Below are 144,179 nucleotides of genomic sequence, written 5' to 3' on the forward strand. Positions count from 1 at the left end.
GAGTGAGACATATGTCCAACATCTATTGCATAGTGTAACAGTCAATGAGCTCTGCCGGTTACAGTGTGTAGACATGATCTGGCCTTGAGCTAAAAAGTAACAGTGTTTGGTCCAGTGTCACTAGGTGTATGACAGTGTTAGTGCTTATATCCATGATAGGAGTTAGCATTTCAGGTGGCATGACTCAGAAATCTGGGGACATTGCTTGGCATTACCGGCTAGTTGTCCTCTGTGAAAGTAAGTGTTGTAGTTCCAAGTATGTTGCAGGAAGAGAGTCATAGAAAGTGTCTGTACAGAGCACAGACAAACGTTAGGGAAGTGTAAAATGTACACACTATGTTGCTTACTCATGCTGCAGTTCACTTGCTCAAAGGATGGTCCAGGTCCTTCACTGCAATGTCCTGCAGCAGTGCCATGACATCCCCACATGGGGAACCAACATAGTGTATCATGTGTTTACCAATATGGGTGACCAGTCCAGGCCCCCAAATGGGAGGTCCTTCCCGGTGGGATCTAGCTACAGATCAGTCTCTTTAGAATGACCAGCATGTACCCACCCTTGCAGACAATACAGACATATATGTGGAGACAGACATTTATTACCTCCTGCAGGATGGTTGACATAGCAAGACTGCATCTCCACCTTCAGATGGGACAGGCAAGTATGCAGAGCTCTACATGCATGCATTATGTCAGCATAACTGCATCAACTCGGCTGTACATGACAGGAGGGACACAGTCTCACCATGGCTCAGCAAATCTGACTGGTGGACAACTGGTATTAGCATGGAGGCACTATCTCCTCAGCTAAACGAAGCACATAGTGTTGCTGTGATGTTGAGATAGACACGGTAAATGACAAAAGTAGCCACCCAGGCAAAGTTGATCCACAACATACAGTAAAGTCACATGTGTGATCTCAGAGGTCAGGCCCGGATTGTTGGTGACCTCATACATCATGATGCCACATTTAATAGGGTCTGGACTCATGCCTAATCTGTACACCCACACTGTCTGCTCAATTGCACTTCTTTTTCTCCACCACATGTGACACATGACATTCCTACAACCTGTCCCATAACTTTCAGATTTGCAGAGCAGCTCATAACTGGTCTCTCATTGGAAGATACACAGCATCTATTGCACATGCTAACATTCCAGGCTGCATCCCACAAGTGATCTGACAAAGATTACTAACACCATTTGGACACCCTTGCAATCATACTGACACTACTGGCTGCACAACAGCTGAGTGGGCAATGGCAACTGTTATAGCCTTACACAGAGGTGGTACATCCACTGTCTGACATAACTATACACCTCTTTGTTTGAGTATCCATATCTGAATGACTGTAGGGATGATCATCTTGGAGCTGATCAGCACACATATGTGTGTTCTACGCACAGTTGACTGTACACAGTTTGGATGTGTGACAAGAGGAGCATGACCTTTACACATGATGGACATTTCTGAGGCAGTCACCATGGACCTGGGTGGGAGTACATCAGGGCATACAACCCCATAGACTCAGCCAAGCCATCTGGTTATATCCCCCATTCAGGCAGCATTTACAAAGCACCCACTTAGACATCCGTGATACTATCATTGTAGGGGTCATTAGGTAGCCCATTGCTGGCACACATACATAACATAGGGACATCTGACCCCAATAGCTGATCTATCAGCAGCAGTGCTAAACAGTGTGCAGTCCTGGATCTGCTACTGCTTGGAATCCATTCAACCACAATACATGGGACTATTGGCTGACTGTGGCTAACAATGTTGGCTGATGCTTGCAAAGTGTGAGCACTCATAGAGTTTCTGTGGTATGTCCCTATCCTGCAAGACAGTATTGTGAACACATCCCTGTTGACATAGTAATGGGCATAAACCCCATGCAAATATATATGTATTATCAGTTCAATTAGTTAGTCCTATGTACCTGGTAAGTACCACATTATTCACAACATGTGATGTACATACTCAGGGGTGAATGAATTGGGCACACAGACCTGCCACACAGGATTACACCTAATATGCCTCAGATCACCCTGTCTCTACAGTGGTATGGGAGGAATAATATGGCATAGGTGTGACATGCTCATAGTTTCCAAGTACTCTTCCCTCAGCATACCAATATCAGAGTACAATGGCCATTTGTTGTTGCAAATTTCCAAGCAGTACTGGCAATTGCACACAACAATATGGTCCCTCACAAGGTCATTTCATGTCTCCAGTATGTGTTCAATGGGGATAGTCTGCAATGAGTGTCATTGTCACCTGTGGCATACAGACTATGCAGAGGTGATATGTGCCTTGCATACTGGGCAATTTGTACCCCTACTTTATTGCATATGCTGCCTATCTGTAGGAAGCAGAGTAGGTGGATAACTCACTGTAAGGACATTAACCTTGTATGTGATGTTGGTACTACATGCTTGTGGAAGAGATTTGTAAAGCAGACTTAAACACACCCTTGAAACAGAACCCTGCTTAATGTCACACAGAGCACCTCGGTGCACCTCACCATATGCCATCTGTAAGACTGGCTGTGAGACCATTATTTTAACACAGTGCATCTGCCTGTGTCCCTTTTGGACTAGGAAAATATATGCTGAGCCTGTAGCTATGGGTATAAAGATGTCTATGATTGTAAGGGCTGTATGGCTAGCCATTATGCCAGTGAAGTTCAAACATCCTATGGTTCCATAACATGATGTAAAATGCCCTAACAGGCACACACACAACCATAGCTACACTGAGGCTAGCACCACTTCCAATCACTGCATACAGGACATGCCAAGGCACACATGTAGTGCAAGCTGGCTCTCTGTAGATGATAACACTTACCAACTATGTAATGGTACACACTACAGACCATAGTACGTGAAGCTAGTACTATTAGTTCAGGACATATTATGCTTGCTTACATCAGCAGGCCTTGTTGCCAGTCCTTTGGGGGAGCCACATCACATGCTACAAATAAAATACTGCAAAATCTTACCTATTCTATGTTAGCAAGATAATCATATTTAAGCTATTGGAACACACACATGTACCAAGTAGCCTGGAGTGAGGTTAGAACCCCTACCTAGCTAGTCTTATATACTAAATATCACAGTATTTATTACATGCACCACAATTTAAATCTTGATGTTGTACTGTCAGCTGGTAATCTTAAGGTGGATTACATCATCAGGCCTTGTAGAAGAGGGTGGTGGGAAAGCCATTAGCAAGTTACAGGGCCAAAATGTGCATAATCATTGCAAGTGGATAGTCCATGAGGGCATGACAGCTGTTTTGCAGGGCTACACACACACACACACACACACACACACACACACACACACACACACACACACACAAACACAACTAGTCTGGAGTGAGATTAGAACTCCTACCTATCTAGTCTTATTCACCATAGGTCACAGTATTTATTGCATGTGCCAAAGGTTGAGTCCATCGTATATGTGATTGCAAGCACAGTACTTGTACATTACACAAACTAGGCTTGTGCTGAACAGCTTCTGTGGTCTGCAGAGTGCTACTGCTTTGTACTGTTATCTGCATTTAATATCCAAGCAGTGGGATAACTGTTATTATCCTAGCTATATGTGTACTTTTACCAGTATCGCCATATGTGGCTGTTTGCTGTTAGATAGGCCAACCTGTAGGCAGGAACAATGTGCCCTGTCCATACGTGTGTTGACATCATTATACCTTACATCACCTGCTCAACTGCATCTCTCTATGTGGTGACATCCACCAGGCACAGATGTCTATAGATAATTGGATTATATACTGTTGCGGCCTTACTTTGGATCCTTTGAGCAACAGTATGGATGTGTGATAGTGCAGATTTACTCACCATTATTAGAGTATGTAGGACAATACAGGCATCCACACACATATTTATGTAATTAACAGGGATATATATTTATATATATATATATATATATATATATATATATATATATATATATATATATATATATATATATATGTATATATATATATATAAATGTAGCTGTGTGTGTATGATATATATATATATATATATATATAGCCATATTTATCGATATATATCTGACACTACATAGCGATAGATATACTATGTATCTGAGAGAAAGATAGCAACAGACGGATATGCATACATATATGTCTGTATGTATAGACATATCTATACATAACAGGTCAGTCTGATGATGGGGCAGCAGAATTGTGCTCATTTTAACTGTTTGCGCATGCCCAGTGGGACTGTCAGTACTTATTAAGTGACTCCAGCCCACACCTACCTGTACTCCAGTCCAGGATTTTGTGTGTTACAGACTACACCTCCCAACTGTCCAGAGTTTCGCAGAATGTCCAGAGTTTTACCTCATAGTTTTGGTCTGTTCTTCATAAAATTTGTGGTTTTCTGACAAATCACATGGATGAACTTAGGACTGAAGTCACTAAATAGTGACATGCATTTGAGTTTCTGACTTCAAATCCTTCAGAAAGATGTCTGTTGAAACAAATCCTGTTATTTTAGCAACTGCTTACATTTATGAGAACAGTATTTAGCATATGTCCCTATTTGTGGGCCTTTGTCCCCCATTTTGTCTGGTTTTGAACAGATTTCTTGCACTAAGAGGTTGAAAAGTATGTTGCAGACATTAACATATGTCCCTGTTGCTGCAGTGCTGCACTTCACTTAAAATGTCCACAACATTCCCCAGCCATCTGCGATACTTAATATGTGACAGAGGTATATAATGTTACACCACACACAGACTGATAGTCTGTGAACACACCAACATAATAATACCTCACATGCAAAAGATGTGCCTACTTCAAGATTAGAAGCAGCAACACCATCACCCATGCTAACTTTCCTATTCTACTGGGACACACAGGCTACCAGACACAGTGGAGTCATTCATCACACAATCAACAGAATAAATATGTATGTTGTTATACCTGTGTTATGTGTGTCATACAACGTATGATCGAGTTCTGTGTTACAGCCCTGAGATTGTCTGGTCTGCTGATATACCATTGCTGACTTACTATTAAAGCAGTTATATGGGAACACTGCTGTGTTGGGGGTGGGAGAACAACAGCACATGATTTGCTGAGATAGGCAGTAGTCCAAATATCATGTGACCCCATCTACATTGACTGATGTAGTGCATATTCCAACCATGAGGCCTAGTGATTATTAGGAAACACAAACTATTGGACTGGGTACCTGTAATCTCATGTGGATATTACTTCTGTCCACATAGCCCACTGTATTTCCTTGCATAAACACAGCAGATTCATACATGCAATACCATATTATAGTAATCCTTACAACTAGTGTGTAGATTAGAGACTTACTTTGCAAATGCAACAGTTCAGAGGACTGTAGTTCAGGGCTGACTCTGTGTGATGCAAGCAGTACACAGCCAATACATGGATAAGTACAGCTTGTGTGGGTTGTCTGTCATCAACAATTTTACTACATGTATGTGAGTAGGAGTATGTTGTCAGTCCCTAGGGACTGTGCTATGCGTTGTCTCTTAGCCAAAGCCAGGGTGTAGTGGGTACACCTGTGTCTGCCTACAGGGGCATCATCAGGGGGTTCCTCCTCTGAGTCCTCCTGTGACTGTGGCTGTGGTGACATAGGTACTGGTGGGAGGGGGCTGTGTATCCCTTCCCTTTGCTTATCCTGCTGCAGCTGTTTCCACAAAAGCATATTGTCTAGCATGGCACATACTGTGAACATATGGGCACATATGGCTGGAGAGTACTGCAGGGCTCCACCAGATATATCGAGCCACCAAAACCTTTATTTCAGAAGCCAAAGGCATGCTCTGTGATGTTCCCAGTTTGTGCATGTGCCTCGTTATGGCGTTCTTCAGTGGGTGTGTGCATTTCTGATTGGTGTCATCAACCACGGTTCCAGTGCATAGCCAGCATCCCCCAGTAAATGGCCGTGTGGGATGTCTCCCCTAGAAAACATCTGGTACAGCTGTGATGTATGCCACATATGGGAGTTATGATAACTACCAGGGCTGCCAGCACACACATTCATGATAATCCCCTGGGCATTGCACATGACCTGGCAGTTGATGGAGTTTTACCCCTTGTGGTTGATGTATATTCTACCTTCCTCACCGGGTGGTGACTTGATGTGTATATGAGTGTAATCTATGGCACCTAATACCTCAGGGTAGTGTGCTACACAGTAGAAGTGTTGCATATTGCTGGCCCTCTCCTCAGAGATGGGGGAAAAATATATATGCTCACTGGCATGTGGTAGCATGGCATCCAGGAACTGGTGGAGTACCCTGGAAGCAGATGCCTGTGAGACCCCCATCATGTCCCCATTTGGCCTTTGGAAAGTACTTTTAGCTAGTATCCTAAGGGCTACACATACCTTTGTTTCCACTGATATGGGTTCCCCTCTGTTGGCTCTGAGTCTGAGTTGAGGACAGCAGAGCTCAGTGAGTTCTTGTAGTATGTTCCTGTCTACCCTGTAGTGCTCAACAATCTCCATCTCTTGTAACTCCTGGAAGGTTACCCTGGGCCTGAACACTCTTGTCCTTCTCTGTCTAGTCCTACTGTCAGCAGCAGCAGCACTGACTTCAGCATCTAACACATACAGATGTAGCAGACTTGCAGCATCCCCTAGCATTCTGTCAGTTAAAACTCCCAAGTCTGTACTCCAGTGGTGCAGAGTATGGTGGAAAATTCTGATTGTAGGGTGTATGCATGCTTTATATTGCTCTGCTGTAGGTGTTGACTGTGTGATTGGCCACCTATGATGCATTCCACCTGCCTAGTATATCATTAACACAATTTAATGGCCCTAGTTTAAGTTAAACTGAGATCAAAACTAATTAATACATCACTGGGTTTTAGATACAATCAGCAGTGCAGTGCATCATGCAAACATGTGCCATGTAGGTAAACAAAGCTTAGCAGTCAGTGTGCACACCCCCACAGACTTCCATGCTCAGCATGGTGGCACTCTATGCAAACACACTGAAACTTGGTCCCCTTAGCTAAACAAAGCTTAGGAGTGAGTGTAACCCCCCCTGCAAGGATACTCTCAGCACTGCAGTGCACCGCACAAACAGGCTGAAATAAGCTTAGAAGTCATTGGACACACCCTTCCCTGATGTCAACTATCTCCTCTGTAAGCAACAACTTGGTTTTCTGCCTACATGAAGGGGATATGCGGACACGATTACCCCTTTGTGTTATTCATTAACTCCACCTTATTTGCATTGGAATCTGTGCTCACACCTTGGAAACTACATGCTTCAAAGCCTTACCACGTTAGCAACGGCACCAATGCAGCATTGCAGATACTCCACGTAGGGTGCTGTAATACATTTCTGTCACATAATATTAATTTTGTTTTTTTCCAATTTTTTAAAATTTTTTTTATAAAGCATGTTTGTACACTGCGGCGTGGCATGCAAACATGCTCAGATTATTAAAAAAAATTTAATTTATTTCCTTTAATTTGTCAGACACAGAGAATAGTTTCACTCATATGTATACATGCTATGCCATTTCTGCCCATGTATCTACATTTTTTACAGCCATACTTCTCAGCTTCTTAATGAAAGAAATCTAGACAAAGCCTGACAAAATGGGGGGACAAAGGCCCAAAAATATGGACATATCTTAAATATTGGTCTTATAAACTTAGAAAGTTGCTAGAGTAACAGGGTTTGTTTTAACACACATTTTCTGAAGAATTTAAAGTCTGAATCTCAAATGTATACAATTATTTAGTGACTTAAATCCTCAGATCATCCCATATTACCAGAAAAGCATGACTTTTATGAGGAACAGACCAAAAATATAAGTAAAAAATCTGGACATTCTGTGAAAATCTAGACAGTTGAGAAGTATGTTTACAGCCCCTTTTTTCTCTGTCAATATTTCTGTACACAGAATTTTTCCATGTACACTACAGACGCTGACACAGGGTCTAGAGAGCTGCCTATTTGCTTGCTGGATCATTCTACCTGCCTTATTTGCAGGAGATTCACCTGCTTATGAGGTGGTTTGCATGCCATGGAAATTTCTGTGTTGGCCCACTAGTGCATGGCGCTCAGCAGCACTTACAGAATCTAAAAATGTTCGCAGCCATTTTAGCAACATGCCATGATGCCTACATGGGAAAAAAATGGGTAGACCTTACTAAATTCCCCCTTTATGGAAATTACAGATGGTGAATGAAATGCAATGCATGGATATATGTAGTAATGAGTGAAACAAGAAGTGCATTCAAGTAAACAATTCTTCCTTCGCACATTTCCTTGCAACATCAGACATACTTTGTGGAACACATTGCCAGGATTGTTTTTAATGACATATTAAAGTTGACAGACTAATGATCACATGTTTAAAGCTAAATGCCAAAAAATGTATAGTCATACCCTTTGGCAAAAACAATGTGCCCACAAATTACCACATAGGCGGAAACCCATTAAGTACAGTTATTAGGGACCTGGGGACCCCAGTTGATAGCAATCTCGCCTTTGAAAACCACATTGCCAATGTGGTTAGAAAGACCTTCTACATAGCCCACCTCATCAGAAAGCGTTTCACATCTAGATCAAGAGAGGTAATCGTGCCCCTTTATTCATCCCTCATCAGGCCCATCATAGAATACAATGCCCCTTTTGGGATGTACCTTACCCGACACCTGCAGCAATTAGAAAGACCCCAAAAGTATCTCACCAAGAGGATTAAGGGTCTCAAACAGATGCCATATGCTGCTCGGTTAAAAAAACTCCAGCTCTACTCAGTTGCATACCGCCTACTTCGAGGCGATCTATGCCTGACATACAAAGCTATGTCAAATTCAGAATTAATGGACATGCTCCACCTCAGTAAATCTAAATCCCTTAGAGCCACACGCTCGAGGGACTTGAACCTCAGCACAGAAATAAATAGAACTTGCTGGAGGGACAGGTTCACAACCCAGAGGCTCCCTTCACTCTGGAATACAATTCCAGTTCATGTGAGGCAGAGCACCTCACTGAATCTCTTCAAGAAGAATCTTGATAAGTGGATGTGGGATCGTAGGTTTGTCCCAGGGATTACTCCCGTGTCACTATTAGACAGAGGCAAAGTAAACTAAACCTTAAAAAGGGCACAGTATACTCAAATCAAGGGGTGGCGTAAGCCATACAGAATCGGGCTAGGCTTATAATTGCCCCAGGGCAGATAGCCTAGTATGAACCTATGAACCTATGAACTTATGTTCTTAGCAATACAGACAGTTGATTTTTAAACAACACAATGGTATCACAAAATATGATGGAATATATATTTAGACAATCCTCTGTAAAAGTATCATGTCAGTGGATTTGAACTTTGCATCACACATACTTCATCTATAAGTCTACCGCACTTACATATTATGCCACAAAAAGTGAACCGTTAGGTATATTTTCTTAACTGAGTACTTACCAGAGTGCTGACTGCCATGAAATGCCAACTGCCTGGTTTGTGCTACTTATGGCAGCCTAAAATAAATGTTTCATCTTTTTTCTTAAGCCTAGAAAGTTATTTTCATGTTGCTAAACAGCACACAAATGATACAAGGAAAAATATATTGTAGATAATATCATTTAAATATACAATATGGACTAAATATGTCATGTTACAACAGGAAGTTCTATGGAGTTGAACCCTCAAACAAGGGTACTGAAAATAATCATTTCATCATACTTGCCAGAATTGCCGCAGACAAAGGCACATATTAGTAAGGTGATAAAGAGTTTATAAGTAATGATAATATAATATCACAACAAGTCATATTGAACAAGCAAGAAGAACAAGTTATGAAAGTTGTCCTTTCTCATTTGACTGTGAATGTCTGGATGATTGGGATATTGCCAACAGTTAGCAGATGCATGTACTCACATGATATTAACTAAAGACTGCAGTCACTGCAGGTGTATCCCTTTCTTTCTATCTGGTGAATCATTGGATTACCTATCCCTTCATAATAACAACTCTAGATCTGTTTTTTTTTTTTGCCATGTTACCTTTAACAATGTTTATAGTTCTCTAAAATGAACAACTTTACCTTCTAAGGAAGAGTGACTGTAGTAATTTAAGTCAACATTTTTGAATGTTAGGACTATCATTCCTTAAAATCAATGTACCTGCAGCCTTTTTTTTTTTTTAAGTCTCTTTTTCCTGACACACCCTTAGTAGGTATAGAGCAAAGAGGGGAGAATGTGAAAGCTGATTGCTCATGCAGTCAGGATAATCAGCTTTCACATTCTATTCATATTAATTTATTCTGTATGTCATGTTTTCACAATTATTATAGCAATAACCCATGCCTGGGTGTGGGTAATGCTAAATTTACCCACGGTTGGCGTGGTTTGGTCCCGAGGGCGAAGCCCGAGGTACCAAACAAAGCCAACCGTGGGTAATTTAGCATTACCCACACCCATGCGTCGTTATTGCTATTATACATGACATTATTTAAGAAAAGAAACTGTTACTTTTCTTAAATAATGGCATAGTATAATGCCTGTTTACTGCCCTTCCGCAGATGTCTGGCATCCGCGGTTTTGATGTACTGCGCCTGCGCAGTACATCAGAGTTGGGCAAAGAACGGAGAAAGCAAGATCTCCGTTGCTTTTTTAGTGTTTCGCTATGTTAAATGAGTATTACATAGCAGGACAGTTTTACAATTAGCAACGGACCTCTCCGTAGCTTATTTTAAAACTGTCTCGCTATGTTAAACTCATTTAACATAGCGAACATAAAAAGCAACGGAGATCTTGATTTCTCAGTTGCTTTTAACACTGTTGCTATGTTAAATGGGTTTAACATATGAGACAGCTTTAAAATAAGCAACGGAGATCTCCGTTGCTTATTTTAAAGCTGTCTCGCTATGTTAAACCCATTTAACATAGCGAGACAGTGTTTTACAAAACCGAGTTATACTAATGGAAAAAAGTCCGGGAGACCGGACCTTTTTCCATTAGTATAACTCGATTTACAATGGGCACGCTGGCCAATCAGCGTGCACGTTTTGGGGGGATCATGGTATAATGCAGATTATTGCACTATAAGTATGTATATAAGGTCTGCCATTTTTATCTGTGTTAGCAGAGAAAGAAAAAAGTGCTATTCTAGTATTTCTACTTTATTGAACTCCACAATGATGGATTTGGTTTTAGTTTTCTAATGCTGCCTTTGTATTGTTACTGCAACAATGTATTACATTACAGGAGCACAGTAAAATAATTTCTTGGGTGGCGAAAGCCAGGGAAGGCTTGCATAGGCCCTAGGGCCGATAGCCTGGTACCTACCTATGAACCTATGAACCTATGGACATACTTTACATCCGTGTTATATTCATTACAATAGTGTTATAAGATCTGTACTGATATTTGATTTTTAAATATATTTCTTTGTTGGGGGTGGGTTTGGTGGGGGGATTAGGGAATGGTGGAGGTGGATTGGGTGCAGTTGTTGGGGGGATTGGGAGAAATGAGGAGGTCTGGGAGTACCTAACTCTTGTGCAGTCATGACTGAGCTGTTAACATGTAGAAATTGTTTATGGGTATGTTGGTTGCATGCAGCCACACAGTGTTGAGCTGACAGCCATCCTGTATGTTCATATATATATATATATATATATATATATATATATATATATATATATATATATATATATATATATATATATATATATATGTAAATGTAATTATGTGTGCCTGTTTTCTGTTCCTATTCAAGAAGGATATGGTTCCCAAGAAGACATCTGTAGCCCGTATGCTACCTTATAGTGATGCAGAAAATGAGCTAATTGTCAAGGCCTTATGTTTCCCTGGAGCTTTTCTGTGAGGGAAAGGTACAGATGACCATTCTGCCAGAGGCAGAATATGGTGGCAGCTGGTTGGTGACCTTAATGCAGCTGGAGGCCATGGGAGAGCCTATAACAGATGAAACATTAGGTGGCTATGGGGGGTGGTCTTGCTACCAAACCACCACTAACTGAACCCAAGGAGTTTCTGACCACCATCAGAGATCAAGATATCTCATCAGATGGTTCCACAAAAATCCTTGACATTGGTGCAAATGCAGTCAATAGACCCGGAGTATCATAACGGGACAGTCCAAAGCAATGCAAGGAGCAAAAACTGCCATTGTCAGATCTTTAGATGTGTGTGTGTGTGTGTGTGTGTGTTTGTGTGTATGTATATATATATATATATATATATATATATATATATATATATATATATATATATATATATACACAACAATTGATAACTGCATGAGTCAGACAGTATAGTCATATAGAAAAAATGGAGTTTGCTTTGGGTTTGGGAAGGCAGCCAAATGTTCACTTTTTATGAAAATCTTTTTGATCTACATTTTTGCAGGGGTCTGTTCTCTTTTTCTTGTTTCATTTGCACTGTGATACTTAGCAGATATTTTTCTTTTCCATTCCTCTCATACAGGCATTCTAGGTTCCCAGTTGCCAGCCCACCTGCACATGCCAGTACACATTTATGTTTATTGTTAATACTATATAGAAGGTAGATTCAGATCTATATGGAGGTTTAGCATCTGTTATGAAGTTTAACATGCCTTTATTATCAGGAAAATATCTGATCAGTTTTATCCTCCCTTTTCCTGTTTGTTGTGCAAATGCCTGTTATAGGTGATCCTGTCAGTGGCACTGTGGAGTTCCTACCACCTGATGTAAGAGTTATGGCAGCCTCTGATGATGATGGTAGTGAATAATTGGTGTGGTCTATGGGTGCAGTCATTTTGACACTGAGGTTGTGACCCCCACATCACCTGCCCATGTTTTGGACACAGCCAGTATACCTACGCATACCCAGGATACAGAAAGCTCTGATAGAAGATAAGTTGAGGTTGACACAGTTGATCAGGCTAGTGTGGTCACTCTAGCTGCAGCGCTCGTTGCCTGTCCTGGTAGCCATTGTGAGGGTGTGGTGCCACACAGGAGGGTTGGTAGGGGTACTTAGAGGAAGCCTGCTGTCTGTTATCTCATTAGGCACTGCCAGACATACATGTGCAGCCATATTGGAGGCATAAGCACATTCCATTAGGGCCTCAGAAGAGATAGTGTAAGTACTAAACATTGTGCATTCTGATGTGAGTGACTCCTTGAATCATGTGGACAACTCTTTAGACAGGTTGGACAACACACTGGATCAGTGATGTTCTATAATGGAATGTCTGTTGGGGGAGGGTGTGCATCCATGTGGCAGGAGAATTGCTCCATCTTTGTGCTGTCAGCAGATGTAGCCATTCAAGATCCCAGTCCCACAGTGACACTATATTAATTGCTCCATCAGTGATTGCATTGTACACATCCAGAGATGGTAGACCATGGGGTCATGGTTCTGGACATAGTCTTGATGAACATAGTCCTGATCAAAGTTCATCCAGCAGACTTCACTCTCATTCAGACAGCACCCCAACTTCTTGCAAGACCATGAAACTACCAGTGCAAATCATGGCAGAGGTGATTCTCATAGTCGGGGCAATGATGCTAAATGGAGTAGTCTGCCATACACAGCTCACTCGGATCCATGATGCTACTACATAGTGCTAGCACAGTGCTTGATTGTGTTCAGGCAGACCCAAACAAACATAAAAAATTCACTTGCCCATACCACTTTATACACATGAAAACTCTCTAAACAGTACTGAAGAGTGCTATATATCTTTTTTCAGTGGACGTGAACACTCTATACTCTGACAGATACTTTCTTGGTCGCATACCCTCACTTCTTCGGTGCCAGCCTTGGTCTCCTACCCCCACCTCACCCAGTGCAAATGATGATACCTGTGCCCTGCCCTTTGCACATGACTTTGTGACTTATGGTTGCATATCAGTCTGATGCACATAGTGGATAGCTGATGCTTGCTTATTCACAAGATTGGATTTATCAGTATGTTTTGCAGAGCTAAAGCTGTTGATTTCTTGTTTCTACTAATTTGTGACTGACTTACTGCTATATTGTTGTACTGCATTGTATTTCATTTAGTATTGTCATTACAGCATTGGAAGCATAAGGTACTTCAGAACAGCTATTGGTTGTGGTGTCTGACAAGCATCAGTTTTCCGATGTATATCTACATGGGATCTTAGGCTTTGAGCTAGGTAGTGATTGTGTGTTCTATCATTTGCATCTTAGATCCAGGGCATACAGTGCATGCCTCCATCTGTCAGCACCATCTGCAGCTGGTGGTTCTCCCCCAGGCACCGCATCTGTACCTGCTGTTGCTGCTAACCATGCCTGTGGTCCTTGAAACTGTGTTTCTACCTCTTCCTGTCCTTGTTGAAGCTGTTTCCAGAGAGTGATATTGCGTACCATGGCACAGACTGCAAGAATTTCAGTACATGTGCCCAGGTAATACTGCAGTGCACTTCCTGTGTCTAGACACCAGAACCTTGATTTATGCAAACCAAGCACACGTTCTATGATATTCTTAGTTTGAGCAGGAGCCTCACTGTATTCTTCCTCAATGGGGTTTCTCATGGGTGTCATGAGCCACGGCTCCAGTGCATAACCTGCATCCCTCCTAGACATCCTTGAGGGATGTCACCCTTAGCAAAATTGGTGTGCAGCTCATAAGTGTGTCGTACGTCTGCCATATGTGTGAGTCATGGAAACTGAACACAAACACTTCCCAAGCAGGACCACAAAAAATGACAATGACTTAAAAAACAGCCAGCTGGACCAAGACAGTCCATAAAAGTGTCCAAAGCACAATAACTATACTAAGTCAAAACTTATAATGTAAAAACACATTTAATTTGCTTTCGTCTGAGACCAGACTGCAGAGATTCTACAAAACTAGATAATTATAGGAATAAACTGGAAAAGAAGGAAACTCTATGTCAGTTAAAATTGGGGGTGGACACTTTTCCCCGATCTGAATGTTACTGTTAATATTAAATGCTTTCTAAGGGACAAAAGGTTGACAATTCGCACTTAGTTTTTAAGGGTAATTTTTTTTGTAGTTATTATAGAATTTATAGTTTACATACTGGTATTATTATTAGTTTTATAGGTGCATTTGTTGTGGAATTATGGTTAGTTGATTAGTACTAATTGCTTAATCATTCAAGGTGTGTCTTTTTAGTATAAATAGAAGTGATATTCTTAGCTTTTTGTATTGTTTCTGAGGATGTCTGGTCTCAGACAAAAGCAAATTAAATGTGTTTTTTGCTAAAAGTTTTGAGCCACTACAGTTATTGTACTTTGGACACTTTTGTGGTCTGTCTTGGTCCAGCTGGCTGTTTTTTAAGTCAGAGTCATGGGAATTGCCTGGGTTACCTGCACAGACATTTTAGATGATCCCTTGGACATTACAGACAACCTAACAGTTTACAGAGTGGAAACCTTTTCTGTTGATGTACCTCCTTCCCTTTTCCCCAGGTGAGTTTATATTTCTATGTGTGTGCAATCTATGGATGCAAAACTCCAGGAAAGTGTGTAGCTGCATAAAATTTCTGCATGGTTCTTGCTCTTTCTCTAATAGTGTTTGTGGAAAACAGATGCAACCCTTTGCATGTAGTAGCATTGCATTTAAAAATGATGTCATATTCTAGATGCTGATGCCTATTACACCCCTAATATATATCCGCACTAGATCTCTGGAAAGTACCAGTAGCTACTATATGTAATGCTAAACATGCCTTTATTTCCACTGGAATTGGTTCTCCATGATTTCTGTATGGACTGAAGAGGGGGCAGCAGAGGTTGCATATTTCCAACAATGTTTCCGTGTTCCTCCCGTATCTTTGAAAAATTTTGCAGTCCATAGTAAGTTAAATGGGGTCTACATGTCCTTCTTCTTCTTGATGAGATCTGCCAGCAGCATCCCGATTTAAAGCATGTTGCACATACATCATAACAATGGCAGTAGCAGCTCCTAACATTTTTTTCTAAGTGTAATTGTGCCTATATTTCAAACGATTTTGATGTACATGGCAAAAACCTACACCAAGTGTACATTATTGTGTTTTTAGCTTCCTGAATAGCTCCACCATATTGGATTGGTTAATTAGCATGTACTTCAGCTCTTTATGCTTTCATTGGCATATTCTGCCATTTCCAGTTGTTTGGCGGCTCTACACAATATGTAGAGGTACTTAATGAAAACCATGTAGTGCGCTAATGGTGTTGGTGGTGCCACGTGACACTAACACAATTGCTACACTTTGTGTAGCTTTTTATGAATACAGCCCATAATCTTGTTGGCCATCTGCCTGGCATGTTTCTTGAAGATATACCATATAAGTAGTCTTTAGTCTTGTTTTTTTCTTAAATAATTCACATTAGAGAAAGCACTTGCATAAATCTAATGGGCATCATTTTTTCTTAAAATTCTCTCAATGTTTAATACTTGGTATTTAATTTTGCCCTTGTTGTCATATTGTATGCTGAGTACTACTTATAGGTTCATAGGTTCATAGATGTTTACTAGGCTAATGGCCCTGCAGCCTTTACAATACTAGCCCATAGAAATGCCCTGGCATCTTGCCACCTGATGTTAGTTCCCAGTGCCTCTATCAAGTAGAGCCACTGGAGTGATCCCTGGGTTGAACTTTCTATTTCCCATCCACTTATCAAGATTTCTCTTAAAGAGAGCCAGTGAGATGCTCTGCTTGACATGTATGAGAAGTCTATTCCATAGCATGGGCAGTCTCTGGGTTATGAACCTGTCCCTCCAGCATGTTCTGTTGATTGTGGTAATGAGGTTGAGGTCTCTGGAGCGTGTGGTGTGGAGAGATTGGGATTTCTTTAGATGTAGCATTTCTAACAGAGCTGGGTCAGACATGGCTTTGTAAGTCAGGCAGAGATTGCCTCTTAGTAGACGATATGAGACAGAGAATAGCTGGAATTTTTTGAGTCTGTCCATGTATGACGTGTTTGAGGTACTTTTGTGGCCTTTCCAGCTGTTGCATGTGTCTAGTGAGGTACATGCCAAATGGGGCATTATACTCAATGATTGGCCTAATGTTGGAAGAGTAGAGAGAGAGAGATGATGACCTCTTTCTTCCTGGATGAAAAACACTTGGTAATGAGATGTGCCACATTGAAGGACTTCCTGACCACAGTAGCAATCTGGTGGTCGAAGGAGAGGTTGCTGTCAACCTTTGTCCCCAGATCTCTTATAATGCCTTCAGTGTTCAGTAGGCTCCCATCAATGTGGTAATTAGTGGGAACTGAGTTTTTCCCAAAGGGGATGATGATGCATTTTTTGGTATTAAGCTTAAGGCCGTGGTTTTTGACACCAGTCATTGGTCTCAGTGTGGCCTTTCTGTAGGATTTCTACATCACATGGTGAGTTAATAATGGCTCTGAGCTTGCAATCATCTGCGAACGTGGTCAGCTAGAGTTCCTCCATGTTTGCCTGGACTTTTGAGAAGTAGATGCCAAACAAGAGAGGACCCAGGACCAATCCCTTTGGGAATATACTCGTGACTGGTCGGCAGTCTGACTTGGAGTCCGCTACTTTCACACTGTGGGTTCTATCTGTGAGCTAGTTTGCAACCCACCTATTGATATAGAGGTTGATGCCTAGTTTGGTAAGTTTATCAATAATTCCTGAGTGGGGAATGGTATCAAAGGCTTTGGCCAGATCAAGGTAGGCTGTATGAACTAAGAAATCCAAACCAGCTAGACAAAACGATCCTTTAATAATATATAAAGAAATCAACATGCACAAAGCACCTCAGACTAAGCACTTTCACCTGCTAACAGTCAGGCATCATCAGAGTCATATTGGTGAAATTCAAAATGCATGTAAATAAGGAATCAAGTACTGACATTATATCCTGCTAGTTTATCATGCAAAAAACGACTTAAGTATTTATATCCTTGACACAGAACGATTTTTTTGTAAAAATGCTAACTGTTAAAATATACATAAAAGTACTTTGAATACACAAACATAATACCGTAAAGCCACAATTCTTACTACTAAGACACTTGTGAATTAAAATGCATTTTTCAGTTGCTGTTGGAAAACATAGCATGTATCATGTACCCATTTCAAGAATGTTTTATGGTGTCTTTCAAATATTTTGCAAACACTTTAAGCATGCTAAAACACACTTATTCTTATGCACACATACACATTGGGCCCTCATTTTTAATATACCAGCCATGGAAATGGACTCATTAATGCCTGGTTTAAGCCTGGCATTCAGCCTTAGTTGCCATTCCATTTCCTTCACCTGCAAACACAAATCCTGGTCACCTCCCCTGACATCAGCATATACTCTGTCTATTACAAAGAAAATAAACTTTTTGAAATTAACACAAACAAGACTATCCCCGGGATTCATGAAGCTTGCGCCAGGCGCAGGCATAGCGTAGGCATTATAACACCAAATATGGCCGTCGAGCGATTCAGGTACGATCCAATTCCACTTGCACTACCGGCGTACGCCAGATCTGCGCAGCCCCCGGCGTAGGTATGCTAATAACCCCATGTGCAGTGTCGCACCATGCAAATGAAGGCATATAGCGATTCATGAAGTGGTGCAGGCATAGCGTAAGCCCACGGAAATGTAAACCAAAAAACACGGTTTACATTTTCCCAAACAGAACATCGGAGCTATGGAAGAGGGCCAGACCCAGGTATCACAACGTTAACATATGCCAATGGTGAAATACACAGCCAATGGCATAAGAAAAGATGCACAACACGTAAATAACATTTAATGTCATGTCCACAGTAACGCACAGCACAACCGCAGGGCATGTGTGCGGAAGCTGTAACATAAAGAAATAATATAAAAATGTCATAAAATCGCAACATAATAGAAATCAGATTTACAGCATAATACACAATGGTAGGCATGGAACACCACAACCAAGGTGCAAGGGTTGCTAAGGGCTTGTGATAGTGTTCGGCGCGGTAACTATGAATTAGTAGTCAATGCCATACAAATGAGGCAGATAATACTGAATCGCAAATGTCCCGCCGGATGAAGGTTGTACCATACAGCGCAGCGGTATAACACCGAGGAGTGGCTCAGAGGAGATACATGACATCAGCAGAGGGGTGTGCCACCGTAGCAGTAAGCACATTGGAGCATTGCAAATCTGGCCTGTCCATTGCTAAGCAAAGCTGCAGGACAGGGGTGGGGAGGAATCGTTTAACTGAGAGCACACATGGTGCCCAAAAGCGCATGTGTACGAGGATGAAAACGTGCCCCAAAACCCAGTAATCGGATGCACGCGCCACAAACAATAGCAGAAACAGGAAGGTCAGGGGAAGAAAAGAAGGAAATGCAGAAGTAGGGTAATTGGAGTACTAATGAGCAATCAACACCAATCAACCCACGAAGGCCAATCGACGGCAGCTGACAAGTCTGCTTGCAGAAACCTGCAAAACAGGATATGGGAGGCATTTGAATGCAAAGAAAGGAGGGGAGGTATTGGATTGCAAAGATAGGAGACTTGACACAGCAGAGCAAAGCAAACTGACAGCAGACCGGCAGTAGCACATATAATGCAAGATACGCCAGGTCCAAGAAAGTACAAATGAAAGTAGGCTGCAGGATGCACGCCAGAAAATGATAGGTGCAACGTGCAGAAAAGTAAAGGGAAGGTCAAGAGGTAATCCACGGCAGGCAAATGTAATTCAACACCAAAGGCACAACAATAGTAGTTCCAGCAGTAAAACACACAAGATAACCTGTAGCTACGATCATACATACACACCCTATGACATCATCGGTGTTCACAGCGCAATAGTATAAAGTGTGAAAGCACCCAACACACACCTGTGTATTCCCAAACACCGCACCATAGGTGTAAACACATGGGGAACTTTTAAAATGTACATGTTGGGAGCTGCCATAGCTGTGATTCATCAGCATGTGTTAGAGACTGACGGTGTTGTGGAGGATGATGCCGACAACCACCGCAGGCCTCGGAGGAGAAGGAGAGTGTTGAGACCAAGGGTAACCTACCAGGGGCTACATGACCTGGAGATAGTAGAGCGTTACAGGGTGGACAGGGACATCTTACAGCAAATAGTGGAGCTGTGCCGGCCATGCCTGAGAACCAGAAACAACAGAGGGGAACCCATCCCAGTGGACACGAAGGTATGTGTAAGCCTGTGAATACTGGCCACAGGTACCTTTCAAAGGCCAACTGGAGATATAATGGGCATCTCACAGGCATCAGCATCCAGGGTACTACACCAGTTCCTGGATGCCATGTTACCACATGCCAATGAGCAGATATACTTCCCCAGAACTCGGGAGGAGTTGGCCAGCAATATGCGCCACTTCCACCATGTGGCACAATACCCGGAGGTACTGGGTGCGATAGACTGCACGCACATACAAATCAAGTCACCACCTGGTGAGCAGGGTAGACGCTACATAAACCGCAAGGGATTCCACTCCATCAACTGCCAGGTCATGTGCAATGCCCAGGGCATTATCATGGATGTGTGTGCTGGCAGCCCTGAAAGCTACCATGACTCCCATATCTGGCATGCCTCACAGCTGTATCAGGTATTTGTCAGGGGGGACATCCCACATGGCCATCTCGTGGGGGATGCTGGCTATGCACTGGAGCCATGGATGATGACTCCCATCAGAAATGCACACACACCCATGCAAGAATGCCATAATGAGGCACACGCACAAACCAGAATCATCATAGAGCATGTGTTCCCGATGCTGAAATCACGGTTCCGGTGCTTGGATACATCTGGTGGAGCCTTGCAGTACTCTCCAGGCACGTGTGCCCACATCATCATAGTATGTGCCATGCTACATAATATGATCCTGCGGAAGCAGCTGCAGCAGGGACAAAATGGTCACGGCCCTCATAGCCCACCACAATTGCCAAGGCCATTACAGGCACAGAGGGATTCACACCATGAACACACTGTGCCAGCCCCAGTAGGCAGACGGAGGCATGCCCAATATGCCTACGCCTTGGCAAAGAGGGAACGTATAGCACATACTCTGACAGTGTAGGCCCCTACGGACTGACACCTCTCCACCTGCACACACAGTAAAATGGATGGCACACAAACATGACCACCTGTAAATTGTAATGTATAGGTGGCCCAATGTGTGACTCCTACATAGGCAGCCCTCAAACATTGTAAACACAACAGCCAGTGGAACACGGAATGCCAACACCTGAACAGTACATGAATCTTCCAGCATATGGTGGTGCTGTCTGCCTGTCACGTTCCCCGCCAGATATATATATATATATATATATATATATATATATATATATATATATACATATATATGTACACATATGCATATATATAATACAGATAGAAAGGGCAATAGAGGGATATATGGTGATATAGATGGATTCAGCGATATCTGCAAATATAATAGATAGTTCAGCGACATTCATAACATCTTGGAGGTACGAATAAATAGGATACCGCCAACCATGGAATGTGTAACATACCGACATGCATAACCACGAGGCTGAAAGACCGATAGAACACAGTACCGGAACAGTACATCCGCGAGTAATAGTATGATGATATGAAGGGACAGTTATACACCGCTGCCGGTGTCGCGGTCCACGTAGGTACTGTGTTCAACTGTGTCTGTTAGTGTTGTAGTCTGTGTAAGTGTGCGTTGAGGGTGCCGTGTGCATCTCTGTGTGACTGTAATGTGTGTGTGTCCACAACATGTGTTTGTTAGTGCCAAGTCAGAGGCAGATCAGTACGGTAGGTGTGGGTATAGCTAGCCATAGGCATACGGTTACTACCTGTCCCACAGTAGGAGGGACAACCCCACCCTGGGCAGGTGTGTCCTGACATAAAACAGTACAAAGGGCAAATGTCAAAGATGGTAGGACATAAATATGTCCCATATATAATGTAACAGTCGTATTTAATAGTTATGCCTGTATGTAAGAAACTTAAATGTTACATGCAATATGATAAGTAGCCAAAGTCACACAACAATAGGTATGTAGTGAGGATAAAAGTATGTGCTAAACTGTGTACTGACCGTGGCTACGTGTTGGCCTGTAAACACCACTTTGTGTCCCGCAAGTGTCCAACAATGACCATATGAAAAGGTGGCGACCCATGGCAAACAGGCTCTTTTAACAACACAACTACAATGAATGCAAATATCTGGGACAGAAATACAAGGGATAGGTGTCACTTACACATATCCCCTGATATATCGCTGCAATTACAGAGGTATACAAGTAGCAAGCTCACCTGCAGACGATATAGAAACCAATTAACAATGGCCCAACGTACAATCCCGTAACATAAGTCTACTAACTGTTAGCTCTCTAATTAGGGACGGAGCCCACACACACATATATACGGATTATGTAGAAATGCAAGGCCCACAAACCTGTATATGTTACGTACAACCACCGACATCCCCCACACTAGAAACTAAAGCAATACAGACTGTAATAGCAGCACAAACATCCAGTCAGTCAATTACATCTGCAGAACCCTCAACATACCGTGTGAGAGACACAATTAAAGGCGTCATGCAAAAATGCAGGCATTGTATAATGGAACAAACAGCCATGTTACAGGTTTTGATTGCAATACTCCGTTATCAGACGTTGGAATGACAGGTACACCCACATGTTGAACCAAATACTCTACCTGTCACACACAATCCACGGGGGACATGAATCCAAACTATACTTGTCTCCATGCATAGCAGTTGCAGTTACACATAACAAAACACAATACAGACCGTCTCCCCGAAGGTAGGGCAAATAGGCAACGCCCAAGTGGAGAATCCAATTATACCCCACTGTTGCCGCGTAATTGGCGAATGGAGTAGCTGCACAGCTGATATGCAAGTAATTAGTCACTCAGGAACACCAATTGGCGGGATGAATCCACATGTTTCAGGTATCGACGTATATAAGGATGACTTGCCAGACATTCAAACCGTATGCTCATACTGAATAACAGTTGAAACGCTGTGAGAGAGATAGAAACGAAACGCCGTAACGACAACAAGGTATGTAGAATGCCCAATATGTAAGGTTATGTATAGCATGATCGGTATTAATTAGTTTTACTGTATGTATAGCCTGGTTTGCATTAATTAAACGTGTCCGCAAAGCATAAAGTGGGGAAAGGTATTTATGTAGTGATGTCTTGCTGAGCATACTAATGCTTGTAGAAACTGTGCATCCAGCAGTGGGACACAAGGTACACAGTACAGACACCACAAGGGATGCTACATGAGGGCGTTAAACAGAACAATGCCTTACAACCTGCCGTCAGTGGTAGGGTATGCCCAACAAAGACGTGCCATAGCAGAGGATAGTATATGTTGATATACTGTCATAGCACGCATGTGTATGGGCATATAATGTTAATGACATATGTAAGGTGGTCCCGCTATGCAAGTATGCTTTGCATGACAGGATATCCTGTGAAATATGTGTAATGTATAGTATTATAGGTAGATATGACAGATATTCTACACAGCATAACAGGCATATCATGCATACCACAGGTATCGTCTATTGGTATGTACAATAACAGGATACATATGGCCTGTAGGTATGGGACATAGTAATAGCATGATAGCTAATCTAAATGGAAGTGCTACCAAGTAACCATGCACAAAGAACATGTAATAGCTTCACAGGTGCATAGTGGGGTACTATACAGTCTGGCAAGTCCATATGTAAGTACAACTACAGTGTTCACACTAGTGGCACCTCTCTAGGGTAGTGTCCTGTGAACAGCAGAGCCAGGTGTCACCTGCACCTCTGCACAGTACAGCCACTGCAGTGATCCCAGGCCTATTGTGTCTCCCAACCACCAAGAGAGGTATCACATGAACAGTGCTACTGAGTGTCCCTGCGTGATGTACATAGGACTTATGTTCCACAGCATGGTGAGTGTCCGGTTTGGAAATGTAACCCAGAAGCACATCCCACTCATTGTGGCGTGTGTGCACATATCCATGAGCATGTTGCTCACAGTGGCCTCTGCTTATGTCGCGTATGAGGAGTATATCCATCAATAATGTTGTGGACATGGGCCCTGTCTGATCAGCAGAGGCCACCCCTGAGTATGTAGTATGCAAATGTGTACAGATGTGGTGTCCGTAGTGCAGCTGCATATTTAAACTGTCGGAGCTCAGTAAACGTCATGGCGTGTTAATGTTGTGGCATGTAAAGCTGTAGCTGTTGTGTAAGGTACACCCTAAATGGGGTGGTGTACCCTTGAATGTGTGTAGATGTCTTGAGTTCAGAGGTACAATGGGTGCCTATGTACCAGCTACACACCCAGTACAGATAGGTGTGGCCACGTAGAAGGATATCCATGCCACAGTGGCAATACGGTAACCACAGGAGTGGGTGCGACATATGTGTGTACTGCAAACATGTACAATGTGATATGTATGTAGGGGACTACCATCCATGTGATAGTCAGTGGGTGAATGGTGTAATGCAAAGGTGATGTGCATGCACCTTGTGTCATGCAGCTTGATGCCATGATAGTCATATTATTTATCTGTCACAGCGACACCCGTATGGTTGGAGTCAGTATCAGCTGGTGGAGCAATCATGGCGCTTGGTATGTAGGGGTTTGAAAGCTAGGCAGGGAAAGTCCCCTGTGCCAGCCTGTTCTGCAGGGAAGCATATACTGAACATGATGGGCCCCATGACTGAGGACCGTGGTATGCCAAATGTACCTGACATGTAGTAGGTACTATGGTATGCTGGCCTCACTGTGTGTCCTGTCCATGAGCCACATAGCATAACATCCTGAGACACAGGGTACAATGTGCAGGTGGATGTGTATATTGTCAATACCAGAATGGGGAATGGTGCTGAAAGGCAATGAGAGGACAATGTGGGATGTGTGGACTCCCGTTCCATCAGCAACTGCCCTGGTAACTGTATGAAAGGAGTCCACCATGTGTAGGGGCCATGCTCTGGCCTTAACAAGCCCATCCCGGGTGGCAGCAAAGGACGGGAGCCCAACAATGTCTCTGTGAATGACGTCCTTGATGATGTGCCCCATAGCCATGCAGAACAGTCCAGTCAGGTGTGTAGGACTATAGTCCCACTCGTGCAATGTGGTGCCACCTGTGTGTAGTGTGATAAATGCTGCTGTGTGCCATCCAGGGGCTACAATGTCTGAAACAAGGCTATTACTGAATATGGTGGCCTAGTGGGGAGACATGTAATTCAGAGGTTGGTGGACATCACAGCCTGGGACGTTGGAAGGTGACATGGGGCCAGTGTCCCAGGACATATAGAGTGTAGGTCAGTATTGTGTAGGTGTGACCACAGGGACACCACAATGTTCATGTATGGATTGCGGCCCTGTAGTGAGTGAGAGGGTGTAATGTCAGCATTGAATCCATCCTCCAGCATGTTGCCAACAACACCTGGGTCTGCAATGTTCCTGAGTGACTGTTGTATGTGACAGCAGATGTGGGTGTTGCCATTGAATACTGACATACCACCATAATGCCTGGTGGTACACCCCGGAATGTGTGGCAGTCATGTTTATGTAGCTAGTCTTGGAGTATGTGATGAGGGACGCTGTGGCCCCACCACGGCTGACCAGTGAGCCACCTCACACATGGGAATGTACACCACCGTGCAACAGCCTACACCTGTTGTTGTACATCATATGTCCATGGAACATAACCACCAGAGTGGCATCTGTTATCTGGTGTGTACCATCATGGCTCTGTGTGGAATAGCATGATCCATGCAGTTGTGTACATGCTAATGAAGTGCACTGGGGTATGTGTCAGCATTTGTATGTGCATTGTCCATCTGCACGGGTGTCATGATGTTAACAACCGCTGTCAGCAGTCGTCTGTAGTAGGTGTTGTAGTACACATGTACTGTGTATGCTGTGATGGGTGTGTTGCCGGGATGTGGCTAACAAGGTCGATTAGCATATGTTTGGAATCCACCAATGAGGGGATAACCCCAGGTGTGTAACACCAGTCACATGGTGATAGTGTTCATGCCAAGGGTAATGTAGGTCTTGGAGGTGGTGTGTATGGGTTGATCCAGCAGAGTGGAGGGTATGACTCATGGATGTGTCGGTACATGAGTGGCTATCCCAGTGAAGTGTGGGGTAGTGTCAGTGACACATCAGTAGTAGCTGTCTGAGGCCCACTGTCCACTATACCAACATAGAAGGTATGTTACCCGTGGGGTATGATGTTGACTCTGTCGCTTGTTACAATGTGTATAGCAGTCCCGGGCACAGTTAGTTGCACGTGGAGCACCTCTGATGCATTGTGCTAAGTAACTTGCCAGGTTGTGTGCAAAACATAGTGGGATATGGGAACCCCTCAGCTGTGGGTGTGCCGGTCCAGGTATGTGCCTGAAAGGTATGGTCTGTCTATAACCTGTCATTACAGGTGTGCTCTGCAGAGCCTAGAGGCAGGTCCCAGTCACTGCAGAGATGTTTGAGTGGTGCATTATAAGGTGTGCCTTGCCTGCGTGTGTCACAGAGGAAGATGCAAGCATTGTGTCACATGACCCCATGTCGTGCCTGCCATTTACTGCCCTGCCGGTGACAGTTATTGGAAACTGTGCAGGACAGGCAGTATAGAAGCAGCAAGAGCCATACATGTGAGCTGTACTCCCAGGGCTGACAGGTGCAAGTCATCTGTGCCACAGCATTGTGTTTGACCAGGACAGTCATAGCGGACAGATACCACATGCCTGTGGAATGACAATAGGAGCATAGGCAACTGTTGAAGTGACACAGTCGGTCATTGTACAGTGGTATTGTGTCCGGACTAATGCAAAATGCTCCCCAGGGCTAGGCCCACACCCTCAGGGCTATAAGACAGGTGACCTATTGCATGTCCCTGCACACGTAGTCTGTGAACTGGCATCACGGGGCAGTCACACTAACATGGAGAATGACAGTCATATCATACCTGGTGAGGTGTGGCATGGGTGCATAGGTTATGTTGCAGAAGCAGTTACCCGACAGCAAGATGTAAGCGACTAACACCTTGTGTAGCCTGCTGTGTGGAACTGCAGTGTGACTCCCTACAGAGTCAGCTATGAATGGTGTGTTGTGAATGTTATAACTCACTATTGGCTGTATGTGATGGGCGCACATGAGTCTGTGGGCTATAAGCTGGTGATGTTGTCTTCCATGATGGGGGCTACCTCTAGTGACTACAGTGAGTATGGAGACGTACTGCACAAGTTGTCCTCGTAGGTGTGGCCAGTGGTGTAGATCATGTGAGACTATGTGATGGGTGGGGTGTGTTGCAAATGTTACACATCCCCAAATGACTGTCAGGTGCAGTCAGGGTTGGTGACAGCATTACCCCCAGCCATAGCTGTCAACCTCCTGTCCCCAAACTGAGGAACATTAGCCCTCATACTGTGTGACAAATGGGCAAAACATGGAACACTTACAACTGGCTTACTAACAGCGTCAACTAGGAAGGGCATATGATGGCTAAAATAGGCTGGTCTTACGTATAAAAAAGATTTTCCAATGAATTAATATGATTCCCATCTATTTAGCCATGGCTAGCAGGTAAACTATTTACAACAATGAATGTGTAACAGACCCTTACAATGTGGAACCTTGAGGAACATGCACCTTTTAGAACCCCAAATGAGGTACGTTCCACGTAATGAGGTACACCTGAGAGTTATGCCCCCAGCACGGCTGCAGAAGTGCATCCCCCACAGGCTGTAGTGCCGTATGTTGGGAGGTGAGCATTGAATGTGTACATGAGACAATTGCTGTATTGCCACATGTACGACATATCCCTCATATAGACAGGCAGTAGCACTGGTACGTGACAGTTGGACATGCCTGCATATACAACCATGTCCCACAGGATATGTGCGTTACGTGTGTACAACAGCTGTCGTACCTTAAGCAAGCTGGGAAGTGTAGGACAGCCAGTGTACCTGTGGGAAATGGTGTGGAATGGGCGCTATAGTCATCAGTAGCTCATGACATGCTCACAAGTTCTGAACAAGTGCCTAGCATGACCATACAATACAGATAGGGTGTTGGATAATATCAACCCACAAGTGGTGATGACAGTCATTTAGGGTGGCACCACACTATAACCCTGCTGAGTATAGTGTGCATGTCCATGAACCATTAGCACTGTAGATGTTAGCAGTACAGATGTACAAGACAGCACGGATATTTGATTACAAATACCTTTGCATGTCACAGGAGTGTTCCACCAGTGGCCTGTTGACAGACTCACAACTACAAAAGGTGCAAGAGTGACGTACACAGCACACCAGTGTCAGCTACAGTACAACAGGGTTAATGTGTTGTACCCCACCCTCATTGTAGCCCATACCACACAGACAAATGTTAGGCATCTGTGTATGTAAGGCTGTGAATGGCCATGACCTGTCAGTATAGCTGTGTCAGTGTTGTGAACAACATACAGAATGGGCTGTGTGGGTGAGGTGTGTGACATATGTGCACGGTCTGATGGATGATACCAGCAGTGTCACCGCTAGGTGAACATCCCTGTACCCATAAACTACTACCTAGGCTGTGGTCAACATTATGGACACTGTGTAAGGGATGGTGCTGTGCAGTGTACCCCCCGACTTGGTGATGTCTCCAGACCCCTTAGGTAGTCATATGAGGTACCCATGTCATGTCAGGGTGCCATCCATGAGCACGGAGATCACTGGACAGGCATATACAGCACTGTGGTGACCAATATTGGATTACATACCACCTGTAAGGGGTAATGGCTATGCATGGATGTGCGATACCAGCCTTCATAATCCACAACTCCACTATGCAGCATGCTGTCTACCTTGCAGAAGGACATTTGTTACACTATGATGCTGGACATGCTACATGTCCATATCCTGATCTATATGACATATGTCATGGACAGCCACCATCCTAATACTAGAATCGCCACAGGCTGGATAGATCCCTGAGCCATATATGTGACATACTCCCACCATACCATGCAACCCTGTCCATCAAAGCTGCACATGTCATCCCAGTCATACTTGGTGTGATGGCCGCATGGTAGATGTACTATCAACTGACTGGATCAGTAATGTGGCACTGATGCACCTTGCGGTGGCACAATGGCTGTCTGTTACAGCTTGGAAACCATGCCCACACATGCTATGGTTGATAACCATCCATGTGAATGTCGTCTGACTAGCCATTGTCCCATGTCTATCACATGTGCAATACAGGCGATCCGTGGCAGGATGTTGAACAGTTGTACAGTGCTGTGTAGCTGTATATGGCAAAACACATGCATGTACAGGTGTCCATACGTATGTGTGCATTGTCACTGCTCAAGTCCATTACGGCTGTGTCTGTGTTGATATGTGACATATACACAGCATCCAGGTCAACAGTAGTACTGTGGACACATCGAGGCATGTGCAGATAGGTAAGAACACAAGTGCAGGCAAATAGACATGCCCACAGCAAGACAGCATTTACATGGAGTATGAACACTGTAATGAGGTGACACACATATATGGTGATGATATCCAATGCATAATGGGTGTGACATGTGTGACACAAACACGTCAGTCGTGTCAGTGTCATGATGCTTTGCAAAGATAACTGTGCAGATGTAGTAGATGTCATAGAAATGTATGTGCAGCAGTATCTCTGTACATCTCTGAAACTGTGACCTGTCACCATCATTATGTCTTACAGATAATGCCCCGTACACGCCTCCCAGCATACACCCGCCAGGAGGATGATGTCCTCATCCCACAGCTCCATGACAACTATGACTTGTTGTTCAGCCATGTGCCACAGCATGCCCAGCAGCGGGATGACCTGTGGCAGGATCTACGCAGGACGATGTGGGTGGCCATAACCGCACCTACCAGCAGGTGCGCAGACACTGCACAGACCTGATATGACATGCAAAACAGCGTGCCACTGCAATTGCCAGGGAACAAGGTGGAACAGGTGGTGGGCCACCAACCCAGCCCCCACTCACACACACCGAGGAGCTACTGGCCAGTCTGGGGACACCCAGGGAACAGCATCCAGAAACACTAGCTGCCATCGTGGAGGTGGGTGTCTCCCAACCAATGAGCCTGGAGTTGCCTGGTAAGTCAGTACTGCACATATGGCTATTATATCCCATGTAGTTGCATGTGTCACTGTACATTATGTAAAGTAACAACATATGCAAGGTATGTGGACACACATGCTGCATACTACAGTATGCTACATTGTGTATGCACACATGTGCATACTATATGCTATTACACAGGTGAATGTGTACACATGCACAGTGCAACCTGTGGCTGTCATACAGTCATGGATAATGTTCATACTGGTGTGTCACCCCTATACAGGTACCTCTGGCGTGCCGCACAGACATGGTTCCGTTGCAGGTGAGACTCTCATCAGTATCAGGCATGTTACAGTGTAGATCTATTTGCCATGTGGCCAGTTAACACTTGCACACCTGATGTTTGTTTCAGTCACGATATGCAGGTCGCACCACCCTTCATTCACACACGCCACCCATATGCAATATATACAAACATAATGATACACCGACTTGAAACCACAGTACTTGTCATTGAGACATGTGTGGTCAGCTGTGCATACAACGGTGGAGGTGTTCTACAATGGAGGCATATGTAGTATGCATTGGAACAACATGTGTGGTACGCACACAGTACCACACAGTGAGCTGTGATATGGGCAGCCCACAGGTGTCACCATTGTGTCATATGCCCCTGCATTGGGTGCACACATTGTGATGTGCCACCTGACATGTCCCAGACATGTAGTGTTCTGTCTGCAATATTGTCACACTATTGCATGACCTATACCCCACATACCAAACATACAACACGTTGTCTGCATAGCCCTGTGGATTGTGACATATCTGACATCTATGGGTGTATGTCATATGGGACAACACAGACATGTGGAAAAGATGCCCATCACACACAATTGGCCAACACATGTGCACACATGGCCATGGGGGATGGCCAGAGACATGTAGCCACACAGTACTTGGGATGTGTATACACCCTGTTGCACATTGTCCACACATGGTCCAATTATAGCCTTAGTTGACTGATTATACAGTTGATATGGTACACTGGACAACCTAAAAGCCTGTGCACAGCTACTGGAGGTGTCACTGAAGTCTACCATATACGATCTGTTGAACATCACGACTGTATTGCAGTTATGGCTATGCAATGTGTACATATTATGCATTCTACAGAAACATAGATGCCTCATGTTGCCATGCAATGGCACAGTGTCTGTACTTTACACTGTATAGCAATGTAGACGGCTCACACTACCCTCCCATGCTCATGCACATTTGCTAAACATGCATTCTATCTGTAGGGCATACACACAACACTGCAATGTGAAGCCCATTATGATGCTGTACATGTGTCAGGACACCATTGTGTCAAACATGTATGCATGTTAATGCACATGTCAGTAGATTACATGTCAAGGTCACGTCAGCCATGTGTACTGTTATTCTGTTCTGGGCCACATGGTGTATCACGGGGATGCATGCATACTACCATGATTGTGTGAACTGCATGGCTATTGATATGACACCTGCTTGCTGTAGTGTGCACCCCAGGGAGGTATGCTTGCTAACACTATTAATGTCTGAGCTGCATGCCCTCTGCTGTATCGCAGGCATGCTGCATGCCATCTGACAAATCACATGCATGGTGTGTATGTGTGTGTCTGTGTTTGTGTGTGTGTGTCTGTGTTTGTGTGTGTGTTTGTGTGTGTGTGTCTGTGTTTGTGTGTGTGTGTCTGTGTTTGTGTGTGTGTGTCTGTGTTTGTGTGTGTGTGTCTGTGTGTGTGTGTCTGTGTGTGTGTGTCTGTGTGTGTGTCTGTGTCTATTGTACTTTACAGTATTTCTTTGCATTCACAGGTGATGTAGGTGCGTTACCCTCATGCTGTCCATCTGATGTTAGTGTCCCCACAGATACTAGCGGTGATGAACATATGCATGAGGTACAGGCAGGGTTGTCAGGGGCTGAATCTACAAAGGTCACTTTAATTTTGAAGTATAATTGAATTAATTTATCAATTAATTAATTAGTTAAACAGTATAAAATGAGTTCATTTTGAAAGTTGAATTGTGATCCTTTGAAGGCGAATGGCCGAGGTACCAGATCGTTGATGGAATAAAGAGCTTTGGTGGAATTTGACTGTTGGTGTGTTTTTGGGCAGAACTGCTGATTTTCGTATGTTTTTGGCTTTTGGAACCTGTTTTTCAGTCTCATTCCTACCTGTTCTACTATTCGGACATTTACTAATCTACAACCATGTCACTTCGTAATACTAGCTCTGAACAGAGCGGTTCAGCTGATTCATTCTTGTTTTCCAATTTCCTTACTGAACATGACAAGAGGTATTCCTATTTGGATCCATGGAACATTGGAGGTAATGATGCTGCTGATGAGCGTTTTCTTGAGCTTACTAAATTAATGTCTAAAGAAATAGCCCTATATTTTGACACTCGCTTGCTTGAGAAATACATTAGTCTTAACATCACTCCACGGGGTTTGCAGATAGAAAAGCTGCCAGCGGCACCATTCACTGAGGAAGAAACAGATTTGTTTAATGAATGGAAACAGGTGTCGCTGTCCTGTGCCATTGGTTGGCTTAATATTTTGGTTAAGCGCAACCAACGAACTCATGAGAAAATCAAGAATGAGATAATGGTTTTACAGGAAAGTTTGGTAGCTGAATTGAATTACGGAACTCAAATGTCAGTTCTAAATGAAAAAATAAACAAACTGGAAACAGACATTGTACAGCGTAAAAGAAATAAATTAGTTCGTGATCTTAAAGATTACGAAACTGGTGTTTTGTTTAACTGGCAACGCGACCCCATACGTAAGACATGTAACAGGTCAAGGGGCAGAACCTGGAGTAGCAGTTTTAAGCGGAGAGGACTGTCAGCATCATCGGCTTCTTCTGTGGAGGGTAATATTGCCAAAAATGTTTCTTTTGCTGAAGCAGCAACGGTTAACAGGACCTCTAATCGGGAGGTTACTATGGGGTCTGGTGGCTGTAACAGTGAAAGTATGAACTTTCAAAATGACGACCCTAACAGGGGAAGAAACGGGAGGAATGGAAGGAAGGGGAGAAATAGACTCAAATGAAGGTTCGTCGATACTGACTTTCAATGAACTTTCTTTGCATTGTGTTAATTTGTCTAATTTAACACTGAATTATGAGATGTTAAATGTTTTATATAAAGGAAGTAAGTTTGTTCCAACATTTTTCCCGTCATTAGCTGACATTTACTTTGAGGTTAAACGCTTTATTAGGAAGCTTTTACTCAGAGTTTATTTTTCAGAAGGAGAAATTAAATACTTCCATTCCAACTGTTAATGAGGAATCTAGTGATTCGGAAATAGATGAAGATTTATGTAACTTGTCCATTTACAATTATGAGCTTGAACCAGATATAATTGATAATAATAGTGATGTACCCACTGTTGAAAATGTTGAAAATGTTAATTTTTTAACTGGTTATGGTAGATTAATGTTACCGAAATTTAAAAAAGTTAACACTTTTATGCCTTATATTTCTGTGCTTGCTGTCTCCACCTTTCAAAAAATTCTTTTGAGAGAAATTGAAACATCGTTTAAAGATTTTTGTAAAAAGAAAAAATGTTTCAATTTGAATAGAAATGAATGGCAAGCTCTAAAAGATTTAAAAAAACTCAAAAATGAGTATATTTTCAAACCTGCCGATAAAGGTGGAAACTGGGTTATAATGGACAGAGTTAAATATTGCAATATGGTGAATAGATTGTTATTGAACTCTGAAGAGTATAAGAAATTGGACAGTGACCCTACTTTGTCATTTAATGATGAGCTGTTATTTTTATTGGAAAAAGGTGAGCGCTTGGGTTTTTTTATGCACACCGATGTTAAAAAGTTATATATTCAAAAACCGGTAACACCCATTCTGTATGCATTACCTAAAATCCATAAGAATTTAGAAGAACCTCCAGGAAGACCTATTATATCTGGAATAGGTTCTTTTTTGGAAAGTGTTAATTTGTTCTTGGATTTTCAATTAAAGATTTATTTATGTAAGGTAACAGCTCACATTAGGAATACACAGGATCTAATTAATAATATTTTGAATTTCAACTGGAGTCATGACTATTATTGGGTCACTGTCGATGTTAAGTCCTTATACACTAACATTAATACCAAATGGGGCTTGGAATCTATACAGAACATGATGGGTGAAGGACCTAGAACGAGTTTTCTTATTAGTTTGTTAGAATTTTGTTTAACTCACAGTTATTTTCTTTTTGGAAATGAATATTATTTGCAAGTTAAGGGCACTGCAATGGGTGCAGCATTTGTACCATCCTATGCTATCATCTATATGGATTATTTTGAGAAAAAATTCATTTATTCGACGGATTTTTTTAAGAACAAAGTAGTTTTGTATAAGCGCTTTATAGATGATCTCATCTTTATTTGTAAGGGGGATATATCTGAGTTTTTAGATTTTTTTGAAGCACTTAACAAAAATGAACATAATTTACAATTTTCGTATGAGATTAACAGAAATGAGATTAATTTTCTAGATTTAACTTTATTTGAGAAGGAGAATAAAATTCAATTTAGACCATTTAGGAAGGAGACTTCGGTAAATATGTTCTTACATGCTACAAGCATGCACCCTCTGCATCTAATAAATGCTCTACCATATGGGGAATTTAAAAGAATACGGGATCATACTAGTGTTAAGGAAGATATAGATGAAGAATTACATACAGTGTTTATGAGACTATTGGAAATAGGATATGAATATAATCAATTATCAAAATGTAGGGATAGTGTGATTAATAATACAAGGTTAGTACATAGTATGGATAATACCATGATATATTCTAATAAAAGAGAAATTAATGTAAAGAACAATGTTGAGAAATTGTTTTTTATAACCAAATTCTCCCCTTTCTCTGATATATTAGTCTCATTAGTTAGAAAATTTTGGTATCTAATTTGTGAAGATGATAACATAGGTGAGTTATTCCCTAATCATGTTAATTTCTCATTTAAAAGGGGAAAAAATCTTAGAGAAATTCTAAATAACAATCTTTTACACCATATGGGATCTACCCCAGTTAGGGTGGGTACTTTTGCATGTGGTTCATGCAGCATATGTAGTAGGGTTATCAATATTGAAGTTATTAATAACATACATCATATTTCTAAACACTTTTTTAATTGCAAGTCTACTAGTGTAGTATATATATTAGGTTGCTCATGCAAGGACATTTGGTATATAAGACAAACAAAAAGAATGATAAAAATTAGAATTTTAGAACACTTAAAGGATATAAGAAATCTAAATTCCTTTAGTCCGGTTGCCAAGCATTTTATGGATGCTCATGATGGTTGTAGTGATAGTTTGAGATTTTGTATATTGGGAAAACCTTTTGTCTGTAAGGGAGATGATGTAGTAGGTAAACTGCTAGAATTGGAAACAAGGATGATACTTAAATTTAATACATTGAAACCATTTGGTCTCAATCAGGAGCTGGGCCTTTAACAATGTATAGGGGCATATTTTTGCACATATATATCAGAAGCATACTTATTTATTAGTGTTTAGGGGATGATATTTAAGTACATCATTTGGGGAGTGATTTAATTTATAATTATTAGTGTGGAATTAACTCTTTTCATATACACTTTAAAAAAATATTTTTTGTTATGTGTATATTTATATTTCAAAATAATTTTTTATATATATATATTAAATAAGTTTATTTCTTTATATATGTCTTATTATTATACATTTAAAACATATTTCTCATATGCATGTGCTGAATAGTTATATTATGAATGTACAACATGGTTTATATAGTTAAACTAGACTAGAACAAGTAAATGTCAAATTTTATACAAAGGTCACTTTAAATTTTGAAGTATAATTGAATTAATTTATCAATTAATTAATTAGTTAAACAGTATAAAATGAGTTCATTTTGAAAGTTGAATTGTGATCCTTTGAAGGCGAATGGCCGAGGTACCAGATCGTTGATGGAATAAAGAGCTTTGGTGGAATTTGACTGTTGGTGTGTTTTTTGTCAGGGGCTGAATCTGTGCCAATGGTTACCATCCCCGCTATGTCCCCCTCTTCCCCGCACACAGTTCAGCTGCCAACACATACCGCATCACCAGTGGCCATAGAGGAAGGACAGTCAGCATTTGTTAGCGTGGAACAGGAACGTGTGGTGGCTACAGAAGGTGTGTCTACACACCATGGTGTCAGTGTAATGACTGCAGATGTGCCACACAGGCATGTGGCCGGTGCTGCTCGTAGGAGGATCTCTGGCAGACATGCACCTGCAGGACAGAGCGCAGCAGCTGGTATCACCAGACGCATGTTCCAGACTGTAATGGCGGCACAGGCATGTGCTGAACGGCAGAACAGAGAAGGGCAGAGGCTGCAGAGGGCTGCTATCCATACCCTAAATGACAACATCCAGGCATTGGCAAATGCTCTACAGCAGATTGCTAATGTTCTTGATAGGCGATTAGGTGAAATGGTCGGAATCCTTGACCGAGGCATGGCAATCCATGGCGGGAGCTGTCTGTGCTGGAACACCTGGTAGGAGTGAGGCGTAGGCCACGTGGACGTAGGCCAGCAACACCACCTAGTGTAGGTCGACGTGAGCGTGCCACCTCACAATGCCCGCTCCCATAGTGCCAGTAGCAGTAGCAGTGCAGCTGGTGCTGTGCTGTCAACACCAGGACACAGCAGGCCACGTGGACGTGGCCCTGGATGGTCTCAGTGGGGACACGGTTCCAGCGGACATGTGTTGTCGGACAGCAGCCACTCTGTACCTCCACCTGGTAGTGTCCGTGCAACCCCAGGCAGGCACAGGTCACGTGGCCGTGGACGGACACAGTGAGCTGTACAACCTGCTCTGTACAATCTGGGGCTGTCAATTATACCCCATGTAGGCCTCACAAATGGCAGAACTGTGTACACACATACACGCACACAGCAAACACAACTGTAGGGCTCCACAACATCCACATGCATTCTGCACAGACATGTCCAGTCAACTCACCGGCCCTTACACACACACATGATGTTATCCACTGGTGCAGCCTATGCCCCTGGCAAACATATCACCCTGTGCATATGATGAAGCCTGTGCTGCATCCCTGTCATCCACACCATTGATGCAGGGTTATGCACAAATATTTTGATGCACAGGTTGAACAGCATACTGAGAGGTGTATGTAATATTACCTGTGTATGCATAGTGAGGGATGTGTATGTTGCAGTGTTTGTGTGTGAATACTGAGAGAAGTGTATGTGACATAGGTTGCAGTGTTTGTGTGTGAATACTGAGAGAAGTGTATGTGACATAGGTTGTGTACTGTCGACATGCACCAGTCATACCATGTAGTGCAGGTGCAGCATGCATTGTGATGTGTTCACGGTATGTGTCTCGGTTACATCTGTAGCACCATGTTGGTTGTGATACCCTGGTTCCCTCTTATGGTGTACTTGCATGTGCCTACAGGTAGCAGTGTTTGCATTCCCCCACGTGTAACTGTGGATTACTCACAGGCACGTCTGGCAATATCAGCATGCTACATGTACCCTCAACCTGACTGTTGGACACACCAACATGACACAGATGTCCGCACATATACTGCACTTGACGCATGTGGTCGGTGCCACAGGCTACACTGGACAGAGACGTGACATACATAGCAGGACACATTACAGGTATGGTGACATGGTGCAGGGGTTGTACACAGCAGCCTGGCCAATGATGATGTGAGGTGTCACTTGGTAGCTGGAGGCCACACTGTGCAGCAGTAGGACCCTGTAACAGTACGGAAACATGGCCGCATTCACGGGGTGTACACCACTATAACACACACCCCATAGTGTGCAGGTGGGGACCCTTGCCTGTGTGGTCATCACCCTCACAGTACTATGCACCCACACGACATGTCACAGAGAAGGGACATGCACAGGTAGCCAGTATGGCTCGGACCAATGGCATCAACAGGGTTGTGCAATGCATCACCATTATGGGTTAGTCACCACGTGGGGTTAGTGATCATTTCCCACCGTATATTAGCATACACCCTCACACCAAGCACCAGACATACATACATACACACACACACACACTGTGGTAACCACACATGTGTATACGGACAGCCGACGTGTGTGATGCAGCTCACCGGCCGACATCATGCTTCCCACAATGACGTATGTACAGATCTCTACAATGGTGTACAGGGATGTGTAGCAACTGGGACATATTCCCCGCGATATGTGGCATCCCTGGTCACACATTCGGACACACATGGCAGTGCTGGGAATGATACACCTGCCATATGATGACACGTTTGATAGACATGCAGCGGTATTGATTGCATTATCTGTACCAACGCTATATCTGGTAAATGTGCTGCTATATGCACACGGGAGGTTGTAGGTGTTACAGGTGCCATGTGACATATAGTTGTTAACACCTGACCGCTGTGTATGCATTATGTCAGCACCGTCACGTAACAGTGACATAGCGTACTGTTTGCACATGGCATGATAGGATGGTGTGTGACACAACTGTGAGCCAACCCCTGCACACATACATCTAGACAGGTGGTTCACCACATTATGTACACACATCCCTCCATACGTGCTGTTTGTATGTCACCGTATACAGGTGTCAATGATGGGTCTGCATTGCATCTGCATGTGGTAGGTAGGTGCAACTATGTTACGGACATCGGCCACTGCACATGCATGGTTGCTGCATGCACAGTACAAATGTCACATGTGTCTCCTGTTGCCATGTTTGTATGCATTGCTATTGTTGGACATGTGTGTTGACATACATAACACATGGACTACGTTATGATATCACGGGTGTCACAGGTGACCAGTACAAAGGTATGTGTCCCGGTCAACACTGCTACCCCCTGTAGTGTGAGCATTCAACAGACATGGGCCCACCTTCCATTCGCGTGTGTAGCATTGAGTAGGCCAGTGTTATGCACGAGGTACATCAAAGGCTATGCATGTATGTGTTGTGTGTGCAGTCCATGCACACATCCACACAATCACATGTATGACATACCCAGACGTGTGTTCATTGGTGTACAGCAACAGTCAGGTGTCACAGCTGTGTAAGGGCCGTGGCATGTCTTGAGCCGACCTGTTCATGTATACTGGTATCATTGCAATGCATAACACCTGTTGGATCCCTGTTGGTACATGTGTACTCTGCACAGCTGGTGTACACCACTGTACAGCCCAGTGGTCATGTGTCACATGGTGTTGTGGGACCGTAAGGCTGTGTAGTGCTGCACCGATGACATGGTGCTGACTTGACAGCTACAGTGTACACTGCAGTGTGTATGTGTGTGACCTGCACCTGTGACAGCTGTGATGGCAGCTGTGTGTGTACAGGTCACTGCATGTGTGACCGCCCTGTGCGTGAGGACAGTTATACCTTACTCTGCCCTTCTGTGTGTACACTCCATCTGCATGCAAGATGGCCCTTTGCAACTGCTAAGTGAGTGAGCATGCCCAGTACGCTGTTGTGTAGATGGACACACAGTACATTCCACACTGCACCCTTCCATGATTAGACTCCGTGTGCATGCAAGTTGGCCCTTTGCAACTTCTAAGTGTGTGATCATGCTCAGTACGCCATTGTGTAGATGGACACACAGTACATTCCACACTGTGCCCTTCCATGATTAGAGTCCGTGTGCATGCAAGGTGGCCCTTTGCAACTGCTAAGTGTGTGAGCATGCCCAGTACGCCGTTGTGTAGATGGACACACAGTACATTCCAAACAGACGTGTGATACTAAGCGTGTGGGCATGGCCACTGACATCCTGTATAGCCATGGTGGTCATCCAGGCAACCGATGTCCAATTTCAGTGTCACGATGGATACCTACATTGAACACACTGGTTGCTCTCTCGAAGGATGTACTGTCTGTGGCGCATCCCGTATCTATTTAGTGTTGTAGTGCTCCGTAGATATTTAGTTGGCCCGATGACAGCACTGCCGTGTTTGTGTACGTCTACCTTGGGACAGTAATATGCTTTCAGACCGCTCACTCTCTAAACATTCCCTATCGGCATCTTTGCCTTTGCGGATGATGTCACCCACCTAGAAGTATGCCTCTGGGAGTGCTGTGTTCAGTAATCTCGGTAGCGCGTTCTGTAAATGCGTAATGCTGTAGTGTGTTAGAGTAGGTAGGTGTATGTTCAACTCCTGGCCCTTCCAAGTGTGTGTGTGTGTGTGTTTCCAGCGGCCTGGGGACACAGTAATGCTTTTAGATGCCTCACAACACATACATTCCCTATCGGCGTCTTTGCCTTTGCGGATGATGTCACCCACCTAGAAGTATGCCTCTGGGAGTGCTGTGTTCAGTAATCTCGGTAGCTCGTTCTGTAAATGCGTAATGCTGTAGTGTGTTAGAGTAGGTAGGTGTATGTTCAACTCCCGGCATTTCCAAGTGTGTGTGTGTGTGTGTGTGTGTGTGTGTGTGTGTGTGTGTGTGTGTGTGTGTGTGTGTGTGTTTCCAGCCACCTGGGGACACAGTAATGCTTTTAGATGCCTCACAACACATACATTCCCTGTCGGCGTCTTTGCCTTTGCGGATGATGTCACCCACCTAGAAGTATGCCTCTGGGAGTGCTGTGTTCAGTAATCTCGGTAGCGCATTCTGTAAATGTGTAATGCTGTAGTGTGTTAGAGTAGGTAGGTGTATGTTCAACTCCTGGCCCTTCCAAGTGTGTGTGTGTGTGTGTGTGTGTGTGTGTGTGTGTGTGTGTGTGTGTGTGTGTGTGTGTTTCTAGCCACCTGAGGACACAGTAATGCTTTTAGATGCCTCACAACACATACATTCCCTATCGGCGTCTTTGCCTTTGCGGATGATGTCACCCACCTAGAAGTATGCCTCTGGGAGTGCTGTGTTCAGTAATCTCGGTAGCGCGTTCTGTAAATGCGTAATGCTGTAGTGTGTTAGAATAGGTAGGTGTATGTTCAACTCCCGGCCCTTCGAAGTGTGTGTGTGTGTGTATGTGTGTGTGTGTGTGTGTGTGTCTGTGTGTGTGTGTGTGTGTGTGTGTGTGTGTGTGTGTGTGTGTGTTTCCAGCTGCCTGGGGACACAGTAATGCTTTTAGTTGCCTCACAACACATATATTCCCTATCGGCGTCTTTGCCTTTGCAGATGATGTCACCCACCTAGAAGTATGCCTCTGGGTGTGCTGTGTTCAGTAATCTTGGTAGCGCGTTCTGTAAATGCGTCATGCTGTAGTGTGATAGGGTAGTTAGGTGTAAGTTCGATTCCCAGGCCTGCCAGATGTGTGTGTGTGTGTGTGTGTGTGTGTGTGTGTGTGTGTGTGTGTGTGTGCATGCTCCCGTCCGCCTGGGGACTCAGTTTATGCTTTTAGACGCTTCGCAACATAGATATATCCTGCTGACGTATTTGTCTTTGCGGATGTTGACACGCACCTAGTAGAATGCCTGTGTGTCTGCTGTGTTTAGTAATCTCGGTAGCGCGTTCTGTAAATGCGTCATGCTGTAGTGTGATAGGGTAGTAATGTGTAGGTTCGATTACCAGCCCTGCCACGTGTGTGTGTGTGTCTGTGTGTGTATGTCTGTATCTCTCTGTCTCTCTCTCTCTGTATATATATATATATATATATATATATATATATATATATATATATATAGATATGTATATATAATCTATTTTCTGCCCATAACTCTGCTCTTGCATGGACAGCTGACTGTTTCATGTATCGCATATTTGCATAGCTTTCACATACCAATGGGGTATGTTGCAAATCCCAACATTGTTCATGTAACATCCGTGTTATGGGCGGTGTTACACACCCTTACAGGCGTTTGCTGTATATCTTGGCAGACATCTATCCTTGCTGTACTCTCACTGTACTCGTACACGCCGGAGGCTTCATGTATCATGGCCTAGTTTTGCTGTGTGTATGTCTATTTGTGCTGTGTGCATGGCTGTGGGTATGTCCCACTATCATCATTTGTAAAGGTGACAGCCCTATAGGTACTTCATGTAGACTGCTGTGTCATTTGACATGTCAGCACATACCTGCGGACAGTACTGAACGTCCTACTGCAGCGCATTTCATACCTTCTGCATTATCTTGCAGTCGATATTGCTGTTTCCTCACACATGTATCTGTTTCTGATCATACCACTCCACCTCCTAGAGCAAATTTCTGGACAAGGCCTTATCTGATAGTGGGACACATAGGGGCAGTATTGACATGTTGCTCTTACAAACGTAGATAGTTGACACAGTAATAGGTTTTGCATTAGTATGGCTTTTCTGTCAGATTTGGTGTCTTAATCACATGTTTGTCATTATTTCATGACTTCAGTTATCAGGAATGTGCCAGAATGCTACTGATGTTACATGGAACACACCAAACATATGAGGCAGAACTCTGCACATTCTGCGTAAATCTGTACAGTTGCGGAGTATGTGTCTGATACAAGATATCAACTTTCTCACACCAATACATACACTGTATGGCGGCATCACAGGCCACATGCCATTACATTTATATTGCAGGACACACCCACCCAGACAGTTGTATTCCTCACACAGGCCAACAGCTGCTTATCCACACTAATTGGTCTATCATGTACCGTATGTGTGCACCGGTATTTGCGCTTTCCGTCAGTGGCAGAGCTCACGTACGAGTATGGGGACTGGACATTGTTACGGTGACACTGCATGACACCCTGAGGGACACATTACTTTTGTGTCTATTAATCTTCCACATTGACATTCACAGGGCATACGTTGTCATTCACATTTGTCGGAGTACATGCGTATGACTTGTTCATGTTTTCTCATTTGTCCTGATGTCTTTCTTCTCACCTGTCTACCTAGTATCACTAGTTCTGTACATGTATTTTGGACAGGTTACCTTCATACCCCTAACCTGTACACATTATGGGTAAATGCCCTAACGTTTGACCTTTGCTCTTGTTACATTTGTCATAGTAATGTGCCTTTCTGGTAAATTGCTGGCGAGGCATTACGAACTGTGCGGTTAGATAATAGTGACTGACATTTCCATTACATGATTAGTAACACCCATAACATACGTATTCCTGGCTACGCCAGTATTCTCACAACGTTCTGACTTTGTCTGGGGTATATCTAATATAGTCCCTATTTGTATTTCATGTACTATGCCTTAGTGCAGCTGTGTTATTCTGACAGTTTGCCAGTTATGGGTACCATCTTGGTCGTACGCATGTCCATCCATGATAATCGCCAGCATGACACTGATATAGGGCCCTACATATTGCCAAAATGGTTTACGCAATATCCAGTGGATGGTTTGCCCCATTATTGAGAATATAGGCGTGTGCTATACCCACATCACTCCCACGGGCGGGCCTCTGAAATCTCTGCCAAACAACACCTAGGCCCATTTCTGCATACCCATGATTCCCATACCTGACAACCCTCTACAGTACCCATTACACATGTTTAATGTGTGCGGTACTGAAGTGTGGAGACACTTATATGCACTCCCCACTCTCCGGATATCAGTTCGTACGTCATACATTCTATCGACACATGTGTCATCACCCTTGCACCTGCTACTGTTGCATGTACAGCTATATCGTATTTGCTGAGGTCACTTATTTTGCGTCAATGTCGGTTGACACTACGTATGTATCAATTTTTGGGGTCCTGCAATGGACACCTATCTGCATGTTTAAAGTGTAGAACTTGCTGGACTGTCACTTTCGGGCCAATGGTTTGGAATGCGGCGGTTTATTCACCTTTCATGCATGTCTGTTTGTCTACCCATATTAGCTATAACGTGGCCTATTTATGTACATATGTCATATCTACAGGACATATGTCTGTTGTGTATACATATATACATGTACAATCCTCATTTCATAATTTGCTTTGGTTTACGTCTGTGGATTATGTGTATACACATATATCTATATCCATACCATACCTTTCCACTGTACAGATTGTCGCAGAGTGTACAGCTGGTTGCCTCTTTATCTTCGGTGTGTTTTACATAAACCTGTGTCTCTCTGGAAATGTAGTGGCATTTCATTTGAGACTTACGGTGGGGAATACTGGCAAGCAGTTCAGGTTATGACTGCATACCCTTCAGAGAATCCATGCTACTGACACACCCGTTATTCTATCCACTTTCTATGTTTGTTCTGGCACATATCTGGGGTTTGTCCCTATTTGTACCGGTAGTTTGCATGCCTTTGTCCGGTTTCATACTTTACGGGGTTAACAGGTTTGAGCCATGTATATCTAATGTGGGGGAAATAGCATTCATTTACTATGTTGTGATTGGATCACACACGCACAGGCGCACTTGCATTCCCTTATTGTGGGTTACGCGCAGGCGCACATGCATATCCTTATTGTGGGTTACATATGTTTACTAAGTCTTTGTGCTTACGTGGGCTTTATTACTTGTGACAGTACCAGTATATTATCTATAATCCAGTTAACGGACGTATGCGAAACACACGTTCACCTTTACATATTTAACTGTCTGTACAGCACAGACGTATTCATTACACTTTCACATTATATGTGCTGTAGTCGTAGTTGAACCGGGACTGCATTCACGTTGGCCGGATGCTGTAACCACTATACGTTTGGTGTTCCGACTCATTTATGTGCATACCCATAGTACATAGCTACATTAACATATGCCTCACCGCTTCACTTACGACACAGGCATCCATTCTCCTGCTGGGAAAAATGCGGTACTGCATGTTATACATTCCCCATTCCCTACTGCTCTGGACCCAAGCTGCATATTTAATCACTGCAGGGATATTCAGAACCCCAAGGCTTATAGTCCTGACACATACAGGTCTTTAATTGTCAGGATGTACATGTGGTGATCTGGGATTAGGCTTGTCCGCCTGGTGAACGGAACTGCCCTGACCATGTTCAAATGTCAGACAAAGCACATGGACAGGGTTTGTCCATTTTAAACATTTTATCTGTGTTTACAGACACAGGTGTTTGGGCACCTGTCAGCAGCTTATAATGTTGGCAATACATAATGTGGGTGGGGGTGGTTACAATACATAATCCACGGTGAGTGGTGTTGCCATTCACATTTGACTATTTCCTGTATTCATTCTTACGAGGATTATTATTTTGCACATGACTTAACTATGAATTAACTACAGGTATGCAGTAGTACAGTCAACATATGTGATGGTTTGTTGCAGTATAAATGTACGGACCTCTGTAATACTGGGGACTACCCCACATCCTTCACAACATTTCATGCTTATGTACATACTATTATTCTGTGAACTTTCGAAGTTTGTGAGAGCAGTAATTACATCTGTCCCTATTTGTCCACCCATCCTTTTAGGCTTTGTCCAGATTTTGTTGCTGTAATAGGTTGAGAGGTGGTGTTGGTATGTGATTGAGTTGAATATATACTTTCGTAATTCAGTGGGGAGTAGGGTTGCCACCTGTTCCTCTTTGCGAGGGGAGGTCCCACTTTGGACAGTTGTGTCCTGCGATGAAACCTAAGACATGGCAAATGTCCTGTGCTTTTAAGACAAAAATATATTTCTTATTTTCTTTACTAGTTGCATGATACAGGTATTTTGTATCTGGTACACATAACTATTATTTGGGATAGCATAAGCTATTCAAATGCTATGGAATAAGCTTTGATCTTGGCATACAAGTGTAATTCTGTCCTTTGCACTGGCCGGGGGTATGTTTTATCCTGCAAATTCTCACATTTCTACAAGGGATGTCCCACCTTGGCCATCTGAACAGGTGGCAACCCTAGTGGGGTGACCTGCATGGTGGACAGCTGTTCCATCCTGCGTAGTATGTCTTGCATGTCTGTGTAGAAACTGAAGAGTTCCGTGACTACACATACATGTTTTGTCCAGATGTGTACAGTACTGGACACCGTGGCGTGTAAACAACTCTGAGGTTTCAACAGGTTACTTATCCCACGCGGGATGCACACACATTTTGCCGAAACATGAACGCGCGGGCATTTGGATTTACGTAACTGTGAAGGGATGTTTACAAACATGGGATACATATTTGCAATCCTGACACTGCCTAGGACGATACTTCCTACTACATATGGGGAATACTCGCTATGTGTAGGTGTACGGCTGCGCAAGTCTGGTAGCTGGATTTGGTGGACATTCGGACATGGGTGCGGGTTATGTGCTATACAGGGGTTGTTGCGTATTGCATTTGCATGCATGGGTTCTGCTTTTGGATATCCCGGTTCCGCATATAGCATCCTATGTGTATGTGACGGTTACGTTCCTGTTCATGTGTATAGCACATTTTAATATACATATGTTTGTGTGTGTTTGGTATACAATTTGGACTGCCAGGTTTCTTTACGGTTGTTATATAGCCACAACTGCCCAGCTGTGTACTATCACTACCACTGTGGGACTGCTGGTGACCATGCCCATGGGGCTAGACGTGTGTATTGGCGGTGCACTGACATGATGCGCTTCACTTCCACTGGGTATAACTACTGACAGTGCAGTACATTACGGACACAAAATTTTAAATATCATTTGTTCCATGGACGGAAACTCATATTGTGTTGCGTGCATTTCTGTTTGGTTCTCCATTTTGTGGGGCTGGGAACTGTCTTGCATGCTTTGCATATGTTTCATTATCCGCGGACACTGATAGGTGTGATTACTATTGCAGGCAGCCTATAATATTCAGCAGTTTAGGTTGCTCATCGCCAGCTAACATTGACACGCCTCCGGGCGCAGCTTAGTAACACCCCATGCACTCGCGCACGTGTCCTATGCACTTGGATGTGGTGGCAGCGCACCTTCATTAATATGCATCTGGCGCTACTACACCATTTATACGCCGCACGGCCGGTGCAGGCCTTACACCGGCCTTGTGCCGAGCTTCATGAATCCGGGGGTATGTATAAATAAAGCAGTAGTTGTTTTTGAATTTCTAATGTCTCTATTGTGCTCCGTATTTCTCACATGCAACCTAACCTCCTAACCGTCTTCCCCACCTAAAATGTGGGGCACGAGGTGCATGTAACCAGGTATACCTCCCTGGACACCTCAAAGTCTTATCATAAGAATCGACCTGAACATTTTGTATTTTGAATTGTACCAATATGACTCTGATGATGCCTGACTGTTAGCAGATGAAGGCGCTCACTCTGAGGTGCTTTGTGCATGATGATTTTTGTATGTATTATTAAAGCATCATTTTGTCTAGCTATGTATTGGTTTGGATTTCTTATTTCATCTTTGGGATTTACCTCTGTTTCCACTGAGGGACATTTTCTTTTCCTTTTTCTAGGCTGTATGAGCTGCCTTGCCCTCATCCACAACTCTGGTGACTGACTCAAAGAAGTCATGAGCAGGCATGATTTACCTTTCACAAAACCAAATTGCATGGGATCTAGAATTTGGAGTTCCTTATATCCTTGTTACTTAGGTCCATGATGATGCGCTCCATAGCCTTACATATCAGACTTGTCAGGCTAATGGGGCAATAATTCCCAGGGTCTGTAGTTGCTTCCCCTTTATGGAGAGTGATGACTGTAGCAGTGCACCATTCAGTAGGGACAAAGCCTGAGGTGAGGCTGTGATTGAACAGGGCACACAGATGTGGTGCCAGTTCACTTTGTAGTTCATGTAGAACACATCCAGGGATATTGTCAGGTCCCATGGAAGCTGTATTCTTGGCCTTGGACAATGTAGCTTTAACCTGCGCTGCAGTAATGCTGGGTGCCTGGCATTCCTCCGGTATTGTGATTGGTCCTTTGGGGGGAGAGAGGGGTAAAGTTGGCACTGAACCTGTCGGCCAGTATGTTGGCAATATCTATTGGCTCAGTATAGGAGGTACCATTGTGCAGTAACTCAGAGCAAACCTGGGTATTGCCGTGGAGATTTTGATATAACTATAGACAGCTTTGTGGTTGTTTTTAGTGTCTGCAGCAATTCTGCCCTCATAGCTGGCTTTAGAAGTTTTGATGAAGGATCCCAACTTTTTGTTGGGCTAATAAGGGAGTTTTTCCAGCCTTGGGACTTCACCTTTTTCTGCAACCATTTCTTCTTTTTGTTGTAGAGTTTATTAATGGTAGGGGACCACCAGATCAGCTTCCTTTTTTTGGAGGAGATTGTTTTGGTTCTGTTCGGTATGGCTAGTTCCAAGCATTTATGTCTGTGTTCATACAGTGCATTGATGTATGATTCAGCAGTCATACATCTATTTCCCATTGACATGGGTGCCATGAAGTTAGCAACCTCTGTTTTTAGGAGCCCAAAGTCAGCTTTGGAGAAGTTTTTCATGGTGGTTACCTTTGCAGTGAGATGTATTTCCAAAGTGATTAGTTTGTGGTTGGATCTAACCAGGGAGGAATTGACTATTGGTGTAGAGCAGTGGTTGCCCATGTTAGTAATAACCAGGTCAAGGATGTTGCTTCCTCTAGTGGGAGTAAGAATGAGCTGGCCCAGGGCATTGGAACTGATGAATTCCAGGAAGTGTTGGGCCATTGTATTGGTGCATGAGTAGTTTTCTCAGTTGATGGAAAGGTAGCTGAAGTCACCTAGTATGAGAGTGTTGAGTTGGACCCTAATAGTTTCCAGGGTGCTAAGGAATGTGGAGTGAGAGTCTTGGGACATGGTTGGGGACCTAGAGCAGGCTACGACCTGAATCGCCATCTTACCCATTGTTAGTTGTACTTGAAGTATATCAGATGTGTTATGCCAGGCTACGACTCTGGAGGTGTGCACATCCTTTATGAATATGGAGACACCACTGCCTTTGGAGCTTCGGTCCATGTTTTGGGGCTGAAAGGTGTGGAATGAGTTATAGCCTGGTAGTGCAGGGGTGCTTTCTGCAACTTTAAACCAGGTCTCTGTTACAGCACAAATGTCTATTTTCTCCATTCTGAGGAGTGCTTCGAGCAAGTGCATCTTGAGATTTAGACTTCTAGTACTGAGCAGCATGACTCTCCGATTTAATTTATTTATAGCTGTTATGGTGGTAATTTGATCTTTGTAACATTTCCTAAAAAAGGCACTATAAGGGTGGCAAGAGCCTTAGCCAGTATCCGGAAACCCAGAGGTGACAGATGCAGACCACGTTTGGCAAAACATCGAGGTCCGTCAATCATGTCATCGAAAGCAGACAGATACTGGATCCCCTTAGAATGACACCAGAAACTTAGCCAATTGTTGAAGTCAGTCATTTTCTGCTTGTACTGCAGTATCATTCTGGGTGATGGTAGGATGCTGCTTAGGGCTAGGGTCATACCTGCCTGGGTCACATAATCCGAGAGTTCCTTCATGTCTCTTTTCATGTAGTCCAGAGAAGTGCATCTCAGGTCATTCACACCCACATGGACAGTGACAGAGTTATACTTGTACTTGTGGAGTGACCTGAGTGCTTGTGTTATGTGACAGATTCTGGCACCTGATAGATAGCTGACTGTTACCTTCTCCTTAGTCATCCTAGTGAGTGGGACATCAGTGTGTCTCACTATTGAATCATCTAAGATTAATGTATTGGGCAAGCTGTTTTGCCTTAGGAGCTTAGGTTGAGGGGCACACTGTGTAGGTAAGCTATGCGTCTTGTGGTTTGTGCTGTGTTGTGGTGTTCAAGTGCATTTCTGCTTTGCAGGTCTCTGCTATTTGGGTATATTTCTATTGAGAACCTCCATGAAGGTGGTTGTGTCATTTGTGTTTTTATGAGAGAGCTTTGATGGTGAGTGTTCTGGAGGGCTATGAGTTGCATGTGGTGTGGTGCAAGTGTTGACCTCCTCTTGACCAGCTATTCCAGTCTTGGGTTGAGAGTGCATGGCTTCCAATTTGGATATATAAGTGCATCTCTCACAAGTCTGAATGCTGGGAGGTAAGAGGAGAGGGTTGTCTGTGTACATGAGGCAGTTGCTACACTGCCTCGGAATGCCCAAGTTCACCAGGTTAATATGAGAAAGCACAGTGAACTGACCTTTAGACATGCCAGGAGGGATGGTCATTATTACTAAGTACTGGGGCTGTTTCCTTATATATTCCTTTTACAGGAAAACGTCACTTAAGGTGTCTGAGTTTGTACAGATCACTGCCAAACACTTGAGGGGAAACTAATATGCAGACCCTGAAAATTTAAGGATGAAGTATTTAGGCAGATATTTTGAAGTTAGAAAGAAATAAACCAGTCCTTACTGAAAAATAAAGAATTAGCTTGTCAAGAATGATGAAAAGAGGGGAGTGGGAGTCGCATAAATGGCTACCACCTGACCTTTACTAATGCTGGTCTCAGCACATCTTCACTCGTTTGGGGTACAATACTCCTTTGCTTCTTCTCTTACAAGAAGCAAAATGTTAGCACCAATCCCAAGAAGAGAAGCAGGCCACGGCCTGTTTGGTGATCCACAGTCTTGTCCTAGATGATGCAATGGTGTGCAGGCTTGTAGCCTTTTTCTGGTAGATGCCTCGAAATGCAACCAGACCAATCAGATATGTTAAGCAAAGACACTCACTCTCCAACCAGAAAGAATCAGGAATCAATGCACTCTGCTCCTACTCTCACCAGGATCCGAATATAAGCACAGTTTCCAAGCTGTCACCTATAAAGCAGTTATTAAGCTTTCTGGTGATCAGCAGTCTCCAGGAAATAATGTAACTGCACTCCTTCTCTCACCAGGAGAAAACAGAAGCACTAATCCCAAGATGACTACTGAGAGGCAGAATGTGGGCTTTCCAATAACTGGTGGTCATGCAATAGATGCTTAAAGCTAAGATAAAAAAAAAAAATGTTTTATCCTAAACACTGAAGTGTGCACTAGAGGAGTTAGATGTGAAAGTAGGTAACTTAAGTTATACCTGTCTAAAAAGTTACATTTTAGTGGAGAGTCACTATTTTTAAAACAGCAAGATAGATTGAAAGGGGGCGGTCACTTTTGTATTCAGGTACTATGGAATACAGTAGGATGGCCAATAAATTTAAATAGTTGAAGGGGAGTGATTTCACAAAATGATAATTTTGTGCTTACTCACACTAGCCAGTGACATTTGGCTTTGTTGGCCTAAATCTGTCCATAAAGACTTAAAAAGGAAAAAGGAAAAAATGATGGATATTCTGAAACTGTATAGCTGAAGCACTTCATGTCTACATGTCCTTAAAGGGTCATTTGCATATATCCCATGGGCCTCTGTTGCAGGAGGTTTATGGTATTACACAGTGAAAACTCTAGCTTCACTAGGTTTTTCTTGTAGTTTTTATTAATTGGTTTGTCTGTGTGACCTCATTACTATTAGCTTTAGTTGTAAATTGAGATATTTTACAGACACATTAATGGTTATGGAAATCAGCTGGATTTAAAGACCCTGTGTTTCTAAACTATAGCCAAACAGTCCACTTATGCTGTACTGATGAGGTCATAAAAAGGTTGAAATGTTCATGTTCACAGCAAGTGGCATTTGACTTTTGTGGGCCTGAATCTGTCCATAAAGTCTTAAAAAGGAAAAGGTAATGGATATTCAGAAGCTGTATAGCTAAAACAATTCATGTATTTAAAGGGTAATTTGCATATATCCCATGGGCCTCTATTACAGGAGGTTTAAGGTATCACATAATGAAAACTCTGGATTGGCTAGGTCTTCTTGTAGTTTTTACTAAATGGTTTTCCTGTGTTACTTTTTTACTTTCTGGTAACATTTAATATATCTCTCTGGCATGGGTGGATGGATACTCAGGGATGTTTTGCAACATTTTTTTCTTACATTCAGCATATACCATTATGTCATTTGCATAGTCATAATATTATGGTAAGAACCAAACACCTTTGTCATAATTAACCACTCATTTTTTTTCCTTTAGCCCTATTCATTTATTCTGTGAATGAGCAATTATAATTTTAGTTGCTTTAAATAATACAGACATCATCATCAGAACGAGTGAGCCAGCCCATTCACTGCGTACAGAGCTCCATACTGTGGTACAAACACAAATTCAGGTAGGCACCATTATTCTGGAAGTAGCTTTAAACCATGCTGACAAATATATAAAATATACTTAGAAATCACTAAATATTACAAATAAATAGTACAGTTGTGTAAAATCTTACCATAACGGTAGATGTCCTTGCCTTCACTGCTGCAGTATTTTAAACTATATGAGATTCCCTGCCACAGAAGCCCAACATCCAGCCAGTCTTCCAAAGATTCTGAATTTAAAAGGTATGCCGAAAATCACTACATGCTCCCTGTGTAACATAGGGCATGAAGGTGACGTTCAGCCTTACCAAAAACATAACTGAGTGCCCCAGGAGGAACACCAGTCCAAGGAACCCAAGAGGTAATGTGTATGTCCATGAAGGTAAAGAACTAGGGGGACAGAGGGAAGGAGTGAATACCTCAGCAGTGAAGGCAAAGACATCTACTGTTATGTTAAGATTTTACACAACTGAACTATGTCCTTACATTCACTGCTGCAGTATTCTTAAGTATATAGAAGAGTGCCAAGGCTCAAGAGGAAACTAGGGAGGAGGAAGGGGCAGAAGAATCCTCTAAAAAAACATGAAGAACTGAACTAGCAAAACCAGCCCTATTTGTAGAGATACCATCCAACTTGTAGTGCTTGGTAAACGTATGCACAGAAGTCCAGGTAGCTGCTTCAAGAATAGAATTAGTATCTAAGCCTTTGAGAAAAGCACCAGAAAAAAAAACACAGCTCTAGTAGAATGAGCCTTAACTGAAAAAGGAAGGCTCTTGCCATGAAAAGTGTAACTAAAGGAAATAGCCTTAGAAATCCAAGAATAAATAGTTTGCTTGGATACAACAAGCCTCAAAGATCTAGGATGAAAAGAAACAAATAACTGATCAGATTTACTGATAGCCTTGGTCAAATCTGAATAAACTCTAAGTTGCCTATGCATTTCCAAAGTATGCAGCACCCTCTCACTGTCAGTTTGTGGAGAGGGGGAAAAAGTAGGCAGAGTAATAGATTGATTAAGAGATAACTCATTAACTGCCTTTGGTATAAAAGAATGGTTAGTGTGCTAGGACATTCTCTCCTCATGAAAAATCAAAAAACGAGGAGAAGCCATAAGGGCCTGCAACTCAGACACCCATCTGGCAGAAGTAAATGCCAACAAAAGAATAGTCTTCCAGGAACAATGTTGCAAGTAAGCTGAAGCAGCAGGCTCAAAGGGAGCCTGAGTCAACTTCTCTAAAACAAAATTAAGATCCCGGGAAGGAGGAACAGGCTTTCTCAGAGGTCTAATATTAAGGATGCCTTTAAGGAATTGTTTCACTTCAGATCTAGCAGTTAAAGGAGGAGGAAAAAGGCAGGCAAGCAGAGATAGCTGATAGGTGAGCCTTAATAGAAGAGTAGGCCAAACCAGCATTGAGCAACTCACACAAATAAGAGAGAACCAAAGGAACATCCACAGTAAGTGAGTCCAGACTACGAGAGAGACACCAAAAGGAAAATATCTTCCATTTGGATAAGTAGGATTTCCTAGTTGCAGGTTTCCTGGCCTCTTGCATGACTTGCAGCATGTCCTCAGAAAAAAGGTGCCTAGGAGAAATCAAAATCTATCATCCATAGTGTCAGCTGAAGTGTGGACAGGTGGGGATGGATAACAGATTCTGTGTCTTGTGTGATTAGATCCACCCTGTGAGGTAACTTGTGATGACTGCCCCTGGCTAGATGCAGAAGAAAAGGGAACCAGTACTGTCATGGCCAAAAGGGAGTCACCAACAAGATTTTGGGAGCATCCTGTTGAATTTTTAACAGGAATTTTGGAATGAGAGGAAGGGGAGGGAATGCATAAAGAAACATCCCCTTCCAAGAGAATAAGAAGGCGTCCAACTTCCATACCAGAGGACCTAGGACTCTGGCACAAAACAGAGAAAGTTGTCTGTTCAGAGGGGAGGCAAAAAGATCCACTTGAGGAGTACCCCACTGGTGGATAATGTCCAGAAATACATCCCTGTAAAGCATCCATTCTTGCGACTGAGTTAAGGACCTGCTCAGAGTGTCTCTCACAATGTTCTCACTGGAAGGGATATAAACTGCCTGAAGACTCACTTGACTCTTGACAGCAAGATCCCATGCCAGAAGTGCCAACCAGCAAAGAAATAAGATTTCATTCATCCCTGCTTGTTGATATACCATATCACCATGGTATTGTCTGTGAATACCTGAAGAGGCCCTAGAGAAAAGACAGACTGAAAGGCTTCATCTCTTTGACACTGATGTTCTCCTTCTGCTGACAAGGCAATCACACCCTTTGTACCTTTAGGGAACCAAAAGTTGTCCCCCATCGCATGTCTGAGGTGTCTGTGAGCAATTCCTGAAAGGGAAGAGGGGGACAAAAAGGGATCCCTGGATTTAGATACATCTGCTGAATCCACCAGAGAAATTCCTGTCTGAGGCAAGGAAGAAGAGGAACTAAAAATTCTAGGGTCTATATTATCTAGTTGAACAACCAAAATGTCGACTAACCTTTCATCAACACATATGTGTCGAACCTGCACTTCAACGAATGGCCAAATCATCTATTTCTTTTCAAGGGAAAGAAATTGGTTGGCTGTTCTTTTAAATCTGCCATTGTCCTGACTGTAGTGCGATCTCAGAGTTAGTTTATTTAGTTGGGGGGGGTGGGGGCACAGCCCCCACGTTGGGGGGTAGCCCCCCCGTTCATAGTGTTTGCTATAATATGTCATGCATAGCTGGCCTACCAATTTCTTTCCCTTGGAAAGAAATCTATGATTTGGCCATTCGCTGAAGTGCAGGTTCAACACATATATGTCGATGAAAGGTTAGTCGAAATTTTGGTTGTTCAACTAGATAATACAGGCCCAAATTGTAAAGGATGAGCATGTTGAAGCCACACTGACTTCAGAAACCACTGAAACTTTCTCATATGAAATTTGGCCAGAGGGAGCATTGGAATGGTGGCTGCCATGAAACCTAGCACTCTCAGAAACTCCCTGGTGGTAATGGAAGCAAGATGAAGAAGAGTGTAAAAGAAAGAAATGAGAGTTAAGGCCTTTGGAATGGGGAGTGATGCAAGCATTGGCACCATCTGAATCCTGCAACCCAGATAAACATGATTCTGAGAAGGAGTCAGCGAAGACTTTTTGAAATTTATAGTGAACCCCAGGCTCTGAAGAAGAGATACGGCAAAATGAAGATTTTGCAAAAGGGTGTCTGTAGAGTGAATCAACAGGTCATCCAAGTAAGGAAATATATGGATTCCTTGAAGTCTGAAAAAAGCAATCACAGGAGCAAGGCATTTGGTGAACACCTTTAGGGCAGTAGAAAGGTCAAAAGGCAAAGCAGGGAACTGAAAATGCCAGGAAGCAACAGAGAAATGCAAAAACTTCCTGAAAAGAGGACAGATCGCAATATGCAGATAAGCATCCTTGAGATCCAGCGACACCATATAGGCCTGAGGGAACAAGAGAGGAAACAAAATCTGAAGGAACAACATTTGAAAGGAAGGTATCTTTAGAAAAGTGTTCAGATGAGAGAGGTCTAGAATAGGTCTCCAAGTGCCCTCTTTTCTGGGCACTAGAAAGAGTCAGGAGTAGAACCCTTTCCCCTTTGGGGCACAGGCACCTCTTGAATAGTAACCAGAGACCAGAGATCTTGAAGAACCTCTGGTAAAAAAGGAAGATGTTCCTGAGGAGGCTGATGAGTGCCCATAAACAGAGAACAGGATGTCCACACCATGAAGTACCCTTGATGAATGATCGGCAGAACCCAGGAATCTTGAATAATCTGAAGCTAAATGAGAACAGAAAGAGGAATGTGTCTGGGAAGAGACAGACAGTCACACAGCACCTGGTTTATCCAGAAAGGAAGGTTTCGGAGTCACTGAAAACTGAGTAGCCTTAGCAAGAGGAGTCTGTTTGCCACTCTTCTTATCTTTAATAGAAGGACAGGATTGCCTATAAAGAAAGGCAGGCTCAGCAGAGTAGTTTAAGAAAAGCAAAAAGACACATTGGTCATGCACAGCAGGCAACTTTAATCCAAAAATAGTAAGCACTTTCACGGAATCCTTCCGCTTCATCAGACAAGTTTAGACTAGAAGCTTTACCCTCAGAGTCTGGAAAATCAGAAATAGGTTGACAGGCCTAAGAAAGAAGAGCCAACACATACCTAGACATATGGGTCTGATAATGAATAACCCTAAAAACTAGGGTGGCAGTAGTGTAAACCTTTTTGCCCAGCCTGTCCATAGTTCTGCTGTCCTTGTCAGAAGTCAATAACTTTGGTGAAGGAAGCAATTGAGACGGCTTATCAGAGATTACTGACATTACCGAGGTGTCAGCAGCAGGACATTTATATAAAAAATAACAATCCTCAGGAACTCTATAAAACATATCAGGATTCTTGGGAGTGGGAGGAGATCAGGCACTGGAGAGGCATTGGAGAAAACATCCAGTAGAGCAGCCAAAGCAGGAGGAATAGCCAAAGATTTAGGACAGTCCATCTGCAACAGCTCATAGTACCTCTTATGGATATCAGAGACCTGAGTACAATCTCATTTAAAAAAATCCATCATCCTAGAGAGTGTCCCCCCCCAAAGGAACATCAGGACTAATAGATTGCTCCTCCACTGACCTGTAGTCCAAAGGAGAAGGAATTTGAGAAGAATAAGTTAGTGATTCATCATCAGAATCTAACTCATCCTCAGAAGAATTCTGGTCTCTAGACCTTTTAAGAGGAGTAGAGGACCAAGGAGGAGCAGGAACTGAAACGCATTGAGGAGGCTTTACGGACATTAAGGCAGAAAATAACTCCTGGGTAAAATCCTGCCACTCACTTTGTGGATCCCTAGAAGCAGAAGAAAGATGTTTAATTTTTCATTTCTTTTTTAAGGGAATGTCCTGAAAAGGCTCAGATCCAGGATGACAGTCGAGAACCATAGCAGGAACTTCTTACCCAACTAAAAACTGAGGAACTCCCCTATGCTCTTCAAAAAAAAAAATCAACCGTGGTTCCCTCTGAAAATCCGATATGGACACCTGCAAAGCATCTTTGAATGTGCTACCAGCCAGAACCTCACTGACCTCTAACATGGTCACGGAAGAGAAATGCAAAAACATAGCCTGGCAAGCCTCCGGGTTCATAACAATATCAGGAGAAACACCTGGCAGAGGCTGAACAGTGGAAGACTCTGGTTGTATGTTTTTCACCTTCGTCTTCCCTAATGGCTGACCTTTATGGCAAGAGATTCCTTCCATAGTATATCTAGCGAATAGCTTAAGACGCTGCTTCTCAAGATATAAGGAAAGGGAAGAAAGTCTACTGCAAAATGTTTTTGGAAAAAACCCTTGACAAATAGAACAAGATGTACAGTCAAGAGAAGCACCTAAGCAAAAAAAACACTTTTTGTGGCAGTCTCTGTGGGGAATCTTTCTCCCACACTGGCATTTACCCTTCCTGGATGACGTTAACCTCAAGAAATACAAAAAAAAGAAAAAACAAAATCCCCAATGGACCACTTATCTTGTAAAAGCATCAAACAGGCATAGGAAGTCCCTGGAGAATGAAAATGCATTTCACTGGCAGAAAACAGATGCAGGTAAACAGACTGATGATGTAAAAGTTTTGTTCAGACTGCCGGCAAAGAAGTTTTGTTTTTGGTAAGCCTGAATGTCACCTTTATGCCCTATGTTATGCAGGGAGCATATGGTGACATTCGGCATACCTTTTAAATTCAGAAGTCTTTGGAAGACTGGCCAGACATCAGGCTTCTGTGGCAGGGAATCTCATATAGTTAAGAATACTGCAGCAGTGAATGTAAGGACATCAATAAATACTATCACTGGATTAATACTCGTTCCCCAACTGAAATTCTAAAATAAATATTCAGCTATATTATACAAGCTATTCGCAACCTACATGAAAACCCTCTTCTAATAATGTACTATTAACTGAAATCAATATAAAGCTAGATGCTTGGAAATAATGACAGTTATTATCACATTTAATTTAAGCCTAGTGCTATTTAAACATAAATGAACTGAAAAAAAATAATCATAGGTATTTCTATGTATTTGTGAGTGGGCCTAATATCATCTTCTGCAGATTATTTTTTTTTTGTTTTGTTTTATTAACCCTTAGTCTCTGATCCTGCTTTAAGTGATATTCAGTACAAGAGTGGAGTATCAGATTTCAAGTAAGTGAAGGCAAAACTGTATGAATGGATTTACCAACACAGTTAACTGTACAAGCTCACAGAAAATTATGTATAACGTGTAATAACATGACTTTTAAGGATAACTAGATGACCATTAATACATAACCCATAATCTTTCTGTAAGTGATCTTTGCTTGATATGCTCAGAAGTCAAAATGACCTTGTAAAATGAGAAAACAGAATCAACAGTATAATGATAAATAAAAAAATCAAGTTTTTTTTCTGGAATATTTTGAATATCAGTAACATCCTTGATGCAGACTATCATGAATCAAGAAAAAGACTAATAGGTTTGTTTGGAGGAAGAAAAGATAAATTATGCCTTCATTAAGATCAGATAAATTAAATCACAGAAGTGGAAGGGACCTAAGTGCTTTCAGCTTTACAAGCTCATTAAATGAGTGAAAGCATCGCATTTGTTTCACGCAAGCTGGTATTTCAGCCCAAATTTGCATTTATGCTCATTTTTCTTACTTGACTAAAATAAGAACTTAATCCTCACATTTGTTTTATATTAGCAGATATAAACAAAATTTAGCCCACCCACCAACTCTTTTAAAGAACAATTACATTTATGTGATTTAAAAATTTTGTGTAAGTAAAAATACGTAATATAAAGTTAGGAAAATGTATCCTGTTTCATTCAAATTAGTTGACAATTTGGCTTTAGGGAATTTATATGAAATTATTACTATTTTAGTTACCATAACAAGATTATTTTTCTAAGGGGGTTCAAGCCTGGTTTTTTCAAGGTGTTATAATTTAAGAATTGGAAAATATGTAAAAAGGAAAAAATAATGCAATAAGCATTCAAACATTAACCATATAAATAAATAAAATTCAGTTATGGCATTACCTCAGTAAATCACATAAAAGGCTAGTCCATGGGAAAGATGTATGAGTTAGGGTCTATATCACATAGTCGAAGTTACGTAACTTCGAACACCTAATGGTCGAACCATTATGTTCGAAGTTACATAACTTTGACTACCTAAAAAAAAAAAGCACAATGGACAACAAAATTAACTGCTGTAAGCAAGGGGGGAAGACACCCCGCACCCCCCACAATACCACTAGTTAAATATACCAACTCCGAGATCCCACCACATTGAAGTGAATGGAAACCTCCGCCTATGGAGATTTCCATTCACACACTCAAACTTTTACAAATTTGAACATATGGTCTCGGCCATATGTGGTTTGAACTTGTAAAAGTTTGATGATGCGATAGAAACCCATGAGTTAAGAGACCTTTTAATGCATGTTAGCCACAAAAAGCATGTTCAACAGGTTTAGACCTTGACATGCAAAGAAAAAAGTAGCAGAGGATTTTAACTATACTTTTGCAACTACTAAGGTCCCAGAGTGGCAAAGAAGAGGACGTGGATTAAATAATACAAAATAAACTGTTCATAAAGATAGGTAAGCCACAGCAGAGAACCAAGTCATGTAGAGCAGGATAAAGCAAGATCAGAACTCTGGAGATGAGATGAGAATAAACTTGTGCTAGTGAAAACAGCCAAGATCCAGCATGACATGGCATTAGTAGTTGGGCTTTGGGAGTTCTGTACTAGGTGCAGTTAATCAAATTCTGATTCTGGGAGCCTCGAGTATGAGGATTTACATTAATCGAGATGGAAAAAAACAGGGTACATGTGTTATCACATGCGAAGCTCATTAGATGTAGTAAGCTGCTTTATAAGGCTAATGCTTCTTAGAGACAAATATGGCAACTTGAAGCAGGCAATATACCTTCCTTTAGCGTCAGTCCACCATTGAGATTATACCAAGATCATGCTCCTCTGACATAAATTGTAGCCTGTTAGTATAATAGTTGATTTTGGAGCACATGATTGCAGTATTGCAATTGTAAAGAACTGTTTAAGCATAGATACAGTACAGTTCATTAACAAGTCAATTTATAACGGATGCAGTTTTGTTGATGGAAAGAGAGATAAAGCTGTCTGTCATCAACATTCACTACAACAGACCTTTCTCCCAAATAAGAGATCCCAAAGGTGCCAGGCACATACAGAATAACAAGAGCCTGAAACTAAACCTTGTGATAAACTACAGGTGAGGGAGAATGACAAAAAATAATTAATGGTAGAAACTGCACTTCAATATTGGCTAGAAAGACAAGAGACAAATCATATGAGAATCTCATCTGAATGACCACAGCACTATTATAATTTGTTCCAGAAGGATCCAGTAATCTACTATGTTAAATGCAGATGAAAGCTGAAGGATAACCAGACCAAGTAAATATACTGATTATGCTACATTGTAAGATAAAGACACTAGGCAGTCTTGTCTCATTTTACAATCACGTTTAAGTGCCTGAACCCAAGCACTGTGCAAATTAATACAGAAAAACATTAAAACAAGTAAATCAACAAGAAAGTATTAACAATAAAAACTTAAACTAAATGCATGCAAAACATTAAGTAAGCAAGACTTGCTCGTTTTATGCCATTTCCTAGAGGAATGTTTTAAATTTTTTGCTTAAACCCAGCTACAGGGAGAATTACAAAGCCAGGCAAAATGGAAGTTCAACAAAGAGGGACCATGAAAGCTCAATACTCTAAAGTCAGAAGATTCCAAGTTATATGATGTGGTATGAAGGAAACCTTGTGTGCTCAAATGAAGTGTATGACAAGGACTGTACCTAGACAGAAAGTTGTGTAGGTAAACTGGACCCATGAGATTCAGTGCTAGGAAAACCAAAATGAGGCTCTTGTAAATAATCTCCTGCTTAAATGGGAGCCAATGCACACTCTGCAAGCCTGGAGTAATAACTGCGCTGCAGAGTTTTGCACTAGTTGCAAGCAGGCAAGATCTAAATCAGGAAAAAACATATACAATTCACTACAGTAATTAAGAAGAGAGTAGACCAAAACATTCACCCCCATTGGGTGGTTACTAGTTGAAATCATATGATGGTTAAAGGTGATGCTCCACGTACAGAAACATGAATATTTGACTACATCAGAAATCTGTTCCTTCAAAGTTAGTCTGTCATCAAAAACACACCAAGATCACAAATCTTTGATACAAATGAAAGTTTGTCTCCTTGATAAAAAATATCTGAAGACAAAACTGGAAAGGTAGAATATGTCAGTGCTACATGGACTATCAAAACGTCAGTCTTGGAGGCATTAAGCTTAAGCATTTTGCTGATCATCCATAAATGGATGAATTCCAGATCATATGAATGGTTGTTAAGAGTAGCGACTGTGTCCAAGAGACATAAAACTATGTGTTATCAGCACAGCAATGGCATTGCAAACCTCCTGAATGTATAATGTCACCTAATGACAGTAAGTAAATGGTGAACAGCATGGGGCAAATAATGGAGTTGTGAGGCACTCCACAAACAAGGTGGTGGGAGAAAGAGGAATTAATGCTTGTGTGATGCCTGTGGACTGGCCCAGTAATCAAGGAACCTCAATCCTCACCACTAACACCAGTGAGGGGCATCCACATTGGGAAGGATAACAATTACACGCCCAGTAAAGTACAATTTCCCTTAAGAGCACACAGAGATCACAGTCAGTCTGAGGTTGGTTTCTGTCTTTCTCTCCAGATCCCCAATAAGACTCCCCACTGGCACAGCTATAGAGTGGAGTCCTTAGCCAGGGTTCCAAGCCAAGTCTTCCCAGCACTCCCTCTGTCCAACCAGTGCTTCGTGTCCCTACCCAAGTAGCTGACACACACACCATATGATTTACATGCAAACACACAGACACTCCTGGGGAAGACTGGCACAGGTTCACTAGGTATGCCCCTTCTGCCCAGGCTATAACGTAGTAATCCACTGCCACCAAAATCCCTAATATCAGCTACTAAAAAGGCCCTTACCAAAGGGTGTCCACTTATTACTGTGCAATATTATTATCCAGTTAGTAAGTGTGACCAGAACTTTTAAGGCTTATTGGAGTGGCTTTGTATAGTATTACTATATACATGCAATGTATTCTAGAACTTAAATTATCTCTACACAATACAGCCGCAGTTGAAAGGTTTAAAAATCATTAATAATAAATAATAAAAATACAAGGCAATACTTCCTACTACACAGTGCTAGTCAAGATTTCAGACATCATAGGAAAATGCTTAAAATGATACTTTAGAATAGGTCTGACATAAATATAGAAAACAGCTAGAATAAACTTACTATTTTTTTATCTTTTCCTAACAGCAATCACAGTTCTAAATGAACTTACATATAGAGCAAAAGCAGAGTACTGGTGAGTTGTTGTCAGCTTTAGAGGAAAATTTAAAATCATCTTTCTCTTTCTCTCTCTGAGACAGTATGTTAAATTGATAATACAGCACTGCTGACTCATTTTAGATTACATCATTCTTCTCTGGTTCCCAGGCTAACAGAAACTCAGAGTTTGCTGCTATTAGGAGGGTTAAACTTTATTATTGAATTACATTAAGAAATGCAGAGTGCAAATAGCAATGCCACAGGAGACACATTTGGAAAAACCTGAGCATGTAAATTTGATAAAGAAAGGATTTTAGGATGGATTTTCTGAACGGTATTAGGGACAAAGGAAAAGAGGAGTACTTACACAGATTGCTGGAGAAGCTCCAATAGTAACAGAAGAGGGGTAAAAAGATAATAAAGGTAGCTTTGTGGTAGTAAGGAGCTACTTCCTAGAGAGGGGTTTACACTGGCATGCAGGTATATTCCACATAAAACTGCTAATCTGGAGCTTAAAAACACTTTGGGAGAAATAATCAGCTTTCAGCAGGGAATATTACTTATTCTGGGGCTGTAATTTGGTTTGTAACAATCAGGGTGTATGTGGAGGGCCTAGAAGGGGAAATATAACAAAGGAGGGTAGGCTTATGTTAACATTTATGAAAATATTTGATATGGAAGACATATTTGAAAGTAGATACTTTTGCATTAAAGTAGTATTTACAAATAAAGAGATGTCTTTAGACAAGAAGTAGCTTTGAGACTCCTATTTCATTTTAACCACCTTTTGTTTGTATGATACTGCAAAGGATCTTTCACCACTGTATTCTTTTTGGAGAACATGGTACTTCAACAGGGACGCTGCTCTTTGTTTTTCTCCTGTAAGCCATGATTTTTTTTACCCTGGCGACGTTTCTTTACAGTTTTTTTTTTTAGTTGGTTTCTTAACCATGGGAAGGGGACTTACCTCCAGGACTTGGTTTGGATGGCACTATTTGTTTGGCATAATATTGCAGGTATGACAAAGTGCTTCCTGCCTAAGTACTGTGGGGAAGTCCTACTTTGGGTGATCTTGGCAGTTATATGGCAGTCTTGCCAATGTCCATGCTATGCCAGTAATAGGTTATGAGATTCAGTTGAAGGTCATTATTTGTACTTGACATAGACTTCGCTCTATTCAGACATGGCATTAGCATAGTGTCATGTAATCTGCAGTAACCTCTGACCCAGAAAGATGTCATATTAGGAAGTGGAGTAGAGATTTAGGTTAGAGCTAGATCTGTAGTATGGTCAAGGTGATTGACTGTGCCTACCTGCTTCTTTTGTAATATGGCCCCATGTATAACACTCCTCTTTCTGATCTCTGTTGTTACTTAAAATGGCTAGTACTTTGATTTTAGTGTACAGAAACTGACAGTTATAAAGCATACTACTCATTGCTTCCTTGTAAATGCTTTAAAAAAAGTTGCTCTTGCCCTCAGTGAGGAAATTACTCACTACATAAATTTCTACCAGTTTAATAAAAGTTTTCAGTGGGAAAAATAATGTAGTCACTGCCCCCATAATCTTTTTTTCAAGAGTTTGCATTTTTAATAGATAAAATAAATTTTATCTTTTTTTAACTATAATAAAATAGTATAATAGACAAATTGCAGGAACAGAATTAAAATGTCACACTAGAATAAAATAAGTAGTAAAACATTATTTAATTGAAAAGTTAGATTAGATATAGGGCTGTACCTTATTTTATAAGTGTTACATTTGGCCTAATTGTTTTTCTCTTTTTAACCTGTTTTGTGAATAGATTCTTTATTAGCAAATTAACAACATGATTAATATATTTTACTTTCTACTTATATCCCTAAATTAAAAAAGAATTATTTTCTTTGTACTCATATAGTTGTGTGTTAAATGTCGGAGAGAGGGCGCTCAACTTCTTTTGTTATATTAGCAAACAGTAGGGAAACATTCCATGTATTTCCTTTTTTTATTAAATTTATAAGGAATTTGCAGAAACTAGTAGTCTGTAGATTTATATCTGATATCAAGTGTACATTTCTAGTATGTCTGATTCATCAGGAATTTGACATTTCATTAGATATCACATAAAAGTATCATTTAATAAAGTATAAATGAACATGGAGACAATGTTTCACAGTCCTGTCATTCTATCTTAATGGCATGAGAAAACAGCACCACTTCCTTATGTCTAGCATGACTCATATAAAGAGGACTTGAAATGTATTCTGGGATGAAGGAAGGAAAGCAAGAAAACAGGATCACATTACCAAGGAAGGCCCCATCATCCACCATTTTGCGAGAAACACATTAAAATTGTAAAATAAGCACTTGGTGTGATTTAGAGGCATTAAAATAGCTCAAAAACAAAGATACAATGAAAAAATATGTTTTTTTGAGTTCTAAGGTAGAGTTTTCCTTTAATAAAGTATAAATGAACATTAAGTGAAACATACCGAAATATGATAGAAAACTATATTTAGATGCACGTATTACACTTAAAATACCCCTAGATGAAGGTTTTTTTTATTCATTATAGTAATGGTGCAAAGAATTAACCTACTTGCTAACTTTTATAAGCAGATGTCATTTCAAATTTAAATGGTAGCAATATGTTATTTAAGAATGTCATAGGTAGGGTTTTTAATTGCTTGTTTTATCATATTATATCCTCTCTAAAGCAATGTTGCTGTTCAAGTTAGTTTGTCTTGCTACCTACACAGACATACACACACACACACAAACACACACACACACACACACACACACACACACACACACACACACACACACACACACACACACACACACACACATACATACTTCTCTGAAGTACAGGTCAACACTAAGGGACTCTGGCTAACAAAGTTTGCAGATGACTGCAAACTGGGAGCCATTACTGAATCCTCAAATGATGTGGATACTCTACAAAAGGGCCTTACAGAAACAGATGCTTGGTGCCAGAGCCATGGGCTCAAGCTCAATGCCAAGAAATGTATTGTTATCCCCTTTGGGAAAAAACATGTATCTATGAATTGCCATATAGGTGGCAGTACACTAAACACAGAAAGTGTGATAAGAGACTTAGGGACACAGGTGGACAGTGGTCTCACCTTCGATAACCACATCGCCACAACAGTCAGGAAATCCTTCTATGTGGCACACATCATCACGAAGGGCTTTTCATCCAGAAAGAAGGAGGTCATTGTCCCACTGTACTCATCCCTCATTAGACCCATTATAGAATACAATGCCCCATTTGGTATGTACCTCTCAAGACATCTGCAACAACTGGAAAGGCCTCAGAAATACCTCACTAAAAGAATCACAGGCCTAAAGCAGATGCCCTACGCTGATCGCCTTAAAAAACTCCAGTTATACTCTGTCGCATATCGTCTACTCAGAGGCGATCTCTGCTTAACATACAAGGCCATGTCAAACCCATAGCTGTTGAACATGCTACACTTAAATAAATCCCAATCCCTCAGAGCTACACGCTCCAGGGATCTAAACCTTGTCATCACAATAAACAGAACATGCTGGAGGGATAGGTTCTTGACCCAGAGACTCCCCAGACTCTGGAATAGATTGCCCATACATGTCAAGCAGAGTGCCTCTTTGGACCTCTTCAAGAGGAACCTTGACAATTGTATGGGAGAAAGGAAATTCACCCCAGGGATCACGTCAGTCACCCTGCTAGACAGGGGTCCAGGAAAGTAAATAATGTGGGAAGAAATAGCCAGGGAATTGTTATGGCTAGGCTTGTATAGGCCCTAGGGCTGATAGCCTAGTACCAACCTATGAACCTATGAACCTATATATATATATATATATATATATATATATATATATATATATATATATATATTAATTATATATTGTAATTGTGATTGTGATATAATGAAATGCATATATATGGTACAACTACATGGAATAACATTTTATTAGTGGCTCATCATTGTTCTGTCTTGCAAGATTGATAGACCAAAACCTCAAATGTTGGAAGATTGAAACATGAAACATTGAACCAGCTTTTCCCCTAAACATCAGTAAAGCAAAATAAATTGATTGTTTGCATGGGGCAAGCCCACAGTGCACACCCCACTCCCCCTGCATTTTAAATTTAACAACTTTGAGATTTCACATTTTTATCTTCTGAAATTCGAGGTTTTGAGCTATCAGTCTTGCAACCTAGACTCCTTATCATCATGTCTCTGAATTAAACACTGTGCAATTATGGGTAATCACATTAGTGTTCTTCCTACCAGTCCCTGCAATGCGAATGCACAGGCGCCTAAAAACATGCATCCAGAAACATTCACACACATACATGCACACACACCCAGGCAGTTGCAATCATGCCCTTACACACACACACACACACACACACACACACACACACACACACACACACACACACACACACACACACACACACACACACACACACACATATGGCTTCACAATAATTACCTCCTGTGGGGTAATAGCCTTAGTCCTGCCATATAACTGAATTCATGTACATGGTCAAAAGACAGCCCACACTTTTCTTGCTTTGAGCAACAAATAGTGTCTCAGAGCTATTATTTGAATGATTCTGCTATGCTCTTCTGATTTCAGTAAAAAGTTCTGGGGAAACCCACATGATAATTATCATTAGCCGTGCCCCTAGACTACTGCATTTGCATGTTGCCAGTGAGACTGGTGTAGTGCTACAGACCAGGCACTTATTACCTCTGTAGTACTACAGTGGTCTATGAACCACTATGGCACAGCAATTTATTATTTATTTTATTTATTTATTTATTAGCAGTTGTTTAACCAGGATAGTCCATTGGGCCAAAATAACCCGTTTTCAATGGAGTCCTGGGGAGAAAAGCTCCACATAACGATTATACAGAGATTAAGTTCTACATACAGATTATACAAAGATAATGTTCCACACATAGTTTCCATGTGGATTATAAAGAAAAACATTCTATAATTTCTGGTTAAACGTTAGAAGTAGTATATATGTGTTTTTTTTTTAGTAAAAATTACTAGGTACAAATAAGGAGTTGTATGCTAGAAGCAAGCAGGAATTTGCTGGCTGGGAATTGAGAAAAAGGAAGGAGGAAAAGAGTTGGGAGTAGAGAGTAGGTTATGAGGGGTGTGAACAGGAGCATTCCCATGAGGATGTTAGATGGGAGTGTAGTGATTTTTTAAAGTATGAGAGGCTAGCAATTGTACAAATTGAGATGGGGAAGGAGTTCCATAAGCGTGCTAGTGAGAAGGACAGGAGGTTGTGTCCTGGAGGGTGTAGGGGTCTATAAACTTCTATGAGGTTTTGATTGTTAGATCTTAGAAGTCTTTGAGTTTGATGCATTTTAAAGGTAGTAGAGAGAGAGGGACAGAGGGATGGCTGGAATATGAGTTTATGTGCATAGGTGAGCTGAGTGTAGGAGAGGTAGTTGGGAAGCTCTAGCCAGTTGAGTTTGTGGAGAGGTACACAGTGATGGGTAGATGATTTGTTACTGGTGGCGAATCTAGCTATTTTGTTTTAACAAGAGGACAGTTTGGTTTTCAGAGAAGATTGTAGGTTAGTTAGAAGAGGGGCACCATAGAGAAGGGAGGGAAGGAGAAATGTGGTAGTGAGAGTAATTTTGGTAGTTGAATTTGAGCTTGTCATCGATTTGGACCCCTAACAGTTTGGCTTCAGATACCAGCTCAAGAGATGTGTTATTTTGGCTGGTGATGGATGGAGAATAAATTTCTATCAAGGTTATTAGTTTTGGAGGGGGTAAATATCATAAGTTTAGTTTTAGCAGCATTGAGAGCAAGATGGTTATCTTTCATCCATTGTTCTGTGGTGGAGAAGGCATCTTGAGTGAGTTTTAAAAGAGTTGGGATGGATGAGGCAGCACAGATGATTGTGGAGTCATCTGCGTATTGAATAATGTTTGCAAGGGGGATAGAGCAGAAAAAGTCATTAATGAAAATGTTGAAGAGGAGGGGGCCCAAAATAGAACCTTGTGGGACACCTGTGGGGGTGTTGAGGAAGGATGAGGTGGCTTTTTTCCATTTGACGGCTTGTTGCCTATTGGAGAGATAGCTAGAAAACCAACAGAGGGAAGAGGTAGAAAGGTTTAGGTTAGATAGTTTAGTAAGAAGTAGGTTATGAGAGATAGTGTCGAAGGCTTTAGAGAGATCGAGGAGGATGGTAGATACAGTGAGGCCGGAATCTCTAGCTTTATTCACAGTTTCAAGGAAGGATAGGAGGGCAGTCATAGTACTATGATGGGGTCTGAATCCATGCTGTGTAGGAGTTAGTAGATTGTTGTCTAGGAGATGGGGAAGAAGTTGAAGATGGATACATTTCTCTAGGACTTTTGAAATGGGTGAAAGGATGGCGATGGGACGGAAGTTGGTAATATTAGTATTGGTTCCACCTTTATGCAGTGGAATGATGTAGGCTTTTTTCCATATTTGAGGAACAATACTTTCTTGGATTGAGCGGTTAATTAGGATACTGATAGGGAGGGCAATGGCTTCAGCAGCTATGCTGAGGAAGTATGAGGGAATGTTATCAGGGGCATTGGTGCATGGTTTTAGTTTCTGCAGGAGTCTTTTTATGGTGGATGTAGGAATAGGTTTGATGAAGAATGGTGGGGGTGGGGAATGAGTGGGAGAAGTTGGGGGAGGAGAAGCATGAGGAGAAGTGGGAGCAAGTGGAGATGGAGAAGCCTGAGGAGAAGTGGGTGAAATTGAAGGGGGAGAAGCAAGAGGAGAAGTGGGAGATGTTTGAGGGGGAGAAGTCTGAGGGGAAGTGGAGGTAGGAGAATGACTGTTATTTAAAAAAAGAGGAGGTAAGTTTAGAAATAGAGTCTATGAAGAAAGAATTGAATTGGGTAGCAAGATCAGTGTCATCTATATTTGGGCAGGGGATTGGGTTTTCTGTGTTCCCGGGTTTTAAGAGGGTAGTTATACCTCTCCAGAACTTTTGAGGGTTGGTTTTGAGGTTGCTTTGAAGTCGGGTGAAGTTGTTATGACGGGCAATGGGAGCAGTCTTGCTAAACACAGAATTGACCACTTTGTTATGCATTTCTGACTCCCAGCCATACAATGCACTTTCAAGGAGGAGCTATGTGCGAATCATTTTATTGTATATATTGAACTGGGTCATACACACTAATTTCCATACAAGAATTGTAAGCATATGGCATTGGTTACATCATGCTCATGTCAATATTATGGAATACATAGGTTCACAGGTGTGAACTAGGCTAATGACAGCTAAGGCCTTCTTAACCCTAGCCAAATGTCCTGAATCTGTGACAAGTTCTGGTACCTTGGAAAGTGTAAGCAGTGTTTTAGGAGATGAAGCATTTAAAATCAGGGGCATGGGAGATAAAGCATGTACAGGCTGCCTGTGTCTGTTAGAGACATAGGTACCAACAAGGGATGAATTTCCTGTGTACCATTCAGCTGTCCAAGCTACATTTGAATTGGATAGACAAGGGGAAGTCTCTAGAATACATACCTGTATCATGCAGTCGTTATTTATATCATAGGCAAGGTTTAAGTCTTTACAATGGGTAGTTCTGATGCTGTTCATTTTGCAGATATGCAGGTGTTCCATCAGAGTATGATCCACTGATGCCTTGTATGTCAGGCATAGATGTCTTGTCAACAGCCTGTAGGAGACAGAATATAGAAATAGGGCTTTGAGGCAGTCGACATATGGCATATTATTTATGTACTGTGTTCTTTTAGTGAGGAACCTGGTTAGATAAATCCCAGAAGTGGCATTGTACTTAATGATAGGTCTGATGAATGCCAAATGCAGTGGAATAATGATGGTCTTTGACCTAGATGCTAAACCTTTATTTATGAGTTGCAAGCGTAGAATAATTTCCTCACTACCACAGATATCTGATAGTCAAAGATTAGGTGACTGTCTCCTTGACTACTGGGTCAACCCTTAGAAGTGTGCTGTCAATATGACAGTGGCTGGCTTCCAGAAGGATACAATTATGCATTTTTTGCCTTTTTTTTTTTTTACTCCATAGCTCTGACAACAGTTATTTTTCAGTGTCGGCCCATCTTTCATGAACATCAGTGTCAGTGGGAGATTCTATAATTGCTCCTAATTTGCAATAATTTGCAAATTTGGTCAGCCAGAGGTCCTTGACATTGACCTAGATTTCACAGATGTAGATGGCAAAAAGGTGCAGTCCATTGAGCGATCCATGAGGGACTCCACTGGTGGCTGACCTATCCTAACATCCTGGGTCCTGTCTGTTAGCCAGCTGACTATCCACTGGGTGACATAAGGATTTATATCTAACCACCTGAGTTTATCAACAATACTCGACTGGAGTATTGTGTCAAATTCCTTATACAGGTCAATGTAGGCAGTGTGAACCATTTTATCCTTATACATTGTTTTAGGGACCTTTTCAAAGAAGTCCAGCAGGCTGAAGAGGCATGCCCTGCCCATGATGTAACTAAACTGGGTAAGGAACAGAGTGTGGAGGTTTCCTATGCCATTATTGATGGTTTCCATGATTCTTTCCATGGTTTTGCATATGAGACTAGTGAGTCTTATGGGTCTGTAGTTTCCAGGTTCTGTAGATGGCCCACCTTTGTGCAGAGGGATGATGGATGCTGCTGTCCATTTATGAGGCACAAAACCTGTTTGGAGGATAAAGTTAAACAGTAATTCCAGAAGGTCTGATAGTTTTTCTTCATGCTATTTAGAAGACAGTTTTGGATACTGTTGGAGCCCATTGATGCAGTGTTCTTGGTCTTAGAGAGAGCATTGAGGACTTGCTCCATAGTGATAGTAATGTTTGATACTATGTCCTGAGGAAAGGCTGTGGGGGGGGGGGGGGGTAAAGTTAGAGCTGAATTTGTCTGCCAATAGGTTTGCTGTGTTTTCTGACTCAGTATAAGTGGCTCCATTAACAGTGAGCTCTGCACACAATTGTGTTATGGTTTTTGAGGTTGTGGACATAGCTAAATGCCTTATGGTTATCCTTGTTCTGGGAGGCCAAATTTACCTCAGATTTAGCTTCGGTAAACTTTCCGTGTCTTCTGAGTTGTTTTTAAGTTTGATGAGAGTGCTTTTATCCTGCTTGGTGCTGAACCTCCTAATTTTTGCCAGGATTTTCGTCCTTCTGTTATACTTTGTATTGGTGTTATGATCCCACCAAAGTGATGTTTTTTGAGATAGCTCTGCTCTTATTCATGTTCAGATTCATGCCCCTATGCAGCTATTAATGTTCCTGTATAGGTTTTCTGTGAATCATTCTGCATAGGCAGCAGTGTTCTCAGAGTTCAGGGAAGGTTTGAAATTTTGCCTGGTTATCATTTAATAGTAGGAAGTTAGCCTTGGAATAGATCCTGAACATTCCAAGGTTAGCTGGGGTTCTGGGTTTTATTTTTACTTCAAAGGAGATGGTTTTGTTGTCTGACCTTCTCAGAGAGGACATTACAGTAAGGGGTGTGCAGCATTTGTGAGGACCAGATCCAGTATGTTTAGCCCCTGGTTGGTATATTAAGAATTTGCTTTAGGAAATTTTTATTTACAAAATCCAGGAATCTGTGTGCATGCACGTTTGGTGTTGTATATGATTTCTAGTTCATAGTGGGATAATTAAAGTTGCCCCTGAATATGGTTTTGGGTTGGATGGTGAGTGCTTCCAGAATGTATGTTGTGGGTTTCCTGGGGCATAGAGTGGGACCTATAGCTTGCACAAAAGTGGTATGGGATTTTGCCTCTCATGATTTGTTCTTCATGTACTCTGCTGCTTATTTATTGATCTGTGGAGCTTTTCTTCCCGGGCCTCCACTGAAAAAGGACCCGTGTTCAGTTGAAATTTTGCGGTAAACAAATAAATAAATAATTTTAACATGGAGAAGCTGAAGTACATCATGCTGATTGACCACCCTTGAGGAATATTTATTTTTATTTACATTTAGTCACCTTCACCTTTAATCCCTAATTGAGCAGTAGTTGGTCTAAATGTATGCAAGACATTATAGTCATGCACTGCCAAAGTGCTCTCCTTGGCTTTAAACCATGTCTTAGTTACGTCAAAAGTGTAAAGTGTAATCGTCATATTGGCCAGAGGGCTCAATCATTTTTCTACATTTCCAGTGCTGGTATAAATTCGGGTCTCTATTAGATAACTGAAATGACAAAAGAGCAAATGCTTTTTTACCAACACATAAAACATGAACTCACTAAATACCGAAGTTATGGAACAGCGATTTTTTTCCCAGGGAAAAAAAATCACTGGGCCATTCTCGGGACTTTGCCATTTCCTCCACTGTGGTGCAATCTTGGAGTTGGTATATTTAAGTAGGGGGGTAGGGAGGGTAAAGTCCCCACTTTATTTTGTGTCTCAAGTTTTTTTTTTTTTTTTTTTTGTGGAACAGCGATTTTTTTCCCTGGGAAAAAAATCACTTTTCTGTAACTTTGGGGTTTAGTGAATTTGTGTTTTATGTGTTGGTAAAAGAGTGTTCACTCTTTTATCTTTTCTGTTATCTAATATAGACCCATAAATTTGGCATATTTGCATGTAGCTGTTCTCTGTGCCATTGCCTTCTACAGATGGAAACATCTGGAAACATTGCTTATTATCATTATACAGTGAAGGTTTACTGTGCTAGTTACCCTGTTATAGCACCTAGGACTATTGCTGCTCAGAGAGCATCTGATTTGGTGCTGGGCAGCATTGCAGGTTAGGTTAGCTGCAAATTACACCATGTAAGTGCACTTCTCTTATCCACTTAGAAACACCCTCCACTCCTATCCTTTCAAGTACACATTAGGACTTGAGACCATGGATGGGCACTTTCCTACTATCTCTGCATCCAGCTTGGTGGACATGGGTATCCTGATGCAATGTAACAACAGCCTTATGTACACTGACAACCACTTAATTCTTGAACAGACAAATATAGTACATGAGAGAGGTAGTTACACATTGATGTTGGAGGCTAGACTCTCACATACAGACACAAAAAGCAAGAAAAAGGTTGTCAAAGACTCACTCACATCACTCACCACACCCACGATAGACCACACACATAGACCCACACATGTGGAGGTCCTCATATGTAACTTGCCCAAATCTCAAAGGCCTCTCAGGTGTAGTCCTCAGAAACTGTGCACATTCACAAACAAGACAATTCCCATCACAACACATAAAGCCACATTTCATTGTGCCTTAACTACTAAGCCCATAAGGTGAAACACTCCATGACCCAGTATTCCTGTCACAGAAGATTCTATTGTGAGACACAGTGATTTCCCTCTTACCAAGCTGGGTAAGGGGAAGGTTGCAGTTCATTGCCAGTCAGGGGCTAGGATTTGCCAGATCACACAAGCACTCAGTTCACTGACCCCTAAATAGCAGTATGACTCAGTCATAGTCCATGTGGGTGTGAATGACCCAAGATGTACCTCATTGGACTATATGAAGACAGACATGATTGAGCTCTCAGAATATGTGTCACAAACAGGTATAAGCCTAGCACTGAGCAGCATTCTACCATTCTGCAAGCATGATGCTACAATACCAGCAGAAAATGACTGACCTTAACAATTGGCTTAGCTACTGCTGTCAATCCAAACGGGTCCAATACCTGTCAGCCTGGGAGGACATGGTTGATAGGCCCCACTGCTTTGCCTGGGATGGTCTTTACCTGTCAAGTCTAATCTTTCAGATATTAAACAAAACGTTATCCACCCCATAGTGCCTTTTATAGGCATTGCCAAACATATAAACCTTCCAATGTAACAAAAGGTACTCAGGACAAGCTAAAGGTGTTACTGCTCAGAGCTTTGAGCCTCAGCAAGAAACTGCACTCCTGGAAGCTCTCCTTAGCCTGGAGAATGTTGGCATCTGTGTAGTTAAAGAAACATGGTTCAAAACAATGGAAAGCACTCCAGCAGAACATGGCTATAATGCCTTTCATACATTCTGACCACTCACTGAACATGAAAGAGCTAAATGTGGAGGTGTATCTATCGGCATAAAGGATAAGCACACCTCAAGGCTGGTCAAACAATGTGACATGCATGAGCTACTCCTTGTCCAACTAACCATGGGAAAAATCCAATACTATATTCTTGCTAGCTACAGGTCCCCCACTATGAACCAGGAAACCCATGCATCATACCTGAAGTTATGAGAATCACTCACCATCCAGTCCAATACCATATTCATGGGTGATTTTAACCCCTCCATTAATCTGGAGGTATACACAACCACTAACATGCAGGCTCAAAGATTTCTTGACTTTGCAAATTCAAATCCCCTGGGACAGCTGGTCTGCACTTCCATTAGCAGAACAAATATACTAGGTGTGGTACTCACAAATAATGGAGAGTGCTGACACCCCCCCACCCCCATGTTATGCCTTCACTAGTAAGATCAGATCACAAAGTATTTTCCCTTGAAATAAAGGTAAAACTTGTCCCTCCACCTTACTCCAAAAACATTAAGAACTTCTCAAAGGTAGACTGTCCCCTATTAAGAGATGGCATAGCTAGTTTTCCAGCTCCCCCAAATCCAAAAAACACAGAAACTTATGCAGAGGTATATACAAAAGCCCTGTATGGCGCTATAAACAACTGCATAAAAACAGCAGTACCAGACTGGAATAAACCCAGGTCAAACCGCAAAAACAATCCACCCTGGTGGACCCCTAGTTTTCATAGGTTGTATAACAAAGGAAAGAAAATCCTGCTGAGAAGTAAGAGGGAATGTGCACAACAGCCAATACGTCCCTCATTAGTCTAAATAAGTGAATCAGGGTACTAGTCAAGTCTCTGAAAGCAGACGTTGAGGTGAAAATAGTCTCCTAAGAAAAGGATAGCCATAAGGCATTTTTCAATTATGAACCCAGTCTTAAGAGCAACACCCAACAATGTGCAGAATTAGTTGTAGATGGCAACACTTATACTCAGCCAGAAGATATATCAAATCTGCTGGCCAACAAATTCAGCTCAAATTTCACCTCCCCATCACCCCTAGTTCTCCACCACAAAATACCTCCAGCACTCCACCGCCAATCATCACCAAAGAACAAGTTACTACTGCGCTCTGTAAAACTAAAAACACTGCTTCAGTGGGGCCTGACAATATACCAGGTTGCTTCTTAAACAGTTTCAATCAGGATTTATCAAGCCCATTAGAATCTCTATTTAACTACAGTCTCTGGACTGGCTTTTTCCTGAGTGGAGGGTAGCAACAGTCATCCCTCTATATAAAAGGGGACCATCTACTGACCCAGGAAATTACAGACCCATAAGTTTGACTAGTCTTAGGAAAGAGTGATCATGGACCAGATAAATAATGACATAGGAGACCTCCGAACACTGGACTCAGCCCATTTCAGCTTTGTCATGAGCAGGTCATGCCTAATGGATCTGGTGGCCTTCTCTGATGAAGCCACTAAGGCTATGGATAAGAGTAAAACAGTACATACCACCTACCTCAACCTGGTCAAGGCATTTGACACAATCCCCCACTCAGGTCAGAGCTACAGATATGTGTCTCATAGATTACCCCTTCTTTGAGACAGGCTTCCTGTTCACATTAAGCAGAGCATTTCCCTGGCCCTCTTCAAATGCAATTTAGATCAATGGATGGGGAATCAGAAATTTACACCTTGAGTAGTGCCTGTGTCCCTTATAGACAGGGTTAATATGTTAGATACTCATTGCATAAGCACAGTTCCATGCCATCGTCTTGCCCCTAGCGGCCATATATTGCGTAAAATGGTGTTATATTGGCTAGGCTTGTAAGGGGCCTTAAACTGTTAGCTAGTAATTTCCTATGAACCTACGCACAGATATCAGCATTTTCTAGCTTGAGGAGAGCTTATATGGAGTGGAGTTTCTTGCTTAAACTCAATAGCATTGAGCAGTAGCACCTTTTGATCCAGGGTACTGTTTGGCTATGCTTATATAGGCCTTAGGGCCAATAGCCTAGTACCTACCTATGAACCTATGAACCTAAGTATATGTGAAAAATTAATATTTTTAATGATACCTAGAGTTATTTATGACTATGTGCTAGCATCCATTAAAGCTTATTGCAATAAACAGCTCTACATGCAAGTCACAATCACCTTGAGAATGCAAATTCTTAAACAAAAAATAATTAACTTATATGATGTTGTGACAGACTGTGTGAAGCTTACAATTGTATTTGATTAAAACATTAAGGAAATGTATTAAGGTGAGATAAATGTAATTATTCTTAATAAAATCTGAGGCTGTTGCTTGGAGCTAAATGTTTAAAGTTAAAAATGATGATCTCTATGGAATATGTAAATGCTTTCAGTGGAAATGCAGCACAGTTGTTAAAATGTCAAACTGGCTTTTTAAATTTATACATACCTGCAGTCCCTAAGATTCAATACTATTGAAATGTTACTTGAGGCCAATGGCAGCATTACCTTTGTTGGACTCTAGTCCTTGCCCCAGACCTCACTGGCTGTAGAAATGAGAAACATATATTTAAAATTAATGTCAACCAAGAAATATCAACTATGAAATTCTATTAAGCATGCAAAGCAAATAAGTGCCTTTTTTGACAGTTTTGAAGTGTATGCAGTGGACCTCAGCTCTTGGACAGAAGCTCAATCCAGGAATTACTTGGATGTGAGATTGTTAAACTATTGTTTGAGCTTACAAGTCAAAAGTAGATAATCTGTGGTAGTTCAATAGCTGCAAGTAGTGACAGGATCAGATAAGCTGACAGAGAGATTTCTATATGCTATCTGTGTGTTAAAATTAATTTATGTTGCATTGCTTTGTGCAGGTATACAGTTACTTATATGCTTAGCTTTACAAAGTACACTACTTGATTTATCCGTACAAAGAGTTTTATTAAGTTAATTTCTTACATTTGAGGATGGGGTGTTTTTATTTTTATAAGGGTTATTTTTGTAGATTGGTGACATCTCAGCTGCTGACAGTCAAATTTTGAAGAATATTGATATAACAGAAATATTTAACAGCTGTCTTATTTTAAGGATGGACAGAAATTGTGTTCTTGGTGTATCTGACAATGTCTGGCCATTGTCATTGTCTTGTCATTAAGTCAGGGAAGGGGGTGTTAACACTGGAGATATTCCATTAACCCCTCTTTGAAAATATTGTGTGTGTGTGAGTGTGTGTGTGTGTGTGTGTGTGTGTGTGTGTGTGTGTGTGTGTGTTGTGTGTGTGTGTTCATAATGCATACAGATAATCTCAGACATGTTTTAGATACAATTGGTAAGAGAGGGCAAGAATGTTTTGGGATCTGGGGAACTTAAGCAAATTACAAGGGAACAAGTGATTGCAACTATGCTCTGCAGCTGGTCAGTGTAAAGCCTACATGGGTGTGGCAGATGATAGATATTGCCCATGACAGCAGCATGCATTAAAAAACACTCTTTTGACAAGCATCCCTTGTATATTGTTTGGCAGAAGAAGTGTAGATCATGGGCATAGTCCTATTCACATTGCATTGCTTTACATAGCCATTCATCACATAAATTTTGTGCCAGCATTGAAGAAAATTGTTAAATTAACTTTTGCAGTCTGTGCAGCAGTTTGGTCACTAAGAAGTGTATGTATCTCTGTAGTCACATTGTAAATGTACAGCATCATCCCTTGCAAAACAGTTATTTTATTTCTTTAGGCAAGAGTATGTATGAAGCATGCAAAAGAGAGCTCCACAAAGCATGAAAAAATGTCAGTACTATAGCCAACTAAAGAGCAGTAGTCAAAAGGAATTCAGCCTATCAGCATAACAAAGAGTGATCCCAAGATAGTCTTCATCAGTGCAGGTAATATTTAATCCATTTATAATGTAGAAATACTGGTACTTTCTGTGAGTACAGAGCCTGCAGCAAAACACCTCAGTCCATCCCCAGGCAACCTCAGAATGCAGCTAGAACTGATTAAACCAGAGGTAGGGATGAAAGAATTAGATGCTAAATCAGCTGAGAGAACTAAGCAGTTCAAGTTGCAAAAAGAGAGAGCATATTCAAAGGACATGAAAGTAGAGAGAAAGAGAGAATGATGTATAAAGAGGAGCAGCAATTTCATTATGAGCTCCAAATGCATGTGAGCAAAAGTGAAATCTCACCACAGAAGTTACAGTAAGTTCAATGCTAAAGTGTTTTGTTGGTATGAGAAAGGGGATTATTTGATAGTTATATTCAGACATCTGAACATTTGTACAATCAGCATCAAATGGACTAGGGGCACTGATTGAGTTTCTTAACCTCTCTGTTTGTGGGCAATGGACGTGTGATCAAAAATACCTGACTTTGCCTGTCTGAACTATTTGAAAGTTGAAAATATTGTTTTTGGATATTTTAAACATATTTATTTATTTTTAAATATGTATGTACTTATTCACTTAATAGCTTGCTTAATTATCTATTTACTTTGCTAACTTGGAAAGTGGACTGTTTTTAAAATCTTTTTATAGCAATAACCAGGCCAGATTGATATTACTTAACAATGACAAATGCAAGGACATGATTCAAAGAACATCTACACAGAAGAGCAAAATATCCATATTTAACACTGAAAGATACATGGGCAATTGGATGTGCTGTACCAAGCAGCATGAAAAGAAAAGTTTCTGAATTTGGGTAGGCATATTATCTTATTTATGCATCAATTAATTAATTAATTAATTTATTTATTTATTTATTTATGTATTTATTGATATTTAACTGGGGTAGTGCACTGATCAATATTGACCAATTTCAGTCTCAGACCAGGTGAAATTCAAAACATTTCACAAACAAAAAAATCCATAAATGTAAGCAATAACAGAATAGTTCAGACTAATTACATAGAAAAAACATGTATATGTACATTCCTGTGAACAAGCACCGTATAATATACAATCAAAAAGAGAGTAATATACAATCAATACATTAGTTTCTAATGTCTGTCAATCTTCAGTGAATCTTGAGAGAGGCAAAGAGACTTGGAAAGGAGATTGTATTGAAGCAGGAGCATTTGACTTGTACACCTACCTCTTAACAGCTGCTGACACTGGTCGATCGCTGTTGCTCACTCTCTCTCTCTCTCTCTCTCACACACATACAAGACACACACAATTCCACTGTCAAGTACACAAGCATGCATACATTCACACATGCAGAAAGAAACAAACACACACACTCACACACACAGATGCACACACACTCACAAGCACACTCTTTTCTTTCCCTTTTTTTAAATGTTTCTTTTATTTTTACATTTGTTAAACAGCAAAAGTGCTGCTTAACAAGTATAAAATAATGGCGACCATTAGCTTACTTACTGTCCAAATTTCACAGCCTCTTAATATGCTGTGGTAAAGGGGTGGATTCATTTTTCATCAGGCATTACCTGTACATTAACACATCGATAGAGAATGTTCATTCTCTAATCAGGATGCTGATGTATGGGTCAAAGCAGATGAGTTTTTAAAGGAATTACAATTTTGTCAAATAATCTGAACAGCTGACATTGTAGTTTCCAAGTATATGATTATAATGTTTGCCTCAGTGGAACTTATGAAAGTGTTATGAACTAAAACAAATAACACATTTTACTGCCTCAGTGGAAAACAGGTGGTCTTGACACCAGTTGTAGAGAATTATTTGTTAGAAATTAATGCAGGCATTAATGCTAGCTCACATAGGAGTTTTCTTACTGCTGGGACCAAAAGGAATCAGGGCAGATAAATGCTTCCATCTGTCATCTACTTCAGTAACAAATGCTTTCACTCAAAGTTTTTTGATGATTGACATGTTTATGTGTGTTATTCCTCTCTGTTGTCAACTGTTTCCAGGTTCTGTTTTCATGGTGAGCTAGCAATGTTTCTTTGTATGCAAAGGTCAGATGCATAAATACAGTATTTGAATTTTGTGAAATTGTGTACTATATTAGCTATATTGGGCTGCAAACAGGCATTTTTAGTGAATCTGGTTTAGTTATCTCTGCTGAGGGTTTATTGTATGACATTTATTAGCAATTTCAAGGCATGGATTGCAACAAAGCAGAGAACTGTTTCTTCAATATTCCCCATGGAGGCAGTTTTTTTTTTTTTTTTTTTTTTGCTTTTGTCTATACACAATTTCATGAAGTTTTATCATTATTCATTATTTACTACATAAAACTATTCAGTACACCATTACCATTTTTCTAAATAGGATGTAACATTGAAAATATGAAGCCCTTGCCAAATCCACCTAATCGCTGTATATATTAATTGAATTGCCCCTGAAATCCTAATGTAGTCCAATCCTGTCAATAAAAGTAAATTGTCAGTAACAAATATGATTTTCAAACTATATACAGAAATCAAAGTAAAATATTTCTACAGTTACATTTTCCAGAAATTTATTCACTCCTTGAAAATTGGTATGACATCCAGTAAACCCAAACACAGGCACACACAGTTACACATATGTACACACAGGCACACAGACAGTGACATACATATGCACACAGTCACATATAGTCACACACACATACACACAGGTGCACACAGTCTCACACACACACACACACACACACACACACACACACACACACATGCATATGCACTCACAGTCGCACACACTTACACAAAGGCACACATAGTAACACACGTTCACACATAATCACACAGGCACACACAGTGACACACACTTGCACACAGTCACACACAGTCACATGCACATGTACACACAGGCGCACACAGTCACACACAGTCACACACATTCACATAATCACACAAAGTACACACAAACACACAGTCACACACAGTGACACACAAACACACACACGCACACACAGACACACACACACACACACACACACACACACACACACACACACACACACACACACACACACACACACACATGCACACAATCACACACATGTAGACACAGGCACACACAGTGACACGTACATACAGGTACACAAGGTCACATAAAGTCACACACAGGCAAACACATTCACACACATGTACATACAGGCACATATACATACAAATACACACAGGTACACACAACCACAAATACATTATGTGCTTCTTATTCAACAGTATCTCAAAACTGGTACTTGTGAGTGTCTGGAGCTTGTGAGTGTCTGTAAATATATCTATATCTGTAAATATATCTGTAGGGGTCTACTTTAGTTAACTGAAAGTACACTTACCTGGATTTAAAAAACATGAGATGACTTCACCGTACTATTGCAAATCCATGGATTTCTGGTATTTTTTCAAAAGGAAATGAACCACTTGACCACCAGGGTGAACATTGTCCTTTTCCCCACTGTAGTGCAATCTCGGAGTTGGTATATTTAGTTAGGGTGGGTGTGGGGGCAAAGCTCCCACTTTAATTTGTGTCCACTTATTTTGTTTTTCCCTGGTGGCCAAGTGGTTTGTTTCCCTTAGAAAAAATACCAATGAACCGTGTATTCACAATAATAAGGTTTTGCTGAAATTAGTTCGCACTCGCATTTGTAGATTCAATAGGAGATTACTAGGCTAATGACTTAACAGCTTGCAAAGCCTAGCCATTATGACCTGATTTTACTCAATATAAGGAGCAAGAGGATGGCATGGTTTTATGCTAGTGCAGTCAGTATCTTACAGATTGTCCCTGCCATAAGGGACACAGGAAAACCCCCCAGGTGTGCATTTGTGATTCCCCATCCATTGATCTAAATTGCATTTGAAGACAGTCAGGGAAGAGCTCTCCTTAATATGAATAGGAAGCCTGTTCCAAACAAGGGTCAATCTCTGAGACACATATCTCTCTCTCCAGCATGTTTTCTTTGAGTTGCTGACTAAGTTTAGATCCCTGTATCAGATGACCTTCATACTGGTTGACTAATGAATGTATAGCAACTCCATCAGTACTGGATTTGTGAGTGCCTTGTAGGTCAGGCATAGGTCACCCCTTAAAAGTCAGTACAAGACAGAGTAAAGGGATAGGGCTTTTAGACTATCCACATAAGACATGTTGTTTTCACCCTATATTTTCTTTGTGAAGAACCTCTGAGGTCACTCCAGCTGCTGTAAGTGCCTCCTAAAGTACATGCCAAATGGTGCATTGTACTTGATTATTGGTCTGATGAGGGGTGAGTACAGTGGGACTATAATTTCCTTGGATCTGGATGCCATACATTTACTTATAAGTTGTGCCACATAGAAAGACTTCCTCACCACTGTGGACACATGGCAGTCAAAGTTCAGACTACTATCTATCTGTGCAGCTACATCTCTCACCTCTGACTCTACTCTTATAGGTGTGGTATTGATGCTGTAATTTACAGGGGTATTTGACTTTCCAAAGGGTATTATAATGCATTTGTTCACATTTAATTTTAGGCCATGGTTCTGGGCACCAATCACTGGGCTGATCTAGACTCTCCTGTAGGATATCTTCATCAATGAGGGATTCAATGATTGCCCCTAGCTTGCAGTTGCCAGAAGACTTTGTCACACAGAGGCCTTCCACATTAGCCATGACTTCAGAGAAGTATATTCTAAACAGGAGTGGTCCCTGGACTGAGCTCTGTGGAATAGCACTAGTAACTGGCCTTTTGTTGGATCTGGCTTCATCCACTTTAACCATGTGCCCTGTCTATGAGTCAACTGGCTATCCATCTGGTGATATAGGGATTTATGTACAGCTTTGCGAGTTTATTTATAATATCTGAGTGGGTATTTTTGTCAAATGCACTGGCAAGGTCGAGGTAGGTGGTGTGTATTGTTTTACCCTCATCCATGGCCTTAGTGACTTTCTTACGTAAAGAAATCCACCAGCTTCAGCAGGCATGAACTAACCTTGACAAAGCTGAATTGGGTCTGGTCCTGCATTTGGAGGTTTCCTATGTCATTATTTATCAGGTCCACGATTATTCTTTCCATGGCCTTACATATAAGATTAGTCAAACTTATGGGTCTGTAATTTCCAGGGTTAGTAGAGCGTTCCCCCTTTATGCAGAAGTATGACTGTTGCTGTCCTCCACTATATCAGCACAAAGGCAGTTCAGAAGCTGTGGTTGTATAGAGATCCTAATGGGCCTGATAAGTAGTGATTTAAGCTGTTTAAAAGGCAACCTGGTATATTGTCAGGCCTCACTGAAGCTGTGTTTTTAGCTTTTGAGAGATCAGTGGTAAATTGTTCTTTGGTGCAAATTCGTAGAGCAGTGGTGGAGGGTATTTCTTGGAGGATAACTGGAGGTGATGGGGAGGTGAATTTTGAGCTGAATATATCAGTCAGCAGATTTGCTATATCTTACAGATGAGTATAGGTGATGCTGCCTACAACTAATTCTGCACATTGTTGGGTGTTATCCTTAATATTCTGATTATAACCGAAAAATGTCTTATGGTTTTCCTTAGCTTTGGAGGCTATTTTTACTCAAAGTCAGCTTTCAGAGACTTGGTGTGTTCCCTGATTCATTTGTTTACACTAATGAGGGACTTTTTGGTCTGTTGAGCACATTCCTCTCACTTCTTGACAGGATTTTCTTTCTTTTGTTGCATGACCTATTAATAACAGTGGTCCACCAGGGTGGCTTGTTTTTGTGGTTTGACCCGGGTTTATTTTGGTCTTGTACTGACTTTTCTATGCAGTTGTTTATATGGTCATACCGGGCTTTTGTGTATGCCTCTACATATATTTCTGTGTTTTCTGGATTTGGGAAAGCTTAGAAACTAGCTATGCCATCCCTTAATAGGGGGAAGTTCTTAAAGTTTTAGGGGTTAGGGGGAGGGACTAGTTTTACCTTTATTTCAAGAGACACTGATTTATGATCTGATCTTACCACTGAGGACAGCACACAGGGAGGGGGGGGGTAGCACTCTCCAATATTTGTGGTTACCATATCTGTTTGTTCCCCTAGTGGGACAGGAGACTAACTGCACCAGGGCATTTAAATTTACAAAATCAAGAAATCTTTGGGCCTGCATGTTAGTGGTTGTGTATGCCTCCCAATTAATGCAGTGGTAGTTAAAATCACCCATGTGTATGATATTGGGCTGGATGGTGAGTGATTCTAGTAACTTCAGGTATGATGCATAGGTTTCATGGTTCATGGTGGGGAACATGTAGCTAGGAAGCCTATGGTAATGGATTTTCCCATGGTTAGTTGGGCATGAAGTAGCTCAAGCATGCCATATTGTTTGACCAGCCTTGAGGTGTGCTTATACTTTATGTAAAACAACAAAAAAAATAGCAATGTATATTTATGTATTCTTTGTATATGTACATATGAATTTGAGTATTAAATCAATTGGAAAGTGTATATACATTTTTTACACAACTGTTTATACAATTTTTAGGTACATGTGTTATAGAAATGAGAATTGTATCAGGTAACATGGTGTGATTTGAGGTGACTGAACATGTGACTATGAATCTGGTTTCAAATATGGCTACCATTCTTTTAACTAATGTCTGATGAAGTTGAGTGTAAGAATACTTGACGAAAGCGCTAACCATAAAAGTTTAAGAATTACTGTTGCCTGCCTATTTTTTTGATGTTTTTCAGTAGTTTGCAGTTTGACTCTACGCTTATACTTTATGTAGATAGATACACCTCCATCTTTTGCTCTTTCATATTCAGTGGATGGTCAGGCATTATGGTCCTGCACTGCCGGAGTGCTTTCTGTGGCTTTGAACCATGATTCTGTAACTGCACAGATGTCAGCATTCTGCATGGTGAGGAGAGCATCCAGGCAGTACAGTTTTTGTTAAGACTCCTACTGAGCAGTAATACCTTTAGCCTGTCCCAAGTAGCTTTTATAGGTTCAAAGGTTGGTACTAGGCTATGAGCCCTAGGGCCTATACAAGCCTAGCCATAACAATTCCCTGGCTATTTCTTCCCACACTATTTACTTCCCTGGAACCCTGTCTAGCAGGGCAACTGATGTGATCCCCAGGGTGAATTTCCTTTCTCCCATCCAATCGTCAAGGTTCCTTTTGAAGAGGACCAAAGAGGCACTCTGCTTGACATGTATGGGCAGTCTATTCCAGAGTCTGGGGAGTCTCTGGGTCAGGAACCTATCCCTCCAGCATGTTTTGTTTATTGTGATGACAAGGTTTAGATCCCTGGAGCGTGTGGCTCTGAGGGATTGGGATTTCGATTTTGATATGTTGGAAGGTTTTTCTGTTTGGCTATGCCTAAAAAAAGGCACTATAGAGGTGGATAATGCTTTGGCCAATATTGAAAAACCTAAAGGTGACAGGTGAAGCCCATCCCTGGCAAAGCAGTGTGGCCTGTCAGCCATGTCCTCCCAGGCTGACAAGTGTTGGTCCCCTTTGGAAAGACACCAGGAAGTAAACCAATTGTTAAAGCCGATCATTTTCTGCTAGTATTATGGCACCATCCTTGAAGATGGTAGAATGCTGTTCAATGCTAGGCTCATACTTGCTCAGTTATGTCTCTGTTCATACAGTCCAAGGAGGTATGTCTCAGGTTATTCACACTCTCATGGACTCTGACTGAGTCATACTGGTACTTAGGGGTATGCGACCTGAGTACTCATGTGGTCTGGCAAATTCCAGGCCCTTACAGGTAACTAACTGTAACCTTCCCCTTATCCAGCTTGGTAAGAGGGCATCAGTGTGGCTCACAATGGAGTGTTTTATGACTAGAATATTAGGTTGTAGAGTGCTTCACCTTATGGGTTTGGTGTTGAGATACAATAAGATGTGGCTCTATGTGTTGTGGTGGAATTGTCTTGTCTGTGTGCAAACACACACACACACACACACACACACACACACACACACACACACACACACACACACACACACACAAATGCCCCCTGGGGCAGTGCTAGAGGTGTGAACACAGAAAAGTGCCACTTCTAAGAACCCGGGTCCCCGAAAAGCTAAAATAAATTCTTACCCAGCTGAACACATTTAATGCAAGCACAGTTAACTCTTTCTATAAGCCTATTGGCTATGTCATCTCAGGTGTTTTCAAAGCTCCCAGGTCTCTTTTTAAGCAGTCAGGATTCCTCTGTTCAGAAGGATATTTTTGTATTCTGTGTGAATGATCCAATAAACAACAGTTGAAAGCTTTTTCATCTTTTCTTGCACTGTTAAGAAATCCATTGAGCAGCATTTGGGAGGTAACGCATGTCTGTTTTTCATTTCCTACTTTTTATGCAGCCTGCATGAGATAAGAAGCTTTTGGTAGCTCTTCTGTGTGATCTGTTAAGCAGCAGCTCGAAGGTATGTATGTGTAAACTGCTTCATTAGAAGTTCCTGGTTAAGTGATTTGCTTGGAGTCACACAGCTGGAGATGAAAAGAACTGACCTCTGTACCCTTGAGGCACCTTGTCAAGAGCTGTAATTCTTCACACCAACTTTTAGAACACATTTAGTTTTTTTTTCTGGTAAATCAGTCAACAGAGCTCTCAATGTTCAGAAAAAGCAATGTCCATGCAACAGCTGTTTTAGTTCTGCTACGCTTTTAAATAAATTGGAGTTGTCTCTCACTTTAGGCTCCAAGCTGATAGCAAATTGCTTCCTGTAGTCAAAAGTACCAGGTTTTAATCCTCCTCCTTCCATAAGTACTTGCTATGTTATAGATTGTAGAAACTTCGCCACAGGAGACATAAATTGAAAGGTAAATATTTAATACAGCACACAGTGAGTGAAACTCTAGATTCATGTAAGGATGTGGGTACATGGGAAATTGAGCTTTGAGTTTTTCTAATCATTTCATCCAATTGGTTGATGATAGTTATAGACTGGTAGGTTATATAAAAAGATTTATAAAATCTAGGAAATCAGAAATGGTGAAGAAATTGTTTGCTAATTACATTAGACCCAAACTTGAGTATGGAATAACAAAATGGAAACCTTATAAGAAAACAAATATGAATAAACTGGAAAGAATACCACATAAATATACCAGGGGCATCCATGAGTGTGAAAATTTAAGTTATTATGAAAGACTAATCTCATATAGATATATAACAAGTGATATTATTCAGGTATATACAGCATTTAGAGACAACTACCTCTGGGAATGTTTGAAGTTATCAAAAATAGTAGAGAATCATCAGACAATCTATGCAGGAAGTTTTATAAGAATAAGAGGTGTACTATTTGGTTCTGTGAGAGGCCAGCGGAAGCATCGAACAGACTACCAAATTACATTAAAGCAAGCAGTAGTTTAGATATTTTTTTAAGAATGGCCTAGACACTTATTATGGGAACAACTGTTTTGGTATATAGGCAGGTTAGAAGGGGATTAATGCCCATGCTTGAAATATCTGCATGTATGTATGTATGTATGTATATATTCTCACTAATTTTTTAGTCCTTGTATTTGAATACAAATACCCCAGACAGGAGCATTTACATGTTGCCTCTATACATGGGGCACAAGAGTGCCAAATCAGGGGTAAATTTACAGCTACCCATCCATTTAACCGGATCATGTTTAAATAGTGTAAGAGAAGTACTTTGATTGATGAGGAGGTGAAGACATCTCCAAACAAGTTGTATTCTCTGGGATACATAACTGTCCCTTCAACGTGTTCTGTTTATGGTGCAAAAGGTTTGCCTACACTGTGATAGTGAGAATACTCCTGGGTTACGCCTGAAAAAGAACACTTTCTCCAGTAGGTCTAACTGGTTAATCAATAGATAAAAAAACTGTATTTAAAATATGCCCCCCCCACCCCCAGTAATTATTTGTGGGTGTGTCCAGAATTCTTGAGGAAAGAAATTGAAAATTGTTTTGGTCTGTTCATTTTAAAATTTGCAACTTTTTGGCAAATTGCTGTGGATTAAAGTCATTAAGTAATGTCAATCATGTGGGATTCAGAAAATGCTTGTTAATGTAATTTTCTAAGTATATAAGAGAAAGACTTAAAATATGTTCCTGATTGTTGGGTCTTAGTCTGTTATTCTTGAGCTGTGAGGTTTGGAGGGCATGGGGTTGTGCAGTGTGATGTACTGTACGTTTCTCACAGTAGTAAGCTGAAATATACTTCTTGGCCATTATTTGTGTATTTATTATTTGCTGCTATTTTATTTTAAACGAACATCAGAATATATGCAATCACAGAAAAGGCCGTAATTGATGGTCACATATGTGTGTGTGTGTGTGTGTGTGTGTTTGTGTGTGCATGCGCACTCTGCATCCAAGAGTAGTTATAGCATAAACAAAGGAATCAATTGTAGTAAAAAGGTACTTCATCATATGAACCATTTTCTTTGGGTACAATACTTGATTTCCTTTTTTTTTTTATTTATTAATGTTGACTGTGTCCTTCTTTGTCTCTGAATAAACTGCACAGCATGAAAGTCTATGAGTTTAATGTCACAACATCAACTATTAATACATTTTAGTTTTACTTGCTTTTTGGAGGCAGAAGTTTGTGAAATGTCCTGTGTTGGGCTACAACAGTTTAGTAGTTATTACTGATGAGTTAAGGCTATGAGCTCTTAATGAGTGACTTCCTGTACTGCAGATCTTGATTGCCTCAGCCTTTTGTCTAGTATGTGAGTCTGACCATGTCATTTTACCAGACAGTACTCCTGGGCTGCCCCTGGAAAGAGGCACTTGTGTCCAGTAGGCTGTCCTAAGCTGTTAGCAAATCCATTATATATTTGTCTTTTGAATTATTTATACTCTCATCTTTTTACATTCATACTTAAAATTATGTACAAGTTATCAACACAAAATGACTGAAATAAGCAATTTTATTTATTTCATTCTTTTTGCATTTACCCTTCATCCCCCACCATTCCCTCCACAACCATCTTCTTACTTCAGCTAATACATCATCTACCTTCATTTTTCTTGTTATATAAAAAATTCTCACATCTTTTCCCCAACACCTATTTTGTCACAAGCAGTACTTTATTCCATTTATCAATATGACATTGTTTTACTTTATCACACAATCCATACAATATTATATTTATATTTATATGTTTTAAACCTTTCTGTCTATATTCACATTTAAAACTTTCCCAAAATTCTTTATTCATTTTGCAATCCAAAAATGTTTTGCCATTTATTCTTCAGTACAGTCAACACATTTTCTTTCATCCATCACCTTATATCTCATACTCCCATTCACTGGTAGCATGTCTAATAAAGTTCTGAAAAAATTCCCTACTTCATAAAAATTTTCAAAGCTTTTTGTTTTTTATTGCCCGTTTTTTTTTCATTGTCTTTTAATTCCTTCCCTGGGCACACCATACTTTCTGAACCCCTATTATGCCATTCTTTTCTCATCAACCACACTTAGTTTTAACTTTATAATTTTATTTTATTCTCACTTTTTCTTCCTTCCCATCTTTTTTTTTCTTTTCCTGCTTTTTTTTTCTTCACATGCCTTTTTATATTTTTCACATAACATCTTAGTGATTATTTCTCTTTTGTCTTTTTTTCCTTTCTAATTACCCAAAATCCAAGCATATATGCTAATCACCACTGGATTTTTTTAAATTCAAACCTTCTTCTTTTTATTATAACGTATCCCTCTTCACATCTAGTTCAGCCTTGTGCCTGAAACAAAGCTAAAAAAACTCTAATAACTCTTTATTCTGTTTGAGTGGGAAACAAATATGTTATTTTACTAATGTATAAGTATTCAACCTGTCTTTTTATAAAACACAAATAAAAACTTTTCTACCAAGCTAATATTTTTCATTTGTTTAAGTATCTCTCTCCATTGACTTGTTACACTATCTTGTCACTTCCAAAGTCTTTGTTTCCTTTCTTCTGAAATATATGTTCCAATATCTCTCTCTCCATTGACTTATAACACATTCATGCTCACCAACTGTCATTCCCAAAATCTTTATTTCTTTTCTTGTGGAATATATTCCATTTATTTTTTCATCTCACTTAATCCGTTTTACTTCATTTTGTTCAACTGCAGACTGACTTTTTAACAACTTTTCAATCCTTATTACAACCTAATTTATTCATCCCTTATTTTTGTTATTAGAGCTAAATTATCTGTACTATCTATCTATCTATCTATCTATCTATCTATCTATCTATCTATCTATCTATCTATCTATCTAGTAGGGAAGACTCTCCATCCACATAAAACAAAGTTCACCCCTGTCCATATTTAATTTTAACTCAAATCTATAGATAGGAAAAAGAACATTTATCCAAGAACTACCCACTGTACTACTAAAGGACAGTAGCAATTCCTAAATACTTTATCCCGTATGTGGGTCCCCTCAAATTATCTATGGTATGATCCAGGTTATTCCCATTAAGGGTAATTTGTAATTACTGACCATGGGATGGGTAAGGCCAGTCTATAACTAAATGGAATAGAATATTTCAACCACAAAAAGGGAGACTGAATAGTCTTCAAAGGCCCAAAAGGGCAGCTAGCCTAGTACTTACCTATGAAACTATGCCCTTATTTCATACATACATACATACATGCCTATATTACTGCATTCATTACTAATACAAATAAACACATACACATTGGGCATCCCTCTTTTACTCTTCTCTTTATACTTATTTTTGAATGTTCATAACATTTCTTTATTACATTAATAGTTTTGTCCTATGCCATATGCCTCTAAAATCTGTCAAAGTGCTTCACATCTCACTTTATCAAAGGTTTTAGCTATATCACATAGTATCAGTCTTACCTTATGTTTTCCTTCAGTAGCATTTCTATTTCTTCTTTCACTATAATTAACATTTATTTCACGTCTTCCTTTTATACAGTAGATTTTGTTTCCTATTACCTCATCTAATGCTTTCTCCACCTTTTTTGTACTATTTTTAAAAATATTTTAGTCAGTACAGGCCTCGCTTTTATAGCTTTTCTTTCATCCTTCTTCTATATAAATTTTATTACTCAGCCACAAATGTCTTCTTCCATTATGCACTCTTTCATCCATACATGTTATAATCCTTAAAGCTTATACGATCAATTCCTGGAGCTGAATCGTTCTTACCTTCTTTATTTCTTCTTTTGTTGTACTATTTTCTAAAAAAAGCTTAACATTTTCAGATTTTTTTCACTTTCTGTACTTCTTGTCCATATATTTCTTCTTTTTCATACATTTTTATCTGCAAAATTCTCTACCACATCCATAATATTTTTGTCTGTATTTTATGTCTCCTTCATCATCTAAAATAACATCTATCCTTCCTTCTCTCATTTTACTTGTTTTCCTCAATAAGGGGAACTGCTTCTTTCTTTCCCTTCAGGAAGAAAAAAAAGCTTTGGCTATGTAACATCTTTTATTACTTTTCTTCTTTTCATACATCTGTTTTTCTATTTCTCTTATTTTGTCATTTCCTTATTCTATCTCTTTTTTTAAAAGTCTATAAAATTTCTTTATATTTCATATTATTGAATTTTTCTTTTTCTTTTCACTTCTAAATATATTTTTCATACCTCTGCTTACACATTGCCCTCCACTGAGTCTAATTTTTATAAAATAGGCTGATTGTCATATAATCTTTCCATCATGTTTCTTTCTGTCTTATAATTTTTCCTCCTTTTTAAAATCTACAATTAGTCTCTTTATCCCTTCTGCCTCTCATATTTAGCCCATACTTTTATTAGATCTGAAAAATCTGCCAACTGCATGCCCCTGTTTGTTTTTCATGTCTTTAAACTATATAATGAATTTCAAGTCTTAAAAATTCACCATTTATATGTCCAGTCTCTGTTTTTCCTACCTTTAAATATCCACATTTTAATAACATCTTATTATTAATAATAATGTTAATTACAGCATCTGTGTTATTTTCCCTCATCTTTTTCTTTCCTCAGGTCACTGTTAAAATTTCCTACCATCACTATTGACATATTTATTAACAGAATGTTTTAATTTCTTCAGATAACTGTTTTTCCCATCATTATATCTAAATATATAAATCACTATTAATCTTACACATTTTTGTCTCGCTCTCATTTCGCATATCCTAACCATTATCTGTACTATATTGTTACATCTAAAATTCTTATTTCTTCATTTTTTTATAAGAATTCATATTCCAGATTATGTCTCATTTCCTACTGACCAACAATTTGCCCCCAGCCCATCCATACTAGCTGCATTATTTCTTTATATCTTCTTTTTTACATGAGGTATCTAACAAACAAAACACATCTCATTTTTAAAGCATTCCACCACCACTTAAGTTTTTATATCATTTTTGATGCTATTCAAATTTAAAGCTAACATTTATATATCATATTTTCCTTTTTTTGTAACTGCATTACTTACACATCTTATTTTTATTCCACCAACTGATTTTTTACTTTCTTGTTCTTGTTCTTCCCCATCTCCATTTCTCCCTCTTCACTTTCTAAAATTGTATATCTGTTCTTTTCCTGATGACCTGTTATTTATTCTCTAACTATATTTTATTGTTCAACCCTTTTTCATTTTCCCCTTCCCCATATCACATTTTCTTTCATAGCTTCGTAGGTACATAGGATGATACTAGGCTATTGCCCCAGAGGCCTTTATAAGCCTAGCCAAGAATTTTGCCTGTGTTCCCTCAAAGTCATCAAGTGTTTCCCCTGTACAGCAGGTACACAGGTGGGATCCCAGGGGTGCATTTTCTGTTTCCTATCCAGTCATCCAGGTTCCTCTTAAAGAGGGCTAGAGAGGTACTCTGCCTGACATGGATGCCAGATGCAGGTCTCCTCTGAGCAGTCTCTTTGAGACTGAGTAGAAGGACAGGGCTTTTAACCTGTCTGTATAGGATAGATGCTTGCGACCCTGGATTTTCCTGGTCAGGAACCTCTGTGGTCTCTCCAACTGCTGCATCTCCTTTGCAAGGTACATGCCACAGGGGGCATTGTACTTGATAATGGATCTGATAAGGGAGGAGTACAGGGATGTTATTACCTCCTTGTTTCTGGATGAAATACCCTTATTTATAAGGTGGACCATGTAGAAAGCCTTCCTTACAATGGAGGCAATGTGGTAGATAAAAGTCAGGTTGCTATCATCCTGGGTGCCCAAGTCCCTCACAACTGATTGTATGCTTAGTACATTGTTATTAAAGTGATAATTAGTGGGGATTCCATTTTCCCCAAAGGGGATAATGATGCATTTCTTGGCATTCAATTTGAGGCTATGCTTCTGGCACCAGTCATTAGTTTGGGTAAGGCCATCTTGGATGATGTTCACATTATTAGGGGAATTTAAGACTGGTCTATGTCAATTATTCGAATGCTTAAAATGTTGAATGTTATATGATCGAAACCATATGTTCGACATTTCAAGTGTTTGAAGGTTGACTTTTAACAGTGCCGTATGGTGGAGAATGGGAGAATTTCCCTTTTCTGCACTGAAGTGTGGTCTCGGAGTTGGTATCTTTAAGTAGGGGGGTGTGGGGGGCACTGCCCCCATGTGAGGAGTGCAAGGGGGCTTGCTGCCCTGCTCGCACTGTTAGTGGATGTTTTTCTTTTTTTTCTTTTTTTTTATTAGATATTCAAACTTCCAAATATGGTATTCAAAATTTTGGAAGTTCGAATATTTGACATAGACCCTTTAAGACAGCACCCGGCTTGCAGCCATCTGCAAACTTGGTCAGCCACAGACCACTGGTTTTGGCTTACACCTCAAAAAAAAATATCCTAAACAGTAGAGACCCCCAAGACCGATCCTTGAGCTACAGCACTCATTATGGGTCTACTACTAGAGGTGGTTTCCCCTATTTTGAATGAGTGGGTTCTATCAGTGAGCCAGTTAGCTACCCATCTGGTAACATATGGGTTGATGCCTAGCTGGGAGAGTGTATGTATTATGCCTGAGTGGGGAATAGTGTTGAAGGCTTTGGCTAGGTCAAAGTAGGTGGTGTGCACCATCTTCCCCTCATCCACGGCTTTGGTGACTGTTTCAAAGAAATCAACCAAGTTTAATGGGCATGATCTCCCTTTGACAAAACCAGACTGTGTGGGGTCAAGTGTTTGGAGGTTGCCAATGTCCTTGTTTATAAGGTCCATGATAATGCATTCCATTGCCTTGGAGATCAGGCTAATTAGGCTGATGGGCCTATAACTGCCTAGTTCAGTAGACGCTCCATCTCTGTGTACAGGGATGACAGTGGCTGTCCTCCATTCAGCTGTGACAAAGCCAGTGCTCAAGCTTTGGTTAAATAGGGTGCCTAATGGAGCTGAGATCTCATGCTTGAGTTCATGTAGGATAGAGCCAGGGATGTTATTGGCTCCCATGGAGACTGTATATTTTGCCTTTATTGAGGGCATTAAAGACCTGCTCCCTGGTGATGAGGGGAGGGGGAACAGATGCTGGGGATGTCCTAGTTTACTAATGGGTGGACGGGGGGGGGGGGTGAAGTTTCACTGAGCCTGTCTTCCAGCAGGTCAGCTATATCTATGGCATGGTACTTTTCTTTTAAAGGGGCAACACTTTTTTTGGCCTTGTTAATGTAAAACTACTTGTTTTGGCCTCATTAACGGAAAAGTACTTGTTTTTATCATAAGAAAACATGTTGCTCATTGTAAATATTTCCATAAATAACCGAGGGTCAGAGGTGATATTAAGCAGCAATTGCTAATACTGCAGTTTCTAACAGTAAGCTAAGTTCTAATAAATAAAACCTGCAATGTTCCTATGTCTTTTTCAGAAGTATTTTCATAATGTTGACTGTTACAGCACTGTACGTGCAGGAACAGGTGGCAAAATTGGTAGTGAATGGTTGTATTTTAAGAAGATTGCGCTTTTGCTATGCAATTTTTGCTCACACAATAATGAAAGGGTGTTACTTATATACTATTGATGTGATGTGTTAAAACTGTCTGTCGCGTTTGTCTGAAGGATATTCGTAGGCCATTCATATATCTGTCAGTTTGCTGGTACCATAGAGAATACATAAAAAACTGCTTATAATTCTACATGACATTTGGTCAGTTTTTAAAAAAGACATTATTGATGCTTGGACTTCAGAATGGGTTATCCCGTGCATATTGGTACAAGTGAATATAACACAATCAGGCTGATTGACTGCATAGAACGAACTGTGTTAGTTTTATCATTAGCAGAGCAAGGCTTGAGACTTGCAACATTTTGGCTATATACTGGGGAAAACATTTCCAGTTATTTTTGTCTGGGACTCCTGCAAAACTTTTTACCATGGTAATTCACAACAGAGTTGGCAGCATGCATCTCATGAATAATAAACATACTTTAAGGACATTACATTGCTGAAATAAAACTTGATTGTACGTACTTTATGTCATAGAACATGAAGCAGCACATACATGTCTTGTTTAAAAATCCAAAGTACCAAATCAAACCAGTCTTGTTTTAGATTAATTCACACAAAGCAAGCTCACAGTTGTACTGTCCTTCTGTGTGAAAGACAAACGGGTACTAATATTAATCAAAACAAAGTAGTAAGAAACTTGCAAATTCAACTACTTTGATTACTTGCAGGATGAAGACAACATTAAAATGAGGCCAAAAAAGCTGTTGCCCCGTTAACGGAAAAGTACCTATGGGGTTTGTGTATGTGGTGTTACTGACCACCATTGGTGTTCAGAGCAGATTTGGGTGTTACCTCTGAGATGCAATCATATGTAAAGAAGGCCTTGTAATTGTCCTTAGTGGATGTGGCCAGTTTGGACTCAATGTTAGCCTTAGAGGATTTCACCAGTGACCTTATTTGCTTGTTCAGACAAAAGAGACATTGCTTCCAACTTGACACCTGCTCTTTCTTGTTCCTGGACAGCAATTTTTTCCTTCTATTATAGAGTTTGTTTATTGCTGCTGTCCACCAGACAGGTTTACTCTTCCTTGAGGAAGATGATTTGGTCCAGTCAGGTATTGCCAAGTCCATACAGCTATGTAGGTGCTCATGTAGTTTTTTGGTGTAGGCTTGGACATTAGTGCTAATTCCAACTGAAAGGATGATGGCTGTGATTGCAGTAAGCTTTGGAAACATTTTTTTGCTTGACACTGACAAAGGTTGTAGGGTCAAGGGGGAGATGGTGATGTCAAAAGGGATTACTTTATGGTCAGATCTTACCAAAGAGGATGACACTGTAGGGGTGCTACATTGGCTACTCATGTTGGTTAGCACCAGGCCCAGGGTATTTTCACCTCTCATAGGGGTATCTACCAGCTGATCCAGTGCATTGTCATTGACAAAGTAAAGGAATCTATGGGAATTTACGTTTGGGCTAGAATAGGTCTTCCACTCTATGGTTGCATAGTTAAAGCCACCCAGGATCAGAGTAGAGGGTTGAATCTTTATGGAGTCAAGTAAGTCCAGATAGGTTGAGTGGGCATCCTGAGTCATGGTTAGGAGTCTGTAGCTAGCTATGATTTGCATAGGTGTTTTGTCAACAGTTAACTGAACTTGGGGGGTCTTCTGTGTGTCATACCCTTTGACCAGCCTGGAGGTGTGTATGTCTTTGATAAATATTGAAACTCCACCTCTTTTGGCTTTGTAGCCCTCCATTTGGGGTCTGAAAGTATCGTAGGATGAGTAATCTGATAAGGCTAGGGTGTTCTTCACAGCTTTAAACCAAGTTTCAGTGACTGCACAAATGTCAGCATCCTCCAGGGCAAGGAATGCTTGCAATGAGTTCAGTTTCATGCTAAGACTCCTAGCATTTAGAAGCATAACCTTTAAATTTCATATAAAAGAATTTTTCATGTTGATAATTTTGTGCTCATGATTTTGACTAAAAAAGGCACTATGGGGGAGGCAAGAGCCTTTGCCAGAAGCCTGAATCCCAAAGTACAATGATGAAGGCCATCTCTGGCAAGGCATCATGGTCTGCAATCATGTCCTCCCAGGCTGCCAGGTACTGGATCTCCTTGGAATGACACCAGAAACTAAGCCAATTGTTAAAGTCAATCATTTTCTGTTTGTATTGAGACATCATTCTGGGTGATGATAGGCTGCTGCTTATGGCTAGGGACATATCTGCCTGGGACACATATTCAGGAGCTCAATCATGTCTCTCTTCATATTGTCCAGAGAAGTACATCTCAAGTGATTCACACCAACATGGACTATGACAGAGTCCCTGTTGTTAAGAGACTTGAGTGCATGCATGATATGGCAGATTCTAGCACCTGCCAAGTAACTTACAGTGACTTTCCCCTTGTCTCGCCTGGTGAGTGGCACATCTGTGTGTCTCACGATAGAGTTTCCTATGACTAGTTTGTTGGGTTTGTGGCTGGGCCTTAGAGGCTGTGAGACACAAACATGTTTACTATGTGTGACGCTTGGTGCTGTGGGTTGTGATATGTGTGTGTGTGTTTGCTTCAGAGGTCTCTTGTTTAGGTGTGTTTTTATTGAGAACTCCCACATATGTAGGAGTGTGTTGTACAGATGTTGATGGTGTTAAGTGGTGTGGTGTTCGCAGTGTTTGTGCAGACAGCCTTCTCAGTGCCAGATCCACTTGCTTGTGACTGAGTTAGCAAGGATTCTAGGTTCTTAATGTAATTGCATCTCTCACATATTGTGTTCCTAGGTGGGGTTATCTGTGTACATAAGGCAGTTGCTACATTGTCTCAGATGCTCATATCAACCAGACTAGTAGGAGAAACCATAGGAAATTGTCCTTCCATGGTTATCAGAATCTGGAAGAGAGGTCAGGGATGGCAGAGTGGATACTATCTGAGTAGAGTACCTATAGGTGTGACTAAGGCTGGATAAAATCAATACAGTAGCTGCAAGCAAGGGCCTCACTTACACAGGAGTGCTGGTAAGGGGACAAAATGCAACTGAGATACCTCACAAATGGTTAAAACAGTTCAGCAGTGGTATGCGTTGGGCAAACAAGCACAAACTCATGCAAATGCTGGGTATAAATAGCACACATATGAAAATAAAATAGAAACACTGGAATTGACCAATCAACCCTTGTCCCTGAGCTCTTAGCTCAACACCCTATGTTAGACCAGTTACAATCAGTTCACTTACTCCCACTAAGTGCAAGCAGGCCTTAGCCAACACAAGATGGCATAGCAGGAAACACAGGAATCACACAAACAGATCTGGATACAGCAAAACCTGTAGCCAGACTGTGCTAAAGATATTTAAACTCTGTTTAGGTCGACTTAACACAGGAGAACCGATACACACTGAAATATAACAGTAGCAAGCAAGAGCAAACTGATTTAAACAAATTAACCAATTAACCAGTAAAAAACCTCAAAACTGAACCCTGTTCCAGCAGTATGCAGTTAGAACTTTTTTGGGAATTCTCTCCAAAAAAAGATGGCCTGGATTAGTGCTCAAGTTATACAAACAGAGCTAGATTCAGAATCTAGTCTATGCTACAGCAAACAAGGTGGACCAATTTCAGAAAGAAACAGTTCAAATAAGCAGGTGCAATAAGCCTTCACCAGTAATTCCCAGCTCAGAAGGGCATAATCTACCCTTTCCTCCCACAATAGTATAGACAATAAACCTTCTTAATGTAAAACAACTATCCTGAAGCCCTAGTGCTTAAACCAAAAGGCTTAGAATAACAACTACAATTTAATCAGGCTATTAACAAGCAATAATAAATGCAGCAGAATAAATGCAGCTGAGTACTTTTAAGAACAAGCAACATAAGCAAAATAAAGTAATAAAGTAGGAAGAAACACAAATACAGTAAAAGCAGATGAATAAAATGCAATTTTTTAGGTTACGTGGTAAGGCATGAAACAAGGTAATTCAAGGTTGAGAAACTAAGGGGGTGGGCCTTCCCAAATGATCTCTCTCTACTCAGTAGAATGAACTGATGAGATGGGACTGAGGGGGCTGTCCAAAATTAGATTTATAGTAGGGGCGGACAACTCAAAAAAACATCAAATTTAAGAACACAACAAGGTCTGGGTGGATGGGAAGGGTAAGAATGCAGTCAGAGATGAATGATATTCAGAGCAATGCAGACCACACAAACACTTCAGCTTAATACAGATAATTCTAAAAAAAAGAGCAATGTTGTTTCTCAGCTCCCCCCACTAATTAACTGATGCTATTCACAGTTTGCAAAGGAATTCTTTGGTAATTTTTTTAACTGACCCCAGCCAAGACCTCTTAAATCTTCTGTTGAGATATTTTCTACTATTTGACTTTTTTCTGAGTTTTCCTTTTCATCCATTATTTCCTTGTCTAATACAGGAGAATCAGACCATAAGTGTCCAGATTCTTTACATTTTTTCTACAAACAGGCTTACATTTTTGTTTGCTATATGTCCCACATCTGCCATTGGTTATTGTAGTCTTGTACGAAATCATTTGCATTCCAGTAGAAATAGCATGCTTTGGGTTTGCTGTGGTTCCTAATAAATCTTCTCTTACTATTCAGAATTATTGCATTTGAAATCTGTTGAATTTTCCCATCCTTTACCCACATTTCCCAGTCTATACATTTCTTTCATCATATATTTTTTAACTTCATGTAATTTACTGCAAAGGGAAAGAAAAACAGTTTTATGTTATGCTCACTCATACCTCCAGTCCTACATGTCACATTTATTTTGTTTTTTAGTTGTAGTCCTAAGTGTAAAGAAATTAGACACTGCTATTTGTGCTAGCATGTCTGGCTGAAGTTTTTGTATATAATTTCAGACTGACCTGCGTATTGTATGCCAGCATGAAATAGCTATGATATTGTAAATACATTCTTACATGTTGACATATACTCTGTTTGTACTGACTGTTTTAAAGACTTGAACAGTGTCATTTTACATTTCTACCTGTGCATGTTTGTGAAGAAGGATTCTAAATGCAGATTGTCTCAGATTCCATATCTGCAGATGATGTCATTGGAATAATGACAGCTGCTATGTGTTACTGTCAGAAGCTGAAGGACAGGAAGGAACTTTAGTAAATACAGTAGCTGTTGGTTGATTTTCAAAATATGAAATAAAAATTAAAACTGAAACAGTTATGACAGTTAGGTTAGTCTATAAAAGAGCCTGCTGAAGACAGTTGAAGTCAGTTGTCAGTCACAGTTGGTTGTCAGTTTACAGTAAGTTGTGAGTTGTTCACAGATGTACTGTGCAGTGGATACCCAAAAGGACTCACCAAGAACTGTAAGCCTGCCTTTGCTCTGTTTTAGTAATTTAGTTTAGATCAGGGATAGTGTTCCTTAGTCAGATAAGAAATTTATAACTAATCAGTTAGATCAGATTTTTTTTCTGAATGCTTAATTTCTGTCCTATAGTATTGATTTCATTTTCCGGGTGATTGAGTTCTGTTTGTTTATTGGAAATTACTGTTTTATATTTTTAATCATTTTGCTCATTATTAAATATTTTTATTAACTTACATTGTGGCTGGTTAGTCAGTGTTTTCTTTAGTGATTTGAGAGTGCTTATACCTGCTTTGATAAGTTCCCAGACTACTCGAAAGCCTGGCTGCTTTAGGTAATTTGCTATCATTTGTTTTAATATTTAATTTTCGTAATTGGGCACACCTTTAAAAGGGCATGTGGGCTGTCTGACTTGTGGCAGTGTGTTACCATATTATTCTGGGAAAGGGGCACAGGTGGAAATTATTGTCAGGCTTTCCCAGAAGTGTTTGGATGTGTGAGATTTAATTTAAGTGTGAGTGTATCAGAGGTCTTAAACTGGGACACATTGCTCTGGAGTGTGTAATAAGGAGTTATATTTGGGGTGGACAAATGTATACAGTCTCAGAATTATAGAGCATGTTCCTGCTGTGCTCTTAGGGGAAATTGTGAAATTTTACTCATGTTTAAGTGACAGTTTCACATTGGAGTCAGTAGTGAGGATTGAAGCTCATTAGTTGCTGACTCAGGATAGTGGGGGAACATCACATTATTTGGTGGCAGTTCAGTGGGATCTTATCTGGATGTCACACTAAAGTCTAAAATAAATAGTCTTTCCATGATGCTAATGTATTTCTTTTTTCAGTCTTAGTCATAAATTCTTCCAGCAAGTTAAAATTTTCAAATGTCACTTCAGAAAAATCTTCAGCACCCAGATGAATTAATGATTTCATGTCTTTAATATCAAAACCTAGAGGCAAAATATTACTATCCATAATTTCATACCTGTTCACACTGCCATAAACTTTACTTTTTATAATTGCCACTGGTTGTTTTCTCCATGTCTGTTAAGAAATTGCAAATCTTTGCCCCTCTCAGATTTTTCTTCCATTCTTCCTTGCCTTGCTTCAACTACTTGACTTTTTTATAACAAAAATCCCTGTAGCAAAGATAAATCCCTAAAATTGGTTTTCCTTCACCAGTTATTACTTATGTTTGCAACCTCACAATTTATTCGTCTAGCAATGCTCTCTCCACCATGTCAATCCATCTTGATTCTTCTCCTTCCTTTGCCTCTGCCTAGTTCATCAAATCTATGAGCAGTTGTGCCTACAGACCTCCAACTGTGAACTGTATAACAGTTAATTAATCTCCTTGTCCTTCCTTCCATAAGTATTCTTCTGCTGTTTTCTCCACCTCTACTGCACTATTCTACATCCTGAACTTCCTGGAACTGCAGCATCAGCCTATCTGTCACAGAGGGGTCTATATTAAAAGACTGAATGCTTAGGTGATCGAACACCTAAACATCGATATTCTAATATCGAACCGCACAATGTCGAACGTTCCAGGCAAACACTTCCCTCGGCCACAACACAAAAAACATTACTTTACATCTAAATTAAGTGGGGGGCTTTGCCCCCACACCCCCAAACTAAATATACCAACTCTGAGATTGCTCAACAGTAGGGAAAAAGCAAACTCTGGCTAACGGCCAAGGGACATCTTTCCCTGAGTTAAATCGGCCGTTCTCCATGTTTTGCTTTCGATATTAGAAGATCAATGTTTAGGTGTTTGATCACCTAAACATTTAGTCTTTTAATATAGAACCATTGCAGAGTGCTTCACTTCCTCCTGTCAAAAGAGTTAGAGGATGTTCCTTGGTGTCCAAGGCAAATTTCCCATAGTCAGTATGATTATAACCTTGGGTCTCCCCTGAAAATGCCATTGGCCTAGTGGGACAAACCCAATCAGCAAAAAGTATAAATAAATAAATAAATTATGGGTGCCACCATATCTCAGTTATTAATTATATATTTGTACTCTAACTATTTTAAAGCATCAGAATCATTGAGTGATTAAGGTTATTATATCTCAATTAACCTACCTCTGTAAAGTGATCTTGAAGCTTTTTATCCCAGAATACACTTCTAGACCCCTTTATAAGAGTTGTGCTAGACATGAGAAGATCCTGTAACTAGAATGGCAGTGGTGTGAGTCATAGGCATTGTGCACAGCTTATAGAATACATTTTTCATTTTCACTTTTTTGCTTGAATTACTGATGTTACAGGTTGCTACTGTTCTCCTTTCTCATCCCTTACTGATGCTTTTGAATGTCTGCCCTCTCCCAGGTTTTCCTTCTTAGCTGAACCTTCTGGCTTTTGGCCTTTGCCTACACTCAGCCCCCTATCCTCCCCTGTAGGGGTGGATTTGGCAACCCCCAGACACTGATTTGAACACCTCTGAACTTTGATCATTCACCATGTCCATTGCTCCACAGTTCTGTTTTGGCCTCATCCTTCTTGCTTTCAGTTCTCCTTGACTACCTCCCATCTTTGGTTTGTTCCTATTCAACTGTCCACGTTCCCATAACTGTTGCTATTTCCCATTGCATTTGATCTTACTTTGTGACAGTTTCATGAGTTCCATTTCACTGTTCTCTAATACATTGCAGTTGATCCTGATGTTTTCATAATTATTTCTTTCTTCATTTACTCTATTTTTTATACATGTTTGTTCAGAGATTGAAAGAGAAAACTTGACTGTATGTTAAAATGCAAACATTATAAATATGGTGTATCCTATGTAATAGCAATCTGCCTATTTGTGCCCACCCTCCCTTTATCCAGTACCTTTTTGTTACTATAGGAGCACAGTATATTAAGAATATATATTTCTTACCTTTGAATTTTGCCCCATGTTCACACATTCCATTAGTCCTTTTGGGTCTCATTTACCCCCCCCCCCTTGCCCTAGCACTTCCATGACTTTATTCTCTCAGTCCTTTTGACATTATCATGACCCAATGCCTGCATACAATGGAATTTGCTGACTAGATCAACTCATTTTTTTCTCTTGCACTTCTCTTATCTCTCTCTGTATGGCCAGGCTATCCAGTTCATGTTGGCTTCCTACCTCCGGGCCTCCTCCTCTGGTCTGATTTTCCTACCACTGTTCCATTTTGCTTTCTGCTCTTCTCCTTTGACCAGTCATCCTGCTAAAGCTCTTTGGTGTTCAACATCGGGAGTCATAATCCCCTGAGGTTTCAACTGCACTGTTTCCTCTTTAATAGTATGTTTTTCATTTTTTTGCTTATTTATATCTATATCCCAGCTTCTGCCACAATTGCTATTGCACTCTCCTATGCCAGAGTTGTGCATATTCTTTTTACTGTATCGTTTTTGTGCATTCCCCTTTTATTTCTGCTGTTTCCTATATTCTTTCCTCCATTAGTGTCATCTTGTCTGCCCCACTTGTCTTGTCAACATCACTCCATGCATTATGGTTTACTTCCTGTTTTGTTCTTTTTCCCACAGGTATATTTATGGAAAATGTTCTCCATGTCCTTTGTAATTTGTTGTCCATGATCCTTGAACTTCTATCTCTTCTCTGTATCCCTATGCAAGTTTGTCTGTCAATCCATTTCTGGTGGGATACTTGAATCGTTTCTTTTTCCAATATGAACAATGTTCATAACAAATACATGTGCTTCTTTCTCTCTTTGAAATGTGTCTTGTTTCCTTTCCATACTAAAGTTAAGATAGCAAGGTAGTTAATCCATGCAAGAATTCACCAGACTTTCATTGGCCCGAACAAGTCAGCCATCATCTTTTTAATTTATGCAGGAAATCAGAATAATCATCTATCAGTTTCACAAATGTAGCATTAAAGTGTTATCAGTTTTAGTGTTCTGGCTTGTCTCATAATTGATTCTTTAGTTTTACAGCTATGCAGGCATGCCAGTCATACCTCTCAACTGTACAGATTTTCACAGAATGTCCAGATTTTTGGCTCATATTTTTTGGCCTGTTCCTCTTTTTTTCCTGGCAAATCACTGGAATGATATCAGGATTGAAGTCACTAAATAATGGCATACATTTGATTTTCAGACTTCAAATCCTTCAGAAAATGTTTATTTAAACAAATCCGGTTACTCCAGCAACTTTCTACTTTTATAAGAGCAATATTTAAAATACATCCCTATTTTTACCCCCATTTTGTCAAGCTTTGTCAAGATTTTTTTGCATTAACAGGTTGAGAGGTACGAGTGTGGGTGTCTCAGTTGTCCTCTTCTTATACCTCCCATAGTACCAGTTCTGTGGAGTCTTTCTGTTATTGTTTCTTGTATTCTGAGCACATAAAATCTTGTTTCCAGCAATTCCAGCAACATTATTTCCAGCAGAGCATCCAGCACTGCAACCAGGACTTGTTCTGATACTCCTATTGTCCTTATGTTCTTTGTCTAGATTTGTTTTGTGGGTTACCAATTTTCTTGTTTGTCATTGTAGCTTTTTTTCAAATTCTGTCAGCCTTCTACTGTGTCCCTGTGCCTCTGAGCTCAGTGCCGCTCTTTCCCCTTCCAAGTTCTGGATTATATTTGTCATCTTATTCATTTCTATTTGTGGATTGCTTATTGTTTCCTTCATTAAGCCTACATCATCAGAGACTGACACTGACTTTTGAAACAGTTTGCAGATCTGTTCTTCCCATGGAGGTGCTTTAAACGCTGCAAGATTTTGTTCCCATTTTTCCTTGTTTTCCATCCCATGATTTTTTTTCTTACATGGAAATAATTTATTATTTTTACTTTAATCTATGTATAGAGTTCTAAGCCTAACAGCAAATTTGTGTGGGCTGTTTGGCACTATGTCCACACATGAAGACTTGTCAGGTACAGGAAATGCCAGGTGGTATTGGCAAAGTTGTGTTTTCATGGTCATTGGTTCAGTGATGGCAAACTCTGGCCAGAACACCTCAATCTGGATCCTATGCAGACAAGACCTATACTTATTAGCAGGAAGATGATGAGAGCCATCCTTGGGACAGTAGCATAATACAGGAAGTGTGAATCTCACTATAGGACAACAGCCATTCCTCTTGAAGACATTATTCAAAAGGACAGATCAGACAAGGCTTTCGGACGTTGCCTTCTGGTCAGATATTCCAGAACCTAAGGAAGGTCAGAGTGGAGTCCCAGTACTTAACAACAGTCAACAGTGTATTGCACAGGTAGATGCTTTTAAACTATGGCTTGGGAACCTATACTTAGTCAGGTCTGTTGGAAAGCACAAAAGCATCCAGTAGTGTGCCACAGCCATAGACTTCAGTAGGAATCATGTGCAGCAGTGCAGCCATGAAAGAAAATTGATTGATATTTGTTGTGCTCTGCAAAGGATTCATTCTCACCTATGAACCTTTGAAACCAACTGGAACAAATTATTTAATGTTGTAAAGGAGATAAAAGAGATGGAGGCAGGATCGTTAGAAAAGGGAAGGAGAGAATGACTTAGAAATAAATGGGAGCTTTAGGAACAATACAGGTAGAATAATGTTCAGGACGAATGATATTTCAAGGAATGCAGAACGTGAGCAATTTCTGTAATGTTAAAGTTAATAATTGTTAAGACTGAAATCATATTTTATAATATATGAAAAGGAAAACAAAATACTTGTAATTGTTTATATTCTGTTATAATTGAAGATGTACTCATATCATTATGTAATATGTGATGTTAATAAAGCTGTGAAAGAAAGGATTTAACTAATAAATGCAAGTTACTTTTAATTGAGCCAATGCATGCAAGTTGGTTTTAACTCTGTTTAGAATATCACACAATCTGACAGGTATGGGGAATGAAAATCCTTTTTCTCAAAAACCTGTCTATGTGTATTCAGTCTTTATAAACTTATGATGCTCGCCACATTGATCACTGCTGCAGTAGCCTTTGCTATATAGGTTACATCTTGCCATAGATATGACACCTATAAAAGCTGACCAATTTCTAAAGCTTCAGGGCACATTCCACATACCCTAACCATCAAGCAGATTGAGCTTAGATGTCTAAAAGACAAGTTTGCGTGTGAATCCCTTTAGAGATTTACTGCCACCAAAGACTACCCTCTTCTGAGGCTTTTGAAGATCGATGGTCGGCTTGTGCTTTCCTTGGCTGTGCAGACAAGTTCCCTTTGGGCAAAAACTTCCATTTTCTAAAATGTATTTATGTTGTATTACTTTTCTCTTCAGGTAGGTTATTTTAGAGCTTTGAGTGTTGTGTTTTAATGGACTGCCTCTATAGTGTACCATAATTTTAAATGGAATAAATTTTTTTGCAAGTTTAAAAGTAGTGTTAACCAACTGAAAACATAATTTCTGTGGAGAAATGTTGTTTATTTTTCCTTAGTTGGGCAGGCATAGCACTTGAAAGTGTTTTTATTTTGTTTTTTCCTCAAAAAAGGTATCTTTTGGGGGCGTGGCCAAGGATGAACACAGGATAGTAGCAGATTTCTTCAGCTCCACCAATTTCATTACACTGATAGGAATTAATTACTTAAAAATTAATTTTTGAAGTAATTTTCTTTCTAAATATGTTTGTTTTATATAGTTCTTGAACTATATCTAAAAAAGAAAGGAAATTTTAACAATATTCCTGTCAGAAATCACTTTGTAAATTTTCCTGTCAGTTTATCAGTCTGAAATGAGTTCCAGTAAGACAAATTCTCAAGACTCCAGCATCAAGAAAGAACTTCAGTCTCTGATAACTATAATCCAGCAACTTGCTGCTAAGATGGATAAAATGGATACTAAAATTGATACCTTCATAGAAAAAACTACAAAACAAATAGACTTGTTACATATAGACCTGCAACAACAGAAGATCCAGATGACAGGCATAGAAGAAGCTGTGAATGACATGGAAAATAGAATCCAAGAAGAGGAAATCAACACTGAGTTTCTGCTGAAACAAAATACACATTTACAAACAAAGCTGGATGACCTGGAAAATAGATCTAGGCGCAATAACATTAGGATTTTTGGACTGCCAGAAAATATTGAAGGTAACAATATTACTTCTTTTTAACAACATGGCTCCCTAAAACTTTAGACTTACCAGAAGCATTCTCTTTTGGTATCGAAAGAGCACATAGATCTATAGCTAATACTAACTCTAACAAAAACTATCCTAGATCAGTTATAGTTAGATTTCTATCATCTTTTGATAAAGAGATGGTTCTTAAATCTGCTTAGGCTAAAGCTCCTGTTAAGATTAATGAGACAACTGTGCATTTTGACAATGACTATTCTTCCTTGGTAATAGCTAAAAGAAAAGTGTTTCTGCCACTAATAAGGGAGCTTAGAAAAAGCACAGTTTAAAACATACCTTCTGTTTCCTGCCAAGCTAAAAATCTTCCTTCCTGATGGTCCTAAAATTTTTGATGACTTAGACTCTGCTTTACTGTTTATCAAAAAAAATAATATTTTGGATAAAATAGAGGAAATGGAATGGGCTAGTCCTTCATTAAAGAGACTGGCAACTGAAACTTCGTGGAAGACTTCAGAGAAGAAGAAGAGACTAAAAAACAAATGATTTGTTCTATGTTTTTTTTTTCTTTTATTTCTCTCATCATTTTACTTCATTATTAATCTTTTTAAATATAGTTCCTGCATTTCCAGAAAGCCACAAATATTCTGAAAAAAGATTTAATCAAAGCTATTCTCTGTGTGCAAAGAAATGTTTTGTTTCATAACCAGTCAAAATATCTGAGGAACTAATAACAAGCTATTATTCAATTTGTTTCTCTTCCTGAAAAAGAGAAGTAAGGTCAGTAATTTGATACATTTTTTTTCTTTTTTTTTTCTCCTTTTCTTGTTTTCTTTGTTTAAACAATGACATTCTATTTAGATTATGTAGTGGGTAAAGGGTGGGGGAGGGCAGGGAGAGAAGAGTAATGAAAATATGATAAATGGAATAATAACATATTTATTCCTTGTAAAAAGTTTATATGTTCTTCAAATGCTATTCCTAATTATACTTTCCTGATTATACTGCTTATGCTTGTTTGTAAATAATCTGTCATGCTTTAACTAATAATAATTAGAACTAAATAATAGTAAATAATATGTTTTATTTTTAACTCTATTAATATAAACAGTAAGTAATATTCCATTGTATATACTTCTTATAGCTTTCTCTTACATTTTTTTTATTTCTGCTTTACACTCTTTTATTTTCTACTCTCTTTTTCTTTTCTTTATTCTTTCTCTTCATTTTTTTATATTAATATATAGAAATGCTTTTGATCATATAGACACAGTAAATAATAAGATTTGCATAAAAATTGAGTTGGGACAAAAATATTTAGTTTTATTACTTATTAATAACTTTGGGCTTAATTTCACTTACATAGAGGCTGTAATAACCTGTAAAATACATTGCGAAGGTTTTGTCATGTTTAGATGCATTTACACTGCTAAATGAATGTTTGTCACTAGTTTTTAACAAGTTTCCCGCCAAAATGTTAAGGGAGACAATCTGGGATGTGGGCTACCTCATGAACAGTGTCCTCGAGTTGTTTTAAAAGCTTCAACTCTCAGAATTCTCACAGACAAGCTGAAAGCAGTCAATTTGACCTTTGACCCAGATATCACACTGACACATCACAGATTCAGGAAGAACACTCTACCAGGAAGTAGAACTGATGCAAATGCGACTATGTGAAGGAAAATGAACTCTTTAACATTTAAATGTGAGTTATTTTATATAATTACTTAAATATCTATGTTATAATTCATAAAATACGTCAGTTATAATGATTTTAAATGATGCAGTTTCTTGTAGTAAGTAAATGTCTTATTTTAGAAGGCATAGAAAATGAAACATTTATTCAAGTGTTTTTGAAAATCTACTTGACTGCAGCATACTAATCTGTGTTAAAAACTTATGTTCCAAACATATACATTACTATAACTCATTTAATTCATCTGATTGACAAGCATAAATAACTTTATAACTCTATTCTGGAAGAAATTGTCATGTGATATATTTTAAAGCAGTAGTATAGACATACAACATATAGATGGCTTTTTTTTACAATAATGCAAATGTTTCTGAGAATTTGCATAACTATGCAGTATGATTTATAACAATTTCTATAAATATAATATTTTATTCTATTGACAATAATGAGTATGAGTAAAATGCTCATATACAAGCAATTCAAGGTTTTTTTTTGGAAGCTGTTGACTGCATTTACATGACAGAAAATAGATGCATCTTAATATATGTAATGTCTGAACCATATTAGCCAAAGTTTTTGATTTAAATGAATGTTAGAACTTATTTTTACATACTTTGAATAAATTAATATGTAAATATGCCTTCCTTTTTTTTTTTTTCTCTGTCTCTTTTTTTCACTCTCTCTCCCTCTTTCACGTCTTTTATTTCTCTCTCTCCTCTTGGTTCCTAATATCAAGATTATTTGAATGCTATTTGAATACAAGTGTATTATATTACATAGATGTATATAGTAGTATGAATAGTTTTAAAAAAAAAAAAAAAAAAGTTTATTTTAGTTTATATGATGCTGTTTTATCGAATGTGTAGTCTTGTCTTGCTAGATAATTGAATTGAAAGCTGTTAATTTAAGTTAAATATAACGAGTATTAAATTGATAAGGTGGTAGCTGAGGTACTGCTGCTTAGGGTAGGGGGTTAACTTGAGTGGTAAATACTACTCTAAGTTGGAGTTTTTAACTCCAGGCTGGATGCAAGGTTTAATCCTTACATTATTTTCACTTGTTCATTGTTATATGTATATAGTTTTGACATCCACAATATATTTTGTACACTCATTGTCACTACAAACAAAATTGAATCCTATACAAAATCCCATAAGAGATTCAATAAATACACCTATATTTAAAGGTACACCTAAAGGAGGAGATGTAACATTACTTATGTTGTTATTTGTTATTTTGATCATAAAATTCTTAAGTTTTAAAAATGCCAAATGGCATCTTTAAAAGGAATTTCTTTAAACATTAATGGATTGAATAATCCATGTAAAAGGGCACGCCTAATAAGATACATTAATTTACATAAGGCCAACTTAGTCTTCCTGCAAGAAACCCATCTCTTGAAAAAAGATATTGATAAACTAGCCACAAACAAATATACAGTATTGGTTAGTTCAGAGCACACTCAGAAAAAAAGAGGAGTGGCTATTTTATGGAATAAAAGTATGCCCATTCCTAAAACCATTAAGTCTTATCAGGATAACAAAGGAATGTTTTGTATGGTTACAATACAAATTAATGGGAAGACTTACACTTTAATTAATGTATATTGGATACCTGGAATTGGTATTAATACAGTGAAACATCATCTTGATAAGATCATATCATTCTCTATAGGAGATATTATTTTAGCTGGTGACTTTAATTGTATACTACATGAAAGTGATACTACCACTATAGGAAAAATAAGAATTACATCTAATGCAAAACATTTAAATGATTTTGCTAATTCTTATCATTTGAATGATATTAATAATCAGATAGATTCAAAATCATTACCATACACCTTTTTTCTAACAGATACAAAACTTATTCAAAAATAGATAGGGTCTTTATTTCTAACCAGATGGTAACAGATTTAATTAATTCCAAAATCATTTCATGTCCTATATCTGATCATAATTCAATTGTTTTTGAATTCATGATAAAAAACACTCATAATGTTCAGATCAAAAGGATACCAGCATACTTAACTCAACTAAAAGACTATAAAGAATATATACTTTCAGAAGTAAAACATTTTTTAGACATAAATAATACTCCTGAAGTCTCCATTGTCTATGTTTAGGATGCCTTAAAATCATATCTATATGGACAAAGTATCAGATGGTATAATATTCTTCTTCTTTCGGCTTTTTCCCGGTTAGGGGTCGCCACAGCGGATCACCTTGTCCGCACATTGAATGGCAGTGGAGTTTTACGGTGTCGAGTTGCTAGCCCGGCGCCCAACCTTCCACAGAAGGCACACTCACACACACACCTAGGGCCAATTTAGAGTGTCCAATCCACCTGCAGCATGTCTTTGGGATGTGGGAGGAAACCGGAGCACCCGGATGAAACCCACGCGACCACAGGGAGGACATGCAGACTCCGCACAGAAGGCACCCCAGCCGAGGATCGAACCGGAGAACCTCTTGCTGTGAGGAGGCAATGTTAACCACTGCACCACCGTGGCCGCCCATCAGATGGTATAATAATAAAAGGAAATCTTGGGATAAGGAATTGTTAGATATTCAAAGTAAATTAGACTCTTATAAACATAATAATAAAGAAAATATTATGGACAAGAAAGTTATTGAAGAAATAAACAAACTAAATGAGAAATACAAAGAAATTTTAACTCATAAAGTTAAAATACCTTTAGAGAAATACAAGTTTTTGTCTTATTCAATAAGCCCCAAATACTTACATAGACTTAAAAATAAAACAAAAAGGTTGAATAAACAAAACAATATCAAAGAAATCTTTTCTCTAAGGAAAAAGAAGAATGTTTCTAGTATACCAGAAATACTAGTTGAATTTAGAAATCACTTTCACAAAATTAACCATAATAACATTAACATGGAACCTAAAGATAAAATAAAGGAGTTTATAACCACAAACATGAATAAAAGCTTAATAAACAACAGATTAAACTATTGGACAAAAGTATTTCATATACAGAGGTTATTACACAAATAAATAAGCTTAAATCAAACAAAGCACCGGGTAATGATGGTATTATACCAGAGATATATAAAATCCTTTCTAAAAGTACATATTCATTAATACATAAGGTTTTTATTTTGGCCCAAACTGAGTTAATAACCCCCCCCATCTTGGCAATATACATTTATTTCGCCAATTTTAAAACCTAATAAAGATCCAACTAGATGTACTTCATATCGGCCCATCTCATTACTTAATGTTGATTATAAAATGTTTATGAGTATTTTTGCTGATAGATTGAAGACAATCATCCCCGGCATTATAGATATAGATCAGACAGGCTTCATTGTAAATAGAAATACTTTTGATAATATAAGAAGAACTTTAACATTAATTGATTTTGCAAATAGGAAAAAGAAAGATTTAACACTTATTAGTCTTGATATAAGTTCAGCATTTGATTCAGTAAGTTGGGACTATCTGTTTACCTTACTGAAGTGCACATACTTCTCAGATGCATTTGTAAATCTAATTGAGCACTTATACAAAAGAACATTGGCTTATATTAAGGTAGGAACATATGTTTCACAAAAAATACCCATTTTTAAAGGTACAAAACAAGGATATCCACTTTCTCCACTATTATTCACTTTAGTAATGGAGCCTTGGGCTAATTTGATCAGAAACAGTACTGACATAGAGAGTTTTGAAATAGATGAAAATACAACATCCAAAATTCAACTTTTTGCAGATGATGTTCTAATTACATCAGCAGGATCTAATTCTTCTATGCAGTCTCTATTTGATAAAATGATGAATTTTAAAAGTATTTCTGGTTTAATATTCAATGAAGAAAAAACTAAAATACTACCTATATATACACAAAAAAATATTCTCATTAGTGATTTTACTAAATATGTACCCAATTCAGGTCAGATAACTTATTTAGGTATAATACTATCTAAAGATATTAAATCTATTATATATAATAATTATAATACCTGTTTTCTTAATATACAAAATCTTTTCAATACCTGGAATAATATGTTTTTTACTATGGAGGAGAGACTTACAATTATTAAAATGATAATATTACCCAAGATTTTATACTTAATACAATCAATAATACTTCCACCTACAAAAATAATTATCAAGAAACTGAATACACTAATTTTAAATTTCCTATGGGCACCTAATAGACCTAGGATTGCATTAAAGAAACATACTAATAGCTGGTCTCAAGGGGGTATTTCTTTTCCAGACTTTAATTTATATACTATCTCTTCTATTGTAAAAGTTATTACTTTATTAATAGATCAGTCATATGTCGCAAAATGGAAAGATTGTTGGGAGCTAATTAGTATGCACTTCATGAAAATCTCCTTAACACATAAAAATATGATTGTAAATAACTCCATGTTATGGTTACTAAAGGAATTTTGTACTTCACCTATTACACCTAAACATATGGTTTGTTACCCATTAAATATTATTATTAGCTATCGTAATTTTATATTCATGCACCCTAAGTATAGGGAATGGAATTTTATTATATTCCCTATAATGTATACTCAGGGTATGCTTTTGTCATCTACTTCTGAAGGAACTCATTTAGCTATAGATAATGATCTAAAGTACTGGTATCAGTTGATATCTGATAATAAAGTTAAAAATCTAGATTTCTTAAAACAAGAATTTGATCTAAGAGAAACTTGCTGGTTAGAGGTTCAGACCTTTAGACAACATCTCATTAATAAAATAGATCTAATGTCTATAACAGTTAAAGAATCTATTCCAACACTGATTGATTACTTGATATTAAATTTACAACATAAAGTTTCTGATAAAGGTAAACTTTCATACATACATAAAATTATCAGACAAGAAACTTTTACAGTGTAGATACATACTGGAATTATTTCACTTCTATTAATGGGGACCCACCAAATCAACAAGATAAACAATATATATTGGAATCTGCCTATAGAACTACATCTTCCATTGTCTGGAGACTTTATACATGGAAATTTTTACATAAATCTTTTTATACACCTTTGATGATGAATAAAATAAATAATAAAGATAATCTATGCAAGAGATGTAATGTAGAAATTAATGCTGACTGGGCTCATATGTTTTATGACTGTATAAAATTGAAAGAATACTAGAAGTCAATTAATGAATTTTTGCAGGCTCTTTTTACAGATAATTTCATTATTTCGAAATCTCTTATATTATTTAACACACCTGCACCTCAAAGTGTTAAAAAGGTCAAGCTTCCCTTATTATGGTCTATTCTAGCAGTGGCTAGGAAAATAATAACCAGAAATTGGATTTCAGATACACCTCCTTCGTTCAATGAATTTAAAAATTTTATGAATATAGTGTGCCATATGGAAATAAACACAATTAGGTCAAGAACAACTAGAAAAACATATTATTATATTGTATGGGATAATTTACAAAATTTGTTAAAAAAATCCTTATTTCAATAGCATGGTATTTTAGTTTAATTAATTGATCTGATTGTAGTGGATGTCTTTGTAAATACTTTAGTTGTTTTGTTGAATGTTATAATCATATCTATTTTTAATTACTTGTATAAAATTGTTATGATATTTCTCTTGTATGTTAAAACAATAAACCTGTTTTGAAAAAAAAGGTATCTTTTGTGTATTGGTACTTTCATTGGCATTTGCTGGTTATTTTTGCCTGGAAATTGGCACCATTTGTGGATTGGATTTTGGATCCAACATAAACAATTGCTTTTTAGCAATTAAGATACAAAATTCTCTTATGTAAATACATGACTGCTTTGTATTAAATATTGTTTTTTATCATATGATGCAAGGTCTCTATTTTGTTTTTACTCATGTTCTGTTAACGCATTTGTTATTTTGATCCTTGTACTAGCTCTCATAGATGTATGTACTTAAAACTTTTTAACTGCAATATTGATTTTCATGTAACTGTTTTTTGGAGCTTTTCTCCTCAGGTCTTTACTGAAAATGGGCCTCAAGCCCAGTTCATAGCTTCATAGATTAGTGCTAGGCTAACTGCCCTTGTGAGCCATTTTAAGCCTAGCCAATTATCCCTTGTGAGAGTCAAACCCTGTACCTTGTGTTTGTAAGGCAAACACCTTAAACATTAGGCCACCCTCCCAACCCAGTTGGACTAACCCAGTTAACAAATGTCAATAAATAAATAAGAAATAAATAAATAAATTGACCATGGGACATATTACTGGTCCCATGGCTGGCCAAACTTCCGGCCACAAAAAGAAAAAGTTAAGCAAACAACTTCTGACACCACAGTAGGTTACTGATTTGCCTCAGCTGCAGGTGGGTGACTGCTGTGACTATTTCTTGCACCTCAGACCACTCATCTTTTTCTCCAGATCCCGCTGATGTAGTGCCTAAAGCCACAGTAGACCAGGAGTTAGCCACATCCTCTGTCTCTGTTGGAGTCACCTTAGTGGACAAGGGAGAGACACTCTTGTTGGTCTCAGGAGAGGGAACAGGGATGGTTTCCCTGTTGTGTCAGAATGCTGTGTCCATTAGTCATACAGTTCACCCCATTTTTCCTGTCAAAAAGAAACAGAAAATCAAGCATGTATCTACTCCTCCTTAAATTTCTTTAGAGAGGGGTAGTTTACTGATCCTGACTCAGGGTTTAATTCAGGCTGTTGATCCTTCTTGTAAAGTAGTTTCTGGCTAAAATGCGGGATTCCTTTTTTCCTGAAGAGATTCAGAATTCTGAATATGAAATGTAAGATACAGGGACAGATTCATTTTTTTTTCATCAGATTTCTGATTCAGCCTCAGAGGAGTCTTTGATTCTCCCTGTGGGGTTTATTTTTCTCTGAGACTATTGCTAGAATGTCCCAATGTTTGAATGTTTTTGGTGGGAGAACACTGAGGTTTTTCTATCCTTCAAAAATACTATGTTTTCTTACTGAATGATTTTCCAGAACCTACACCTATTCCTCCTGTTCTGTCAGCTTTAGAGGATGGATATGTGTGTGTGTGAGATAGACTGTCTGCAATTTTCCTGTTAGTCAACTCACCTGCTCCTAAAAAGGCAGCTATGATGTATACAATTCCTCAGTCTTTTAAATCTTTATACACTAGCAGCTATAGCCTTGGTAGATCACACTTCTGTTAAGCACTTGGGTAATTCCAATCCTACTCTTTCTGATACAGATGTGAAAATTATTGATAGGTATGGGAAAAAAAAGTGTATACTTCTGCAGCTCTGGTTTTCAGAATTTGGAATTTTCAGGTTCATATGTTAAAGTTTGTTCTGACAAATTGTGAAAGTATGAGAAATGCTTTATCTGCAGTTTCTTCTTCTTGTAAGAAGAAAAATAACTTAGTTTAATCTATTACACAATTCACTACTCAATGTTTTAAGGAGGTTTGCATGTCAGCATTCTCAGAACCTTCCGGATTATGTTAAAAATTAGATTATAGTTTCTCCCTTGGATAGAGAGTTAGTGTTTGGCCCTTCTGCTGCAGAGTTGTTCAAAAAGAAGGATAAAAGGAGCAAACTGATTCAGGAATCTCTGAGATTTTTCAGCTCTCATTTTCCAAATTGTCCAAGGGATTTTTTTTCTCCTGTTCCATTTTTGGCAGAAAACAGAATAAACATTCTCAACAGAATTCATTTAAACAGTTGTTTAAGAAGGAATGGCAAGGGAGTTCCAAAAATAAGTATCTTACCTCCTAAAGCTGATGATAGTCCAATATGTCTTGATTTTAGACAGTAAGTCTTAATCTTCATTTTTCTCTTGGGGCTTTTGTGTAAGCATGAAGGATGCCATGCAGACGCACCTGGAAAGAACCAAGCATGTTCCAGACCCATAGTCATACATGCCATAGATCTCTCTGTCTCCAGCTGGCATTGGCACTATAGTAGATTGGACTGCCTTCCTCCTCCAAGGATTGGCTAGCTGATGCCATCAGGGCACACCCATCCTCCCTCTCCAAACTTGTCCAAGGCTTAAAACACTGGTAGAGCTTGGGTTGCCTGGATTATAGCCATGACACCAGCTTCTGTTGAAAAGGATCTGAATTAAAATATTTTTGATTGAACTCATGAGTTGCTTGCTGCTGAACTATGCTCCATTAACACAGATTTGTCAAAGATGATACCCCATCAAACCCTGTTATTACCTTCTCATGAACATCTTCAGTGCTGTAGATAAAGCAGTGCTAGGTTACTGTATTTTGGGTATATCAGCTTTTGCACAATTTATTACTGTTTCTACTCCCCATAGCAAATAGCAGTCTGCCATGCATGGCTCTGATGCTGTACTAATAATTTAGGAGAACATCTAAACAACTCAGTATTGGTGAAAAAGTCTGGACAGTACACTATAAAGATTAAGAAATAACTGGGACAAGACCATGTCTTGCATCTAATTCAAAAGTATCAGTACTATACCCATTGACTGCATGCTCCCAATACTGACCTGCTGAGACATAGTAACAGATTAAGAGCATGGGCTTTATTCAAACTGTAGCACCATTAATGCTACTTAAACTCTTACCAATCAAATTTATACAATCATTTATAATGGATTGCTAACATCTGCTGTTCCTTGACAAAGTGGGCCTTTAATATTATTGTTCATGATTTACCATCACATCTCTCTCAGTTTAACTGTTGTCTTTATGCAGATGGCAGTGATCTGGTAATAGATTGTATTGCATTCCGAAGGCTCTACAGGAAAACTTTAGGTTATTGTGCAATTGGGAAACCAATAACAAACTTCTAATATATAATGTTGAGTGTAACATTATGCTTTTAGATACAGTAAAATTCCTGAAATATTCTATAAATATTACAATAACTGACGCTAATTGTTCATCCTTACCTGCTGCTACTTTTGAGAAATATTTAACACCAACACTTGATCCACAGCTATCCTTAAATCCCACACAGAATTAATTTCAACAATGTGGCATCACAACTCAAGGTCTTATATAAAATACCTAATTTGTTTACTTTTGAAGCCTGGCAAGCTATAGTGATCAATTAACCAATTCTAAGAATAAAGAACACTCATTCAATCATTTCTTTCCATTCAACACAGAAATATTCACTTTTTCAAACCAACAAAACAAAAATCCTTCAGTTTATTCATCTCTTCAGTATTACAAAACAGGGGCAGCCATAGTGGTGCAGCGGTTAGCGTTGCCACCTCACAGCAAGAGGTTCTCTGGTTTGATCCTCGGCTAGGGTGCCTTCTGTGCGGAGTCTGCATGTCCTCCCTGTGGTCACGTGGGTTTCCTCCGGATGCTCTGGTTTCCTCCCAAAGACATGCTGTAGGTAGATTGGACACTCTAAATTGGCCCTAGGTGTGAGTGTGTGCATGTGTGTGTGCCTTCTGTGGAAGGTTGGGTGCCAGGCTGGCAACTCAACACTGTAAAACTCCACTGCCAACCATGAGCAGACAGGTGATCTGCTGTGGTGACCCCTAATCTGGAAAACACCGAAAGAAGAAGTATTACAAAACAACATGGCATTACATTAGCTAAGTGCAAGCGCTTCACTAATTCTAAATACTCTCATCTTCAAATTACTACAAAATGGCAGTTGTCCTCCTCTTAAAAACGAAGTAATTGAAAGGTAAGTACATTACTCTCAATGAGGTACTACATTAATAACATTATCCAGCATATTTTTTATGCCACTCACTATGGAAGAAGCCATTACAAAGCCAGACCCAGCTTAATGGAATTCCATCTCCAAAGAAATGAGCAAGAGGAGGAATGATTTGGTCAAATTTAAGCAAAAAAGATCCATTGTTAAAATAAAAATAAACAGAGACACAGAGACTAATCACACACTTACAATATATACTATTGACATATTCTACACTTACAACATATACTACCAACATATTCTAAACTTACAGCACATTCTACTGACATATTCTACACTTGCAACATATACTACTGACATATTCTACACTTACAAGATGTACTAACAAACTTATTCTAAACTTACAGCACATTCTACAGACATATTATACACTTACAACATATACTACCAGCATATTCTACACTTACAGCATATACTACCGACATATTCTAAACTTACAGCACATTCTACTGACATATTCTACACTTAATACACTACTGACATATTCTACATTTACAAGATATACTACCAACATATTCTAAACGTACAGCACATTCTACTGACATATTCTACACTTACAACATATACTACCAGCAAATTCTGCACTTACAGCATATACTACCAACATATTCTAAACTTACAGCACATTCTACTGACATATTCTACACTTACAACAAATACTAGTGACATATTCTACACTTACAGGATATACTACAGACATATTCTAAACTTACAGCACATTCTACAGACATATTATACATTTACAACATATACTACCAACATATTCTACACTTACAACATATACTACCAGCATATTCTACACGTACAACATATACTACTGACATATTCAAAACTTACAGCACATTCTACTGACATATTCTACACTTACAACATATACTACCAACATATTCTACACTTACAACATATACTACCGACATATTCTAAACTTACAGCACATTCTACTGACATATTCTACACTTGCAACATATACTACCAACATATTCTACACTTACAACATATACTACCAAACTTATTCTAAACTTACAGCACATTCTACAGACATATTATACACTTACAACATATACTACCAGCATATTCTACACTTACAGCATATACTACCGGCATATTCTAAACTTACAGCACATTCTACTGACATATCCTACACTTACAACATATACTACTGACATATTCTACACTTACAAGATATACTACCGACATATTCTAAACTTACAGCACATTCTACAGACATATTATACACTTACAACATATACTATCAACATATTCTACACTTACAACATATACTACCGACATATTCTAAGCTTACAGCACATTCTACTGACATATTCGACACTTGCAACATATACTACCAACATATTCTACACTTACAACATATACTACCAACATATTCTAAACTTATAGCACATTCTACTGACATATTCTACACTTACAACAAATACTACTGACATATTCTACACTTACAACATATACTACTGACATATTCTACACTTACAAGATATACTACCGTCATATTCTAAACTTACAGCACATTCTACTGACATATTCTACACTTACAACATATACTACTGACATATTCTACACTTACAAGATATACTACCGACATATTCTAAACTTACAGCACATTCTACTGACATATTCTACACTTACAACATATACTACCAACATAATCTACACTTACAACATATACTACGGACATATTCTAAACTTACAGCACATTCTACTGACATATTCTACACTTACAACATATACTACTGACATATTCTACACTTACAAGATATACTACTGACATATTCTAAACTTACAGCACATTCTACAGACATATTATCCACTTACAACATATACTACCAACATATTCTACACTTACAACATATTCTACCAGCATATTTTACACTTACAACATATACTACTGACATATTCTACACTTACAAGATATACTACCAACATATTCTAAACTTACAGAACATTCTACTGACATATTCTACACTTACAACATAGCACTATGCTGAGCCTTGATTTTGTAACTGCCTGCTTTGAAAACTGAGAATATATTAGTTACTGAGCCACTCCTGAATGAGCATTTTTTGTTCCCCATTTGTTTTGAACTGTAGATAAGGTAAACGAGTTTGAACATAAGAGCTAGGTATTCTGATTTTATATTTAGGTACAATTATAGTAACTAGTTATATTAAAAAGTAACCACTGGGTCTGTGCCTACAGACCCTGCAGTTAGATGTAACAGCACTTGAAACATGGTTTACTTTTTCTTGAAGCACTCATGTGTGAAGTGGTGTGTTTTAGAAATGTGATTTAAACTTTAAAGTACATCTGGATAAGCTGTAAAAAGAAAAATGTAATAGCTGCAGCATATTTTTTGTACTTGTAGCAGATTTGCTGGTGGAGCTGCATATTTTATTACTAATTACTGTTTTTCTCTCTTCAGTATCACATTGCAAGTACTTTAAAGTGAAACTGTGTTTTTTAACTTTCACGGTACACTTTAAAACTATAGCTGCACATTTTAAAACATTAATCAGTATTCTCCTATCGTGTGATGTACAGCGCTACTGGGAGTTTTAAATAGTCAGCTAAGAGGTCATTATATTCAGATGTGAACATTTTTTAAAGTATAGTTTAATCTTCTATCCCTTGCAGGTTATCATTGAATTAACTGAGACTAAACAGTTTCATTCAAGGGATTATAGGTTCATAGGTTCATAGGTTCATACTAGGCTATCTGCCCGAGGGCATTTACAAGCCTAGCCCATAGTTTTGTGGCTTACGCCACCCCTTTAGTATGGGGAACTATACCCATTATTTTGCTGTGCCTCTGTTGAGCAATGACACTGAGGTAATCCCTGGGGTATATCTGCAATCTCCCATCCATTGGTCAAGATTTCTCTTGAACAAGGCCAGCGAGGTGCTCTGCCTCACATATACCGGGATTTTATTCCACAGCATAGGGAGTCTTTGGGTGATGAATCTATCCCTCCAGCACGTCCTATTAATAGCCGTGTCGAGGTTTAAGTCTCCCGCCCTTGTGGCTCTGACGGATCTAGATTTTTTGAGGTGAAGCATATTCATCAATTCTGGGTTTGACATGGCCTTGTATGTTAGGCAAAGGTCACCTCTGAGCAAGCGGTGGCGACTGAATAGAGCTGGAGTTCTTTCAGTCGGGCAACATAGGACAGATGTTTGAGACCCTTTATCCTTTTGGTGAGGAACATTTGTGGCCTCTCCAGCTGCTGCAAGTGTCGGGTCAGATACATTCCGAATGGGGCATTGTACTCAATCATTGGTCTGATGAGTGATGAGTATAGGGAGACTATGACCTCCCTTGATCTAGATGAGAATCCCTTCATGATAAGGTGGGCAATGTAGAAGGTCTTCCTAACTACTTTAGCTACATGGGTGTCGAATGACAGACTACTATCAACCTGGGTCCCCAGGTCCCTGATAACTTCTTCTGTGCTCAGTGGATTGCCACCTATTTGGTAGCTAGGGGTAACCTTGTTTTTCCCGAAGGGTATGACTATGCATTTTTGGCATTTAACTTTAGGCCATGGCTCTGGCACCAGTTATCCGTTTCTGTGAGACCCTTCTGAAGGATATCTGTGTCAGATGTGTTTTCTACTATGGCGCCCAGTTTGCAGTCATCTGCAAACTTTGTCAGCCATAACCCTCCTGTGTTTGCTTGTACTTCGGAAAAGTAGATGCCAAACAAGAGTGGGCCCAGGACTGAGCCCTGTGGTACACCACTTGTGACAGGCTTTGAGTCTGACATGGCGCCAGCAACTCTGACCCTGTGGGTTCTGTCACTCAGCCAGTTTGCAACCCATCTTGTGATGTATGGGTTAACATTTAAGCTGATGAGTTTTTCAATGATACCCGAGTGGGGTATTGTATCGAAGGCCTTTGCCAGATCGAGGTAGGCTGTATGGACTGCCTTTCCCTCATCAATGGCTTTGGTGACTGTTTCAAAAAGTCAACCAAGTTTAGAAGGCATGATCTGCCTTTTACAAAGCCCAACTGAGATGGGACCAAAGACTGCCAAATTCCCATGTCTTTTTTTATGAGGTCCATTATGATCCTCTCCATGGCTTTGCAGATAAGGCTTGTCAAGCTAATGGGCCGGTAATTTCCAGGGTCGGTGGAGGCACCGCCTTTGTGAAGTGGGACCACAGTTGCAGTGCGCCACTCCTGGGTGCGTATCCAGAGGTAAGACTATGATTAAACAGCTGTCCTAGCTGTGGGTTTAATTCCTCATTGAGTTCGTGGAGCACACAGCCGGGGACACCATCAGGTCCCATGGATGCTGTGTTTTTGCTTTGGAGAGAGCAGTTCTCACTTGGGTGTTGGAGATGTTTGGGGGCTGCAATCGCTTGGTATAAATATCTCTCCTTTTGGGGGAGGGGTAGAGAAGTTTGCACTGAACCTGTCAGCCAGTATGCTGGCAATGTCTGTAGGATCAGTAATCTTCACATCATTTTGAACTAGTTCTGAGCATATCTGGGAGTTTCCTCCCAGGTTTCTAACATAGCTAAAGAAGGCCTTATGATTGTCTTTTGAGTCTTTAGCTATTTTTCTCTCAAAATTTGCTTTGGATGATTTTATGAGAGCTCTTAGTTTTTTACTTATAGTGATCAAGGGTGTCTTACCTTTTAAGGATTTTGCTCTATCTTGTAGTAGCTTCCTCCTTTTATTGTAGAGTTTGTTTATGGTTGGGGTCCACCAGACTGGACGCTTGCCTTTGGTACAAAGAGTCTTTGTTTTGCTTGGGATTGCCTTATCCATTCAGTCCTGCAGGTGCTGGTAGAAGGCATTTGTAAGTGATTCAGCGGCTTGAGTACTGTTTTCCGCCGGCTCGGGGGCCTTAAAGGAGACCACACTAGTCTTTAGAAGTGTGAAGTCGGCTTTCGAGAAGTTCTTTACTGTGGTCTTTTTTATTTCAGGTGGGGGTGGGATGAGGACCTCCAGCGAGATTAGTTTGTGATCTGATCTCACCAGTGAGGGGTATACTTCCGGTGTTGAACATTGTGCTCCCATGTTCGTGATGATGAGATCAAGTATGTTTTCTCCTCTTGTGGGGATGGTGACTAGTTTAATTAACTAGTTAGATAAATTCACTGTACATCATTTATTGGAATCGTAGCTGTTTTCACATCTGCTTGTAGGACAGTACACAATAATATCATCAAGATTTTGTTGGAAAATGGATAAAATTAATTAATTCTATTTTCAAGATGTGTTAGGCATTTTTTTCCTTAAAAATGCATTCTTTAAAAATGCCTACTGAAATGAAAGATATGGTTATAGCATGAACTTCTACATGTTGTAAATGCCACTCTCAGATTAAATGGTCTGAGGTATTAAAGGATGAAAATGACTCAATACTCTTGACGTTCACACAAAGGAGGGAGGGCAAGGCACAGTTGGTTTGCTTGTAGAATTTAGCAGTAATCCAGACACTCAGACATCAGCTAACAATGTTAATGCTGTTACAGGCTGATCCATGGTCCTGGATTTAATGTTAGGGAAGGCAGATAATGAGCCTGGTAGCACTGCTGTAACTGGTAAACAGTCAGATTTAATTGGCTGTTAATGTTTAAATCAATAGAGATCAATCAAGCCTGGCTAACTCTCTAGAATGTGTAAAAATCTGTTAACCAGTTTACTGTGTAATTTAATTTAATCCTGACTTGCGCTCAGGATTAACTCTAACCTGTGGAACTTGTTTAACTCGCTTACTTATGTAATCTCTGTAAATAGTCTGTTTGTAATATGTAATGCTGGTATTATGTAATGCTGTATCTGCTTATCCGTGGAGCTTTTCTCCCCGGGCCTCCGCTGAAAATGGACATGCTTCCAGTCGGACTATCCCGGTCAACAAATGTAAAATAAAATAAATAAATAAACAATAGACCTTAACTCTATGATCTATAGAGTTTTACTAACAGGACCATGTAATCCATTAAGAGAAAGAAAAGGGCATTAGCAAGAGATGGTGTAAATGGGCAGCTAGACTCTTATCAATCAGAAGACAGGCGATGGTTACGTTTAAGATAAAACAAATGCGAGAATTGGTTCCAGCAATGAAGCTGTCGTACTTAGCAATTATAATGCAGAAATTACATTAAATGGTATAGGAAAATCTAAACATATATTTTGCCTGATTAGAACACATTTTAATAATAGGTGACTCGATGCTCAGAAGTCTATGAAACTTGATTCTGAGAATTAATAGAAATAAAGTCACCCTGACTTGTTTGCAGCTCTGATATTAAGAAGGCAATTGTAAAAGGAAATTCTCCATCTAGCGGATATGACCATATAATTTATCATGACAGTGTTTAATGATGTGGGAAAAGCTGAAAATGCTATGCCTGATATTAAAGCATTAATGTAGTAGTACTCAAAAAGGGATCGTAACATTTTCTTTTTCCTATATTATGCATTTCCTGCTATGACAAAGTATGTGTGGTGGTAGGTTAGCATATTCAACAGTGAATAATGAAAAATAAGTTGGATAAGTTAATTAAAATATATTTTTCAAACAGAAGATATGATAGCAAACCAAATTATTTGAGGTGGTAACATTCATTTGGACTATGCAGTGAACAAATTCATGGCACAGTGCATCATGTAAGTGATGAAACGTTTTATAGATTGTCTCTTGTCAGATTTTATAGAACACAAAACCAACTATTAAGTTGAATTTTTTTATTATATAAAAGGAGTCTTAATTATGAATTTTTAGATTTCCACAACACAGTCTTTGAATAGAAAATGTAAAGTTATAAATCATCCATTAAGGCAAAGGGAATATTCTTGATATCATAAAAAGAGGAAAAATCATAGTGGTGATGGCATGTCGATCTGCTTTCAAATAAATTCAATATGAGATAAGTAACTATTAGATATATACCAGAAATTCTAGGTGTGAGGACCAAAATGTTTCATCTTATTTATGATGTCATTATGTTCTGTAGGCATCTTAAGTTAGTTGGCAATGACCATAATATACTTTGAGGAATTCACAGTTCACTTTGATAGGATGGCAGCACTTAACAATCAATGACATGAACTGTCCTGTGATACGTTGAATATAACTTAGTTCACTGCATCTCTGAAAAATACAGTTCTTACTTTTTAGGAATCGCTGCTGCTTGTCCCTACTTGTCCTGATGTTCACTTAAGTTACACACTGGTGACTCCTTGGAGCTTGCTTCTGGTTGTTCACTTTATGGTTAATGGTCAAACAGTTTGGCAAGGATTCTTGAATTAGCCACCAGATTGCTGTGGAGAATTTTGATTAACATTCTTCTTATTAACAAAGACTTCTTAGATACTCTCAGCAGAAATCAGATATACAAATTGTAAAGAGATCTCCCAAGTATAACTGGAATACGCCTTCACTAATAATGCCATAATATCAAACACAAGCCTTTCATATGAGATACAATTAGCAAATATATTTGAAAGTTTATTGCCATGTTGCCCAAAAGAAAATGCCATTTCTTTTTTTTTTCCATCAAAAGCAAAATGGCCACCTGCAAAATAAATCTCAGATCTACTGCTGTGCTCCCTTACTTTCAAACTATCAAATTTAGTGTCTTTACCTTATAGAGATGGGCACCTAACACTCAGATCTTCTAGCTCCTCTCAGACTACCACTTCAAACCTCGTAGATAAAACTACTTATTATAGACCATAGCATCCCTGACATCCCCCCAAAAGATTGGAAATCTCTTCCCCCGTCCTTAAAAGAATTGAGCCATACACATAATTCAGGTCAGAGTTATCTAACGACTGCTTTTCCAAACCCCACCCACATTTTATTATTTCCTAAATTTGCATTAACTTAACGTTCCAAATATCTGATTCATAATGTCACTTCCTTCAATTTGAAACTGTCCCTTCTTCCTTTTTCTCACACCACATTTACTGTATATACTGTAAATAGTCTCTCCAAATTAGTGTTTTAACCACTTCATTCAGCTACATTGCTTCATTTTGTTCATCTGCTTACTACCAAGTGGATTCTTCAAGTCTACCATAAGTGAGTTTATTCTTTGTTTTTAATTAATACTCTCCTGAAATTTCTCAAACTGTTTCTTTAGCTGTATAATTATGCTAAGTGATGATTACATTTTTCTCTGAAACTTCTTATACATTTTTCCCCTCTCTCCCTCCCTTTCTCTCTGTGACTATATACCCTCTCTTGCCCAAGGAGCAAATTATAAATATTTTTGTCTTCATTCGCTGGATTTTATTACTTCTATTTTTGTCAAATGTTGACACATTTTGTACTCATCAGGCTGACCTGAAAATGGTCCAGCTGGAACAGTGCTTTGTCCCAGAATGCACATTTAGACAAATAATACATAAATAAAACAAATAAAGGATTTGAAAATGAGTGAGAACATTTGTTGATTACCTTGGATATAATGTATTTTTTACAAAGGGGCTTGAAATGTGCAGATAATATATATCTGGAAATGAAGAAAGAGATTCAAAAAATATAATGCTGCTTTACACCTGTGATAACTGGTGCTTGAAAATAATATTATTTTAATTCTATTGGATCTGTCTCCTGAGGATATATATTTTTCAGTTTCTGTGATGAAATAAATGGGCTGATCATGGGGCCTTTTGTGGCTGCCATTTTTGCTAATATTGTAATGACATAGTAAGGGACCATGTTTGGTTCAAGCCTGTCTTTAAAGGTAATTTACAATGGCCATTTTATATATATTTTTTATCTTCTACAATGGCAATGTTGAACAACGGAATGCATTTGATGAGTACCTTCCTTGGGTGTGAGGTACATTATGGCACATGGTTAACTCCTTGGATGTTGCAGTTTATAAGACCAAAGATGTTATTTTTTATTTACTTAGTTTGTTTATTGGGGTGGTACACTGATCATGGCAGACCATTTACAGGCACAATACAGGTGAAGAAATTCACAAATAAATAAAAAAACTCAAAGAGAACAACTTTACAGAGTAATTACAGATGGTTGATAATCCCATGGACAATTTATACAATATATAAATATTATTAACAATGTAGAAAAACAAATGTGAATTCATTTCAGTAGTAAATATGAGAGGAAAACAAGAGGCTGGAACAGAGGGTCAAAGTAGGAGTGAAACAGCTGAGGAGGGAATTAGGTTTTTGTCCAATAGCAAAACACTTCCAATCAGATTTTTGATGGAGTTGTCTTTGGAGCTGAGCTCTGAACATGGGGAAAGAGAAGACTTCTTTTCTTTTAGGTGGGGGATAACAGAGTTTGGATACAAGAATATAGAATAAATGTTCAGTATGGTGCAGCTTGGTTTGGGGTGTCTGGAGTGAGTGAGTTATTTAGGAGAGGTTGTAGAGATTGTAGGGAGTGTTTTTATTATGGGGTTTGGTTGCAAGAGATGGGAAAGCCCTAGTTGAAGTAGTTTGAAAAGACGCAATGCCAGGAGTAGTTCAACTCTGTAATAGATGGCTAACCATTTGGTTTTAGAGAGAGTGATGCAGTGGTGTTGTTCTGGGGGACTGGCTTGTAAATTAATTTGCATATTTTATTTTCAATGGACTGTAGAGTGCAGGAGGTTTTTTAGAGGCTGGGTTTATGATGTGGAGTCCATATTCAAGATAAACCAGGAGGACTGCTTTGCCTACTGCTGTCTCTGGTCTGAAGATAAAGGGAACTATTTTCCAGGACCAGAACAAAAGAGAATTGATATTTTTCCTGCTGTTTACAGAATAGTAAAAGGCTGCCTATAAAGGTAAACAAGAAAAAACAGAAGAGCGATGATTATTTTAGGTTGAATGTATACATTCAAGGTATATTAAATAGGATCTACTTCACATTGCTGAAATTTCATAATGCCGACTACCATATGGCCGACACTATATGATCGACATTTGAAATATTGACAATGGAAGTAGACCATAAAAAAGAAAGAAAAAACACTCTTTACAATGCTAGCAGGAGGGGGGCATGCCCTCCTGCACCCCTCATGGGGGGCTCCACCCCACACCCCCCGTAACTTTAATATACCAACTTCAAGATCGCACTACATTGCAGGAATGGAAATCTTTCCATTCCACACTGTAATGAAATGCCGGTTCAGCATTGTCAGTATTTCAAATGTCGATCATATGGTGTCGGCCATATGATTGTCAGCATTTTGAAATGTCGGCAGTATCAGGTAGACCCATTAAATATAATATTGTCAATGGTCAGTGTGCCTGCGTTACCCAGAAGACTCATAAAAAAGCATCTTGTTGAATTGTAATCATGCAGGCTATGTGACTTGTTTTATTTGCTGATAGCACAAGTTATCCTTGGAATCAGTTAAAGCAGAGAGAAAAATAAGGCTTAAACTACTTGTTGAATGTTCTAAGGAAGATGATAAAAACTAGAGGAATGCTTGATGCTTGATCAAGATAGCTTTTAGCACAGTGATGTAGCAATGGGTATCTCATATGCAGTGGATGTCCTGGTCATCAAAGATATTTTTAGAAAGTTCTAGAAGAAAATGTTTTTGGGCAATAAACAGATCGATAAGGTGGCAGGTGGTAAATCTAGTTTTATTAATAGATGAGCATGAAATCTAAAAGAGATATAAAGACAAAAAGTAACAAATTGTGCAGTGATAAGACTGGGTGGTCATATAGGTGTGATGGCTGCTGTAATTCTAGATGTACGACTAACAACCACTAAACTGTTAACCTATCATTGTTTTTGTTATGGGGCTAGAGGAGAGGTTTACCCATGGTTCCACTAAGGCTATCTAACATGGATGATCCAATGAATGTGATGCACTCTAAACAGGGAAATCCTCCAGAGGACTTCCAATAAGAATAGCTGAACAAGTATGGTCTATAAATAAAAAGGACAGTAAGCATGTTGTAGTAAAAGGTAGTTAATATTGTACTCATTTCAGTAAGTCTGAGCTTTACATTTTATAGAAAGTAATATTGGAGAGGTTAAGATTTAGGGCTGATGATAGGAAAGATTAGGACTAGTTGGCAAGTATGATTTGATGCAGTGACAACTCTTGATGTATATGACAATGTGAAATTTAAATTATTCTCAGTTTTACAGCATTGCAGTAATAGAAAGGCTTGATATTTTAGTAATTAGATATGTTATTTTAATGTATTTATTATATGATCCACATTTTGTACTCAATGTAATATATTTTGTTATATAATGTGATCCCCCACCAATTGTCTTTGCCTGATTAAGTTACCTTCACAATTTGAACAAAACATCATTCCTTTTATTAAAGTTAAAGTCTGTATTTTGGTCAATTCCTGTGCATTTTAGAATGTTTTTCATTTTTTTATCAACAATTAGTAGTTAATTTTAATTTGCTGCACATAATGGAATGCGGACTCAGCAGGCTTTAATCATATTCTAAATCTCTGACATTATTTATCACCAACATCATCAACTCCCTTTTTACACATTTTACTTGAGTAATCATGTCCACTGTCACCAGTTCTGAGTATTCAAAGTCGCTTGCCTACCTTCTGTATTAGCTATGGCTGCCTGTCTCAGATCTTCTCTCATTTAATCCATCTGTATCTTAGCTGGGCATCCTTATCTCTTTTTGTCTTCTTCCCATCTCTCCCAAATATGCTTTTCCAAATTGTCTACTGCTTTGTTGTGCATGTGAATAAACCACTGTAATTTGTTACCCCTGACCTTCTTTGTCATTGGGGCTACTCTAGCCTCTGGTCTGATGTTCTCATGTCTCCATCTGTACCACAGTGCACATCCTACAGTTTTGGGCATTTCATCTTCATCATTCCAAGCTTTCACAGCTGCGCTACCTTCACTGCCCAGGTTTCTGTGCCATTCAGAAGCACTGGCTACACCACTGTTTTTCACTGCTTATGTTTCAATTTCTTTGTAATTCTTCTTTCATACACTACCTCTGACACTCTGTGTCCTCTGCTTCAAACCCTGACCTCTTCATTCAGACTTCTCTTCTCCTCAAACGCATATCTCAAGTCTAATCTAAAATGTTCTACTCTTTCTCCTTTTACCTTAGTTTTAAGATTTGTCTGCTTTCTCCATGTTCTGCCATCCTTGCCACATCATCTGTATCTGGTTTTGTGCCTTCAGTTTTTTGTCCCACCCCTATTATTTACTAAAGTCTTTGTTCAAAGCCTACTTGTAGCACCACATCATCTGCATGCAGTGATTTGGCTCTTCCTTCCCTTTTCTTACCATAAATGGTATCAGAACTCCTTATTCCTGATAAACCCTATAACATGCATTGTTTATCTATGCCTGCTATCCTTCACTTACTTAATTACTCCTGACCATACTGAAAATACCACTGTAGTAACTGAACAATACCTATGTATTGCTTGACTTTCCTGGCTGTCTTTATGCCTTGTGAAGAATATTAGGAATTAGCAATGTACTTGAATTATAATCGGCACATACCCAATATATTACTTGGGTCTATGTCAAATAAACGAATGCTTGAAATGTCAAACGTCATATGGTCGAGACCATATGATCGACATTTCAAGTGTTCGAAGGTTGACTTTAATGGTGCAGTACAGTGAAGAATGGGAGAATTTCCCTTTTCTGCACTGAAATGCGGTCTTGGAGTTGTTGTATTTAAGTTGAGGGTGTGCAGGGGGGCTTGCCCCCCTGCTCGCACCGTTAAGGTATGGTTTTCATTTTTTAGTATATATTCGAACATTCAATTATCGACCATATATTCTCGAACATATGGTATTCGACATTTTGAATGTTCGAATATATAACATAGACCCTATTACTTATAATGCATTGTGTTTTTGTATTTAAAGTATGGTTTGATTATCAATATTTTTGTTCATCTTGTTACATTTTGGTATTTTTGTAACACTTGTGCCATGTATCTATTTTGTCCCTAGACCTCCACGATAAATCTGTAGATGTCAAGGTGAACATTACTGAAACATGTTGTTTATTTTAAGTGATGGAAATACTAAGTGATATGTATTAGTAACATAATTATATATATATATATATATATATATATATATATATATATATATAGATAGATATGGTTTCCCTTCAGAATCTTGAAATACTGAAATCCTGAATTTCAGTAGCCTGAAAGCAGAAAGGCAAAAGTGCAGAATACCGAAAAACCAGAAGCATGAAATTCAAAATCACGAAGTTTGGAGATTTTGAATTAGCGGTTCTGGTGTTGCGGTGTGTGGGCAGGTGGTTGGAGATGTAGGTAAGTGTTGGTGTTTTACGGGTTTTGGGTAGGGGCTTTAGTGTGTGCCTGTGTGTTTTGTTAGTGTGATTTGTGTGTGCGAACAGAATGCAGCTTGTGTCATGGTGTTTTTGTGTCTTTGTCTGTGTAGTGTGACCTTGGAGTTAGTATATTTAAGTAGGGGAGTTTGGGAGGGGGGGGTGCAGGGTAGGTATTCGTGTATGTGTAAGGACATGTATGTATGTGTTTGTGCCTGCGTTATGTTTGGTGTAGAAGTCGCGATTTTAAATTTCGAGCTTCTGGGTTTCAAATTTATGGATTTTCAGCTTCATGGTCACGAGATACTGAAATTTGGGATTTCAGTATTTCGAGATTATGAAGTGAATCCATATATATATATATATATATATATATATATATATATATATATATATATGTGTGTGTGTGTGTGTGTGTGTAGGCTCTAGGCTCATATCAATAAAATCAGTAAAACCAAATAGATGTGATCAGTAATTATAGTACAATGAATTCTATAACATTAAACTGTAGCTTTTAAGTATATACAACAAATGATTATAGCTTACACACTGTAGAGTCCTGTTCCAGCTGTTGTTTTCTAAATAAATTAATAATCATTTGAAGTGTTAAAAGAGGGAAGTAAACCTTTCTCCATGAATTTAACCCACTTGTATAGCCTAAAAGCACAAGTAAGCATGCAGAAATATGCAGCATCCTTAAATTCAAAACATATAATTTTACTTAGAATGCTTGTTAAAAACTTTCTCAAAACTTAGGAAAATGTTCCAAGAGAAATTATTTAACTATGTATCTCCATTTAGATATCACAAATACAATGAGGTCTGACTAAATGTGAGAAAGCAGCTGTCTGCAAAAGAGTAAATTATGTAAATGAAGTAAATTCTTTTGGGGCTGGTAATGTACGCCATTTGTTTTATGCAGATGACTTCTATAGGTCAGAAAGGGCAGACACCTGGAGAGTACTTCTCACTGTTTGTGTCTCCTTTTTTCACTAAATTTGAATTGAATATGGCATCGGATAAAACCAAAACATGTTAGGAATCTAACACAGTTCAAATTGTTGTGGAAGAGTCCAAAGAAGTACAGACTTATGCAGAATGAAAAATGACTGCCGTGATCTCCATAGCCGCATACGTGTTCCTCAGTGGGATCATTTGTTATGAGCAAACACAGGTGGGAAAAATGATAATCAAAACAGAGCACCATTTGTCCATCAAATAAACTTTCATCATAGAACAGCTATTATGAAAAGTTAATGATAAAACTACAAAAGTTAAAATATTGCAAATACTTTAATAAAACTCCCATACTCACTTAAGAAAAGTGTCTACTTTTGAAGATTGTTCAGGTAGCAAATAGAATAGACATGACCTGGAATTAGCACTAAAACAGATGGAAAAAAGAATAGTTTGCATTAACTATATTGTGTACTGTTAAAATGATTAGTTTAAGCAGCTTGCTGGAAACATCTTCAACATATTTTAAGCAGTTTCCCTTCAAGGCTTTCAGACATGTCATTGTAGTGATTTTCAAAAGTTCTGATCGGAAAAGAAGATATAGATGTAAAATAAAAAAAAACATGGTGGAATAAAAAAAAATCTCTAAAATATTTATAAAAAATAGCAAAGAGAGTACCATCTGACTTTCAAAATGTTGAATAGTCTGGTTTAAATAAAGTACAAAGATTGTTTTATTTTCTTAAAAAATATTCCAACTGCAAGCTATGAATTCAGCTTGATCTTGAAGGGTGAGATCAGTAATTAGGTATTTCTTAATTACATCATTAAATTAAAAGGTAAAATCGGGAGTATAACATCAACGAATAGTTCAGTAATAACTCAGCTACAGGAAAGAGACTGTATTTGCAGAGAAATTTTGTGCAGACTTTATAAAAGTAAAGATATATGACAAACTGCTACAGAGAATAGAGGATATATCCTTTGCAAAACTAAAATTGCAGATGTAACTTGCCATACACACACACACAAAAGAAGCAACATGCATGTTTATTTCATATGCATGTCACTTCTAACAGGCTGTGGTAGTGGTACCTCTTTGCAAATGGGATGGGTTTCATATTTGACGAATTCCCCAAACAACCTTAGACAAAGCATCTGGCCTGTATTCTGTGTAAGATCATAATAAAGCTTATTTAATATGTCAGGACATCTATTTCTGCTACATATGAAATGGTATACATTTGTTAGTGGGTAAGCCTGCCTTTTGAAACTTGTAGCATTCTTTGAAGATGTAAACAGTGGACCTGATGAAGGGCTGAAAGTGCACACTACTTATTTTGTTCTTGCTGAGACATTTAGCTCTATTCCACTACAGGCAATAAGTGACAAATTAAATATCATTCCATGGGCAATTCATTTGGTAAAGTGCACTAATTAATAAATATGACAAAGTCACTCATGAATGGAGAGCTATACCTGTCTGTCCTGATGGGGGTCACCAGTGGTATCCCGTAGTGAATTGAGATGGGACGACTTCTCTTTGGACTATTCCTTTCAGGTATTAAGTGGTAAAGCTGAAGGATGGATGAGGGCTAACAGAGGTCCAACTGCAGTCAAATTTCTGTGGGGAAATAGACAATCTGTAAGGTAGAACCAATTTACAGGAGGTTTTCCTTTATTTACTTAATCATTTATTTGTTTGTTTATTTGTGTGTTAAGTAATTGGTACAAGACCCTTTTCAGGCTCTTCCCATCATCATTAATCCCTTTTTCCCCTCATTTTTCTACAAGGGTTGGGGTGTCATGTTAGCTGTTGACATCTCTCTTGATTCAATGTCACACTCCTGCCTTCTTTGACACTCATGCCTGACTGTTGCAGAGCTTTTCTCACACAATCCATCCACTTCTTTGCTGGATGCCCTCATTTCCTCTTACTTTCTTCCTGTCCCAAATCTTCTTCGCAGATTGTCTTCTGGTTTTCTGAACACATGCCCAAACCACTGTGATCTGCTCTCTTTGATCTTTTCTGCAATTGGAGCTACTTTGGCTTCTGCTTTTATGTCCTCATTTCTTCATCTGTCCCACAGTGTGCACCCTACAACCCTTCTCAGGCATTTCATTTGCATCACCTCTAGCTTTTTCATCTGCTCTTCTTTTACTTCTCAGGTTTCTGTACCACACAGTAGCACTGATCACACCACTGTTTTGCACACATTACTTTTCAGCTTCGTTGGCACTCTTCTCCCATCTTACTTTCTACTATTCTGCTTATCCATTTACCAATCACCCTTTCCATAGCGTTCATGCCTTTCCCTACACACTGCCATGAATACCCTCAGGAGCCATTTCCTCTATCTCACCCAGCATCTTTATCATATCTGCTGTGACTTCATCTGAGCCTGCTGCTTTCCCTGACTTCATTTTCCTAAGTGTTGTTCTTACTTCTTCTAGGGTGGGCTCCTCTTCTTCTCTCATTGTAGGCTGTGTCTGGGGCAGCACAGCTTCTGTGGGGTTTTCTTCATTCAGAAGCTGCTATAAATACATCTTCCATCTGCCGTTGATGTCCTGTGGACTGGTAAGCAGGTTGTTGCTGGCATCCCTTATGAAGGGTGTCTGACTATCTTCTTTATCTTTCTATGTTTCTCTTGCAACCTAGTATAGTTTCTTTGTGCCACCTACTGAGTCACTTTCCAGAAGCTGGTTGAGTGTCTCTGATGCCCTATTCTTTGCTATTGCAACTCTCTTCTTAGCTTTTTTGTTAGCCAACCAGTAGTCCTTCCTAGCCTGGTCAGTCTTTTCTGTCCCCCACGTTTTCCTGCACTCCTTTCTTTGAATGACTTCCTGGACTTTTGCATTCCACCACTATCTTTCCTTATGTACCTTATTTTCATACCTGGCTTGACCTCATATCTATCCTGTAGTCCTCACACATGCTGTTGAGGTGCTAACATTCTTCTTCAACTAATCCTATTTCATCCTCTTATTTGGGTGCTAGAGCCCTGAGTAATTCATTGAACTGTTGTACTTTCCCTCCAGTCAACTTCCAGGTCTTCATCCTGGTCTCTGTTGACCTTAGAGCTATCTCTGACCATTGCTTGCAGCTGATTGTGGCAACCAATGGTTTGTGCTATAGGTTGACTGACTAGAAAGGACTTTGCAATCACTGATTCTTCATCAGTGCCTTTTCCTTACTATATGAGATTCATGTTGGCCACTGTTGTATGTGATCATGTGACTGTCTCTCTTTCTGACAGACGTCTAGAACACCCAGTCCTTCTCTATTCCTCTTGCACCACCCATATGGACCCAGGCAGTCCTCATATCCAGTTGTGTCTGTCCCAATATGTGCATTCAGTGTACGCCATTATCAACACCAATTCCTGTTTCCTGCTTGATATAATAGGTCTTCCAACTGCTGTATGGATGCACTCTTTTCCTCACTAACACAACCCTGCTGTGGGGCACAGGCTGAGATTATGAATACTGCCCTATCTTTACACTAGAGTCTGATTGCCATGAGTCTATCACTAATTTTGATGATATCCCTCACTGCCTTATCTCTCGCCACAATTCCCATGCTATTTATGGCCTGTCCTCCTCCTGAGTAGTAGACTCTGGATCCCAACCCAAGTGTCTTTGTTGTACTGTCCTTCCATTTTATCTCTTGGATATATAGGCTGCCCAGCCTCCTCTGTACCATCATGCCACCCAATTACAAGCTCCATCCTGTCAATGAATCTCAATTGAGTGTATTATTCTTAGTTCATGTTTGACAGGTAGAGTCACTTTACATCCAGCTTTTCACTCAACAGAGCTATCCCAGGTAACCCAGGCTGACAAGTGTATACCGGTTGCCCAGAAGTTTATTGACCTAGAACTGCTGAACTTTGTGGCAGGCACACACATGACAATAGGAGCACATACACCACTCCCACATTATCATAGATCCCTGGCATAGGTAGGAGTAGGCTGGGTCCTCAACTCACTTATCACCGGCATATGTCCATACCCATTTGGTGACATTAGTCAACATGACCGAATTACCTAGTCCTATATTTTACACCATCAAATGGCTAGCCCTGACATGGCACACAGTCTGTGATCCATGTTCTCCTATCTTGAGCATACTATGGACCACATTAGATGCCCAAAACTGGATAATACAACAAATGTGATGACTGTTAAAGTGATCAAGAGAATAATGTAAAATGACCTAAGAATAAAGCTGGCAAAATACTGAAACATTAAGTTCAGAAAACAAGTATATACATACTCTATGTGTACAATACTAAGTGCATGGAAGAAAGCAATGCTTAAAAAAATTGCCAAGAAGTAGTCAACGATGTAGATTTAACAAAACTAAAACTTGACATCATAGTTATAACATTATATATGTATGTCTGTGAGTATGTTAATTATTTTGGAGATAAACATCACATTACAATGATATGGTTTTATGCATTTTACTTTTCATAGTTCACCTGGCTTCTACCATTTTCAGTACTTGAAATACTTTTATGTATGAATGTATATATGCATGCATATTTCCTACAGAACTGCTTAATAATATAAAGTCAGTTATATACACCACTCACTCTACTCACAATTCACCTAACTACAGAAAACAAATAGAACAAAAAATAGACACAATAATATCTATTTGTAATCCCCTACCATTCTACCTCAAGGCTACATCCTCTAAACAGGTATTGATGGAGTTTGAAACTATAGACATGAATAAGTCATTAAAACAATCAACACTGCATCCACAGCTTATCCAAAGAGTTGCAAAACATAGCTGCAAGCCTCTGCAACACATTATTAATCTTAACCTTATAACAGGAATGATTCCGTACTCCAGGAAACATATTACTATTGTCCCTTTTCCCAAAGTTAAAAATCCCAAGTCCCAAGTCCAAGACCTAAGGAAAATAGTTGCTTCAATAAATTAGTTCTTGAGAATTTCAAACTACAGAGTCAATCAAAAGAAATCCCATATCTTCCTTATTAACCCACTAAATCATAAAGAATATCTCTTTTGAGATCCTTCCTTCAAAGTAGTCTATTATTTCAAATATCTAGGTATAATATATGAACATGTTCATTTATCCATGTACCAGAATAGCCTACTAAAAGTTTGGTGTAATATTACACAGGACCTTCATTGATGGCAACAGTTGAAACTATCCATGCTATCTAAAGCAGACGTTATCAGGATGAACATCCTTCCTAAATTATTATATCATTTTAAGGCTTCAAATTTTGCCATACCTAGCAACTTTTTTTTAAAGATTTAATAAAGAATTAGCCAAATTTGTTTGATTTCCTAAATCATTTGAAATAAGTTATCTAAAATTATCCTACCCTAAAGAAAAGGGGGGGGGGTTCTCAGTTTACTGGATTTCTGGCTCTGGTAGTGGATCATATGTGCGAATAAAATTATGTCAGTCTCAAAGTTTTGCCCTACAAAAGACACCTGGTCCCTATCATGGGTAAATATCTGGCACAAACATCTGATCGCCAATAATATAAACCCCAAAACCTTCCCATTCTTAACTCCAACAAATCTTAGGAACATCAAGATAAACAGTATTCTTAAGCAGAGGGTAAAGATTTTTTAAGAACTAATAAAATCCCTGAAACTGGAGAAGGCATTACCTTTCCTCCAACCTATCCATATGAACCCTAACTTCAAAATCAACAATGAACTACTAAATCTCATAGATTACCCGGTAATAAAGGATTGTACTGTGTGGGACATTCATAAACATAGAGACATAACACTACAAGAACTAAGAAGTGCTTTAAATGTGAATAAGAAGTACACCATTATGCTATGCCAGATCAGAGAGCTCATTTCAACAATAACTGTTGTTACACCCTTCAATGAAAAAGATGTAACTAGTTTAGCAGAAATAATTGAAAGTCTATCAAACAAGAAAATAATGTTATCAAATAGTTACAAACTGGTTAATGCCGTGAAATATGAATCCCTACTGCTATTTTCTAAATATTGGGATCAACAGGGAAGTGAACACAGAAGAACAGAAACTCAAAGCAATTGAATCCACTTTTAAGTTATCCCCTTAAAAAAAACTTGTCTACACGCAATTAATGATTAACAATAATACTTATTACACTCCTATTTTGAATAAGTTTGATCCTAAAGTTTCCCCAGCCTGCTCATTCTGTTCCTTCCCCTAAGCAGATGTCGTACATGTCTTTTGGTTCTCTCTAAAAGTACATTTAGAAACAATGCGTTATAAATCGACCCTATCTTGAGAACTAGTTATTCTTCATATTACAGACTTCAAGTTTTCAAAACTGAATTCGCATGTCATAATCACTCTTTGTATTCTAATTAAGCTATACATAACAAAAAATTGGCTAGATTGCACCAAAATGTCTTGGAATGGATTCAGAAACATGGCAACTAAATACATTGCTTCTCAAAAACATATTATAAGAAATGTATGCAAACAAGCTTACTATCAGAAATTCTGGAAACTTATCTTTGACCCCATTCTTGACGTATAGATGTAAATTAGAGATGTTTAATCATTTGATCTTGTATTTTTATTCAGTAAGACTCACATATCCACTTCTCATTGTCTTTCTATTCTTAATAATTGTCCATGATTACATATTTCTTTTCCGTGTATATGTTAAAATGGATTTATGTGTTCTTTGCTAGTCCCCCTGTCATTACATTTTAGTAGCCCTGTTTTGTAAATAGTTTATTTAGCTGTCTTGAAAGTGTTGGTTGTTTTCAGGAATTATATAGGAACTACATCTGTAAATCTTTACTGTGTTTTACGAATGTCAGCTTGTACTTTGTATTTTCCTGTGAAGAAAACTAATAAAAATTTTATTGGAAATAAAATCTCAAGTCCTACTCTGACTGTGCACCAATCTCAGTTTTTTTTTACCTTTAGCTAAGAAAATGGGAAAAAGAAACATTTGTATATGCAACTAATTCAACATATATCCAAATATGATCTCTTAATTACTAGAGAGTATGTTTTTTGCAACAAATGTAGCACTATTTACTGTAACTAACCTTATCTTTGTGGCTATGGAAAAATGTCAGCTAATGGTTCTGTTTTCATTCATCTAAAGTGCTACTTTTCAGTTTGTTAACCACATCCTTTTAATTAAACATTAGACACTTACGTTGATGTGAGAGTGCACAATGCTGGTTTCACTTCATATCTAAATAATACAACTTTTACCATTACAAATGGTCCTAATGTAACCACAATGGAAGCTCTTTAGCAAGTATACTTCAGGACTAAGTCTTAGGTCAGTCCAATAGTCTTTTTTCATATTCATTAATAACATGTGCATTGTGATGTGTCTGTTGCCAAAATTACATTTTACTTTATTTTCAAATGCTACCCGCTTGTGTTGTAGCATTTCTCAGAGTTACGTCTTATGCTATTCACCCATGCTACATGCTTTATGACATGTCAGTTACTAAAGTTATGTCTTACACTTTTCACACATGCTATCTTCATTATGATGTGCCATTTGCCAAGGTTAGATCTTACTATATATTGTGCTCAGTTGCCAAGGTAATAATTAACTCTGTTCTCACGTGCAACCTACATTATGACATGAGACTTGCCAAGGTTATGTCTTGCTGTATTCTCATGCGTTGCATATATTATGAAGTGCCAGTTGCCAAAATATTCTCACACGGAAGCTGCTTTATGACATATCAGTTACCAAGGTTATATCTTGCTATATTTTTCCATGCTACCTGCATTATGATGTGTCAGTTGTGATGGTTACAACTTGAAAATTCTCATCTTCTGCCTTCATTATGATAAGCTAGTTGCTTAGCTAACACTTTTCTGTATTTTCTTGTTCAACATGCATTATGACATTTCAGTGGCTAAACATATGTCTTAGTCTATTCTTGCAATCTACTTGCATTATGCATGTGTCATTTGCCAAGGTTATGTCTCACTGTATCTTCATGTGCCACTTGTATTATGATGTGTTCTTTGCCAAGAATACATTTTCTGTATTCTCATATTCTACCTGCATTATGATGTGATAGTTACCAATATTACTTTTAAGTATATTCTCACCTGCAGCCTGTGCTATGGCATATCAATGGGTTTATATTACATGAACGAAAGTTCATCTTAGCGAACACTCATACGAGCGAATATTGCGGAACTCGAAACCGCAATTGTGAGATCGCGGTACAGTGAAGATGGGAATATTTGCCCTTTCCTCACTGTAGTGCGATCTCGGAGTCGGAATATATATTTGGGGGGGTGTGGGGGTCACAGCCCCCCACAATTGCAGTTTTGAGTACCTGGATATTCGCTCATGTGAGCGTTCGCTAAAATGAACTTTCATTCATCTAATATAGACCCCATAGCAATTGCCAGATTATGTCTTATTCTATTCTCATATGTGATTCACATTATGTCAACTCAGCTGCCAAGGTCACAGTCTATTCTCTTTTCACATGATATCTGCATTGTAGCATGCTAGTTGATGGGGTTACATTTTTCTCTTTTCTGTCGTGCTGCTTGCATTTTGACATATCAGTTGCCGAAGGTTAAGTCTGACCCTATTCTCAAGTGCTTCTTGCATTATGCCATGTCAGTTGCCAACATTACATCTTATTCTATTTCACACTACATGCATTTTGACATGTCAGTTACCAAGGTTATGTCTTAATCTATTCTCATGTACTACCTGCATTATGACATGTCAGTTGCCAAGGTTACTTCTTACTCTGCACAGTTGTGTTACCTGCATTGTGACATGACATTCTACAATGATGCATCTTATTCCATTCATGCATGCTACCAGCGTGAGTAATTTGCCATGGTTACATCTTAATTTGTTCTCACATGCTTCCTGCATTATGAAGTGTCACTTGCCAAGGTTATATCTTACAAAATTCTCACAACACCTGCATTGGGATTAGACAATTGCCAAAGTTGTGTCTTACTTTTTTCTCATGTTATATCTACAAACTGACATGTTGCTTGAGAAACTGGGAAAGGACACATTTTTCTCTATTCTCATGGTCTGCCTGCATTATCATTTGTCAGTTGGCAAAGTTTTACGTAGTATATTTTCATGTCCCACCTACATTATGACTTGTCATTTCCCAAGGTTAAATCTTATCGTATGTTCATGTGCTATCTGCATTATGATATGTCGATTATCATGATTATGTCTATACACTTTCTGGTTACCTGCCTTATGATACAGCAGTTGCCAAGGCCATGTGTTACTATTTTCTCAGCTGTAATCTGCATTATGATGTGTCATTTCCCAATGTTACATTTTACTCTATTCTCAGGATATATCTCACCCTATTCTCACGTACTATCCTCTATTCAGAAGAGTCATTTGCCAAGCGTACATCTTACTCTTTTTCAGGTACTACATTCATTATGATGTGTCTGCTGCCAAGGTTATATTTTATGCTGTTCTAATGTACCACCTGCATTATGACATTTCAGTTGCCAAGGTTACATATTTCTCTATTCTGACTTGCTGCCTGCATTATGTGCCATTTTCTAAGGTTATGTATTTCTCTATTTTCACATGTTGGCTGCAATATGAGGTGCCATTTGCTAAGGTTACATTTTACTCTATTTTCTCATGACACCAGCATTATGATGTGTCAGTTGCCTAGCTTAGGTTACACCATATTTTATACTCATGTGCTCATTTGCCAAAGTAATGTCTATCTCTGTTCTCACATTCAGCCTGCATTATGATGTGTCATTTGCCAAGTGTATATCTTACTAGATTCTCAAATTCTACTTGCTTTATTAAGTGCCAGTTGCTAAGGTTACATCCTACTGGATTCTCATGAGCTACCTGCATTATATGTAGCTAGAAGCTATGGTTAAGTCCTTCTGATGTCTCAAGTGCTAACTGCATTATGATGTTCCAATAACTAAAGTTTTATCTTGCTATATTCTCAAATGCATCCTCCATTTTGACATTCCAGTTGGTAAGGTTACATGATATTGCTGTCTGATTTTCTAACTGCATTATGACATACCATTTGCTAAGGGTATGTCTCTTAAGCTACCTGCATTATGAATTGATTCATAGGTTCACAGGTTTATAGGTGATGGTTGCTAACATTAGATCTTATAATATTCTCATGTTCTACCTGCATTATACTGGGACAGTTGTTATGATTATGTCTTCTGTTTTCACACGTGCTACTTGCATTATAACAAGGTTATGTCTGATTATATTCTCATATAATACCTGCATTATGTAATGATAGTTCTTAAGGCTATATTATATGTACTACCTGTATTATAGCAAGTCAGTTGCCAATGTTTTCTGTTTATATTGTCTTCTGTTACATGCATTATGACTTGTAAGTTACCGAGACAACATCTTACTTTAGTCTCTCATGCTACCTCAATTTTGACATTCCAGTTGCAAAGGTTACATAATACTATAATCTCATGTTCTAACTGCATTATGACATGGCAGTTGCTCAGTTTCTTTTACTACCTGCATTATTCTGGGCCAGTTGTCTTTCGATCTTCATTCATGCTGCCTACATTATGCAGGGTTATGTCTGAATATATTCACATGTGATTCCTGCATTCTGTAATGATAGTTGTTAAGGTTATATCACATGTGTTACCTGTATTATGACAAGTCAGTTGGTAATATTATGTCTTTATATATTATCTCTTGTTGCATGCATTATGGTATGTAAGTTGCCAAGGCTAGGTCTTACTATATCCTCAGCTGCTATCTGCATTATGACTTGTCAGTTGCCAGGGTTACATCATACTATATCTTCAATTGCTTACCAGCATTATGACTTCTCAGTTGCCAAGGATATGTTTTGATGTATTCTCACATGCTACCTGCATTATAGCATCTCAGATGCCAAGGATATGTCTTGCATTATTCTCATGTGCTACCTGCAATATGATGTGGCAGTTGCCAAAGTAATGAC

This window comes from Protopterus annectens, chromosome 3.part1 (genome assembly GCF_019279795.1).
Source record: "Protopterus annectens isolate FY-2018-M chromosome 3.part1, PAN1.0, whole genome shotgun sequence".
NCBI classification, from domain to species: Eukaryota; Metazoa; Chordata; order Ceratodontiformes; family Protopteridae; genus Protopterus; species Protopterus annectens.